The sequence below is a fragment of the Vipera berus genome (assembly GCF_964194415.1).
Source record: "Vipera berus genome assembly, chromosome: 9".
NCBI classification, from domain to species: Eukaryota; Metazoa; Chordata; class Lepidosauria; order Squamata; family Viperidae; genus Vipera; species Vipera berus.
In genome coordinates this window covers 15798814-15934969 of record NC_138212.1, presented here as the reverse complement: position 1 = coordinate 15934969, position 136156 = coordinate 15798814, and the positions used below count along the sequence as shown (strand labels likewise).

The following is a 136156-nucleotide window of genomic DNA, read 5'->3' as shown; positions in this document are numbered from 1 at the left end:
TTTTATATTTCCAGGCATTCAAGTTTCCCATCGCCCAGCTTGGGTAACCCTGCATGAGTGGGAAAGAGGAAAGTTATCTTTTACACTCTTCACAAAGAGAGGTTAATATCTGAACTACAATAGAATAGTCCGTATTGGACAAGTGTGATTGGACACACAAGGAATTTGTCCCTGGTGCTCTCAGCGCACATACAAACAACAGAGTAATACACCAATAGGGGTAGAAGGCAATAGGAAAGATGAGAAAGGATAGCAGTAATGCAGCCCTCCTGCATGAGTAAATATCCTTAGCCTTTAGTCAGTACTGTGGGAATTAGGTGTTCAGCAGTGGGATGGCATGGGGGGAAAAACTGCCTTTGTGTCCAGTTATTTTGGCAATGCAATAAGAGCCGTAAATATATTGAATTTGAATTGAATTTATTAAATTTATATGCCGCCCTTCTCCCTAAGGACTCAGGGCGGCTCACAACAATGAAAAGTTAAAAACATAAAATACAAAATTTAAAAAAGAATTAAACAATGAAGTAAATACATAACAATAGAAAGAATTATGAAAGAATCATAATAAAGCATCCATAAACTTCATCGTACATGGAGTCCTTGATTTACATCCACAATCAGGACCAAAATTTCCCTTCTTAAGCGAGGTGGCTGAAGCGAGTTGTGCCTGTTTCTACAAAAAGTTTTGTCCCAGTTGCTAAGTGAACCACCAGAGTTAAAAACCACCTGCCATCCCCAGGAGTACATCACATCTTGAACCACCATGCCAATTGGCACAGCCAGCTGGTATTAGGCAAGTTGGCAAGAAACTGGCCAGCCAGCAATGCTGAGAAGATGACCTCTCCTTTCCTGCCAGTTACATGGCAGGTCTGGTCTAGCCTGATCTAGCAGGATAGATTGGATTCCAGAACAAGGTTCCTCATAGTTAGTTAATCTATGGCAGGCTGAAGTTAGGATCAGCCAGTGATAGGATCTCTGGCTAAGATCATGCAATATCTTTGATTTAAGATTCTCAGAAAGATGGATTCTAACACTGAAGCAAGGTTTCCTCCAGGATGTTGAGTCAAATATGTCAATCACAAAGACCTGTTACGGTTGTATGCCCAAAGTTGCGTTCAACATGAACAATTGTGATTATGCCCTAGTTCAGCTAAATGAAGCTATCCTAGTGTCATTCCCTTGGAGTCTGACTCAATTGCAATGAAGGCTGCTCCAGGCACTCACTTGCCCCTCCCCCAAGCAGTTCCTCCTGGCATCTCTGCACCTTGCCAGTGTGTGTTACTTCTGAGCAAGCAGCAAGATGCTGAACTTACCAGCAAGGTTTGACCTTGGCTGTGGATACTCAGCAGAGAAAGGATTTAAGTTTCCCAGGAACACTACTGCTGTGGTGGCACAGTGGTTAAAATGGAGTATTGCAGGCTAATTCTGCTGACTGCCCGCAGTTTGCTATTGCTACACTTTTGCTAGAAGCAATTCCAGCATCTGTTTTGTGTATAGTGACACTTGCAATCTAGTTCTTTACAACACTGGCTGGTTGACTAACCATAACCTAGTAGTCTCTCCCTTGATTTGACATTGTAGTGTTGTAAATTTTCATCTTGATTTTACACTGCTTGACTTGGAAATTTCCTTGTCCAGAAAAGTCTTACCTATAATTAATTGCTGTTTTAGCTGTTTGGATTTGCAGAAGCACTTTTTCCTCTTAATATTACATGTGTCTACAAACTGTTTGGGTTTTGAAAGGCTGTTAAAAATAAGCCAGGATGCAACACCTGGCTTTATACTGACTCTAAAGCTGTTGTCTTCATCACACTTTTCAATTCCGGAGTCTTTTAGACATAACTTCCCTAAGCTGGAGGTATGTTCATGTACATGGCCTGGGTCCGGGATATCTGAGGGAACACCTGCTGCCGGCATCAAATGCCCTTCGCCCAGTGCGCTCCCACAGGGAGGGTCTGCTCAGGGTCCCGCCGGTAAGACTGCCGGCGGGTGACACCCAGGGATAGGGCCTTCTCGGTGGGAGCGCCTGCCCTCTGGAACCAGCTGCCGGTGGAGCTGAGAACTGCCCCCGACCTTCGATCATTCCGCCAGGGCCTGAAGACCTGGCTCTTCGAGCTCTCGGGCCCAGACTGAGGAGGAATTTTTAATTTGGGGTTCTTTTTAACTGACTACAGGGTTAATTTAATATTTTTTAATTTGGTTCTTAATTTTTGTATTTTGGATTTTTAATTCCCTGTAAACCGCCCTGAGTCCTCAGGGAATAGGGCGGTATATAAATATAACTAAATAAAATAAATAAATAAATGTATCAACATGGCCAGTATTTGGGAGCAATGCTATGAAAATTATTTTATTTTCATAAAAGGATGTAGTTATTTTTTAGAAATAACATGCCATAATTTAAATTTAAATGTTTTGTTATTTAAATCACCTAATTCACTATTTGGAACGTTTGGAGTATACTGCCTTCTAGTGGCCACATCTTTAAAGCAACATCAGCTCTGTATTTTTGACTACAGGTAATTCTTGACTTACAATCATTTGTTTAGTGACCGTTCAAAGTTACAATGGCACTGAAAAAAGTGACTTATGACTGATTTATGATTGTTGCAGAATCCCCATAATCAGGTGATCAGAATTAGGGTGCTTGGCAACTGGCATGTATTTATGATAGTTGCAGTGTCCCAGGGTTATAGGACACCATTTGTACCCTCTTCCCAGCAAAGTCAATATGGGAAGCCAGCTGGAATTTAGAATAGTTGGAGCAAAAAAAAGTGGAAGAGTGGAAAACACTTTAGTCTTGCTTAGGCTGTGGGTAAAGGTGATATCATCAGTGGCTAAGTCAAGGTTATCCAACCTTGACCACTTTAAGCCCTGTGGACTTCAAGACCCAGAATTCCCCAGCCAGCATGCTGGCTAGGGAATTCTGGGACTTGAAGTCCACAGGGCTTAAAGTTGCCAGAGCTGGACACCCTTGGGCTACCATCCAGTTCAAAGAAATGGGGGGGGGGTCAAAAATCCAGAAACACCCGAGAGATCCAGGCACAGAGCTTCAGTCTGGGACCTTATTTATCTTCACGTGTGGGACCTGGGCTGGGCCCCAAGATCGATCCCCAAAAGAGTACTGCTAAAGTGCAGAGAGATGAGCAGCGCCAGACTGCAAGGTTGAAAGTCCAGAAACAAGTTAATCAGTGTCAAACAGATCCAGGGTGCGCTTGGTCAGTCAGTCATAAATGGACAGACCACTCGCAAGATTGCTAGAAACATTTGCAAACATCAGTCTTGTCACTCAGAAACTCCTAACCACAGTTATTAAGTGAATCGCTGCAGTTGTTTAGTTACTAACATAGTTGTAAAGTCAATCTGGCTTCCCCACTTTGTCAGGAGATTGCAAAAGGTGGTCACATGACCCTGGGGCACTGCAACCATCATAAATTCTTTCCAGTTGCCAAGTGTCTGAATTTTGATCACATGACCATGGAGATGCTGCAAAGGCCATACATGTAAAAAAAGGTCACATTTAGTGCCGTTCTAGCTTCGGTCACTAAACAAATGGTTCTAAGTTGAGGACTATCTGTATCGACTGCTTCTGACTACTTCTTTGATCCCCTTGGGAAGAACATTGGGGGGGGGAATCAAATGGCACAAGTAACATTCAAATCCAGAGTAAAAATGTGTTTTATTTGGAGAGAAATCCCAGCTTATATTTTGCTTCAATGCTTGACAAGACAAACATATAGACCAGTGTTTCTCAACTTCAGCCACTTTTAAGATGTGTGGACTTCAACTCCCAGAATTCCCCAGGACCACTGCACCTAAAAAGGATCATAATGATCCGAGAGCTTACGAAAGCTTGTCCTGACAGTTAGGACCTTTAGAAAGCCCAGCATTGGGGAAACGTTGGAGGGAGGGGTGCTGGGCAGTGTGATGGCCCTAGATCAGGGGTAGGCAACCTCGGCTCTTTTATGACTCATGGACTCCAACTCCCAGAATTCCTGAGTCAGCTACGCTATGCCTACCCCTGCCCTAGATGCAAAACATATTTCAGGAACAAGAGGCCGAGCTCAAAAAGAAGGGCAAGAATAATACATTTGCTCCTTCAAATAACTGCAACATCCATCTCCAAATACAGCCAACATGTCTGATGGGTAGATATGGTGTTCTGCATTCTTTTAATGTCGTCTTCCTTTTATTGAAAAACTCGGCAAGCCTATCTTCTTGTCTTTTAAGGTCTGAGTCGTTGGATAGTGCTTAAATAAAGTTAGGGGAACAAATACTGACATGGCAATTTCCAGACTGCCATGCAGTTTTGATCCCAGCAAGTCCAGGAAAGGCACGGATCTACTTCACAGTTTGCAGCTGGCCTGTGCAACTTTTGAACTGGTCTTCCGGTTCAGCATCTTGCAGATGTAAGTTCCTGCTTCAAGGAGCTTTGATAAATCCACACCCTGTACAGGTAAAAATAAAAAAAAGGGGGGGGGGAAGGACAGCTGTTTATTTTGCATCCACAAAGCTACACGGGTAGTCCTCAACTTACACGACCACAATTAAACCCAAAATGTCTGTTGCTGAGTAAGACAGTTAAATGAATTTTGCCCCATTTTATGACCTTTCTTGCCACTGTTGTTAAGTGAATCATTGCAGTTGTTAACAGCACGGCTGTTAAGTGAATCTGGTTGGCGTCCCCATTCATGGCCCACAGGTTGGGGACCCCTGAGTTAAGGCACCAGGCTTCAAAGTAGGAGACTGTGAGTTCTAGTCCCACCTTAACCATCAAAGCCAGGTGAGCGACCTTGGGCCATTCACTTTCTCTCTGTCCAGATCGCTTCAAAGGTGGGGGGGGTTGCTGCAGGGAAAACAGTAGGAGGAAGGAGTATTGGCTATGATCACCACTTTGTGTTGCTTAGAAAAAAATTATAAAGGTGGGATATAAATAAAAAGGCCACCACGCTAGCCACCTAATTAATTTTTCACCCTTTCAGTATTTCAAGCAGATCCAATGAAAGCTTGGTAACATATAGATTTAGCTTATCTGCTGACGCCTACCTCCAATGGCCAGCTAAGGAGAGAGAACTGAAGTAGCTTCCCACTTACTGTGTGGATCCCAAGGCCGTGAAGCATGTACACCATGTCTTCTGTTGCCACGTTTCCCGATGCTCCCTGAGCATAAGGACAGCCTCCAAGGCCAGCAACTGAGGAATCGACCACATTCACACCCATCTGCGAGCAGAAATAGAACCCTTTAAGAATGATTTGCAATCACTGTAATCAATCGTGAGAAATTACAGCTTAGGAACTGAGAAAGCCTTTGAAGATTCAAAGAAGGGTTCTCTTTTTTCTTGTGAAATATATATATAGCATTTAGCACTTAGACTTGTATAGCACCCCAAAGTGCTTTACAGCCCTCTCTAAGCGATTTACAGAGTCAGCATATTGCCTCCAACAATCAGGTCTTCATTTTACTGACCTCAGAAGGATGGAAGGCTGAGTCAACCTTGAGCCGGGTCAGGCTCGAACTCAAGGCTGCGGGCAAAGTTTACCTGCAATACTGCATTCTCCTATGTATGTTTGCCTCCTTTGCCAATATTCTCATTAACAGAGCTGCCTAATGCTCAGATTTTGACTTAGAGAAGGTAAGTGGGAAAGAGACACATCTTTTGCAAGAATCGTTAAGCGTGGAATCTGCTTTACAGGTAGCCTGAGTGAGTTTTCCTCGCAGGAATAAAGGAGCATTTTATTACAGGTAGTCCTTGACATATGCCCGTAATGCTCAGATATTGTTAACGGTCATAAAATGCAGTCTCGTGACTATGGTATGCTGCAAATGGGCATCAGTGTGGCTTTGTGGCTGGGCATCTGAAGTTCGGTCACATGACTGTAGAGGGGACCTGACCGCTGGAACTTTGAATCGACGTCTGCAGATGACCAGGCTGAGCCTGAGGGAGGGGGCGGGGTCAAACGCCTCATAAGTCTCGAGTCCCATCGTCTCCACAAGAGATCTAAGCCCAGCCCTCCTTGAATTCCACTGGCTCTTACCAAACACCAACTAGCTTTGATCATTAGTTGTTCACATTCTTGCAGAGAACATAAGCTCGCAATAAAATGTGAACTGCCTGGACTTCTGATTTTCCACCTGTGACAACGTCATTTGTGTCAGTCGTAAGTCAAGGACTACGTCTGAAGGTTACTTCAAAGACCGGCGGAAAACTCACCTGAAGTGCTACTAGTGTATTGGCAAGAGCTTGTCCATACGTGTCGTGGCAATGAACCGCGAGAGCTTCGACAGGCACCTCTTTCGTGACGGCAGAGAGCATCTCCCTCATGTTGCCAGGGGTCCCCACACCAATGGTGTCGCCGAGGGAAATCTCATAGCACCCCATTGCATACATTTTCTTCGACACCTGTCACAAAGAACAATTCTTTTTTTAACTTGTAGCTCCTTATTATTGCTTTTCTTCTGAATACAAATTATAATAATTGATCACGATGGATTTATCCTCAGGATTTTCTTTCCCTGGAAGAGGTGAAGGATTCAGTTGCATCACCTCCTCTGTTAATTTTTCCCTGCAGCTGAGAAATGCCCTGCTTTGCGTGCTTAATCCAGCCTGCCCACATTATCTTGCCATAGCTGCAAATGGGAGGTAAGTATTAGAACTTCAGATTCAGCCAAAGTGTTTCTCACCCCCCCCCTCACCCCCCCAAAAAAGCAACTGTACATCCTGGGTGTTTTCTTTGAAAATATTCTGCTTCTCATCCAAGAAGCTTCTTTAGTTCTTGGGCGTGAAATGTTCTTCGAGAAGTGAAATGTTTTTGAAGAAAACACCAAGAAAGTCCAGTTGCCTTTTTGAAAAACAAACAAAAAAAAACACCTTTGGCTCAACCGTGACCTGAACGATTTGAGAATTTCCATAGATGCTCCCAGGTTGAGCCTCTCAGGTGAGGCCGAGAACAGAGCATCCTGTGGAATCTTGCTTATGGAATCCATAGCAAAAGTTGGAACTGGGCCAGGTGGGTGAGCGCAGGTGTGCAAAACTCTGTGGGAGCGCCAGCCCTGTGGAACCAACTTCCCCTTGAGCTCCGGATGGCCCCGGATCTCCGGTCCTTTCACCGCGGCCTTAAAACATTCTTTTTCCATCAGGCTGACCTGGACTGACAGGGATTTTTAAAATGTTTTTAACTTATTATTGGGGCTGCTAGTTTAATTCTTTTTAAAAAACTTTTGTATTATTGTATTTTTATTGTTGTTAGCCGCCCTGAGTCCTTCGGGAGATAGGGCGGCATATAAGTCCCAAAAATAAATAAATGAATAAATAAAACTCTTGTGTGAGAGGCAGGCGCTTGCGCAGAAATGCAGCTTGCACAAAGGGAGCTGAGGGCATGTGCACGCATGCCTACCACTCGCACAGCAATCCCCCCTCCCCCCAGGCTAGAAAGGTTGGAGACTGCTGATCTTCACCATCCCAATCAAGCCTTCCATTTTTATCCAGATGTTAATGCAGAAACCTACATCTACTTGTTCACACAATTTCCTCTCAATGGGAACTCATCTTTTCCTCAACCCATGTCAGATTCCTCCATGATCCAAATTTTACAGCAATCCATGTCTGTTAGTTTATAAAACAAAATTACTTCAGTATTAAAGCAATGGATAACATGGGCACACAACTCTTAAAATCCAAAGTATACATAACAGGTAGTCCTCACTTAATGACCAGTCACTTAGCAACTGTTTGAAGTTACGACAGCCCTCCCAAAAGCTACATACAACCCAATTCCCAAGTTCTGACTTCATACACAAACATATACCCCCACATTCACAGGACCAGATTTTGGGCAGTTGGTGACTGGCTTAACTTTACAACTAGTTGCAGCAGTGATTTCTTAACAATCATGGCATTCACTCAACCACAAAAAAGCCATAAAACTAGGTCCAGTCACGAGTACCTTGACTGTCAGGATGCCTGACATAAATTTTGGGGTCCATTACAGGTGCCAGTATGGTCATAAATTGAGGACTACCTGTATAAATAACACTAGTCCTTTGGGAAAGAGGCAGCTTTCAGAGTTTCAACCTCTCCTTGCAAGAGCATCTGTTTTTCTCTGGGCTTGTATAGGACTTCAATTTGCATCATTCAAGCTAAACTCCAACCTAGCCGAAAAGCAACAGGACGTGGAAAGGGGAAATGAACTCAATTTATCCCATGCAAAGACATGTAGTGCGTGTTTTTCCTCATTCACTGACAGCTGCTGGTCAGAGGGTTGGATATTTATGGCTCTCATTCCAAGTCAGATGGTTTATCCCCAACTAATTCAGTGTTGTTTACTGTGAGCTAAAGTAGCTCACCAAAGGCCTGGCGAGGTACCCGCGAACAAGCAGCCTTTTCAGAGGGAGGATGCTGGAACAGAACACGGAGGCTCCTCTGTACAGATCCTCTAACCCAGGGGTGTCAAACTCAATTTCATTGAGGGCCGCATCAGCATTGCGGTTGCCCTCAAGGGGCCGGGTGGGTGTGGCCAGGGTGGGCATGGCCTACTGGGTGGGCGTGGCTAGAGTGCGTATGGCCTACTGGGTGGGCCTGGCCAGCTCTTACATCGTTCGCATCAAGGGTGCCTATGGGGGCCCGGGCAGGAGTGGCACACGTCTGAGGGTCTCTGGCAGGAGGAGGGTCTCTGGGCCAGGGCCAAGGCAGTGGGGGCCGTTCCCTCACTCTTTCCAGGATGGCTTCACGGGCCACATGAAACCACTTCACGGGCCGGATCCGGCCCCTGGGCCTTGTGTTTGACATGTCTGCTCTAACCTGTGGTCTCTCCTGTCCTTGCAATGAAATCAGAACGGAAGCCAAATCCCTCCTCAGTCAGCGGGACAATACATGCATGGCAAGATTTAACTCTCTTCTCAAAGGCTCGTCTTTGTGGGGGGGGGGGTTTGTAAAAGGTCAGGGTTTTGTTTACAAAAAAGAACACCTCTTCTGAACAGGCAAACAACATGAACTCACCTCTGCCACTTTAGCGGGAGAAATCTTTCCTTCATAAGGGCAGCCAAGAACGCAGGAGACGTAGCTGCGTGGAGAAGGGGAAGAAAAACACAATGTTGTCATGGAAAATCATGGAGATCAGTTAGTGAAAATCAGCAGGCCCTGCCTCCTCTCGCTTCGTTCATGAGAGATTTATCCCTAACATAATATCTTTTGATGGGGGAGAGATGCAATGCAACCTCTTCTCACAATTAGTATTACAAAGAGAAGTTACCAGATCATGTAGGTTTTTTTAAAAAAAGTATCTACAGAGGAGGAGAAGACGTTTTATTATCATGAGGACTAGCTGCTGAACAGAACCTCCGAGATAGCTCGAAATTCTGGGAGTTGCAGTCTGCACACACTTGGAAGAGTTCCAGATTGGGGAAGACTGAGCGAAGAGGAACATGTTTGTGTTTTCTGGATAGCCTCCTGCTTAGATCCCTCTTTCTTCCATGTCTCAGCCTTCCTTCCTCCTTCTCAAGGGCTACACACAAGGATGCTTGTTCATCACCAAAATCAGCATGCAGTGCTAATATTTACCCTCGGACGGGAATACTGGCTTCTGTTGATGCCCGCAGAACATCGCTGAATCTTTGCAGACTCTCGTCTATGGAACAGTTGATGTTCTTTTTTGTGAAGGCCTCGGAAGCTGCTCCGAAGATTGATACCTCCTTGGCTCCGGCTGCCACCTACCAACCGTGCCAGAAAGAGCTCTTAGATACCACACTGTTCTCTGTTCAGAAAAGCCTAGCACTTGTTCCCCGAGCTCGTCTCATGACTTGTTTATTATTTACTTTATTAGATTTTTGTCCAGCCTTTATTACTTTATAAGCATCAGGCACAAGAAGTAGAACAACCCCGTGAACTGATCAAAGTCACTTCTTTATTGTTGCGATGCCTGTTTACAAGAATTTCACCAGATTCTCTTTGGGAGAGTCAGATAAGACTTGAGAGATTCTGGGGGGTCTAAGGCCCCCCAGAACTCTAAGCTCGGTCCCCTCTTCACTCCCCCCCCCAGCTAGCCGGAGATTCCAGCACAAGGTGGCAAACATACCTCTAATACTCCTATTTTTCCCACAGCAACAACCCTATGAGGGGGTTAGGCTGAGACTGACTGGCCAAGATCACCCAGCTGACTTTCATGCATAAGGCGGGACTAGAACTCACAGTCTCCTGTTTCTGGGCCAGTTTCACCACTCACTCACTCACTCACTCCACCTTCAGTTGTTTCTCGTTTGCATTGCTTTGCAGCACGTCTCAGAATGAAATTTTGAGCCTTTGCAAGCCAACGCCGCAAATCCTTCCTAAAGGATCTCATCCTGAGGATCCATTAAAAGTCACAGCAAGGTATGGAGGGCAACGTGCTGGGACACAAGTCCTTCCAGACAACCAAGGCACAGGGAAGCAGATGCTCAGGATGAGAAATCGGAAAGGCAGTTCCTCAGATGCCCAAAGCAATGAATGGGAGAGCCAGCCTTAGCTGCTCAGTTCAACCTAGGCTGGCAATCGGCCTGACCTAAGGTATGGATCTGCTTTTTCAATTAAGACTGAGATAACTATACAAAGGTATTCCTCGACTTACGACCACTTGCTTAGTGACTGTTTTAAATACTGACAGGGCTACCTGGGGGGTCCTTATGACCTGGATTCAAAGTTCTGCCAGTCGTCTCCCATGGCCACATAACCGCAATTTGTGTGCTTGGCAACCAGGCTATATTTATAGCTGTGTGTATGGCCTTGTGGTCTCGTGACTTCAATTTAAGACAGTTTTGTTGAAAACTGGCACTTTACGTCCGATTTTTGGCAAAATTGGCCATAGCTAACCATGGATTCGCTTCACCACCAGCAGAAAAAAGGCCACAACTTACAACCATTATGGGCAGGTTCCATTATGGTCATAACTTGAGGACTTCCTGTACCTGTCAAAAAGCACTGTGAGGAAGCAGTGCAACAGATCTTACACCTCCGTCCATTAATACCTTCCCCACTATTGCAAGGACCTAAGAGATTTTGGACTGCAGGTTTCTCTTACCGCTGCTTCAAATCCCTTGAGGTTGGGTGTCAGAACAGGATAGCTGACCCCAGGGACCTTCCGGATGCCTTGCATAACTTCTGTGTGGTCAGCCATCTTGGGACAAAAATGAAGAACAAACGGCAGGTTTTAATTCCACGGAAACAACTGTGCCACACACTGTACTAAATTGCGATGACCAGTCATTCTTTGTAACTCTAGAACAGGAGTCTCCAACCTTGGCAACTTTTAAGACTTGTGGACTTCAACTCCCAGAATTCCCCAGCCAGCATGAGTTGAAACCCACAGGTCTTAAAGTTGCTAAGGATGGACACCCCTGGTATAGAACACCTCTAGCCCTTCCGTTCAGCATTTACTGCAATTAGCTGGAAAAGCATAAACTGTTCCTCTCATTACTATAGAAACCAAGCTGAGATATTCTTTTATAGCACGGGTCTTCAAACTTGGCCCTTTTATGACTTGTGGACTTCAACTCCCAGAATTCCTCAGCCAGCATGCCTGGCTAAGGAATTCTGGGAGTTGAAGTCCACAAGGCATAAAAGGGCCAAGTTTGAAGACCTCTGATTTATAGCAAAAACTAAGCCACAATTTGCTTTAATCGTGGTATGTTGAATAAGCCCATCTGGGTTTTGCAAAGGAGCAAAGTAACTGTAGCTTGTTTAGCCATCTCCTTTACCTCTTTATCCATACTGACCTGTGGTACCCATTTTGGAGAGACAAAACTGGTGGCTTCTATAACGGAAAGACCCGTCTCTGAGAGCATGTTGATTAAGTCAATTTTCACCTGAGTGGGAACAATATTCTGGAAAAAGAGAGCAAGAGAGAAGTCCCTTTTAACAGCAACTCCATAACTGTATTTCCCTCTCAACATTTAGTTGGTGGTGGAATCACTACATTCTATAACATTTCCCATTTTTGCTCCTTTATATATTCTTCCCTAACCATGGATTTTTAAAAAGGAGCCCGCAAACGAACAGGCACACAGAAACAACATCCATATTATAATAAATAGAAACACATTTGCCAGAATGAATTTTGTTGACTTTGTGACATCAGTCAGATTGGTAAATATTTCCTTTTCCCAAGTTTGCCAAAGGCAGCCAAATTCTGCAGTGGGAGAACATTTGGGTCAGTCTCAAACAAATCCCCTAATTGGGATTCTGAATACAAGTAGTCCTCAATTTATGACCACTCATTTAGCAACTGGGCAAAGTCAGTGCTGAAATTAATGTCTTATGACTTCTTTGCATTTATAACCAATACAGCATCCCCTGGTTTGCAATTTGGGCTCTTGGGAACCAGCCTGTATTTACAAAGGCTGCAGTGTCCCAGGTCATGTGATCACCATTTACTTCCCAGTTGGCTTCCAAAAACAAAGTCAATGGACAAAGCCAATTTGCTCAACCACTACAGCAAAAGCGGTTGTAAAATCAGGCATAGTCATGTGTTAACTCACTTAACATCCTCATTGCTTACAACTATTGCTCAACTTACAACCACAATTGGGACCGGAATTTCAGTCGTAAGTCATTACGGTCTTAAGTCAGGACACTATGTGGCTGGGCCTGATTTTTGACCATTGTTAGGGTGGTCATTAAGCAAATCACATGGTCATAAGTCCAAATCCACACTCCCAAATGGGCATTTTTGGTAAACACTGATTTACTGCTGCATACCAGCATATTTCAAGTAATTAAACTGACAAGAATTCTGGGAACATGGGTCGAGGGTTGATTTCTTTAAGCTATGTCAATATACTACCTAGGAGAAAAATCAAAACAGCATTGATGTTAACACATTCATTTCACAAGCACAAAACCACCAAAGCCACTTATTTCAGATTTCAGCCATAAACCAAACCCAGTTTAGCAGAGGTCACTTGCCTTTTCATTTTGCAAACCATCCCGTGGACCAACCTCAACTATTTTCACATGCTTGGGAAATGTTCCAGCTGTGGTTAAACTGAGCTACAAAACAAGGGAAAGAAAAGAAAGAATGCGAATCCAGTAGACCATCTATAGCGTCCCGAGTGTATCAAATGCAAGAAGTTATTTTGCTCCTGCTGTCATACTGCAAGAGATGCAGATACCAGATACGTTAGCGATAGATATGTTAATATTCTTTAACCTTTCACTCTCCAGATGTGTCAGATTATAACTCCTTGAGAGTCATGGGATTGCGACATCAGACCCAGGAAAACCTTATTACGGGTAGCACAAGGCTGGCACTTATAATTTCAAACAATTTGTTAAAATTTACTTTTTTTTTTAAATCCCATTTATATCCCGCCCTTCTCCGAAGACTCAGGGCGGCTTACAATTTAAAGCACAAATCAATGTGCTTAGCAATAGCCTTCATTCTATGTATATGCCTGCTTATTAGGGCTTTCGCCCCCCCCAAAGCTTATTGGCCCCAACAATCTAGGTCCTCATTTTACCTACCTGGGAAGGATGGAAGGCTGAGTCAACCTTGAGCCTGGTGGGACTCGAACCTGCACTAATTGCAGGCAGCTGGTGTTACTTAAGGAGGCATTAGCCCACTGCTCCACCAAGGCTCTTACTTATTCCTGAAGTAGTATAAAAAAACAAACCACCTTGCACTCCCAACAAAGTGCAAAGCAGCAAAGGCTGTTTCACGACTAAGCTTTTGGAATATTGCTTCCATTCCAACTTATTTTGTTTGCATAACAACTGTACAGGGCTGGCATCCAATCACAGATGCTTCATTGAGTAGCACTGGTCAGCCTCAAGTCTCACCTTTAGAAAATAAGTGCCTTGGCACAGTGATAATCCATTTTGAAGCACAAGGGCTCTGTGCCAGTTTTGGCACATCCAGACAGGGCTGGGAAAAGACCTTTTTGAAATCATGGCCCATCACTTCCTCAGATTTCAGGCAATGCTAAACTAGAGGATCCCAAATCAGGTAGCTTTCAATCTCTCTTAGGACAGCTCAGCAGGAAACTGGTGTGGGTAATTTAACACTCCATAGCTATCTGCAGCTCCCAAGCCACTATTTAGTGGCCTCTGAACCCTTCCCCAACTACTTAAAAACTAGATTTTTGCACATTTTCAGGTGCAAAATACATGAAATGTAAGGCTGTACAAAGCATGCAAAAAACTTCATGAAGCATATGGCCACAAGCAATGCACACCTCCACAAACACGGAAGCAGCCATATCTGCCAGAAAGCTCAACATGGCTGTTCCAAGGCTTTTCCCAGTTTGTTTGTTCATGAATGTAAATATTTATTTATTTATTTTATTTTAATTCCATTTATATCCCGCCCTTCTCCGAAGACTCAGGGCGGCTTACAAGCTTAGCAGTAGCTTTCATTCTATGTATATGCCTGCTTATTAGGGCTTTCACACACACCCCAAGGGGCATTATTACAAAGTCAGCTTATTGCCCCCAACAATCTGGGTCCTCATTTTACCTACCTCGGAAGGATGGAAGGCTGAGTCAACCTTGAGCCTGGTGGGATGCGAACCTGCACTAATTGCAGGCAGCTGGTGTTACTTAAGGAGGCATTAGCCCACTGCTCCACCAAGGCTCCTGTATGGCAGCTGTATGAAGAGGCAACCTGGGAATATCCTTGAAGCAGCAGTACTAAGTTATTCAGAGGATGAGGCTCAAAGGCTATTGAAGCATGATTATTTAAATCATCACCCATATAGAAGTCCTAGCAGAAAGTCCTAGCCCTGCATATACAGGTAGTCCTCAACTTACAGCAATTTGTTTGTTTAAAATTAAAACAGCACTGAAAAAATGACCATTTTTCACACCTGTGACGGTTGCAGTATCTTCATGATCACACGATTTAAATTCAGACACATGACAACTGACCCACACTGTCTTTATGATGGTTGCAGTGTCCTGGGGTCATATGGTCACCTTTTGCAACCTTCTGACAAGTAAAATCAGTGGGGAAGCCAGATTCACTTAACAACCGTGCTATTAACAACTGTAATGATTCCCTTAATATCTGTGGCAAGAAAGGTCATAAAATGGGGCAAAACTCAGCTGTCTTGCTTAGCAACAGAAATTCTGGGCTCAACTGTGGTCATGTTGAGGACTACCTATATATCAGGGTGTCAAACTGCCGGCCTGCATGCTGGTTGCATCATGCTGAGGCCATGCCCACCCCAGCTCTGGCAGTGCAAAAAAAGTTGTAACATGTTGTGACACATCACATGATGCGGCGAGTTTGACACCTGTGCTATATATGCTACATTGTCTGACCTATTTCCTTCCTTGCCCATTATGATGTTGTTGTTGTTGTTGTTGTTGTTATTAAACACAGCCCCACATGGTAAAAAGTGGGCCATGCTTAGTTTAGGATAAGAATGACACCCAAAGGACTGGCCACTAAACAAGTTGGGAGTGCATCGTAAGTCCTTGGAAACGTTATTCTGATCCTGCACATGTTGCAGCCACATATCACAATTGTGCATGTGGAATTCACCTCCCCCCAGTACTCTCAGCCAGAGTCCAAGACTCAGAGGATACAACTGCAGCTCCCCGCTCCGATATACCTTTTGCACGCCCATGTACTAAGGAGAGGTGCGTATCTTCTACCCGTGTTATTATTGAGCAGACTAACTTTATCACAAACATCTCAAAACACTTCAGGACTCACGGAACCACGACCCACTTGTTCTGATCCCAGAGTGCAAATAACACAACCCCGCCCCCATCCTGGCTCAGACTACGCTTGGAGTTTTTCCAATACTTTGCACGGCAAACAGAGCGGGCAGTTGGGAGTTCTGCCAACACAAATAAGTCACAACAAACAAGCCAACAGCCAACCCTAACCTTAATCCAAGTCAGTAGGGAAAGCGAATGCAGCCATGGGTTTGCAAGGCCCCCCCCCGGCTAAGAACCCAGACGAGGTTCCGTATTTTTTGGACTGCAATTCCCAGAGTCCTCTGCCATTCACCCTCTACGCCGGGGGTCCCCAACCTTGGCCCTTTTAAGACTTGTGGACTTCAACTCCCAGAATTCCTCAGCCAGAGTTGCTAGGAACTGAAGTCCCAAGGGCGCGGAGAAGGCGCCCGAAGGTCCAGCCCCGCATGGAGCCCCCCTCCCAGCAACAGCAGCGCCCACGGCCACCCTCCAAGAGGCCCGCCCGGCGACCCGCCCGCTGGCCTGCTCGCTCACCGGCCGCAGCGAAGCCACCAGCCGCGGAAGCCCCCGCTTCAGCGCCACCATCTCGGCGCCTGGTCTCGCTGCCGGGCCGAAGGCGGGTCACGTGACGGAGCTTCGCCGTGATCACGTGGCCGCCCTGGACCAGGTGGCTGCGAGTCAGCTGGGCGGTCTCCCTCGGTTTACTCTGGGCGTCGAGCTGCCGTCCCATCATCCCCGGCCAACAAGGGTATTGGACAGGGGTAGGCAACCTCGGCTCTTTTATGACTCAGGGACTTCAACTCCCAGAATTCCTGAGCCAGCTATGCTCTTTTATGACTCAGGGACTTCAACTCCCAGAATTCCTGAGCCAGCTATGCTCTTTTATGACTCATGGACTTCAACTCCCAGAATTCCTGAGCCAGCTATGCTCTTTTATGACTCATGGACTTCAACTCCCAGAATTCCTGAGCCAGCTATGCTCTTTTATGACTCATGGACTTCAACTCCCAGAATTCCTGAGCCAGCTATGCTCTTTTATGACTCATGGACTTCAACTCCCAGAATTCCTGAGCCAGCTATGCTCTTTTATGACTCATGGACTTCAACTCCCAGAATTCCTGAGCCAGGAATTCTGGGAGTTGAAGTCCATGAGTCATAAAAGAGCCGAGGTTGCCTACCCCTGGTATTGGATGTGGAACCCACCCCTCCGAGGAAAGTCCAGTCACTGGGCAGTGGAGGCGGGCGAAGTTTCACCTAACTAACATCTGCCTGTTGCAAAGAGGGGAAGGAAAATAGGTGCAGCGGGTGCGCTGCTGGCGAGGGTCAGGTGCTGCGGTGTGCAAAAGGCAACGTTCCTCTGAGAGTGTGCGAAGTGCAGCTAAGGAAGCCCCAGGCAGCCTAAGAGGAGAAGGGGCGGGTTTGCTTTTTAAGCATACGGTGTTTTATGGGGTTGGGGTGTTGTTTTTTTGTTTTGTTTTGTGGGGGAGGCGAGAGAGAGGAAGATAAACTCTCCCGGAGCTCTAGAAAGCAAGGACTCTGCAAGAAAAGCAAGCGTTGGTTGTGTGGACGCAGCATCCTTAACCGGGCCAGTTGTAAATCTAGCAGTGGCAATCCCACGACCTGCTACACTTGTTTTTGTGGCTTCATTTGTGGAGCCGAGTCGGCTCCCCGCTTTAGTTTATGGGGCAGACCCGGGAAATGGGTTGATTCAGGAACCAGGTTAAGCAGTGGATAAACAACACTCGTGAAGACCTTAACCCAACCTTCCTACCTCTGAGGCTTTGTGTGGTTTACTGCTTTCTTGCTGTGCTGAAAAACTTCCATCCTCCAACCTGACCGCTGCTCTACTGGGTTTCTGCTCATTTACAACAGCACCATATGAGTGTGGATTTTTCTGCCACTATGAATGGGATTGCCTGTTTCTCTTCCAACAGAGGAAACTGCCAATTCCAGTATTTACAGAGTCAATGGCTCTCCAGGATTTGTGGGAGGAGTTTCTTTAGCATCAAACCTGGGATTTCCTAGATGCAAAATGGGTGTATTGCCTGTTCTTCCAGCCCATTCAGCCTATAGGTGATCATCCCTTTTAAATATATTACGCTACCTCTCTGTCCTCTTAAAATTAACCTTTGCCATGAAATACCTGTTCATCCTACCTGTTTCCATTCTCCTTAAATGAAGCTTCAGTCTTAAGCATATTGTAAGCATTACCCTTGGGGACTTAAGTTTTGAGTAGCTACCGGTATGTATGAGGTTTAATTGCATCTGTGGCCCAGCCAAATGGCTATGCTGGATTAAACTTGACTGGTACTTGCTAAAGAACTCTAGGAATTGAAAATTCACATATATGGAAAGTGCCTAAATTGGGAAATTATATAGAACTGTGGTTTGGTATTATAGTTAAATGCATCCATCTAGGAAAGACAAAAGAGTTTTAGGCCTCCCTTAGGCACAAAAACCAGCTGGGTGATTTGGGGACAGTCATACATTCTCAAATGAAAACTCCTGAAATGTTGCTAAGAAAACTACATGAAGTATCCATGTAATTATCAGGAATTAAGATTGATATTGGATTAAAAAGTTATATCATTGAGTCAAAAGTGTTGCTTGAATCCAAGGTGGACTTTCACTTTTGTTGTACCTTTTTATATAGTTGAATTTAATTAACACATTCATAAACTTTGCAATTCTCTTTTGCTCGGAACATTTCTGGTTAAACCAAACCTCTTAGAACCCGATTCTATGCACAGTTGTTAGAAATCTCCCACTGAATCCCGTGGGGATTATCCTTAGGCAAGGATGCAGAGGATAGTAACTGAAATCTAAGAATCACACCATCTTTCTTTGTTGCATCTTATACCTGTTGCAGCAATTTAGATAATTCTACTCTCATTTTTATAATTGGAGAAACAAAACACATACCTGCCCTATCAAGCTTCCTCTTCGTAAAGGCCCCATTTGGCACTCTGGTGGTTCCTGCTCACACAGAGGTTTAGCTTGCAGTGTAGACCTGGAGAAACATCCTAAGCACATTTATACCGTTAAATCAACAAGAGAAGATTGTTCAGAAACAGAGCCACTGTTTGTTTTCGCTTTTGCAAGCAATATTCCCCTCCATCTGTTGAAACGAATAGAAGCATATCCCTATTCTCTCTCCCAGGGTTCAACAGTAATTGTGCTTGATTGCCAAGGCCACATCCTTCACTGGTACACACAAAGCACGGGTCAACACCGTGGCTCTTCACTGTGATGCAAGGGGCAATCCATGCCAAGCCCAATTTGCCAATGCTGTAAACTGCCTGAGCCACAGTAGTCTCGGGTTCCACAGATTCCATAAGGCTGGTTGAGAGCAATGACATCAATTTTGTTTCTTGATCTTTCAGCTGGAATGGATTCCAACCTGACGGTCTGTTTTGCAGACTGTTCTTGCATAAACCTGCATTTAATGACGTTCATTGGCAGTCACCTTTTATTTGGAGCAAGTGGACCCTGGTCCCCCCCCCCAGGCATTAAGAAATCACTTCAAAACCAATCCAAAGTAATGAAAGGAGCTGGGCAGGGGTTGCTTTGGCTCTGGGCATAGAGCTAGTACAGCCGTAGTTTGAAAGTCAAGTTGCTTTGAAAATTTACAATTAGTCCTTGACTTATAACAATTGGGACCAGAACTTCTGTTGCTAAGCAAGGTGGTTCTTGAGATGTGTCTAATTTTACAATATTTTTGTCACAGTTAAAATGAATTACTGGTAGTCCTCGACTTACGGCCACAACTGAGTCCAAAATGTTTGTTGCTAAGAAACAGTTAAGAGAATTTTGCCCCATTTTACCATCTTGCCACAATTGTTAAGTGAATCACTGCAGTTAATTTAGTAACACGGTTGTTAAGTGAATCTGGCTTCCCCGTTGACTTTGTCAGAACGCATGACCCCAAGACATAGCAACCGTCATAAATATGAGTCAGTTGCTAAGCATCTGAATTTTGATCATGTGGCCATGGGGATGCTGCAACAGTTGTTACTGTTACTTTTTTTGAGTGCTGTTGTAACTTCAAACAGTCCTTAAACTAATGGTTGTAAGTCAAGGTCTGTCTATACTGCAGTTGTTAAGTGAATCATGAGGTTTTTAAGTAAATCTAGCTTCCCCCTTTGCTTGTCAGAAGCTGGCTGGGAAGGTCACAAATGGGGATCACATGACCCTAGGCCGCAACTATCATTTTAAATACGTGCCTGAATGTGGTTCACATGACCATGGCGATGCTGTGATAGTTTATAAGTCTCTTTTTGCAGTACCATAACTCTGGATGGTCACTAAATGAATGGCTGGGAAGTTAAGAAGTATCTGTTTTGTGCTGACAGAAAATCCTTGCTCAGTCATTGCTGAAGAGTAAATTAAATAATTAAAACTGAGGCTGAAATAAGTAGATTGACAAACTATATTCCCCTATCTGTGAATAGTTAAGTTACTTAAGAGGTTGCAGAAGCCAAACCTAAACTGTGATGCACCTTTTTTGCCCTACCTTCACTTGAGCAAACATTCTGGAAATATTAAGGTATGCACAAGGTGAGATTGCCAGTTTCCCCTTTGACCATAAAGAATTTGCTTCTATTCTGTGAGTTCAAGTCCTCCAAACCACTCGCTTTAAAAACTCTGTTCAGAAGCAAGCCTATGTAGAATTTCTGTAATTACATTATCCTAAATTAAAAAGTTATTACAATTATTAGCTACAACATTACTTGAGAAAGATTATATTTGATTTTGATTCTTCAAAAGATGATTAAATTGTAAGAACTTATTTCTCCCCATTTTCTCTGCTAGTTACAACAGTCCTCTCTTAAGAGATAAGATATTGGGGGATGGTAAAATATTTGGGGTGGGACATGCTTTTCAACTAAATAATGTTAATTCTATTGCACATAATTTAATGCAGAATCATGCAGAATTCTTCTTTCAGTTGAAAAGCATTTCCAGAGGTAGCTTTACAAAAAAAAATGTGTGCTCTCACAGAACACTATTAAGATGATCCCAAAAAAGCGTTCTAATAATCTTGCCAAAAGTATTTATTTCTATTCAGATTTCTTCTAGAGATTGCTGTGTCATAAAGTGAGACCAATGCAAACGTTTATTTGTATTTCAATATTTATTCATTAATTTTTTTTAAAAAAGCGGATAGGAAAATATAAAAAGGCACCATGATTGATACATTACAGACATATATATCAGAATCATCTCTTGAAAATTTATATAGATAGTCCTTGACTTACAACCACAACTGAGTGCAATGTTATCTGCTCTTAGGCGAGACATTTGTTAAGTGAATTTTGCTCCATTTTACAACCTTTCTTGTCTCAGTTGTTAAGCTGATGAATTAGTAACCCAGTTGTTAACTGAATCTGGCTTCCCCATTGACTGTGCTTGTCAGAAGGTTGCAAAAATGATCACATGACCTTGGGACACTGCAGTGGTCATAAAATATGAGTCAGTTGCCAAACATCTGAATTTTGATCCCATGATCATGGGGATGCTGGAAAGGTCGTAACTGTGAAAAACAGTCATAAGTCACTTTTTTCAGTGCCGTTGTAACTTTGAATTGTCACTAAGCAAACTATTGTAAGTCGAGGACTACTGGTACAGTCTACCTGTTGCTGTATTCCCCCTCCCTCTATTAATTACCAACACTGATTTATGCATGCAAAAGGCTATTCTTTTTGGCAATTTGGTTCTAGTCTAGTCGCCCAGTTTCTCATTCTCCGTCTTATCTGGCCATTGGTATGACATCTCTTTGGAAGGGGAAGGGGATGTTCTCAGAATTGCGAAGCACTGACCACACAATAAAGCTTTTTTGTATTGGTTAATTCATTACTCTTTTCCTTTCTCCTAATCTGGAGACTGTGGAGAGATGACAATATTTCATACATGCATCACACTGCTGCACACTCTCTTAAGGCCATTATTTCAGGCAAAATTGTCTGCTGTGAACTCAAACCCAGCTTGGTAACTGTGGTCCTTGCCTCAAAAAAACAAAACAGGAACTATAAAAGCTGTCAAAGAAGACCTGTTTGCTAGAACATCAGGCTAGCTCCTTGATTTTTTTACATCTGGGTTACATTAGTTTGCAGGAAAAAAACCCAGTTTATTTGGAAAAGGTGACTTTTCCAAATAAACTGACTTTTTGCCTAGAGGCTCTCCTCTTAGTGTCTAAATGGGAAACATCAGCTTAGATTCCACTGCTCGATCTTGTGACTAAAAACTTTTCTTTCCTGAACAAGGATATGACTGGCTTGTATTTGGGAAACCAGAACCATCCTTGAGGGATGGAAGAGAAGTGTATTTCCTCTCCTATTTTTTTTTTGGTCTATTAGAAGAAATTCAGAAGGGAAGGTAGTAGCACAGGAAAATTGAATGACAAGCCCGTGAGGGAAGTGGATTTTATCATAGGCTTGCAAAAATAGAGAGCAGATGAAACCTCTGGCTGAAAGGAGCCTAGTAAATATGCCGTTGTTTCAACTGGATCTTTTGAGCTAGCAAATCTTGCCTGGATGCAAAGAATGACCCACAAAAGCCTAGAACAGGGGTAGGCAACCTCGGCTCTTTTACGACTCATGGACTTCAACTCCCAGAATTCCTGAGCCCGCTGGCTCAGGAATTCTGGGAGTTGAAGTCCATGAGTCGTAAAAGAGCCGAGGTTGCCTACCCATGGCCTAGAAATTAAGAAAGGACTAGATCTGTTACATCCATAGGTGGAAGCTGTATTGGATTTTTTTTTAAAAAAAATTCAACTTTCATGAAAATAAACATAGCATTAGCTCCTATTCCAGGAGAGCCCTTTGCCTTGCCCAATATTGAAATCCTGAAAAGAAATCTGCGTGTCATAATACTCTGCTTTCCACGAATGACATTATTTTTCTCCTCAAGTCATTTCATCATTTCAGTACATCTGGCATATCATTCTCTATTGCCCCATAATGGGATCTATTATTAGTGGTTTGTTATTAGCAGTCCCAGATCATTCTGTGTTCCCTCATCTCCTGCTTATTTTTAAGTGTAGCTTCAAGGCTTTTCTGTTCCGCCTCAACCAGAACTTCTGTGGAGGCTTCTGAAGTCACCTTCTGAAGCAACCTCGTATAGTTTTTTCATCCAGGCCTAACTGAGTGAAGTAGATTTGCATTTCAAAGCCAGCTCCTAGGGGAAAAAAATGGCAACTAAGGCCTCTTCCGCAGCCAGTTTTGTGCCAGAAAATCTAATTTCCCTGAGACATTTTTCTTTCCATCAAAGCAAAGTTTTAGTGTATTACAGCACAATTTTGGATTTGTGTATTCTACTGAGGTTAACTCAAGTTGGATATCTAATTTACAACCATCCCTTTGAAAAAAAGGTAAGCACGAGGATGGCCAGCCTGGAAATGCTGCAGCATTCTTTAACTGCAACTTCTTCCAGATTTGCTCAGGCCCTTGGTCACCAGGTTTAAGCATGAGGTAAAAAGGACAGACAATCATTCTGCGATTGGTTTCCAAATTTCCCATCACAATACTCCAAGTAGTTTCACAGCCCAGCCGTGCTCAATTGGGAGAAGCCAACGATTTTCTGAGGGCAACAAGACCTGCAATTCTTGTTGTGGTGATGACTGCCACTTCAAAGGCTTGGAAAATCCCAACATAGTGATCTGCCAGGAATAAGAAACAAAAGGTAAAGGACTTCCCTCATTTGGCCTCAACTTCTAGAGTCTCTATGCACATGTAAAGTTTTTTGGCAACAGTATTTTTATCTCTCTCTCTCTTCCCCTACCACCCACCCACCCATCCATCCATCCATCCACAATATCTACTGAGGCATGGTAGCTCATAGGCTGAAAGACGCTAGAGACTGTCTTTGTTCTGGCAGTTTGAGTCTTTGCACCACGTAGTAGTCTGAGCTCCTGTTACTTGTCTCAGGTTCTGCCCACCTAGCAGTTCAAAATCATGCAAATGTGAGTAGATAAATAGGTACCACTTCGGTAGGAAAATAATGACATTTTGTACAGTAGTGTGAATCCAGCCAGTGCTGGGCCATCCCCAAATGATGCCCAAGCATGAGGCAACCTCAGTGGAGGGAGAAGCCCCAGATGATACTGCAGAACACCACTGACCTGTTCTGCAGGTGGAGCTAGTCCACCCCCTGTGCGGTACTCTGGATAGTGCGCGAGTATGAACTGAATGGATTAGCAATTGTCGGTAGCCAAACTACTACTTTGTACTAATATTCTAGTCTCCTGGTTAATGTAATATTGCCATACTTTTTTTTCCTCTCTCTCCATCCATCCATTCCATTTAGAAACCACCCACCTCCCTCACAAAGTGACTCTGGGCGGTGTACAAATAAGACATAAAAACATACAACCTATGTTGGACGTCTCCGTGGTCATGTGGCCGGCATGACTAGACGCCAAAGGCGCACGGAACGCTGTTACCTTTCCACCGGAGTGGTCCCTATTTTTCTACTTGCATTTTTACGTGCTTTCGAACTGCTAGGTTGGCAGAAGCTGGGACAAGTAACAGGCGCTCACTCTGTTACGCGGCACTTGGGATTTGACCCACCAAACTGCCGACCTTCTGATCGACAAGCTCAGTGTCCTAACCCACTGAGCCACCGTGTCTATCTATATCTATCTATATATACACACACTTACATACACATACATACACACACACACACACAATTTATATTACATTAAGAGGCAATTAAAATAAGATTAGAATTTTAAATTAAAAATTTAAAAAGTGGGGGAGGGCCTTCAAGGCATCAACCAGCCCCATGCCTGTGTTTCTTTGTGGACCTCCAGTCAGTTGGCAGAGCCACGCCTTCAGACTTTTCTGAAAGGCCAGGGGGGGTGGAAACACCTCACATCTGGGGGGGGGTATTCCAAAGGGCAGGGGAAACAGCAGAGAAGCAAAATATAAGTGGTGGCTTGTTTTTCCAGTATCCTTTTTAAAATACTTGTTTAGACTACAGTCCTATGATTGCCTGGTGGCCTCTGATCCAGGGCCTAAGCAGGTCTCACCCTGCTTACCTTTTGTCAAAATCAAATTTAGCAAAACTTGCTAAAGGCTTTTGCCTGCTATAGTGTTTGCTGAGGCATATTTTAAGATTTTAGATTATTTATTATAGGTAATAATCACTGATAGAGCATGCGGGGCTAAAGGTTTCAAGTATATCCAGCCCAAAACTATATTTGTACAGGTAGTCCTCGTTTAGTGACAACTGGCAATTCAGTTATTAAGTGAATTGGTTTCTGAGTGAAACCATGACCGTGCTTAGGATCTCACTTCAGTTTTCCTTTGCTTTACACACCTGTAAAGGTTGTAAATGGGAGGATTGGTCATAAAGTGACTTTTTTCATCACCACTGTCACTATATGAGGATTACCTATATAAGGTTTGAAACTGAATCTTGAAACTGAATCCCCTTCACCCACAAGCTAGTGCTTTCAGAGCATTGGCTGCATCAAAAAAAAAAATCACATGGTCCAACTTTGTTCAACACTAGACAAGCTAGTGAAGAACTGCACAACTATTTAAGAAACATGCTTGGATGATTTTTCCAGGAAAAAGAGAGCTATGGAAAGGTAGGCATGGGTGCAAAATGTCTTGACGGGATTCTTGCGGCATCATTACTTACATCAAGATTGATAAAGTCCAGTTCCTTTTTACAAAGTTGTCTTAGAAAGATACCCAATAAGAAACAAAGCTGATGTCTAATTTTTAACAATAAGGAGCCGCATTATGACTTCTTTTAAATGCCAACAGCCATAAAACAGCATCTCTTTCTTTCCCAAGAGCAGAACATAATCTAATTGTATCCCTTGATGGTATGTTAGCATTAGACTATTAAAAATGACTGTTGAGCAAAACGTACACTGCAGCTACACAGAAGAACCACCAGACAAAACAATTTAACAATGTGAATTTTGCAAGCTGCTTATTAAGTCATTTCATTTCCTGCCTATTACAGGAACAGTCTGGCATCCCTCCAGCTATAGTTGCGCTAGTGAGTGAGTTTCCTCTAATCACCTACCAACTATTGGGAAATAGGATTTTCAAGTTCCTACAGTAACAATAACCTATTTATTTAATAATTAATAATTAATAATTAATAATTATTAATATTAATATAATAATAATAATAATAATAATAAAATGATGTTGGAAGGGACCTTGGAGGTCATCTAGTCCAACCCCCTGCTCAGGCAGGAAACCCTATACCATTCTGGACAAATGGCTGTCCAGTTTCTTCTTAAAAACGTCCAGTGTTGGAGCATTCTTAGAACATAAATCTAAAATTTGACAGATTTGGAGAGTTTCAAGACTGCTTTCTTCCATATATTCTTCCTCCTATAGTAAGTTAAACAGCTGAGGTGTCCTCAACTTATGACTACAATTGAGCCCAACATTTCTGTTGCTAAGTGAAACATTTGTTAAGTGAATCTTGCCCCGTTTTACAACCTTTCTTGCCACAGTTGTTAAGTGAATCTCTGCAGTTGTTAAGTTAGTAAAATGGTTATTAAGTGAATCTGGCTTCCCCGTTGACTTTGCTTGTCAGAAGGTCGCAACGGGTGATCACAACTCCAGAACGCTGCAACTGTCATAAATACAAGTCAGTTGCCAAGCATCTGAATTCTGATCACCCTCTCAACAGAGATATGCTAAATGGAAAAATAAACTTCCCGTGCATTCAGTAAAATCACATCATCTTCCCTCTGTTGAAGAGTCACACACTGCTCTGGATTGAATACCCCAAAGTGCTTCAGAAAATGTGATGGCCCAATTGCAACAAACGGCAATGCTTTAGCGCAGCTGCATCTTTTCCCAGGGTGAAACAGCAGCCGTGGAAAGCAGCCATGCAATCCTGGAAAAAGTTGCAACTGATTTAAAGAGGAGCAACAGAGTATTTTTAGCTCAGGGTTGAACTCTGCGGTGCTTAGTGCTCTCTAAGCTTGTCTTGTTGCAAACATTTCATTACCCAACTAGGTAACATCTTCAGTGCAATGCTTAAAAGAGTTGCAGACAGTGTTGTAATTCATTTTGTAAAGTATTATTTTTCCAAATTATTTTTTAAGTGTATGTGGGTATTAATTTGTTAAAATGGTTTTATTTCTGCTTTTTAAAATTATCTGCATTTATCAGAACTTGCTAGGGGAGGGTTGGTTTTTTTTTGGCATAGTATTAATAAGATTAGTATTCATCTTGTTTTGGATATCCTGAAGATTTGGCTTTCGGCTGTGCATAATTGAGAGACTTTTGTGTTGTAGAGAGACTTCTGTGTTGTAGTTCAAAAGAAACTGATCTAGTTTACAAAGCAAATAAAATTTCCCAAGCATCACAATGTCCTACTGCAGGTTATTGCCAAAGCTGACTTTATTTTTCAACCTCCTTACTTGAGTACTTGCAGAAGCAACAGGTGATGAAAGAGTTAAGACATTGTCTTCTGGCCACACCAAGAAAATAGCATAGACGGCGGGTCCCTTTGAGGTGTACCTGGAGGGGAACATAAGGCAAAACACGGAACTGTAGTAAGCAACATGGAAATGTTGAAACAGAAGACACGATCTGCCTTGGGAGATAACAAACCTTTCATTTGTCCAACTCCTTCCCTTGATCACTTTGGCTAAAGGTGAAGGCCAGAACACCTAGCTTTTCTCACAAACTGCTGGGGCTGATCAGCCCTGTGTGGTGAAATCCTCAACCTGACACATCCTCTGAACATGCAAATATTGCATTACAGACCGTCCTTGTTTTTCCACTGCTGCCGTCAACAACATGGCAGGGAACCTGGCAAAGCCTGCACAAAACTTTCCACAAACTGCCACTGCTGAGAGAGGCTCTTTAGGGATCTCTTTGTCTTGAGATACCTCCAAATCTCCCCGTCCTTGTTTATAACTATGTGTCACTCCTTCAGAGCTGGGCCTAGAATCAGGGAAGTTTTCATTTGATTTTAGATTTCCATTTATAAAAGGCAGGGGGAAAATCAGACTTTTTTTTTTAGTTTTGTTTTACAAAATAAAAATAGTCCCACCATCTTTCTCTTACCCTCCACAGATCCATCAAAGCACCGGAAAGCCAACTAAAATAAAAAAAGCCTTAAGTTTAATTATCTTTGAACAAGGAGAGGATTCTAGGACAGTCCTCTGAACAGCAGTTGCAAAAGGCTGTAATCCAGCCACGTCCCATCACTAAGTCCAAAGTAGCACACACAAACACACACACACACACACAAAAGAAAAAAAGCCAACTCTGAAAACAAGTATTCATTGACTGAACAGTAAAAAAGAGGAGAGGGCTCTAATGTTCAGTCAGCTGAATTTATACTGGTTATCTGCATTTAATCAGATTTTTTTTCTGCATCTTCAAAGTGCAGCATCACATGCAACTTCTTGCAAAAGTTGCTGTCTACCACTTCAGTAAAAATAAAACACATTTAAATCTTCCCCAAGATGCTTGATGACTATTCTTTCAGTTATTTTTCTGAATGTTCATAGTGTAACCAAAAAAGAGAGAGGCAAAAACATGTCCACTTCTAAGGTAAAAGTGTGTATGGGTAAGTCCTTGAGTTATGACTGTAATGGAGCCTGCCCATGACGGTTGTAACTTGTGATGGTTATAAATCAGGTCACCCACATGACAGATCAGATTTTACAATCTTTTTTGCAGTGGTTGTTAAATGAATCACTGTGGTTGTTAAGTGAAACTGCAGTCATTAAGCTGAAAACAAGACACCTCCTGGCCTGCTTGCTAAATGGGGTCATGTGATTGCAGGGGAGGGGTTGGAACTTCGAATCTGGAATCTCTCTCCCCTCCCCTCAGCATGCCTGGTTGAGGAATTTTGGGAGTTGAAGTCCACAAGTCATAAAAGGCCCAAGTTTGAAGACTCCTGGCTTAGACCTTCAACCTTGTGATATCTACAGTTGTGTATTTGATGATACCTCCTCTTGTTTCTAAGCAGACTTGCTTGGCTTACAACATTTTGTTTAGTGACTGTTCGAAGTTACAACAGCACTGAAAAAAAGTGACTTATCACCGTTTTCCACACTTACAACCATAGCAGCATCCCCATGGTCACGTGATCAAAATCTGGCCGCTTGGCAACTGACATATATTTATGACGGTCACAGTGTCCCAGGTTCATATGATCTTCTTTTGTAACTTTCTGTTGTGATTCCTCACCAGCAGTGGATCCAGCAGCTGAGTCTGAGGAATCAGGTGAGGAGGAGGGGCCTGGAGTGACATTAGAGGAAGGCTCTGAGGAGTTCCAAGACTTAATACAGTTGGACGAGGAGCCTGGCCCCTCTACTCACACTCAGGCTGAGACACAGCTGTGCTGGGAGCCTGAGTTGGACAGTGATGAAGCACATTTGGGACAAATCCAGGATGCACGAAAGCGCCGGCAAGAGAAGCGAGTGGACAGAGGAATACAATGGGGCGGCTCCAAAGGCAAAGGAGAAGGCATTAGGAAGCCATGCCTTGGCTGAATAATAAAAGGGAAAGTGTGGGAAGTGCTGGTTGCCAAAGGCAACTGTTTGTGTTGAGGATCGAGTTTCTGTGGACTGTGTTTCTTTGCCTTGGACCCTGACTCAGGTCTGTGAGAATAAAAGGGTTTGCTTTTTTCTTGCGGTTCCTGCCTGTTTCTTGGAAGAGGGGTTTCTCCTTGTGAGCATAACAAGGACTCACGTAGGCTGGGACAGAACACTTTCTGACAAGCAAAGTCAATGGGGAAGCCATTAAAAACCATGTTACTAAGTTAATAGCTGCAGTGATTTGCTTAACATCTGTGGCAAGAAAGATCGTAAAATGGGGCAAACTCACTTAACAATTGTCTCCCTTAGCAACAGAAAACGTGAGCTCAGTTAAGTCAAGGACGACTTGTAATGCCAAATTTTTGCTGACAGAAGCCTTAGAAACAATGCGCTTCCTTCTCCGAGAACAAGCAGCCTCTCTCAGCGAACTTTTCCCTTACCAGGTCTCCTCACTGCGATTCTCCTTCTGTGTCCGCCACGGCTTGGATTCATATATGGCCTCCCCGTTCACCTGCAGCCACTTCCCAAGGGCCAGGAGCCTCTCTTGAAAAATTGGAGCAATCAGTCCTTCTTTGGTTGGCCCCACATTGAGAAGGTAATTTCCTCCGTAACTGACAGTACGCACCAGTTGCTGTGGCGAAAAGCAGAAAGAAAGAAGAAAAATGTATTTTCAAATTTTGCTTTTAATCTGCTGGCATTCCAGACTTTTGAAAACATTGGGTACGCTGCCATGAAAGCATCTGCCAGGGCATTTAAATATTTATTGGGAAATTAGTAATGAGGTGGCTTGCTTCCATCCCCTCACGCTCCTAAACTTTCATCCCAGATTGTCTTTGGGGCGGAGGGGCTGAGGATATGGGGGGGAGGGGGGTGATACACTTTTAAAGATTGGGCAGCAGCCACCCACCATTCATTTTTTCTAAGAAGGCCCACAAACACTCTGTATGGGACCACAGGCATTCTGGGAAATAATACTAGATATTGCTGGGTTGTTGTTTTTTTTTTTTTTTGCTCCTCCGTTATTTATTTTTATTACAAGTACTTCTAATAAGAGTAGCAGGAGTATTCTATGAGGAAAAAAACAGTGAATCAAGGCACATGGGGAACCTGGTGGATACCAAAGGAAGTGCCTTCAAGTAGTTCTTGGCTTATGGCCATGAAGGAGCACTGAATTATGGCTGTATGTTGTGCTGCTCATTAAGCGGGTCATCAACTGACTCGATTTTTCAGTGGTGGCCATTAAATGAATGTGGCGGTCATTAAGCGAACCCATTGCTTGCAACGGGCATTTTTTGCTAGAAAGCAGAAGTTAAACAAGACATTGTACACAGAGGTCACGTGACGACTGCAAACCGCTGTAAATGTAGGCCAGTCACCAAGTGCCCACATGACAGTAGGGAGAGTCAGAACCTTGAATCTGAGTTATTGGTATCTTTTTGGGATGGTCTTTGTACCAACTTCAAACGATCACAAAGCAACCATTAAAAAAGCAACCAGTCATTAAGCGAGCAACTGGTTGTTAAGCAATACCACCTGTAAACTACCAGTATATAATTCATTCATCCCACGGGATTTTCTAACTCAGCCCTAAAAATAACCATGTGAGTGTCAGTCATGTGCGTCAACTTAAGGTGAAGGATACTTTATATATAGTGCTGATTTTGAAATGCTTTAATCATTATCCACTGAAACAACCCCCCGTTTCTTAATTAAGAGATAATAATGATCATAGTTAAAGATAATTATTACCGGTAGTTGCATTTAAGTATTCCTGGAACACATTCCTGCTTTCAAAGGGCTAACAATTTCTAGAAAGACCCAACAATTCCTGGAAACCATTCCTGTTTTCAAAGGCCTAACAAAATCCCATTTTTTATATTCATCTTTTTATACAGGACAACGGCATCGCCCTCCTCCCCTACATCAAAGGCACCACAGATAAAATCAGCAAAATTCTCCACAAACACAATATCAAGACAGCCTTCGGCACTGACCAAAGAATAGCCAACATCTTAAGAAACCCCAAAGACAAGATCCAGCTAGAAAACCAAGGAGTCTATGAAATACCATGCAAAATTTGCCCAGCCACATACATTGGACAAACTAATAGAATAAATGCACGCATCGCAGAACACAAGAACGCAGTCAGAAAAGAAGAAAAAACTTTCTCCCTTTTCCAGCACCTTAAAGCAACAGGACATGAAATTGACTTTGAAGGAACGAAATTAATCTCTAAAACTGAACACTACAACAAGAGAATAATTATGGAAGCCATCGAAATAGAGAAACACCCCCACAACATGAATAAACTTCACAATACTTCCCGCCTACCAGACATCTGGAAACTAGCCCTAGTCAACAAATGAGTTCCAGCCACGAAAACCGACACCGGACCCACAACAACACAGGACACCACCACCAATCACCCTTACCAGACTCAAACCCAAACCCACCCCATAGACAAAATGCAAACACCATCCAGAAGCCAAACCTCAGCGGCATCTCCAGCTGCTGCACCCCCCCCCAACCCCCACAGAAAGCAAACTGACACACGCCATGAACACAGGGCCAGACCGTAAACTCGAAGCCAAACCAAAGCCCAGGATGTTACACCACAGCCTTCTGCTCGGGACATTACATCACAGAATTCAGGAGGTTACAATGCTAAAACCTGGGATATCACAACACAGCAAACCACCAGGATGTTTCAACACAGAACTCAGGAAACCACTACAATAGAGCTCAGGATGTCATCACACAGCCCATTACCCAGGTCGTTACAACACAAAGGACTAAGGAGCACACAGCCAGCACCTCAGCCACACAGGATGTTACAAATCAGCCGACTAATCCCCTAACAATAACCTCATCAACCAATCATGATGTAACATCACGGCCAACCAATCCGCTTACAGCAACAAAGCCAGCACCCCACACATCCCCACCAGTATTTATAGAGAGATGGCAGCTCCGATCACGCTTCGCTCGCACAAGCACAAAACCGAAGACACCAGCCTGAAGATGACGAGTGGGACCTCGTCGAAATGTCGCCAAGACACCCTCAATCCTACACGGGAAAACACCCGAATACGCCAGATATTTATATCTATATCATCTATATCTATATCTATATCTATCTAGATAGATAGATAGATAAAAAGATAGATAGATAGATATAGGTTCCACTGAACTGGGAATTCTCAGCCTTTGCTTGCCCATCCCAGGGCTCACCAAAATAATGGTTTTCTCATTTATGACTTCAGAAACTTGCATGTTGCTACGATACCCCCATGACCTTTCATCAATAGAGCTGCACATCTCCCACTTGTGGCCTGGCAGAGCGCTGGGCTCATATTTATCCTGGCAGTTGTAGAAGCCGCCATGTCTGCAGGAACAATTGGTGCCCCATCGATCGTTCACCACCACATTATCCTGGAAAGAGAAATCCAGAAGGAAACTTTGAAGTTGCTGAGTTGCATTTCTGTCATTTAAGAGTAAAGCAAGGGATTTTGGGCGGCCCTTACCAGCACCTCCAAAGTGGGCCGAATCACACGATGTTATTCTGTCTGAGGTCTTCAACCATGGGTGCATCAGTCAAAATCAAGGGAAAGCAACCAATGGGACAAGTATCAATCAGTTGCAATTCTCAGCAGCCCGTCAGCCTGCGAGGGACTCGGAAAATCCTAATTCATCTACATTAATTTTTCTCAACCTCAGCAACTTTAAGACAGGTGGACAGGAATGTTGACTGGGGAATTTGGGGAATCTAAGTCCACAATCTTATAGATGCCAAGGTTCAAAAACAATGATCTATTTCCTAAGGTCTATAGGATGCCTAGCCCAGAATCTCTGTTTTCAAATTTGCGTCAGAAGGCAAGTATTACAGATGGTTTGTAGCTTTCTATCCATCCCTTCACAGAGGTTAGCAACTTGCAGAAGGGAATGTAAAAGGATGTGTACAAAAGTAAAGTATGTGTATAAAACACATTCTTTATCCCAGAACAAAATAAATCCAGTGAAAGTGTTTCCTGTACATGAGTGTACATGTGGTATACTCAGCCAAAGCCTTTGAAACATGGAATGTAGCTACTTTAATGTTACAAAGAGGTGCTTGCCAATTCATTTGGCAAGGCCCCCATTTCAAATAGAATGCATAGCTCTAATTAATAAATACTGCAAATAATTTATATTGCAGAGATACCAAGAATTGCTTCAGGCTGACTTAGACGCCCCTGGCTTAGACACAATTATGCTAAATTATAATCATACAGGTTAACTTATATTTCCCCTGCTCTCTTATCTAAGTATTAAGCCTTACTATAATATAGCTTCAAGGACTCTCATGGTTTGATCGAGAAAAAGTACAAAATTAGGCCAACTGGTTGGTGGTCTCCCCTCCAAGTTGCTGGCACCTCCCATCGCTCTCCCTCTAGAGCCTTAAACTTTCTACACATGGAGTTGGAGCTACTAAGACTAGCTAGGTTCTCTCCACATTTCTTTCTAATATGTAGGAGGGGAAAATTTTGCATTTCTGCCCTCTTGAGGGACCCAACCTATGAACCCTACAGCGATAGCAAGTTACTCTCCCCACAGGAAAAAGAGGCCAAAGTCATTTTGGATGTAACCAGATGCAAAGGATCCAAGAATTGGAAGCCATTTGAATGGTTCCCTCTTAGTTTAAGCAAACAGTAGAACAGCCTCCAGGTCTAAAGACCTATAGCTGAAGGAAGTGCAGATACCTTCACTGGGCTATCGTTGTATAGCCAGGCAAGGAAGGAAGTTGAATTCCAGTAAGTATCTGGAGCTTCCCAATCGCCATCTGACCAAATAAGATCCGGCTTGTACCTTTATAGACAAGTGATAAAATCAAAAGATTTAACGTCTGCATTATAGTTATAGTAGTCCCTGACGTATGACAATTGAGCCCAAAATTTATGTTGCTAAACGAGACACTTGTTAAGTGAATTCTGCCCCATTTTATGACCTTTCTTGCCACAGTTGTTCAGTGAATCACTGCAGTTGTTAAAATTACTAACACGGTTGTTAAGTGAATCTGGCTTCCTTGTCGGTAGGTCCCCAACCCCACTATCAGGACACAGCCTGTTCGGAACCGGGCCACGGAAGTGGCAGGCGAGTGTGCGCACCACTCCATTTGTGCAAATAATAATAATAATAAAGTTGGAAGGGACCTTCGAGGTCATATAGTCCAACCCCCTGCTCAGGCAGGAAACCCTATATCATTTTGGACAAATGGCTGTCCAGTCTCTTCTTAAAAGCTTCCAGTGTTGGAGCATTCACAGCTTCTGGAGGCAGGTTGTTTCACTGGTTAATTGTTCTAACTGTCAGGAAGTTTCTCCTTAGTTCTAGGTTGCTTCTCTCCTTGACTAGTTTCCATCCGTTGCTTCTTGTCCTGCTTTCAGGTGCTTTGGAGAATAGCTTGACTCCCTCTTCTTTGTGGCAGCCCGAGATATTGGAAGACTGCTATCATGTGCCCCCTCGCCCTTCTCTTCATTAAACTAGACATACAGCAGCCGTTCCTTATATGTTTTAGCCTCCAGTCCCCTAATCATCTTTGTTGCTCTACTCTGTACTCTTTCTAGAGTCTCAACATCTTTTTTACATTGTAGTGACCAATGGTGGGTGCTCAAGCAGAACCATCCCCTCTCCCTCCCACCCGCCAGTCCGCAAAGCTGGAAAGATGGGGGAATGCTGTCTTAAGCAGTTGGGAGCAAGGGCCAAAGCATTCTTTTCAATGTGTATTCCCCACTGTATGCTTGCTTACTCTCCTGTACTCTCTTCCTTTCCAATGTAAACACATTGATTTCCCCTTGCTAATTATCTCAGAACCTAGGTAAGGATTCCAAAGGATGGGGGAATGGGGAAGAGGGCTATAAGATTTGTCCCTTTTACCCAACATGAACCTTCTCTGCCCCTGACTGACTGGGGTTGCATCCTCCTGATATTGTAACCATTTAGGGGCAATTCTTAATCTCTAAATTAGGGGCAATTCTTAGTATCTAAAGCTTTATGTAGTCCTGATGTCACTCTTGGTGTTCTCCTTTGGTATTCCTCTTGCAAATTCTAAATTGTGTTGATGCGCAGATTAATGGAAAGAGGTACTCAACTTCTGGGAAACATCCATTTCATTTTATGGGGTACCTTTGCTATCGCTTATGATTTCTGAATAATATCAAAGCAAACCCCGCTCTTCTCTCTCAAGCCCTTGAAATCTGGCACAAAAAACTTAAGGGAATCATTCTCACCTCCCGAAGGAGCACAGCACATGGTGAGGGCTAAGACAATAGCCTTGTTTAGGAACAGCAAGACTAGATATACTTTTGAGAAAACAAGTCTAGAGCAGAGATGATAGAGGGAAGGAGGAAGGACTAATGATTGCAAATTTTCTCTATCCCAAAATGTTTTGGTCTTACCTTAGAACAAGTTCATAGAGTTCTGGAAGAGTCTTCTTAGAGACAAAAAACTGGGTCTTGAAGCTATTTTTTTTGTCCAGTAAATACAGTGGATGAAACCATTCAAAAAGGGAATGATATAGGCCATAGGATATGTTTCTAAGATTAAACAAGAGAGGGGGAGAAACACAAAATAACATTAACCCAAAGTTATTAGCTAATTAGTAAGCCTGTTTGTTTGCTTTTTGCACCATCCTGATTCCCCCTTTAAAATCAGAACAATACCTTTTTCGGACAGCCTCTCCCAGTTCACCAACCAAGTCACGGTGGGGGCCAGTATCCACTGAATTCCAGTTCCAGGATACCTCCGACCCCCAGTTGGTGAAGCCTTCATGATGCTTAGAGGTAAACACCACATATCTGTCGGAATCAAAGACAAAGAATTAGAAGGAACTTCATCCTCTTTTGACTTTTCACCACTGTTTAGTATGTATAAGGTGGATGTGGGAAAAGAAGCAAGTGAAAAACATGAATATGATTAAGGTTATACCAAAAATATGGAATGCTGAGGGGTTTTTTTTAGTCTGGTTTGCTGCACTCAACTGAGTTATATCAGATGTAGAGATCTTTGCAAAACCTTATTACGTACAGAATAATTGATGCTTGGAATTAGATAGTATTAATATCTATTCCTCCCTGTGGAACATTCTGATGCTGGAGGCAAGATCTGCCTGCACTCTTCTGGCCTTCCAGAAAGACCTTAAAAATCCTGGTTTTGCCAGCTGGCTTGGGGCACCGATGGAGATACTGGAATGCTTTACTCTGCCTTTTATCTCTTTTTTTTACAGGCATTCATAGGAATCTGAAATCAGCATATGAAATTTTGGTTTATCCCTATCTCATTGTTCTGACAGCTTTTTCATACTGCATGTTCTGTTGGCTTAACAATTTCCTTGCAATTTTGTTTTCATTTTGTTTTTTACTACCTATCACTTTTATATATAAAATTTGTTGCTGGTTCCCTGAGACTGGTGTGCTCACCCTCCCTCTCTCTTGGGTAAGCTGGCTGTATCAAGCCTGGGAACGCATCCTATGTTAAATATAGCTAAATAGGCCCTCTTATCTTGCTCTTGTTCTTTCAAGATTTTCTTCTGACACTCTGAAGTGTGCCACAGAGTTTCCTTCTACTTACTATTGTCTTCATTGCCTTTTCTTATTTTAAACCAGAATCTGGAATAATAATAACAATAATAACATTATTTATTATTAACAATAAACATGAACCTCAGTCAAGTGAACATTCAAATTGGCACTAATGGTTGACACGGATTGCTGCCAGCATCCTAGGTATCAACCAGGTATCTCCTTAAAAAGTAAGATGTTCCGAGTAGCGCAGTTTTTTGTAGCTTTGCTGGAGTTATTGCAGGAAGCTGCAATAACTCCAGCAAAGCTACCAAAAAAAAATGTGCTACTCGGAACATCTCATCTTACATTTTAAGGAGATACCTGGTTGATACCTAGGATGCTGGCAGCAACCCGTGTCAACCATTAGTGCCAAACTGATATGTTCAGTTGACTGAGGTTCATGTTTAATGAATAAAAGTTTAATAATGATAATCATCATCATCATCATCCGATCTGCGGTATCCTCTGCGGCAGGCCTAGGGATTCCCTCTCCTATCCCTCACTCCCCCGAGGATCCCGCGGCTGGGAATGATGGGAGGTGGGATCCGGCTCGGAGAGGCGCCGGCTTGCCCCCGTGGCTGGCGGGGCTGACCTGGCACCGGCGTCCTGGAAGAGCTGCGCCCACTCCTCCGGCTGGAAGTCGACGGCGGAGAAGCGCGGGGCGAAGTCGGCGTAGGAGGTGCCCGGAGGGAAGTGCAGGCGGACGAAGCGCTCGTAGTCGGGCTGGAGCTCGCCCTTCCAGTGCCACCAGAACCACTCCGAGCCCCAGGCGGGCACCGAGAAGAGCCCCCAGTGCACGAAGATCCCCACCTTGGCCGCGTCGAACCAGCCCGGCAGGGGCCGCGCATCCAGGCTGCCCCAGTCGGGGGAGTAGCGCGGCCCGGCGGGGCTCGGCGGGAAAGCCCCGCCGCGCGAGGAGAAGAGGAGCAGCAGCAGCAGCAGCTGCAGCTGCAGCCAAAGACGCCCGGCGGCCATGGCGTCCGCTCAGCGTCCACGCCCGCCGCGATTGGCCGCTGCCTGGCCAATGACAGGGCGACTGCGCGGCCGGGGAGGGAGGGGCGCGCGAGGGAGGAGCACGTGATGCAGCGGCGGGCTGGGCCTCTTTTTTTTTTTTCTTCCCCCACAATGACCCCGCGAGGTAGGCTCGGGGCGCCTCTGCGGCTGAAGTTGCGCCCAAGTGGCATCTGCGCCTCTCCGAGGCGACAGCACGAGGAGAATGGTTACGGGTAGTCCTCGATTTATTTGGCGACGGTTCAAAGTTAACAACAGCGCTGGAAAAAAAGTGACTAATAGTGAATTTAACTATGTTTTATCGAATAAGCCACAATTAACTGATGTACGCATCCATGCCAAGCTATATGGGTAGTCCATGTTTAATCAACACTTCTTGGAATCATGTTAAAAGGGACAGCTGGAAGTTTGTACTTTTAGGCTAGCTTGATTGGTGTCAGCCCTCTCCAGGTAAACCAGGCAGGGCATATGACTAGATCAGGGGTAGGCAACCTCGGCTCTTTTATGACTCGTGGACTTCAACTCCCAGAATTCCTGAGCCAGCCTTGCAAGGCTGGCTCAGGAATTCTGGGAGTTGAAGTCCACGAGTCATAAAAGAGCCAAGGTTGCCTACCCCTGGACTAGATGAACTAATTCTACTTCACTTGTAAAGATACAGTAGCAGAATCTGTTAAATTTGTACAGAAGGTACAAATCTCCCTCTGTCGCCTTCACAGCCCAATGACTTAGGGAGGGTCCCTCCTGAACCTCTTCATCCACACACTATACAGCTGTGGACTCAGCTCCCTCTTATCTCACTGTTCTCTAGGCAGCAGGTTTTCCCCTCGTTTTTTTTAAAATCCCATTTATATCCCGCCCTTCTCCGAAGACTCAGGGGCAGCTTACAATCTAAGAAGCACAAATCAATGTGCTTAGCAATAGCCTTCATTCTATGTATATGCCTGCTTATTAGGGCTTTCACCCCCCCTCCCCCAAGCGGCATTATTACAAAGTCAGCTTATTGCCCCTAACAATCTGGGTCCTCATTTTACCTACCTCAAAAGGATGGAAGGCTGAGTCAACCTTGAGCCTGGTGGGACTCGAACCTGCACTAATTGCAGGCAGCTGGTGTTACTTAAGGAGGCATTAGCCCACTGCTCCACCAAGGCTCTTTTCGTTCCCCAAAGTCGTCCACACATTCCATTATATCAACTTACTGCCATTTGTTCGGTGATCATCTGAAGTTATGGTGGTGCTGGATGAAGGGACATAAAACTGGTCCCCAAGTTACAGCTGCTGCACTGCCTTGCAGCCAAGCGATCAAAATTCAGGCACTGGGCAGCCTGCATTTATGACCACGGGGGCATTTCAATTCCTCCTGCCCGCCTCTCCCTTCAGCCCTCTATGCGCTTTTGGTCCCTTGCGCTCCATAGCCCCTGCCACTCTAGCTGGCCTTCATCGTCATCTTGCTTCCACTGCTGACTAAGCATGCCTGATATTTTATGCAAAGTCACGTGGTCACACAGAGAGACGGACACTGGAGCTGGGTAGTAACTTCTTTATTGGATCAGGAATGAAGCTGGGGCAAAGGGGTTACCTGGCGTCTCTTTATACCTGCCCAGGTGAATCGCGACCAATAGATTCAAACCTGGGCTTCCCGCCAGTGCAGGTGGCCAATGGATTTAAACCCTGGCTTCCCGCCAGAGCTGACCATGCCCTGGGGCTGTCAACGACTCGCTCTATTCAGGCTTTCCCGCCAAAAGCGGTTATAGCCTGGAGCTGTCCAGCCCCCTGCTGTGCTGACATTCCGTGTATGCTTTAAGAGCATACACTACACTTTAATAGTGTGGTTGCCTTGATGAAAACATTTACGGACTATATGCTGTATTTTAATATATGCTTTGGTCTAAAAACTGTCTGATTAAGTACAAAGAGTCTCAAAGAGTCCACAAGCCTTAAAGTTGCCAAGGTTGAGGACCCCTGGCCTACAGCATCATTATATTTCAGACCTACATAAACCACAGATTTGTTCTGGAGGAAAAAAAAATCAAAGGAATGCTGTGTACAGGGAGTCCTCAATTTAAAACATTTCATTTAGTGACCATTCAAAGTTACAATGGCACTGAAAAAAGTAACTTATGACAGTTTTTCTCATTTACAATTGTGGCAGCACTCCACAATTGGTTCATATTTATGACTGCTGCAGTGTCCCGGCCTCATGTGATCACCTTTTTTGCGACCTTCTGACAAGCAAAATCAATGAGGAAGCCAGATTCGCTTAACAATCGTGTTACTAACTTAACAACTGCAGTGATTCACTTAACAACTGTGCCAAGAAATGCCGTAAAATGGGGCAAAATTCACTTAATAACTGTCTCGTTTAGCAACAGAAATTTGGGGCTCATTTTGGTCGTAAGCCTAGGGGCTATCTATATGTTGCCTTATGGTTCCAGAGAAATGGGAAATAATATAGCATTAATATGGCTAACCAAGCATATACTATGTAAAAATATTGCCTAGCAAAATGAAAGAAGCTTCAGAATAAGCTTTTTTCTCTGGTGTTCTGATAGAAAGACTCAGAGAGAATGTGTTGGAGTCAAGGGACGTTTTTCTACCCATATGCCTTATTTTACAAATCAGATGTCTGGTAGTTACAGCTTGCAAAATGAATGTCTATTAATAAAATATGTTGCTTGGGAAAAGGTATTATCAGATTCCTCCTGATCTGTCTCGCTATGGCAGAATAATCTGGCTCTCGAAAATAATTAAATTACTTAATGCAGGGGCCTTCAAACTTGGCCCTTTTATGACTTGTGGACTTCAACTCCTAGAATTCCTCAGCCAGCGTGCCTGGCTGAGGAATTCTGGGAGCTGAAGCCCACAAGTCAGAAAAGGGCCAAGTGTGAAGACCCCTGACTTAATGCATAAATTATTGTAAGGCCACCGTGCTGCAGAGAATCTCTTGAACTTAATTATTGCTGATAGTTCTCAGGTTTTTTTTTAAAAAACTGCCTCTCCAGGAATTAGATACGAGTCATATTATTACTAGGTATTAATTAGTTCTACTACATGTTGTTTTGGCAACCTAGTGATATCCCCCAGAGCTTTTTCCCTGCAACCTGAGATTGTTTGTACTCTGAGCATAACTTTTGCCTGCAAGAAGTGCAATCCAAAATCCCATGGTAGACCTCAGAGAGCCCCACTGTGATAGGGAAGGGGGGGAGGGTTTTTTTACATTTGGGGTGGGTTTCAGGAGCAGGCAGCTGAAAGGCAAGATAGGTAGGTACCTTAAGCCTTGGAGCTGCTTATGTCTCCCTTTATCCCCTCCTTAACCCCTCCCCCCAAACAAATCCTAGCCCTAGTAACTTTTGAGCATCTATGTCTCATGTATCCTTCAGCAGGGCTGGGATCTTGCATCCCTCCGGGCATTTGCTGATCAGGAATTCCCAAAGTCACTGGTGAACAAAACTGGGAATTATAGTTCAAGGATATATGGGGATGACTCGGTGCTATGGGTTGTTCCAACTGGAAGAAAATCCCCATCTTGATGCCTAGGAACATGTGGGTCAGTTTCCAACTTGGACATCCTTTTAAGAGCTTTCTGCTTCCTGATTGGTCTCTGAATTGCCCAACACCTTCCGCAAACAAGAGCAGGTTCGCCTCAGGGAAGAGCTTAGCTCCTTGCTTCGTAGGGCGTAGATAGCTGGGTTCACCATTGAGTTCACCAGACAGAGGGTGATGCAAAAGGCAAATGCTACCCTGGCAAAGTTGTCCATTATTGAAAAGAGGCTGTAGGCCATGAGTAACAAACCAGGTGACCAACATATCACCAGGACCATCAGGACGATCGATAGAGTCTTGGCCAGCTTGATGTCAATTCTCCTCTTGGGGTTTTGTTGGCTTTTTTCCAGATGGTGCTTCTTCATGTTCATGGTATGTTGGTGAGCCTTCCAAAGGACGTGCATGTATGCATAGATGATGGAAACCAAGAGGACCATCACCAAGATAATCCAGCTTGAGAGATAACTGTTAGCAACAAAAGGGAACAGCTGGGAGCAGGTAGACCGGAGACTACAGCAGTTCCATCCCAAAAGAGGCAAGGAAGATAGGAACAGGGCAGTAACCCACAGCACCAAGAGAGCCACCACAGCTCTTCTTCTGGTGACCAACTGCTTGTACTGGCTGGGCTGGAGAATACAGATGTACCTGTCAAAGGCCATCAGGAACAGGCTGCCAAGGGAAGCCGTGAAGGAGGTGTTGACTCCAGCAAGCTTTAGCAAGTATATCTCCTTGGAAGCACTTTTCCTATTAAAAACGTGGAAGGTAAGAAAGCTGATCACAAACGTAATAGTTGCCAGTGTGTCTGCTAAGGCCAAGCTGCTGAGGAGGATGTAAGAAGGTTTCTTCCGAAGCTTTGAAGAAGAAAAGATGAGGGACAGTACCAAGGAGTTCTCTATGATGCAAAGGCCACCAATGCTGAGACACAGCACAGCAATAATGGGTTTTTCTGATTTGTTGAGGACCATGAAGCACTTCAGGTGTAGCAAGGTGGAGTTGCATTGAAAGTTAGTAAATATTTCAGCCGGGTTGCATCCTTCCATCCCTGTAAACTTGAGATTGCAAAGGCCTTTTTCAGAAGAAGGGCAGTCTTCCTTGGCAAGTTTTGTGGTTCAACTGCAAGAGATGGCAGCAAGGAAAATTAAATGGATCATAGCAATTGACATTTTCTGCACAGCCTTGATTTATTCCATTTTTTTTTAAACTTGGCAATTTTAAGAAGTATGGACTTCAACTCTCAGAATTCCCATGCATGTTGGGGAATTTTGGGAGTTGGAGTCCACAAAACCTAAAGTTGCTGGGTTTGAAAAAACAATGATTATTTCATGCCCCATCTTATCTTACATGCAGATAAGTGCAGATAACTAACTATCTGAATTGGTCATCCTTAGTGAAGCGTGCAAACCAGCATCTGCATTTCCTGTGTCGGGTGAGGAGACTACATCTTTCTCCTTCTGTCCTGACCACTTTTTACAGAGGCACAATTGAAAGCATTTTAACAAACTGCATCACTGTCTGGTTTGGTGGCGGCAAGGCCTCAGATAGAAAGTCCATACAGAGAATGGTAAGGACAGCCGAGAAGATCATAGGAAGCTCGCTCCCTGGTATTCAGGATGCTGCTTATAAGCGCTTATATGTACTTAGAGCTCAAAGCATTGTTAGAGAACCCACGCATCCACTTTACGGTCTGTTTCTGTCGCTCCCCTCTGGGAGGAGGTTTCGAAGTATTTCTAGCAGGACTACCCAGTTCTGTAATAGCTTTGTTCCCTGTGCCATCCGTCTGGTAAACTCGCAAGATTTGTTTTTCTCGCCATGCACATGTATACATAACCCGAACTAGACTGTTTTTTTTCTCTGCGTCATATAATATATGTGGGCATATGCATAATTCCATATTTATTTATTTTTATCATATTTATGTAGTGTACATCGGAGGTGGTGATCCGTTGAGAGCTGAATGCAATGAAATTTCATTTTAAGGTATGCCGATTAGTGTACATTTAAAGTGACAATAAAAGTTATTATTCTGTCCCACAAACATGCTTTTATAGAGAAACTTTGATCTGGTTTCTGTTTCAGAAGAGGAAGGGATGATCTCTTGTTGGTAGATGAGGTGATGGTGCAAAGTGGATGGAGATCCATGGATCACCAACCTTGCAAGTATTTGGAGGGACTTTTTTAAAGGTTTTGCTTTCATTTATAAGCTCTCTTCAACTGTTTTAATTGGCAACAACTTTAGAGGCTATTAAGGTTTCAGAATTGTATGCAAGCTCGGAACAGGTTTCCACTGAGGTTTTACAAAATGTGTGTGTGGTTTCTTATTATTTTTGTGCAAAAATATTTTTAAAAAGCTATACAAATCAAAATCAAAATAGGAAAGCTAATAATAATAAAGAAATAACCATCACCTTTACCAGCAACCTGAATTTAATTTCTACTCCACCCTTAAATTTTAGATTTATATTTTTCAGAATACAGTAATATACATTACTATGTCAGAATGCTGATTTTATAGTGTATGACTGCTGTTCTTTTTGAAATACAAAACAAATCATTTTAGCACACAATATTTAATTAAACATTAAATTTACTTCTCAGAGGAAGAGACAGAAAAACACAGAACTTCGAATTCCAGGCTTCTTTTACTCCGTCCTATATTTTAAAGAACAACCCTGTCTGCTTAGAACAGGGGTGTCAAACTGAATTTCATTGAGGGCCGCATCAGCATTGCGGTTGCCCTCAAGGGGCCGGGTGGCAATTGCTATCATATCATCCCTAGTTCTTTTTATTAAACATACCCAGTTCCTACAAACATTCTTCATACGTTTTAACCCCCAATCCTCTCTGTTGTTCTTTTCTGCCCTCTTTCCAGAGTTTCAACTTGTTTTTTATAATATGGTGACCAAAACTGGATGCAATATTCCAAGTGTGGCCTTACCAAGTATCAGTTCTCGTGATACTACGAGATACTAGACAACTAAACTAGTTGTCTGATATCCCATGATACTAGATAACTCGTTTAGTTCCCACTCAGGCAATCTTACCTTCCTTTTGGATGCCCTCTGCAAGACTTATCCATATCATCTTAGCCCTTACCTTAGCAAGAGGTTCAAAACAGCTCAGTGATTTGCCAAGATCCCTGAAATTAGGCAGAGAGTTGCATTTCTCCTACTCGCAACAACAAATGTCTTGTGTAGAAAAGCCAAATTAACTAAGGAACGTTTTGAAAGCTGATGTAATGCAGAATATTGCAGCTTCCTATATGCGCTGGCAATTGCCACATACTGCCATTACTTGTGGTTTTCATGTTTTCTGATGTATGGTAGAATCCAAAATACTTTTTCTTCTTTATATTTAACTCTAGAAGACCAGTCTAGGATTGGATGTTTCTAAGTGTAAAAAAAAATCATGCTTAGGACCTACCTGTGCAAGTTCCACAGTGTTTTTGTGGTGGTGGGGGCTTGAGGGTTTTTCTGCAGGGTCCTCACCTGTGCTGAGAGAGTGGTGGGAAAGTTGCCTTAAAGTGGTTTGTCCAGCCAGCTGGAGAGCTGCGCAGTAGTGGAAAGAATTAGCATCTGTAGAACTGAAACCACAAGGCAGGATCTGTTGGAGGAAGTGAAGGACAGAAGCAAAAGAAGAGTCATTAGGAGTGGGAGGGCAAAAAGTTGGAGTGATTTATTTATTTATTTATTTATTTATTTTATTGGATTTGTATACCGCCCTATTCCCGTAGGACTCAGGGCGGTTTACAAGGCAGTTAAAACCATGAATACAAAAAATTAAAAACAATTAAAACAATTAAATTAAATTCAAGCCCCAAGAGTAAATCTAAAACCCAGTTAAATTAACAACCCCACAAACAGATCGAAGAACCAAGTTTTCAGGTCCCGGCGAAATGAGCGAAGGTCGGGGGCAGTCCTGAGTTCTGTGGGTAGTTGGTTCCATAGGGCAGGCGCACCCACAGAGAACGCCCTTCCCCTGGGAATAACCCGCCGGCATTCATTAACCGGCGGTACCCTGAGAAGGCCCTCCCTGTGGGGGCGCACAGGACGATGGGAAGATGATGCCGGCAGCAGGTGTTCCCTTAGATAGTCTGGACCCAAGCCATTTAGGGCTTTATAGGTCATTACCAGCACCTTAAATCTCACCCGGAGGGCAACCGGAAGCCAATGCAGCTCACGGAGAAGAGGTTTTACACGGGAGTATCAGGAAGCTCCCATCAAAACTCGTGCGGCTGAATTCTGCACCAGTTGAAGCCTTCGGGTGGTCCTCAAGGGCAGTCCCATGTAGAGGGCATTGCAGTAGTCTAACCGGGAGGTCACGAGCGCATGAGTGACTGTACATAGAGCATCTCAGTCCAGATAGGGACGCAACTGGCGCACCAGGCGAATCTGGGCAAAAGCCCCCCTGGTCACGGCTCCTATATGATCTTCCAAACTGAGCCGTGAATCCAGGATGACTCCCAAGTTGCGAGCCCTATCAACGGGGGGTAATACCTCATCCCCTATTGTTAATCATGGAGAAGGCTGGTCAGCCCGAGATGCCGGTATGAACAGCCACTCAGTCTTGTCAGGATTGAGACGAAGCCTGTTTCTCCCCATCCAAACCCGGACCGCCTCCAGGCAACGGGACAATGATAGGACAATGCAAGAGGTAGCTCCAGTGTGATTGCCATTGGACGTTTCCAAGGGTAGGATCTGGTTTGTGATTGGGTTGGCTCTCCTCCAGGCAACCTTTGTGGCAGGCTGTAGCATCCACAAGAAGGCAAGCAGAAGGGAGGGACTGGAGATAATAGAATGTTCTGAGAAGGCTGTTCAACAAAGGCAGCTGGAGATGCTGGCTTAACATCTGGAAAATGGATTGTTGGTGTAGAGGTCTAAAATGGGCCAGGTCAGAAGCAAAAGCCTGGTCTTATTGTTACCACAACAATACACAGATGGCAATTCCTCCTCCAGATAAAAACTAGTGGTTTTCAGTGTGCTACAACGCATGGGTGAGAGCAGGAATTTTGAAGCTTGGGTGAGCTATGCATATATATTGCTTGAGTCTTACTGCTGATAGTAGCTTTTTAAAAAATATCTATTCTAATATCTGCAATAAAACCACATTATCAAGAAGCTGGGAGGAACTTGGTAACACCTTTTTGGGGCTGGCAAATTTTATGAAAAGGCCTAAGCTTTCACGAGCTTAATAAAGTTTGTTCATCTGAAAAGGTTACCTCCTTAAGATTCCTGGCTCTCATAAGCTAACAGGGTTCTACTCCTACAACAGTTTATCAAGAGTGTCCTTGAAAAGTCTGGTTTTGAGCCTCCAAGGTCAGGTATCAACTGGGTGAAATGTGTGGGATGAGTTTTATTCGGCTTGTGCAACATTCAGAGACTTAAGGCTTACAATACACTTGCATAATTCGTTGGTTCCTTATTTGCCCCTTCTAAGAAAAGTGTGGCTTCTGAAGTTGGCTGTCTTCTTTAAAATTTCTGTGCGCTCCTGGGCATTTTCCCTTGCTCCTGTGAAGCTTGTTCCCAGTTACCCATGGCTTAGTCATCTCCTGTTCGGATGACATCAATGTCCTCTATGTGAGGCGGCCCTTGAAAAGCATCCAGTAGCTGCAACTGACTGAGAATGCAGCGGCATGCACAATTTTGGATGCCCTGCAATTTAGCCGAGTAACACCAGAGCTGCTCTGGCTTCCAGTTGCTCTCTGGGTGCAAGTCAAGGTGCTGGTTGTCACTTTTAAAGCCCTACATGCACACAGCCAGGCTATCTGCCTCTTCCTGAGGGTATCTGCCTATCCTACTACTAAGTTACATAGGGTGGGTGCGCTCCAGGTCCCCTCCCTTACATGTTGCCAACTGATGGGATCTTGGAGGCTGCCTTTTTTATGGTGTCCTTTGGAACAGCCTCCCACCAGAGATAGCCTTCTGGTGGGCTGCAAAGACCTTGCTCTTCCGCAAGCATTGAGCTTGGAGTCTGGTGCCTGAGAGGAAGGGTATCTTTATTTTTAACTATGCTTTATGGCCGGGGTCTTCAAACTTGGCCCTTTTATGACTTGTGGACTTCAACTCCCAGAATTCTGGAAATTGAAGTCCACAAGTCATAAAAGGGCCAAGTTTGAAGACCCCTGCTTTATGGCTTGTTGTCATCCACTTCATCTTTGTGTGAGATAGGTGGCTGTGTAAGTCCTGTAAAAAATAAATAAAACAAGATGATCTCTGTGTGAACTAAGAGTGGATATTTCATCAGTTTCTGAGTAGTACTGCAAATTTGAAACAAGTGATCTTTTCATTTGAGACCAGCTCTGTATACCAAAGCACCTGAGGGCAGGACAAAAAGTAACGGATGGAAACTTATCTAGGAGAGACCCTAACGAGAAACTTCCTTCCAGTGAGAACAAGTAATCAGTGGAATGGCTTACTTTCAGAAGTTGTGGGTGCTCGCATCACTAGAGATTTCAAGAAGAGTTTGGATTGCCATTTGCCCTGGATGGTATAGGACAGGGGTAGGCAACCTTGGGTCTTTTATAATTCGTGGACTTTGACTCCCAGAATTCCTGAGCCAGCCTGGCTGGCTCAGGAATTCTGGGAGTTGAAGTCCACGAGTCATAAAAGAGCCAAGGTTGCCTACCCCTGGTATAGGAGAGGGTCTCCTGCTTAAGTAGAGGGTTGGACTAGAAGACCTCTAAGTCCATTCCAACTCTGTCATTCTGTTATCAGTTTCCCCATAAATACGGTAGCAACTCTTGACTAACCTCATTTTTTTATCTCCCAAGTTTCAACTCATTAGTCCTTAAAGGGGAAAGATAGTATAATGGCTACACATATCCAGTAATGCAGATTCTACTTTAAACACAGCCAGGATAAATTTGGCTGTTTTTGCCTATTTAGTATTCCGTACAATTTGGCTAGTAACCACAACTATCCGCATTGATAGATTAACATTGATCTTAACTAATTTATTGCATCGGGCACGATTATTTAATGTTTTTTTAACTTTTGTATCTTGTATTTTTGATATTTATTGCCCTGTACACCGCCCTGAGTCCTTCGGGAGAAGGGCGGTATAAAAATCAAATAAATAAATAAATAAATAAATAAATAAATAAATAAATAAACCCTGAAAAGAGAGCTGAGATGAAACTGGCACGAATCCTTTCAACAGAGTACAGAAGAAAGCAGAAAGTTCAAGAAAATGTTACCCTCCTGAAATTCCTTTGGCAAACCATTGCTGGCAAGATAATTCTAATTTGGTTTTGCATATATCATTTAAAAAAGTATTTATTATACCCTTAATTCCACTTACCCTTGGAGCTCCCAGCTTTGGATAAGATCCAGCCCTGTCTAGTTTTAGCTAAAGCACTCCTGATTTCAATAATTTCTTCAATTTCATCTTATCCTGTTACGAAATAAAACCTCTACTTATTAATTCTATTTATTTTGTCTGTTAGGATTTTATCTTGCCTTTCCATTCAGGGGCCCAAGGTGGCATATGCAGTACTCCCCTGTGTTCCTTTTTCCTCCGTAACAACAACAAAGTGACAGAGAGGAACTGACCAGCCTAAGGTTTCCCAGGGAAACACTCAGTTTTGTACTTCAGCTTGTCCTTAAATAATAACCCTAGAGAAATATTTGAAAACCACTGAAATGGTTGGAATAGGTCAGAGCAAACAGCATCTGAACTGCTGTTTCTCAATGGTGGCAACAACTTTCTTCTATAGCAAACAATTATATAGTTTTTTTTAGTTGGAGAGAAGTTGTTTTTCTTCTCCAGTTTTGGGAATAACTGGAGCAAAGTAAATCATGTCAGTTTGAAGCATTTTCTAACAAGCATAGTTACTGGGTATAAAAGAACCAGATACACTGAGCCAATCTTCTGGCAATGAATTTATTCAATGCACAATAGGAACTACAAGTACTTCAGGCAAAGCAAAAGCTGTTGGTTAAGGTGTGTCAAGTCTTTATTTAGAGTACAGAAATAAATATTGCATATATTATATGTATGTGACTAGTCAGAAAGCAACAGATCAATTAATAAAAGACATTCACGTGCAACAGATTTTGTTTCGTTAAGATACAGACACTCTTAAACTATGTTGCATCTTCTTCTTTCCCAACAGGTTTTTTCTTTCTTTCTTAATACTTGCAAATTTGATCAAGGTCTTCAGAATACAGCCCTGTTGTTTGATTGCTTTTGCCTTTTGCACATCCAAGGAAATGGCTTTGGTGGAATGGTAAGGATCAAACCATGGTTTGTTTAAATGTGGTTATTGAATAAGCCACCTTTGGCTGAACTCACATTGTTATGTACAATTTTAGGGTTTCCTAAACTTCAAAACGAGGTATGGATACTGTGCTAAAATGCTAATATCAGTTTATTAAAATGCTAACAAGAAAGCCTAAAATGTAGTTCAGTCAAAGGTGGTTTATTAAATACCCCACATTTAAACAAACCATGGTTTGATCCTTACCATTCCACCATTGTGGTTTGTTCTAATAATATATCACTCGCCCCCTCCAACAGGCCCTTTTCCCGACATGCTCTTCTTTGAGAAGTTGAAACAACAACAATGGCTCCTCCTCCTTTCTCTCCTTATTTTCCTTTCCTTTCTTTGACCCGCCTTCCTTTCCGCCCCTAGCAACAGGCGGACCCGATTTCTATTGGCTGCCCATTCGTGGGCTCCGCCCTTCCATTGGCTGCCCTGGCAAAGAAGGCGGGGCGGTATTGTACGTGTTGCCCCTCCCTTTCTCTCGGGGCTCAAAGTCGGGAATTGTCGGCCATTTTGTGTGAGAGTTTTGAGGTGGTGGAAATAGAAGGCAGCGGGAGCCGGAGGAGCGGAGCGGGTTCGGCTACAGCTGAAGGTGGGGTGAGAAAGGCTCGGAGCTGCCCTTAGTACCGCGGAGGGGTACGGCAGAAGGGGCTGGGGGCTAGAAGGGGTTGGGGGGGAGGGGGTGTGCCGCCATGTTGTGGTGCCCCATTGAAAAGCCCAAAATGGGTGCCTCCCCCCAGTGTTTCGATGGGGGAGAGAAGAAAAGTGTTCCTCACTGGCACGGCACGGCCCCTTTTTTTCCTATTTGTGGAGATAACAATTCCCCTTCAGTCAGTATGTGTGTGTGTGATTGGGGGGGAGAATTTATGTCTAGGGTCTCTTTTCCTAACTTGGTGCCCTTCAGAAGTTTCGAGCCGCTCGTATATAGGGAGAAGAGCCCTATAGGCCTTTATAGGGAGGAGAGCTGGATTGTGCCTGGTTGGGGGGCTCAAAAGAATCGGGGGCCGAACTTGCGATGACTTTGCTGAATAGTTGATTTGGGGCGGGGTGGGGGTGGGGGGCGACAAGCCTTCCAGGACAGGCTTAGGTGAAAAAAACACCCTCTGAAAACATCTGTGTAGTTTGTCGGGTGCTTTTTGCTTAATTATCCCTCTCCTTCCATTGAAGACTTTCCCGTGTGTACAACAGTCCTCTTCCCTAGTTTAATTGATGCCCCTCCCCATTTGGGGATTAAACATTCCGTCTCTTGAATAGCTTGGCAAGTTGCTTATTTGGCGAGGAAGGAGTGAAATTCACTTTTTCGGGGGATGGCGGGGTGGAGAAAAGGAAGAGCAGGAAGCTGGTAAGGCTTTGTTTGGTTTCCTTCTCTCGAGGATGTGGTTTGGGAAATTCCCTCGCCCCTCCCTCCCTCCCCAGTTGTGCTTGGTGCTTGGAAATTCCGTGTGTGCGTTTGTGTTGTGTGGACGTGTCAGGATGAGAAATGGGATCTGAGGAAAAGAATCTTGATGGCAGACTCCTTCCTTGTTGGCAATGAATGGTTTACTAGTTGGGGTAGATGATTAACAATGCGCCAAAGCTGCCCGGTCTGATGAAACTGAGGTGCAATATTTACATTGGATTGTTTGCAGTGCAGAGTTGTGCAAATCGTTTCAAGGGGGTGGGTTTCTGTGAGTGAGGGCCGTCTTTCTTGCAGTAGTTTCTTGGCTGTTGAGAGGATTTTTTGAGTAGTGGAATGATAAGTGTTAACTAATACAAATTGCCCTCTCCCAGCTTGTAATCTTTTAGATATCTTGTAAAACAATAGACTTCGTTTTGGCTGGTAGGGCTAATGGCAGTTGTGGACCAGCTTATCTGGGCACTGAGCTGAAGAAGGCAGGAATGCCTTTACACTGTTTTAAATACTTAAAATACTTCCTCAAAACTTACCTTTGTTGTAAGGGGGACCCTCAAGAATGTTTTATAAAGATTTTGGCTATTGATATCTTTGCACAGGAATTAGTTGATATACTATGCAAAAATCCTTCTGGATTGTACTATGCCAAACTTGCCATTCAAATAGAAACTTATATAGACAATGGAACACTTTAGTGTTGTGAAAAGATTGCTCTTTGGGTGTTTTAATAGAGATGAATTGGCTAACAGAGAACGAAACAATGCACTGGGCTTTGCTCACTCCATTCCTCCCTCATTCTGGTTGCTGATGGAAGACTGCAATTCTGTACACACTTTGGCTTAGTAATGATAAGAATCCAGATGAAATGCAGTAAGTTTGTTTAAGCAAACATTTTCTGAAGATCTAGACAACAGTGGAAAAGCTTACTCTTGGAGGTTGTGGGTTCTCCCATCTCTGAAAGTTTTAAGAGGCTGGACAGTCACCTTTTATTGGTTTAATTAATTGTTTATATATTGTAGAGGGTTGGATTAGATGATTTTTGTGGTCTTCTGTGTCATAGTTCTGAGTCTTTGAATAGGCATGTGCAGGATTGGCCTTTTTGTACTTGTATTTTTGATATTCCTTGGGTCAAACAGGTAATGCAATATATTATAGAAATATTGGATCAGAGTCTGGAGTCTCCAAATGAACCCTTCAAAATACAGTGGATTTGGAAGCCAAGTGTTTCCAGAGTAATGCCATCTCTGGTTCTGAATGGAATTGCATTTCTTTGTTTGCGAGATGGTTCATGCTCTTGTTTGAGCAACAAGTGGCAGCTCTGACTAGGAGGGGTTTTGTGTAATTACATCTTGTAGACTAGGTCTGGCCACTCCTGGATCAGGAGACTCTGCTTACATTCAGGCCTCAAGTCACCTCCCACTTGGATTATGATAATATAGTCTGCACAGTCCTGCCCTTGGAAAGCAGCTGCCCCATACTCCAACCAATCTAGGCAGCAATGAGAATATCTCAATATTCTTGGGTGACATTGTGTCAGGCCTGATTGCTGATTGGCTTTTGGATATAATTCATGATGCTAGTTGTCACCTTCTAGGCCCTACAGGACTCTGGCCTGCCTTCTGCCTCAGTCATTTTCCTGTCTTCTTCAGGGTCCATCTGCATGACAATGCCATTGGCATTTTTGATCTCTGCTCCCATACTTTGGAATTCTGCTCCTCCTTTCTGGGTTTTAGGAGGTGGTTACAACTGGCTATTCCATCAATTATAATAAATAAATAAATAATAAATAAATAATAAATAAATAAATTATATCCTGTTATTGACAATGTAAATTTGGTGTGCATGTTTTGGGAAATTTATTTTTTTATAATTTCAGTACTGTGTCTATTTGTAGGTTTAATTTCAATACTGTAAATATTTGCACATTTATTATTTTTGAGGGATTTTTTCTTGGTTTGGTTAGTTTTCCATTTGCTGTCCAAACCAGACTTTGAAGTATGGACATCATACAATAAATAAAACTAAAATTCACTATTTGATACAGGTAATAATGGTGAATTTGTATTTGACATATCTAGACAGTTTCTAGATACATATTAAAGCCTTGGTTATGTTATTCTGCTTTTAGAAGTATTCTGGGTGCCATTTCCCCCAGACATATAAATATGTTGTATTTATATCATTTTCACACAGATTTGTTTTATTTTAGTGCTTTATCAATTTAATAATCTGGACTGATTTAGTCTATAAAAATAAATCACTTTTGATATCTTTTAAAATAGAGAGTGGTACACAAATATAATACAGATTTTTGTATCCAGATGGCTATATTTTGCCTCTGCCAACTTATTGTAAAATAAAATAACAGATTTTTTTAAAAAAATAAAACATTGTTTGGAACTGGGAACTTTCTTTGACTTTCTATTTCAAATTTCATTTTAGAGCTGGGACTTCTACCCTTGAAGCCCACGTGCCGAGAATCTGATGTTGGGCTTGGCTTCGTGGCTGAAAACGGCAAATCAGCCCATGCGAACTACCATTCCTAGCCAAAAGAGATTCAACAAAAGTCAGCATCTTTTCTTTCAAGTCTGGCAGCAAGAAAGAGGACAGGAGGTGGACATTGTGGAATTGGAAAACAGAACTGAAAGGTAAATGGGAACCACATAAATTGTTTCTCTGGGAAAGACTGGGGTTCCCTTTATATATATTGTTGTTTCTTTGGAAGACTTATTCCTTGTGTAGAAAGTAATGAAGCTAAGGAATCTGCCTTTTCCCTGGCAGCCCCCATCCTGTGGAACACTCATGCCCTTGGAGGTTTGGCAGACCTCTACTCTTCTAGCCTGAAAAGCACTTAGACCTGGTTTTCTCCTGAGAGTTGAGAATAGGGTGAGGTGGATAAGAGGATTTATTGAGTATGTTAAGAAACTTCACTTTGGTGCCAGGTTTTTATTCTTTGTGGTTTTAATAGACATGTATTCTGCCCTTTATTGAGGTGGTTTTAATTATTGAGTAGGAGTTACCCAGACTTGAATAGAAGATGGGTGGATATGTAAATGTTTAAATCATAACTTTTGGACCGGTTTATTTATTTTGTTCCTTAAAATTCAGTAAATAGTTAAATCTTTGTCTTTTATCAGCCATTAAAATATCTAATTGGCTGTTTGGTTTTATACTGCATGGAAAATTGCCATGCAGTATAAATTTGATGACACTTGAGTTCTAGTCCCACCTTAGGCACAAAAGCCTGGGTGAAGTTCAACTCATCTTACAGGGCTGTTGTAGTGGGGAAAATGGGAGGAAAGAACATTATGTATGCCCACTGCTTTGAGTTACTTGTAAAGTAATAAAGGCGAGATTAAAAAAACCCTAACCAATATTTAAAACAGAGCTGGTTTATTATACAGTGAGGATGCACCTTTACTGAAATAGGAAGAGGTTGATGGTGTTAAAAAAATCAAACCTGATGGAATGTTGCCTTAAGATTTTTGTTTCAGAAAAGCTATTTTAAGTCGCTTATTGTCCTGTGTTTTCTAATTTGTTATGCTTTATTTAACAAACCATGGTTGGAAAAACAACACAATTTACTGTGGTATGTGAAACAAGTCAATGTACTATGGAATTGAATTTCATAGCAATTCTAAACTTTCAGAGGTATTTGTGTTGCATATAAATTGTGCTATTATCTGAAATATTGATGAAATCATTTTACAGCAAATTTTTGCTTATAAATTAGTTAGATCAATATGGTAATTCAAGACCCAGTCTACATGCCAAATTTTGGAACCAGGATAATTTGAAGATTTAGTAAAGCTATTTGATTCTAGCCTTTGCAATCTGAATATATTCTGGCATTGCCATTGAAGGGTGTTTTTTTTACAAAAGAATATCATGGTTACATCATATGCCATATTTTCTTAGGTTTCCCCTGACATGTTTTGTCTTTTCTTGTATCTTCCCAATCCCTGGATAGGTGACATTTAACTTGAAGATGGGAGGTGGAGAAAGATTCAGTGTTCCATCTGTCCAGTCCAGAAATGCTACCAAGAGCCATCAACAACTGAATAATAGAAAAAAGAGTAAAGATCAGAATTCCCACATGAAGAAAATTCACAAGAAAGAGAGAGGACATGGCTGCAACTCATCATCTGTAGCATGGCAGGCCATGCACAATGAAGGAAAAACCACACTGCATTTCCAAACCAACCAGACTTGGAATCCAGCTTTATCCCATTCACTTTTCATGCCTCAAACTAACCAAAACTATGCTGGAGCAAAATTCAGTGAGCCACCATCCCCAAGCGTTCTTCCTAAACCACCAAGCCACTGGGTAACTGTTTCATTTAACCCCGCTGATAAAGAAATCATGACTTTTCAACTTAAGACCTTACTGAAAGTACAGGCTTAAGTTCCGTAGAAAATGACACTTCGTAGTTTCAGTATGAGTCCATGTTGGAGACCAGAATTCAAAAAAAGCACAGCATGCAGAACTAAGTCACCACGTTGGAAAGTAGTTGAATTGTGTACGATGGTGAACGGTAGCACTCCTTGGAAATACTCTTAATTAAATACTTCACTTTTGGGTGTTACTCTGTATCCATTTTTATGTGCTGCAGATGCATTGTTAAAATAATTTGATAGCCTAGACCAAATCTCAGTCATTGTTCTCTATACAAATTGTATTAGATAATTTTAGTTTTCTTTCTCAGAAAGTGTGTTTGACAGTATGTCTTTCGGGATGCAGTAATACAAGCCAAACAAATTTCTAATCACAATGGCAAGGTAATTGCAAAATATGATTATTCCCTATACTGTGAAATTCTGTAAGTATTCAAAATCAGATGTTTTTGAGCCCCAGATTGTTGTAATTTTTTAAATTTCGTCAAGTAACTCATTTTTCTATCATTGAACTGATGGGTTGGGCAAGCAAATATCCAAAGCCTTGGGACTTGAAATCCAAAATTTGGATTTAAAATGCCATTCTATATAAATGCTCATTTAATTGCATGCCAATTATTTTCATTATTGATCTAGTTCTTGTACAATCCTTATAATGCATTGAAAATTGATACCCCCAAAATGTGCCAACTTGAATGTTCGTAATGACTGGTACTGCCAAAAGCTTCTAGTGTTTTTTTTTCTTCAGTGAATTTTGCTAAGCTGTTTTTGATATGCATTCTGTATGTTGTGCATCATTTCCTGAAACTGAATTGCTAAGGCCAGTGTGTAATAGGGCAATCTATTATGTAAACTTGTTTAAAGAATTTGACAATTGTAAAAACATCTTTTATGGAGGGAAGATCCATGTAAATAAATGTAAAACTTGTAGCATATGTAAATTTATTGTAGGCTTTCCTGCCAAAAAGAACTATTTTTAGTACAAAACTGCTGAATGTAAACAAGTCCATGTTAAATACATGGCATGATTTTTATAAAAGAAATGTTAAAAAAAACTTTAAAAGCACATATCGATGCCATTGCACTTGAGTATCAGTGAAAGAATGTGCTCAGGCTGCGTCTGTTTAGATGATAATTTGGATTTAACTTGGTAGAAAGTACCATTTTAAAAGGTTAAATGTTTTTTTGAAGGGCGCAGTCCAGTTTGTTTAATGAAGAGAAATCTTGATAATTCAGTAAATGATTATGCACTTTTTAGATTTCAGTCCTAATATACTTTGTTGAAAATTGCTTTATTCAAGTGTGTTTGGGACTGGGCTGTAAGGTTGCATTTTCAGTGAAACCTCAACTCCTGCATACTATAACTGTTGCATACAGTTGTAATGTACCCTCTGATGGTTGCTTTCATTTTGGATATATAAAGTACTTTTCACAGGAAAACAAAGTATTAGAAGTTCCATTATCTTAAAATGCCAAAACCCCATCTTGTATTTGTCAAAATATATAATAAAGCGTTTTTACAAGTGTTTGTTTTTAAACTATGTATTATATTGTATTGTAGCACTTTTCCTAGCTGTTTTATATGCTGTCATTTGTTAAAAAAAGTATTTCATTATATACCATTAGAATTATTATTTGTCTTGTGTCTGAACTTTTCTAGGAAGCAGCAACTTTAGAATTTGGTAGAATTTCAGATGTATTAGGCACTATGTATCTTGGTAAAAATAGATTGTGTAAATAATTATGTAAACATTATACATAACAAAATGTGTAATGTTGCTAAATTTCCAACAATAGTAATGAAACAGTTGCCGTGAAAGAGGTTTTATTTTTTTTAAAAAAAGGGGTATTTGGCTGTACATTGTTGCACATTTTAGCTACATATATATTCAAAATGTTTTAGCAACCATCAAAACATTTAAAATATTCCCAAATAAAACATATTGGACAACTTGCTCAAAATATTACCTTATGCTCCAAATGTACCCGACATTTGAAAATCGTTGTATCCCAGATGTAATTTTGATACTCTAAATTCTATGCTTGTTAGATATCAATTTGAAACAAATTTTAAATAAAAATCCTTAACCTTTTCTCCCCAGCAGTGTGTTGATTGCTACTTTATTTATAGTATTTGTTTATTTTCAAACTAAAAAAGCAGATATAGTATTAAGGAATATCTTGTCCATAGATCTAAAGATATGAGGTTGAAGAGAAAAGCAACCATGTGCACGAATTCCATTTTAATAGGGACAGCTGCAGATAATTGGCAAGTAACCCAATGGTTTTGTTTCTTTCAATAGGAATCTTTAGATGGAAGAATTTTTATTTGTAAAGCAGAGGCTTTAACTTTGAGCTGTGAATCATGAGATATTAAAAATAAGAAGTACAGGTGTGCTAAATTATTTGCAGTTGGGCATAAGAGCAAATTCAATTTGTTCTTCATACCGGTATATTACTGGATATGTTGAACCAAATAAGCTTAAGAGAAACTTTGTGCTGCTTAATGGTACCTGTATTTTAATTTGATTGGATGTGCCAATTTTAATTCTGCTTTAAACTAATTACAGTATGCATAAGAATGACGCATACCAAAAAAGCTTTTTTTAAAGTTAGAAAAATAGGCACTAATTGGCTATACTGTCCTACCTAAATTGAACAAGATGGTTTAAAAAATATTAACATTCATGAACAATTTTAGTTTTGCAGCTCAGGTATCTTATACAAACACCAGGCATAACAATATGTTTAGTTCAACATTCAAAGCTCTATGAACTTGTTCTGGGTGTCAAAAATTTCAACAGTTCCCTGTTTGAGGGAAACTTCCATTGGCCTATTATTTCACTTATGGATGAAATTTAACCTTTTTGTGAAAAAGCCAATTTTAGTAAAAGAAACAGTGCACAATTTGTTCAAGTGCCCACCTTTTTATTGTATTCTGGGTCGGAGGTTTTATTTGTTTCTTAAGTTCATCATTCAGAATCACAACTGGCAAGATGAGCAGTTACAGAAATAAAATGTTTGTATCAATGCTTCAAATCTGAGGCAGAATTTGTTCTGGCACAACATAAAACATTTTAAACTTGTCTTTCTCATTGGCTAATGAAACTGAAATAATTACTGCTCCCATATTGAACAAACAGCATTGGTTTTTTCCTTTAAGTATGAACACATCCATCCTCAAACAATACTAGTTAAAACTACAGTAGAGAATTTATGTGTTTCTACTTTTTTATTACTTTGTATGCTAGATTTACAGCAAGCAAAAATATAAACGGGTCCTCCTAATCAAAACAGTGATGTCTTAAAGTAGTACCTGGTATTTAAAAAAACATATAAAAATACCTTTTTTGGAAGCCTCTATATAAGAAAGGAAATATAAAGTTTATTTCCACAAGTTTCTTCTGGCCAGAGCTGCACAGTAACACTACAATTTTGCACTTTGTTTTAAACTACATTAGGGAGAACTCTTAAAAAAAGCAATAAATGATTGCATAGCAGGACATTAACTTTTAGTACTAAACAAAAATTAGGCTATCAAATATACAAAGATTCTAGAATCACTCCTGCTTACTGAACAGCCAACATTTTAAAAGGCATCTTTACTCCCGAGCAGTTTATATGATGAATAGGTAGAACTTAAATTTGAAATTAGTTCTCTATAGAACCAAAGAGCTCCACTGATATTAAATTTTCCTGCTAAACAGAAGTAAAGGGCCTTTAAAGTTCGATGCTGACTTTCATTCTTCCAACAGAAAAGCTATGTTCTTAGTACAATATTATGGTCTTCCAGAGAATACTTTTATACCATGGCAACTTTCCATAGTCTAATTACCAAGAGCAAAAACAACACATACCAAATGACCCTCCTAATCTGAAGAGAAAGTTAGATTAATGTATAAACTCAAAATTGTCACTTCTATTTAGAAATACTGCTAATGAAACCCTGGGGCACTAAACAGGTAAGCCAACTACTTATAAAAACATTTGTGTTGAGGTTTAGTTTATACATGGTACAATGAGATGTTTATTTTAATTTAATGCAGCAAAAAGCTTTACAGAATTTGCTCACTAAACCTCAAAGCCCACCACATTGCATACAAATATTTACCTAACGATTTAACTGAGTATTTTATTTTTGGAGGTTAACATATTAGAAAAAAGCACCTGGATTTTGCCAAATCCACAGTAAATCATTGTAATTTCTGCCTTTTCTAACTTATTCTCAGGACCATCGCTTCAGAGGTTATCAGTATTTCAATGTCTTTCAGATGCCCAAGGAACCAACCATTTTGGCACAAGTGTCCACAACAAGCCAGCCTTTACAACCCTTTTTGAGTGTTGACATTTTTTAGCTCATAGCAGTCACTACAGCAAAACAACTGCTCAATCTGCTGGTTATACAGCAGAAATTAAGCAACAGTGTAAACCGTGATGATCAAGGTAACATTGATATTTGAAGCATAAGACCATACTTTTTTTTCCTTTACAAAAATATACATAGAAATGCAAGAATCTTAGTAGCTGCCCAAGACATTTAACAAAGTGGACTCTGTTGTGTAAGATTATCTGCATTGTATTTTTAATAGTAATAATTGCCTGCTCCAGGGATAACTAACAAAATTATTTTAAAGCAATGTTGCAACATCATAACTCAATTGTTTATCTAGATGATACATGCCTAAAAACAAAATACACTGTTTAGTGGCCACTGGATTTGGGACTAGCCCATGATCTGGATCTGGATTTTGATCTAGATCTAGACTGCGATCTTGACTGAGATTTGGATCTAGCTGATTCTTTTTTCTTTGATTCTTTTTCATATCTTGAGCTGGACTTATAATGTGCCTTAGAATCCATTTTAGAGTTGTCTCTAGATTTAGTGCAAGATGTAGACCTAGACCGTGATTTAGCCTTCATTTCTTTTTTGGCTGGTGACTTAGATCGTGATCTTGAATTGGACTTTGACCTTGAAAAAGATGTGTTACGGTGTTTGAACCTATCAGAAAGAGGAAGATAATACATTTCAATATGGTCAATCTCATTAGGTGTTGTATTATCTCACATTAAAATGGCTTATTGTTGCAGGCACAGGCTTTTCTGATTTTGAATGTGTTATATAAAAGAATGTTTACCTATCATTATCTGAACGACTTCTGCTACGGCGATGTCTTCCAGCAGGTCTACTGCTAAAAAGGTACATGAGAAAAAGTAAACAGTGGCATATACCTTTAGAATTACTCACACACCCCCAAACTAAAGATTCTTCAGTTGTAATATTTCTTTTTTCTTCAAGGATGCACTATTTCTGATCGTTCATGCAAGGTATAACAACTTCCATGCATGTTACTGCTAAGGTGACTTGGAATCTAGGTGTCAGACAGTCAATGAGTTTCCTCTTCATTACAGGCCAGCATAGGTCAAGGTAGTACAACACTTACTTTCTAGGACTATAAGATCTGCGATAGTTGTAATCAAATGAACGGCTTCTTGACCTCCTTTCATAACTGCGACTTCTTGAACGCCGGTATCTGTCATAATCATCGTAACGAGATGAGCTGTACACATTTCTTCCTTCCTTAGCTTTCATTTGGTTTGGTGCTGTTGGGAAAAAATAGTTTTTAATTAAATGTTAATATCTAATGCAACAACGTCTATAAAGGTTGGATACTAAGTCCAACTAGAATCGGCTTTAAACACATTTAAATGTGTATGATCTCTCAATTTAGGAAAAGCTCAGTAGTTTTTAACAGAGAAATCAACTGAGGGCAGAAGTGCTCAAGTGTAACTTATTCTGATCTTCTGTTCTTTTGAAATTTCTTTAAAAAACTGCAAGTCTATTTATTCTCTTTGCATCTATCTCCCTTATCATCTTTGTCACAAAGCATTTTCAAATCTGTCCTCTTGTATCCATACTACTTTTCTCTCCCAATAAACTCTCATTACCTGCTCTTTGTGTTCCATTATTCATTGGTTTACTTTTGTTTTATATTTTTTTCTTAAATCTTTAACTCTGCATTTCCCTAATAAAAACCATTCTCAGTATGATGAGGTATGACAGTCCACATTTAATGACTGCCCTGTTTAGCAGCTGAACAAGGTTACAATGGCCCTGAAAAAGTAACTTTACAACTAATCCTCACATTTATAAATGTTGCAACATCCCGACAGTCATGTGATAGCTTGTTTAACAATCCATGGAGATTTGCTTAGTGACTGGAAAAGAAGTGAAGCTGTAAGTCCATTGCGGTTACGCAATATCTTGCTTAATGATCATGTTGCTTAGCAACAGTTACCAATCCCAATTATGGCCATTAAAAGATGATTACTTGTATTTTAGTAATCTTAATATTGTTTCTTCAATGGCCAGATGTTCACAAAATGTCTGCAGCAGGATATTAGTGTATTTTTCTCATATTGATTTAAAACAGATATTTAGAGGAATAGTATCTATGAAATTTCTTACAAGCAGCAAGCACTGAGTTTTAACTATGAGTTTCTCAAATCTTCTTGTATAGGTGATTAAACTGATGGCCATCATAGATTTGTCTTGCAAATTCTTATCTATGTGAATTATGATACAATTCAATCTTGCTGGATGAATCTGAATTTCGGACTGAGAATCTGTTCTGAATTTATCAATGTATTAATTCTGTTCCTTGTGCAAAAGTTTTCTGGGGAACTTCTCCTTTCTCCCTTGGATAAACGTTTTAACAATCATTCTTATATTCTTAAGTGCAGCAGGCCTCTGTAACCTGGTATTGATCACACAGCTGAAAAATTGGGAATGAAGCACCTAAATGTGAGTTATGTAGGTGAGGAAGAATGTTTCTTCATTTTGTTAAAAAGTAGTTGCCAATAGAAAACAGGCAAATTCCAGTTAATTTTTTTAAAAATAATATCTCTACTAATTGCTACTACTTTTTGCTAGGAAGATTTTTATGATTTCCTTGTCTAGCCAAAACCCTGGGGTTTCCTTGTGGTCTCCAATACAATAACCAAATTAGACATTGTTTTACTTTTTGAGACTAGTGAAGGTTGATTAAGTGCTGCCTCTATGTCTTGTATTCTGGATTCAGACAGCTCGTGATCAAAAAGATGTTTATTGTGGGGAAATTTGTTGTACATAACTGCTTCATATCTCAAACCAACTTCCATGGTAGTTGAGTGATATGTCTACAAATACACTAAATGGATATAAAATGACTAACAATGTCAGGGGAGGAGACTTTTTCTACTCTTATCTAACTGGTAGGCTTTATATGATTTTTAAAAAATATTGATTTGGAAAAGTCCATGTAGTCTAGTTGACTGCTTATGATAAGCATTTCCATTAATTGTGCCCACCTAACCCCTCATTTTTAATACTCTTCTAAAATTACAGATATCATACATTCTAATCAGAATATTGCACTATAATTTTTATCACATCCTTATAACAGTAAATAGCAAATATGACATTTGAATAATTTGTGTATGTATGTATTGTGGCTGTGACAGAATAATTCATACAGCTCTATGTGCTATGATTCAGTATTAATTTTCTGACAAACTTTACTTAAATATAAATGCAGTACATACTTTTCCTATCTCCTTGAGCAAACTGGATTTCTATCTGACGGCCACAAATCCATTTCCGGTCCAAATTATGAAGGGCATCTTCAGCATCCCGGACATCTTCAAATGTGCTAGATGTTAAGGTACTTGGAGATTTGAAGTATTTGCAACTATATAGTTAGTAAATTTTTGTTTTCCCATAATGCCATTATAGCCTTGCAACTAACGTGTCCTCATTTTTGCATAACGAAGATTAGCTGATATCAGTAATGTCAATTTGCATTTGCCCCAAATTAAATTTTTTAAAAATGGATTTTTAATTAATGTCATGTTTCATCTACCAATGTTTAAAAAATATCTCACCCCAAAGTATTATTTTTCTTAAGAGAGCTTTAATATAGTAACAGTGTAGCATTTTCCAGATGAAGCTAATACAGGCAATCCTAGGTCTAAGTACCTGTTCTGTTTCCTAAATGTCTTTAATCCAAAATTGTTTTCAGGTTGGGACAGACTATTGTACCTTTGCTTCTGCCTATTAGGAATGGACATCAAGAACAACAAAGTTGCTTACAAAGGGTTTTTTTGGGTAAAGTTTAAAATTATGACTTCAAAACTGAGTTATGGCGAAGACAGATTTCCAGCAAGAAGAACCCAATTTAAGGAGAATCCTATGGAATTCAATCTCTCATTGTCCTGAAGGCTAAATGATCGAACTCAAAATGGCAGGCAGTATTGTCTTTCTACTAAAGTTGCACAGTGCATTTATGAACTGCTAAAAAAGATATACGGTATATTGTATTAAAAATACACACACTCCTTTGTGATGGTCAAGAAATCTTTTTGTAGGTTCAGAGATTTGTCAGCTCAAAGGAGAACACCGTCTGCCATTTTGAATGAGATCACATTGCCAGTCAGCCAATCTGCCGTTTTAAATACTGTAAAAAGTGATTCTGCAATACCTCTGCCATTTTTTTAAACAATCCTGTTCCTCTCTAGAGGTTGTCTTTAAGTTGGATGATCTTAGCCCAGGGACTGCCTGTATTAAAATTAATGGTTTTTGTTTTCAATGATTGATTTAAAAGATAAATCACTGTAAAATTATATAAGATTTTATGACAAAAACATGCTGGAAAATTAAGCTCAAGTTACATACTGCCCCTATATGAGCTTACTTGATTAACTGTCCCTTTGTGTCAAATTACAAATATCCTATGCAGCAAATTTCATCTTATTGCAGATATCCTCATTTCAATTCAGTAATGATTAGTTGAAATTGTACTTTTCTATAAAATGCAGACATCATGGTTATTTAGCAAATTATTACAGGGCCATAGCTAAACTAAATTAAAACAAAAAGTATTGGTTAACCACTTACACAACCAGCAAGCTCTTATTCTGTAGGATACATCAGGTAAGGCTCCTTTTATCTTGGCCACCAGTCAACTTCATCTTGACCTTTAACTCTTTAAGTGCTTTTCAGAAGGACTTGAGGTGCTTGGTCAAAAGTGACAGATGGCTTTATCTTTACACTTTGAAAAACAACCTTTTCCCCCATTTGTAGATAAAGCGAAGCTTTTTCTCCCATTATGGCTTGTCCTTCTTCCAGCTTTTCTTTATATTTTCTTTTCCCAAACTTTCCCTTCTCTTCAAGCCTGATCCTTAAGAGGTCTTTGGCTTGTCTACTTGCCTTAATTCTTGAATTCTACTCTAAAGGTTCTTTCATGCTTTCTCTTTGGGGTCGCCATTACTGTACAGCTTTACACTCTGAGGCAACAACAGAGGACAGTAAATTAGGGGACAATAATCAGAGCAAGAATTTTCACCTCATTTTATACAAGTCTGTTCTTGATCAAATAAACAATAAAATATCAATCACATTTTGCTAAGCATTAAGAATAAATTTACTAGAAATGCCCAATATGCTGAACTGAAATGATAAACTTTGGAGGCAGCAGCAAATGCCATTTCCAAACCAAAAGCACAAGTCTAAATATGAAGCCTGTGCTACAATAATGCAATATATTGTTTACTATAGTTAAAGTTTTCTAAGTATGAAAATACATTAATGCATTAATCTTCCAGAGACTGGAACACACACAACATATTACAAATAACACAATAAAACAGCCTTGTCATTTAGGTTTGTTACCTCATACACAAACGTGAATTTCAAACTTCAACACCCCTCTCACCAATCAGTCATCTGAAGAAAGGATATTGAACATAAGCAAATCCTCTTGGACGGCGGGTGTAGAAATCCAAGGGTACATATACATCAACTATTGGACCATATCGACCGAATTCCCGACGTAAGTCTTCAGACCTGCAATAAGACTTAATGTTTGTTTGTGTTCACAAATTAGAAAGTGGGGTAGAAATTAAAATACCTCTATGTGTATAAATACTTATCAACCTATATGGAATTGGGGGGTACAATCCTATGACTTTAGTAGTACATCCCACTTATTTGTTACAAAGTATGAACTCAGCTCTAAACTTTCCCTTGCCAGCTTGAAGTAAGAACCCAAATTTTAATAGAATATAATGTAGCAATACCTAACACAATATATCATTCATGCTAAATATTATTAAGAATGTAACCTTTGGAGAGAATAAATTCAAACTTGTAAATGGCTACCAACCAGAGATATACAAAACTTCTTGCACCAGAACATCTGATTTCAGGTGGTTTGTTATTAAATTGAAACCTGCATGACTGGTCTGGAAATATTTGACTGGACTTCCAAACCCCATTTTATGCATGGGGCATATTTGTTTTGTGCATGCTCCTACAAACCATAATAAAGACTGTATGATTTCATGCACCAACTCTTAATAACCAGAAATTTGACCATTTACTAGATGCAATTTAATTTAATTTAATTTAATAATTTAATTTGTATACCGCCCTTCTCCCGAAGGACTCAGGGCGGTGAACAGGGCAATACATAATAAAAAACAGGATACAAAAATTAAAAAGTGATTAAACAACTATGCCCATAGTAATTGATACATATTAAAAGTTAAAACTAATTATAAAAAAAAACATCTCTGGGGAGAAAAATAGATTTGCAATAGATTTCAAGTAAGTTCCCTAGTCTTAGGAAGGGGTTAGGAGAGAAGAATCTGGGAAAAATGTAACTTAATATAAATTTCCAATTGTAATCCAAGCTTAAAGTAAAAAACAATGTAGGTGTGGAATGTGCTAAAACTGGAATTATATGTAATATCGAGGAGCTATTTTAATGAGGCTAAATTCGAATAAAGGTAGTAGTGGATATAGCAAACCTGCAGCAGTGTCTTGCAGAAATGAAAAAAAATTAGCAAAAACTGTATACGAAACAAAGGGAAGCTGGCAGAACTGCAGGTAGGGGGAAAGAAAAAAAAAGGGGGGCTGAAAAAATTTAAATGCTTTCCCCACCCCATGATCTCTCAAACACAGAACGCTTTCCTCCTTTTACTAACGGAGTCGATATTCCCGATTTCACGCGCTCCTCTTTGCGAGTCTCCTTTGGCGCCAAAAACGAGAAGTCAGCACACCGATGAACCGAGCGCCAGCCAAGCGGCTTCTTTCCCGCGTCTCGCTTCGCAGCCCCTTGAGGGCTCCTGGGGGGCAGACGAGCCGCTCGCCCACCGGCCACGCGTTTTCCACCATCTTCTGCCAACCGGGCAGAAGAAACAACGGAGATTCCGAAGAACGGGCCGAGGGCCAGGAAAACGATCGAGGCGGCCTCCAGCAGGCCCGGCCGCAAGCAAAGGGGCGCCTGGAGACCCCCACCACTCCCCGCGGCAAGACCGGGAGGCGGGAAATAGCGAGGCAACCAAGCCCTCGGTCGAGCCTCAGGCCTACCGCGCCCTTCCTTCCCCGCCTCCCTTGCTTTCACACGCACCTGGTATCGTCGGCCACGTTTCGCACAAAGAGCGAGGTGTTCGGCGGCCGCAGGTAGCGAGACATGATCCTTCCCGGGGGTGGGGAAGGGAAGCGGCCCGCCGGCTAGACGCGAAGGGCGAAGCCAAGAGAGTTGAAAGGGGCCCGGCGCTGAGGAGAAAAGAGACACACAACAGAGAACAACTCGGGGCAACCGCCTTGTGGCGAAGTCTCGCGAGAGCCGGGTTGCGCGCGCGCGCGCGCACCAACGGCGGGCGGGATGACGTCTCGCGCGCTCTCCGCCGCCGTCGAGCCGAGATGGCAAGGCGCCTGCGCCCTTTAGCCCGTATCCGTTGGGACGGAGGCAGGTCTCGCGTGAGTTGACGAGCACTTGGCGGCCGGGCGCGCCTGCGCGGTCGATTCGGACCGTTGGGTTGCCGCCTTTGGTCCGTGGACGGGGTTCGAGGCCTGGTTGGTTCGCGTGTTTGGAGTGAGATGGGGCGGGGGGGGGGTAGGAAATGCAGAAAGAAAGAAGGGAATGTAAAAACGTGTCTTTGGGAAACGTTCTTGGTCGTTCGGTTTGTTAGGCTGCGTTTTGTAAAAAAAAAATATTCGCTTTAAGTCAGGGGTCTTCAAACTTGGCCCTTTTATGACTTGTGGACTTCAACTCCCAGAATTCCTCAGCCAGCTTTGCTGGCTGAGGAATTCTGGGAGTTGAAGTCCACAAGTCATAAAAGGGCCAAGTTTGAAGACCCCTGCTTTAAGACATGGTGATGTTGCCTGGGATTTAAGGCTAATAAGGTGATATTAGCACTTTTAACATGGTACAGAAGTGCAGGCCCCTCTTTAAAACTTCAGGAAAACACGTGTTTTGCTCCAGAGGATGCAGCTCCACATTGCAGCTCCAGAGGATGCTGGAGGAAATGGATAATGTGGATCCCTTTCAGTTGGGATTCTGGTTTGGATATAGTAGGGGTAAGCAACCTTGGCTCTTTTATGACTCGTGGACTTCAACTCCCAGAATTCCTGAGCCAGCCATGCTGGCTCAGGAATTCTGGGAGTTGAAGTCCACGAGTCATAAAAGAGCCAAGGTTGCCTACCCCTGGGATATAGGATGGAAATAGTGGGACTTAGGAAAAGGGCTTCTCTGTGATGACTCCCTCTTTTTGGAACACCATTCTGGCAGAGATAAAGACTGGCTCCCATCTTCTTGTTTTTCCAGAAGGACTTAAAATCTCCCTCTTTCTCCCCCTCTCCTTCCCTATCTCTATCACTGATTTATAAGGCACCCTCCTACTGCAAGATAATTCTGGGCAACTTACAATGGTTTTGTCAGCAGGCTTGAGGAACCCATTCAGAACCTATCAATTTGCTTGTTTGACTCTGTTGCCGCCACCATCTGGGTTAAATTGTGGGTTTTTAACTGAATTTTTAATGTACCTCGTTTGGAGTCATTGTGTCTACTTAATAAATAGAGAAATCAAATAAGTAACATCTTTAGTTAATCGGCAAAAAGTCTGCGCAAAGCTCAGGGATTTTAAGAATAATTCACATACGTAACACTCAGCATTCCACATCTCAACTCTTAATTGCAACAAAACCCCTTTCAAAGGCCTGAGAGGGTCCCAGTATCCCAATGTAAATAAAATAAAACCCAATTTTTAACATAACCAAGAGATACCATTTTTCCTTTACAAAAAGCAAGCTCAAATACCTCAAAAGTTTTTCCTATTTCAAATACCAACATTTTTTAAAAAGCCACCCCTAACTATATAGTTTATAACTGAGAGTGTCAAATGCTTCTTTATTTAAGTGCTAGGAGCTTTATGTACGTATACTCATCCAGGGCTTTTCAATCTTTTCACCCATTGTACCACTTTTAGGATATGGGAACATCTGAGTACCACCAGTTGCCTAGCAAGGTGTCAAAAACTTGATGACCAAAAAAAAAGGAAAAAAGTGAAGTACAGGTAGTCCTCGACTTACAACAGTTCGCTTAGTGACTGTTCGAAGTTACAAGGCACTGGAAAAAATGCCCCCAAACCACAGCCGAGCAAGACACCTGCCTGCCCGCTTGGCAGTGCTCTTCCTCCTCTCCGAGGTTTTTATTGTGAGCATTTCTGTTGAAGATTGGCAGCGGGGGAGTGTGTGTTTGGTTTTTATCCCCCCCCCCCCCCCGTCTACTAGGTGGTTGCAGCAGGTTTTGGTCACTTCACATGACCCTGGAACACTGTGACCATCATAAATATGAGTCAGTTGCCAAGCATTTTAATGTAACTCTCAAGACTGGAGATGCTGCAACATTCCAGCTGATCGGCGCTTCTTCTGGGCTCAGCAGAAGCGCCACGATCAGCGCCGAACTCCAGCTGGAGCCTGGCGCTGATCCTGGTGCTTCCGCTGAGCCCTGACAGCCCTGCAGCTCCAGCCATCTCTCGCTCAGGCTTGTGCAGTGCTGCCACCAGTTCAGCTCATTCCCCTCCCCCGCTACCACTTTTCTAGGATGGTTGTGTACCACCTGCCAGGTGCCAATGTACCACAGGTGGTACCCGTACCACTGGTTGAAAAGTGCTGTACTCATCCAATTGAAAGAAGAGACTTGTGAAATTTTATTCAGATTATGATTGAGATGAATTGGTTATTGATTAGCAAATAAGCTTCTTAGTTCACAGATATATATTTAAGGTCTGCTCTTCTAAATGACATCGTGAACTCCTTTGCAGATGTTTCTTAAACCAGAAGCCCCACCACTACACCAGTGGCAGTTATTGCAGCTTTGGTACTGACAGCAAGGCCTGCCATCCCTAGGGTAAAAAACAAAAACAGGTAACAGAATTAGGAAGATGAAAAACAACTTATCAAATGTCCTGCAAGTGTCTGAAAACAATGTGATATCTAGGAGGCTTAAAAATAAGATCTTATGCAAATTAAGCTAGGGAAAATAAGCCACACACATGCAGTACAGAAGTACTGTAAATGTAAATAGTACAATTACACTTTGGTCTTTTTATTTTCTGCTTAAGTACTTAGGTAAGTGCACCCTGTAAATTTTTGATTCTTACTGATTTTGAGTTTGTGTATATTTTATTTTATTTATTTATTTGGTTTATATACCGCCCTATTCCCAAAGAACTCATGTTCATTAAGTCTTTATTTTCAAGGCAGTCAAACTTCACATTCAGCAGGATAACAACAGCTAAACTCAGCGTTGCTTAATTATTGTTACGTATTTTTTTCAAAGGTTTGGCACTGGTACCTTGGTTTTGAATAGCTCTTTGACTATCATTCAATCTTGGTCTGTGTAAAGTTCATTCTCTTGTACCCTTTTGTTCAGAACACATTTTAAAATGCAAAATACTCTGTTCACCTGTTAAAATAGTGATATGGACATATCGTCTGTTCATCCTTGAACACTGTCGATGCTTTATATATTTTAACTCCAAAAGCTACTTTGCACTTGGTGATTTGACCTGTATATTCTCTGTCCCTCAAGAATGCATGTCCTATAAATATTGGTTTGGCATACCATTAGTACTATATACTACATTGGAGGATTAAATGGGTAGCTGGGCAAAGAGAAATGTTTCATGTTTACGGGGTGGGGCCTCTATTCTGAGTAGCTTTTTCTTGTCCTCTCACTTCCCTCCAAATGTTCATTTGATCAAGAAGAAACTGCCATTTGTTTTGCTTTCAGGAAAAATAGAAAAAGTAATTGCAGGCAGATCTTTAAATATTGGAATGGAGAGAAACAATCCAATTAGGTTTAGAAGAAGAGAGAGGTGTATTTGAAAATATTTTTTTAAAAAAATAACCCTCTCATAGAATCAATGTACCGTAATATTTTTTGCAAGGATGTGGCCTCAATAAATTAATTGTGTTATCTGCAAAGCCAGATACACAAAAAAACCATGCAGAGCTTCATTTGTACCATTGTAGCCACCATCTTGATCTTTTGGAACCACTGCACCCTTCAAAAATCCCTGGAAGTAATTGATTTTTGAAAGGGAAGCGTCTTGTGAGGAATCAGAAACACAACACCAACCTCTCTTTCATTGTGTCCTTTCTGTAAGAACGTACGTTCTTCCAAAGAAAAAGGGAATCCTGGTGCTAACGCTACAGTACAGGTAGTCCTCAACTTAACAACAATTCACTTAGTGACTGCTCAGAGTTACAATGCACCGAAAAAGTGACATGGCCATTTTTCACACGACCATTGCAGCATCCCCAGAGTCACGTGATCAAAATCCAGATGCTTGACAACTGATTCATATTTATGACAGCTCATGTCACCCCCTTTTGCAACATTCTGACAAGTAAAAAGAATAGGGAAATCCAGTTCACTTAACAACTATGTTACTAACTTAACAATTGCAGTGATTCAGTTAACTACTGTGGCAAGAAAGGTAAAATAGGGCAAAACTCACTTAACAAATGTCTCATTTAGCAACAAATTTTGGACTCAGTTGTGGTAAATCCTGGACTCCCTGTACCAGATTTGGACAAGCACCACTAGATGGCAGCAAAGGGTTAACAGAAACAAAGCTCAGAAAAAGACAGCAGCCATTGGAGTTTGCACTTTTGAGTTTTTTCTTTTTAATTAATGAATTTATTGTTTATTATTTTTATATCATTTTTATTATTTTATTTTTAATTTTTGTCAGATGATGGGATAGCCAGCTGTATAGCCAGCCGTACTAACAGGCTGAAGAACAGCTTTTATCCATGGGCTCTTAGGCTTTTGAATGGGAAATAATATAATATAATATAAACTTAATAATATAAACTTTATGCATAATTGACTTGAGAGGCCGGTGCTCACAGGGTGTAATAAGATGGAGGGTTTGTGTCACTAAGTTGGGGGTGGGGGCACAAAGGGAGGCTCAGCCAATCTCAATATATACATGGTTGTACTTTGACAATAAAGGTTCATTCATTCATAGGTGTTTGTCCCAAGCCTTTTTAAAACTCAGTTGATTGTCTTTTATATCCGGGTACTGCCATCTAGGATTCTGAATCTCAGTTTTTTTTCTTGGCCAAAACACTCCAGACTATTTCTAGTTTGTTTCTGTGGTAATGTGGAACCTCTTTGTTTCTGCCCAATTATGGCTGGCATGGAGCAGGTTGACAGACCTTCCACAGTTAAGTCTCTGGTTCTGAGTTCCAACAGAACATTTTCTCTATTTTGCACATACCTTATTTCAGACATGTCAAACACAAGGCCCGGGGGCCGGATCCGGCCCGTGAAGTGGTTTCATGCGGCCCGCGAAGCCATCCTGGAAACAGTGAGGGAACGGCCCCCACTGCCTTGGCCCTGGCCCAGAGACCCTCCTCCTGCCAGAGACCCTCAGACCTGTGCCACTCCTGCCCGGGCCCCCATAGGCACCCTTGATGCAAACCATATAGAGCTGGCCATGCCCACCCAGTAGGCCATACGCACTCTAGCCACGCCCACCCAGTAGGCCACGCCCACCCTGGCCATACCCACCCGGCCCCCTGAGGGCAACCGCAATGCTGATGCGGCCCTCAATGAAATTGAGTTTGACACCCCTGCCTTATTTGAAAGCTACATACCGGGGAAGGGTGGATCCAGCAAGGTGGCTGGCTAGGAACCTGAGCATCCTTGTACTTGGGCCATTTAAAGAGCCAGTGGGGTATAATGGTTAAGAGACCAAGACAGAAATTGGGGACCCTGAGTTCTAATCTTGGTTTAGATCTTTGGGCCAGTCCCTCTGTTAACCCTAAAAAGAAGGCAGCCTCTTCCAAAAATTTTATTTTATCACATTTTTAAAGTGGCCATTTCCCTCACAGGAATTCTGGGCAGTGTACAATAAAATATTAAAATATAAGAACAATACATAACAATTAAAAATGTAAAAGAGCCAACATTAAAACACTGTTAAAAATAAAAGTTGAAGGGAGGGCTCTCAAGGTGCCAACCAGCCCCATAGTTGCATACTCCTCAGGGCTACTTGTGCAAGACTGCAGAATTGGAGGCCTGTCTCACTCCTGGGGGGGGGAGTATTCCATGGGGCAGGGGCAATGACAGAGAAGGCTCTGTTCCTAAACACTGCCAGTTGGAATTATTTAACTGACAGGGTCTGCAGCATACTTTCCCTGCTTGATTGGATGGGACAGGCAGATGTAATGGGACAAAAGAGGGTTTTGTACGTAGCTTGGAGGGCTTTAAAAACCATGGCTGACATCTTGAATTGGACCTGGAGGAAAACTCGCACCCATTGCACCCACTGGCACCCTGGAGCAAAAATGTGACATGTCATCTCACATAGTTGCCTACTGCACCAGCTGAAGCTTGCAGATAATTTCAAAGGTAGCCCCTATAGAGCGCATTGCAATAGTCCAAGCAGGAGATGACCAGGCAGGAATGGAGAGCCCCCCCCCCCCCCCGGTCAATTTTTGGTTCCTATTGATAAATGTTGCCTAGAAAACTGCAGGGACTTGCCCAGGCAGTAACCAGGAGTCGGGACTGATTTGAAGGCGCAGATCAATCTATCAACTGCCATTTTAGGACTTAACATTAGGGTTTCCCATCATGGAACAATAAGAAACTGTTGTTCACTGATACTAATTATGCAAAGTCAGCTGAGTCTCCACAAAGAGTATTGTAGGTCACACATGGTCCTGGGAATGCAGGTTGCCCATCCACGAGAGAGAAAGGCATGTTGCAGCATACCAGGTTGACAATTCCTCCTATTAAAATGATCTAAAGCAATAAAATTCAGTTTCTGTGTTCCCATTGGCACCTTCCCACAAGTTTTTATTTTTTATTTTAATTCCATTTATATCCCGCCCTTCTCCAAAGACTCAGGGCGGCTTACAAGCTTAGCAGTAGCCTTCATTCTATGTATATGCCTGCTTATTAGGGCTTTCACACACACCCCAACCGGCATTATTACAAAGTCAGCTTATTGCCCCCAACACAATCTGGGTCCTCATTTTACCTACCTCGGACGGATAGAAGGCTGAGTCAACCTTGAACCTGGTGGGACGCGAACCTGCACTAATTGCAGGCAGCTGGTGTTACTTAAGGAGGCATTAGCCCACTGCTCCACCAAGGCTCTTGGTAAATAGGTATCCCTTTTTCAAAATTGCAACAGGCATTTGAAGAAATGGGAGAATCACCTGGCAAAAGGTTATGGCATAATGGCTGAGCCACTACAGGCTTTGCAACAACAGGGCAAAAAAAACTGAAAAGTGATACTGACCAGCTGATTGCCCGAGGGCAACGAGGCTTCCAGCGGCCACACCACCGCCGTTGGCGATGGCTGCAACTGACATCATCTTCGCTGCCAGCGATCCAGCAGCAATGCCGGCAGCCGTGAACCCCACGGCACTCAGTATGAGCGGAGCACCGATGGCAGCTGTACCTGAAAAGCATGCTGTTAGTTACTGCTGCACAGGTAACCTAGACCTGAGATAAATTCATATCGTTTGTTTGTTTACTGCATTTTCTGCCAATTTTTCTTTCCACACCTTATTTCTCACCGGTCATTCAATCAGTTGCACGGTCAAAGAGAATGCATGTCTTCTGAAAGCAATCCGATGTTTTAATCACTTCATTGGCTTTCTAAATTATTTCACCTGCCTGTATGTCCCTTACGGTCTAAACTAGGGGTCTTCAAACTTGGCCCTTTTATGACTTGTGGACTTCAACTCCCAGAATTCCTCAGCCAGCGTGTCTGGCTGAGGAATTCTGGGAGTTGAAGTCCACAAGTCATAAAAGGGCCAAGTTTGAAGACCCCTGGTCTAAACAGAAACAGTACAACCTAGCCCAGTAGAGGTTTTACTCACAGAAGATAGCAAACTAATCCTTCAACAAAAAACTTTGCTGTTTCTCTAGCGTTGTGCTCTGTGAACATTAATGACACACTGATGGTATGGCACTGTATAGAATACAGGAGTCCGTTGTTAAAGGGGAGTTAAAGTGCATTATGAACTTGGTTATTTGTATAGTTGGTTAATGTTAGATTATGATTGTTATATTTGTAACCCTGTGTTCAGCTTTGGGAAGTGGGGGAGGGAGAGGGGTTTTTTTTGGGGGTGGGTGGGTTGGTTTTGGGGATTATATTGTAATTTTTACAAAACTTTTTAATAAAAAAAAAGGAATACAGGAGTCCGTGTACGGCTGGGAGATTTGCTGTCTCCCCCATTCAGTTTCGGATCGCTGGGGGCCCCTGAAAAGGGCCGAAAGTCGCCCCAAAGAAGCAACCAGCAAGGAGGACCCATTGCAGGAGAGCAGCAACTCTCCCATTAGAGCCAACGATTCCCTCCAAACTGGTGGATGAAAGGACCGGCCATAGAAATATGGCTCGTCCCTAGGCTGTAGACAGCCGAAGTCAAAGCTACCATCTAGCAACCTTAAAGCAGCGTGGAAGAGACTGGGTGAGATCTACCTCTCTTACATCCTAATTACTTAAAAAGGTAAAGGTTCCCCCCCCACATGTGTGCTGGTTGTTTCCAACTCTAGGGGCCGGTGCTCATCTCTGTTTCAAAGCCGAAGAGCTAGCGCTTGTCCGAGGACGTCTCCGTGGTCATGTGGCCGGCATGACTAGACGCCAAAGGCGCACGGAACGCTGTTACCTTCCCACCGTAGTGGTCCCTATGTTTCTATTTGCATTTTTACGTGCTTTCGAACTGCTAGGTTGGCAGAAGCTGGGACGAGTAACAGGCGCTCACTCTGTTACGCGGCACTCGGGATTCGACCCACCAAACTGCCGACCTTCTGATCGACAAGCTCAGCGTCCTAACCCACTGAGCCACCGCGTCCCTTATCCTAATTACTTACTTACCTACATAAGCTGCCAAAGTACTTTCCCCCCTGTGGTGAGGAAAGGGGGAATTTAGCCCTCCCTCCAGAAACAGTGGCGATTGATTACACAGGGGAGTTTAAAACGTTGGAATACTACTGGGATCCTAACTGGAACTTGTACTTCCTAAAATTAGTGGATTATAAGATTTGTAACTCTACTTTTTATTTTTCTCTGATTTTTACTCACTATTTCTGTTGAAGCTCTGGGTTTTTCTCTTTTAAAATAGAAGATAAAAAATTCTGGGGTGACATCTGGTGGCTAAAATTGTAACCTACTATTCTTTAAGACAGGGCTTTTCAACCTTTTCACCCATTGTACCACTGTTAGGATATGGCAACATCCGAGTACCACCAGTTGCCTAGCAAGGTGTCAAAAACCTGACCAAAAAAAGAGGAAAAAGGTGATAAAGTACAGGTAGTCTTTGACTTACAACAGTTCGCTTAGTGACTGTTTGAAGTTACAATGGCGCTGGAAAAAGTGCCCTCTAAGCCACAGCCAAGTAAGACACCAGCCTGCCCGGCGGTGCTGGTTGAAAAGAGACTGCTTTAAGAGAGACTTGTTGAAAAGCTTTAAAAAGAGATAAGCTATAAATAGCCTTGAGACACCAACTGCAAGATACTTAGCTCAACTCCTTATTTAGTGGATTCTCTGACTGTAAGCTTTCATTTTAATATACTATAATGGAAGAAGGGACACGGTGGCTCAGTGGGTTAGGACGCTGAGCTTGTCGATCAGAAGGTCGGCAGTTTGGCAGGTCGAATCCCGAGTGCCGCGTAACAGAGTGAGCGCCTGTTACTCGTCCCAGCTTCTGCCAACCTAGCAGTTTGAAAGCACGTAAAAAATGCAAGTAGAAAAATAGGGAACACTACGGTGGGAAGGTAACAGCGTTCCGTGCGCCTTTGGCATCTAGTCATGCCAGCCACATGACCACGGAGACGTCCTCGGACAAGCGCTGGCTCTTCGGCTTTGAAATGGAGATGAGCACCGCCCCCTAGAGTTGGAAACGACTAGCACGCATGTGCGGGGGAACCTTTACCTTTACCTTACCTATAATGGAAGAAGAACGGGAATGGATTTCTCCCACAGAGGAGGAACAGGAAAAAAAACTCTTTGCATGTTAAAAGCGATTATCCATACTCTCCTTATAATTGGTGATGAACTAAGAAGCGGCTGGAAAAAAACAAGAAACCAGCCTGAATATGCGAACTCAAATCATGACTTTAACCAAAGAATCATCTATACAGGATTCTACAAAGAAAGTAGAGCAATCAAATATTATGACAGGAGACTTATATATTCAACAAATACAGATAATGGAAAACACAGAGAAGAAATTGATAATAGAGAACAAAGAAAGGACTCTTCTTATAAACCAGAAGGAATCCGAAGATCCAAAAGAAAAGCAGATGAAAGAGAAGATAAATACTTCGGGACAGCTATGCCGAGTCGGAAAAATAAGATGAGCGGCTAGATCAGCTAGCCCTCTTGAGAAAACAGCAGTTGGATGGTGTTTATTTCCCCCAACATCAAACAATAGCCACAACAACACAAAGAGATTTATTTGATGATTTAAAAGCAAAGACACGAAAGATGATCTGGCAAAGAAGAAAAGCTAGAATAAGATTGAAAAGGACTTGGGTTTTTACTTATACATGAGATTTAAAATAGAATATATTTAAATGGCTAGAACATGTATTCTGAACATAAGATACTGTAATGATTTGAGATAAAGAAAATTTTGGTTATATAAAATCTAGAACCATAAATACTGAAATAAAAATATTATATTGTTTTGCTAGTTTGTTAAGGTAGATGGTAGAATCTATGTATAAGGTGTGTATTTTAAATATTGTGTGAGGAATTGTGATAAATTGTCAATTAAAAATTTGGAAAAAAATATTAAAATATTAAGGGAAAATTAATTATCAGGTTACTGACTGGCTAAAAGTTTGAATGCTTAAAAATAATTAAGATTTGATTTTAAGATATTGTTATGAGCTGAGATAAAGGTTAAGTAAAACCAAGAAGAAACTTTGGCTGTTAAATTTGAAGTGCAAAGATATTTGAGAATTACTAGAAAAATAAAAACATTACTTTGTATTATTAATTGGTCAATACAGATACTGTGAGGGGATCGTGATAGAAATTGGGGTCACTTAAAATTTGGAAATCATAAAGATTAAATGATAAATTTAAAATATTAATGGGAAATTATACTTAAGATAAACTTATCAGGTGAGAGATTGTCTAAAAGATAGAATGTTAAATTAATTATGTATGAACTGAAGACTATTGATGAAGGTTAGAAAGTTGTTTTTTGCTTGATTGATAGAATAAGAATTATGTTGGTTTGAACATGAGACTGTATATAACATGGGGGAACAAGGGAATTAGTTGTAATACTCTGAGATTTGTATTGATGATATTTAAATGTAATGGAATTGCTGTACCCAGTCGCCACGTTGCTTTTTGAATATGTAAATGTAATTTGGAAAATCAATAAAAACTTGGGGGGGGGAAAGGAATCCATTTGGGAAAAAAGGAGCATATACAGGCAGTCCTCGACTTACTACCACTTGTTAGCGACCAAAGTTAAAATGGCAATGAAAAAAATGACATGACCATTTTTCACACAAACTGTTGCAACCCTTGCCCATCTCTGGTACAGATTGAAGACTGCCCTTATCACTGAAGCTTCCAACCTCCCTATGTATCCTCAAATCATTTTTGTTAATAGTAACAATTACTTGGGTATTACAGGTTCTTGATGCATGTACTTCTTGATGCATGAACCTGAGCAGGATCTTCCTTTTTTTCTAGCTTTTAAGCTAGAAAAAAAGGAAGATCCTGCTCAAGTTCCATCAGCACCAGGAAGCGCCCCAAAATCTAGAGTTCTCTTTTCCCCAATTAAACATCTTGTTTGCACTGAGAACTGCTCCTCTAATGCAAAATTCTCCCACCAAGATGATGACAATCCATTAAGCAACATAGAGAAACAACTTACCAAGTCCGAGGGCAGCCCCTATTAACAAGCCTAAGGGAATAGATATGTGCCAGTCAGATTTTTGACATATATACAAAGTTTCAAGTAAGAGACTTGTATTGCCAAGGGAAGTCAAATTTAACACTTCCCAATGTTGTAAAAGAAAGGTTGAATTTTCCATAACATCATGCAGGTAAAAAGAAGTTGGACTCTGATGACGTTTATACACACACACACACACACACACACACACACACTTCCCACACTCAGACACCCCTACCAAGGATGCCTTTGATGTGAAGTGTTAATAATAGCATTTTCCCCTTTTACATGGCCAAGTGAACACAGCCCTTATAACTATATCATGCAAGGTTGACAACATGTTCATGACTAGAAAGTCAGTTGGTCTTATTTCTTACCCATCCTCCTGTTGATGCAACCTGCAAGTAAAAAGCAGAAACTCTGGTAAGAAAATATATTCTATAGTTAACAACTTCTGACTGCTGACCCAATGCCTTGAAGTCCATTCAACCATTTACTCCAGAACTGACGTTTCCAGCCATTACTGTGTTCTAGGCAGCCTAGTTACCAAATCTGATCATATTTTCCCCAAGCCAGCTGAAAACTACTGATTTTTCACACTATGCTCAAAAAGTTCTGTAACCCAAAAGGAAAAGACTAAAACCCAAACTGCCTGGTACCTGGTAAAACAGGAGAGGAAAGCAGATTATTCTTTAGTAAATCAAGCTGATACTAGTACTACTCACTGTACACTGGCTTAAAAACATTTCCATAGTGGGCATGGCTAATGACAGATATCCAATAGCATTTCATGATAGACCTTCCAGGCATTAAATATTGACCCAGCCCCTATATCTTAATTTTTGGTTTTGGTTTCCCAAGTAGCATTTTAATTTCGATTTCTCAGCAGAGGAAAAGGATCAACGTCCTCTCTGTGAATTCATGGCAGGCTGTTCTCACATTGCGGTGAAAGCATCCTGACCATTTGCTAATGGATGGTAATCTGCATCTGTCCCGGGGCTGTTTGGTTTGTGTATTGCTGAAGTGCAACGTTCAGATAATAAACAGAAACCTTATGTAAAATGCCAATCACATGGGTACGATTCAGAAGGACATATACAGTGGTGTATGGATAATTGTTTAACCACTACCAGTGCCACACCACTGTTGACCCAGATTTAGGAGACAGCATAAAAGGTAAAAGGTAAAGGTTCCCCCGCACATGTGTGCTAGTCGTTTCCGACTCTAGGGGCCGGTGCTCATCTCCGTTCCAAAGCCGAAGAGCCAGCGCTTGTCCGAGGACGTCTCCGTGGTCATGTGGCCGGCATGACTAGACGCCAAAGGCGCACGGAACGCTGTTACCTTCCCACCGTAGCGGTCCCTATTTTTCTACTTGCATTTTTACGTGCTTTCAAACTGCTAGGTTGGCAGAAGCGGGGACGAGTAACAGGCACTCACTCTGTTACGCGGCACTCGGGATTCAACCCGCCAAACTGCCAACCTTCTTATTGACAAGCTCAGCGTCCTAACTCACTGAGCCACCGCGTAGGAAGTATCAATTGTGAATATGTGCAGATGGCCCTGCTGTCTTTGGGCACTTGCAGAGTCCTGGATGCAGTGACATGAAAAGACAGCAAGGAAAACGCCCCATGTCCTAACGTACGATGTCTTCAGGGAAACACCCCAAAGGGAACATTTTTAGCTACTTCTGCTTTCTCCCTTCTTATCTATAGTGTGCCAGACACTGAAATTTTTGTCTTATGTGCGTCACATTTGCTGGATGGATTGCTTATGTAATCAGAAAGAATAAATACAAGGATTTCTTGTCATCTGGGGCTTCTGTCTTTTATTCAGCTGAATAAAAACATAAAGCTTAAAGGCAACTTCTGGTTTCCTGTATTTTTTTAATCAAGCAAAACCTCAGAACCTGCACAGCACCACTAGCTGCCAAAGGACCACAACTGACCCCAAAATTTATGTTGCTAAGTGAAACATTTGTTAAGTGAGTTTTGCCCCTTTTTACAACATCTCTTGCCACAGTTGTTAAGTGAATCTGGCTTCCCCATTGACTTTACTTATCAGAAGGTCACAAAAGCTGACCCTGGAACAATACAACCCTCATTGCATTGCCAAGTGTCCCAGTTTTGATCAGGTGACCATGGGGATGCTGCAATGGTTGTAAATGTGAAAAACGGTCATAAGCCACTTTTTTCAATGCTGCTCTGCAACTGAAGCAGGTGTTATGACAGACTTTTTTTTAAAAAAAAGAGTGGGGCTTTGATTATGCTGTTTTGCTGCCCTCTTTTTTTAAACTCTCTTTCTGTGGGCATTTCTGGGCAGCAGAAATGGTTCTACCTGGGGAATGGGTAGCATAGAAGACCTCCTTTTCCTGACTGTGCCTTATATCCGGCAACCCATGGAGTGGCGCCCATGAAAGTCTTAAGAGATTCTCAAATAACAGTGATCCTATCACCACCCCTGCCTGGAATCTAAGCTGATGGTACACACCAAACATGGCTGGGCCCATTCCCGAAAGGGGAACACATCTTCTGCTTCTGGACCCAGGCAGGTCTCAGTAGTACATTAAATCACAGATGAAGGAGGCCTTATGCAAGCCAATCTGGCATTTAGTAGCCCCAGCTGAATGCCAGTGCTTGTAAAAGCCTACTGACCAGATAACATGGGTTGAGATCAGGGTGATGGAATGCAAAACCAGAAAGACACTGGACAGATGTACCTTCTGCAAGAACTTTCAGGGGTGTCCCACTTGCTTAAAGGTAAACACATGCGTGTTAGTCGTTTCTGACTCTAGGGGCCGGTGCTCATCTCCGTTTCAAAGCCGAAGAGCCAGCGCTTGTCCGAGGACATCTCCATGGTCATGTGGCCGGCATGACTAGACGCCAAAGGCGCACGGAACGCTGTTACCTTCCCACCGGAGTGGTCCCTATTTTTCTACTTGCATTTTTACGTGCTTTCGAGCTGCTAGGTTGGCAGAAGCTGGGACGAGTAACAGGCGCTCACTCTGTTACGCGGCACTCGGGATTCGACCCGCCAAACAACCAACCATCTGATCGACTAGCTCAGCGTCCTAACCCACTGAGCCAACGTGTCCCTCCCACTTGCTTAGAAATGTGTAAAGGACCAGATGTGAATTTCCTAACACAACTGCCCCATTTGAAATTCCTTGTGTTAAGTTTGTCTCTAAGCTTGCTTGTATGTGCAGGCAGGGTCTTTCACATGGGAACAACATTCATGTGTCCTTGTGTGTCTGACCAAGACTAAGATGCTGGAGACCCTTAATAAAATTCGGGAAACTCTTAATCTGTGTCCTAAACGAATAGAAGAATAAATAACCTATGTGTAAACTAAAAATGATTGATTAAATGTAAGAAAGTTATTTTTATTTGATTGATATAATAAGAATTGTATTAGTTTAAACAGGAGACAGTAAACACTAAGGGGAAAAGAGAGGAAATATTTAAGGTAGTAGTCTGAAGCTTGTACTAAAGATATTTGTATGTTATTGAATTATCGATTAACTCAGCCGCCATGTTGCTTTTTAAATATTTAAATGTAAAACTAGAAAATCAATAAAACTTAAAAATAAGTAAATAAATTCGGGAGACTCTTAACCTGTGTCCTAAATGAATAGAAGAATGGACCTGAACCACATCACTCAGGTGGTAGAGAAAGGACAAGAATGCTGTGTGTGTGTATGACTGTGTGTTTCTGACAGGCCCCACCTGGAAACGAAGTCATCAAGACGTGTTTACTCTACAGAAGGCTGAATGGAGATATCTTTGTTCCTGAAGGAACCCTCAAGGTCTGGCCAAGAAGGTGAAGCTGCAACGATGCCATCAAAGCTCCACCTTCTTATCTTTTTTAAACAACAGCCTTGCAGGTATACCTGGCTAGTTTTGTGTGAAATAATTTCTGGACCATCTGTGGTGCAAAGGGAAAGGAGAAGATGGACACCCACGTGAGGACAACATTTCTCAAGTGCCGCGATTTATGGATTAACATGTGATGCTGCAACGCAGCTACTTAACGGTGGTATTTGTATGATGTTCTCACAGCATGTGGGACTGTCCTTTTTTGTGCCATTGTGGTTTGCTACAGATGTTGCTATCTCTCAACTGCACTCCCAATTCTGAGAGTGGTGGCCACATCAATTATTTAAATATGTAAATAAATAAATAAATACATTATTTAATAAGATGATAAATAAATACACCTTTGCGGCTTTTTCCTTCCATATTGTATCAAAATGAATAAGCTAAAATAAAAATAATAAATACACTTGCCCCAGCCTTTTACTACTTTTTCTTCAGTACTGTATCAAAATGAATCAATGGACATGCCTGGTCATCCTAAACTCTGTTGTTTTTGAATAAAAGGAAACATTGAACCGATACGGACAGTGGATTTTTTTTTATTTCTCATGTACAAAAGCACCTACAAAAAAAATAATAAAGTCATCTCCTTTTTTTTTTAAATCTTCTTGCTCCTTCGTGTGAATGAGGCTGAGCCGCAGGAGATCGTCTGTGGGAGAGAAATGAAAATAGGGCTCTTTGAAATTAAAATGACTTGTAATTAGCCAATGTAAAGCTTTCTGCAGCCATGACAAAATATATTTCATCACAAGTATAGCTCTTTCAAATTGCAGCAGGGGAGAACTGGGAGAAAAATGAATATACCTTTGAATCAATGGCATTTTAAAAGATACAGAACTGCCTTTGTTGATAAAACACAAGGGTTTTATTTATTTAAGAATTCTATCCTTATTTCTGTTTCTTAGTTTCAGTAACAAAAATTTCTCCAGGGTCCTTCTTCTTACATCAAACAAACATAAGATGATAAAAATCTTTACTTTTGTTCTTTCTCTTTTTAACAGAATAACAGAGTTGGAAGGGACCTTGGAGGTCATCTAGTCCAACCCCCTGCTCAGGCAGGAAACCCTAGACCATTTCAGACAAATGGCTGTCCAGTCTCTTCTTAAAAACTTCCAGTGCTGGAGCACACACAACTTCTGGAGGCAAGTCCTTCCATTGATTAATTGTCAGGAAATTTCTCCTTATTTCTAGGTTGGTTCTCTCCACAATTAGTTTCCACTGGGTTGTTTTTTTTGTGCCCCACCCCTTTTACTTTTGAACACTATTTTTACCTATCTTAGAGGTTGTCTTGGATTAATTAAAAGGGAAAAAAAGAGATGGTCACCTGTATAGGTGGAGGTTACAATTTACAATTAATGGTGGTTGGTTGTTTTATAGCTAGTAAATTCCTTTAAGTTGACCTCAGCTCCTGATGCCTGTGTGAATACACCATGCAGTTTTCTTGCATGCTTGAGCGTAAAGAATAAGAAGTTTACTTTGCAGGAAATCTGCAAGAATGATTAGCCAAACAAAAGGGAGGGGAACTATTCTAAATCCAGAAGAACAGGATTTTATCTGCAAGTGACCGTGGCAGATACTTCCCTGTTTCATTAAAATGAAGAAGCCAGGGGTAGAATGGAACAACAACAACAACAACAACAACAATAATAATAATAAAGGGACCTTGGAGGTCCTCTAGTCCAACCCCCTGCTCAGGCAGGAAACCCTATATCATTTCGGACAAATGGCTGTCCAGTCTCTTCTTAAAAACTTCCAGTGTTGGAGCATTCACCGCATCTGGAGGCAGGTAGTTCCACTGGTTAATTGTTCTAACTGTCAGGAAGTTTCTCCTTAGTTCCAGGTTGCCTCTCTCTTTGGTCAGTTTCCATCTGTTGCTTCTTGTCCTGCCTTCAGGCGCTTTGGAGAATAGCTTGACTCCCTCTTCTTTGTGGCAGCCCGAGATATTGGAAGACTGCTATCATGTCACCCCTCACCCTTCTCTTTGTTAAACTACACATACCAGATTCCAGCAACTGTTCCCTATATGTTTTAGCCTCCAATCCCCTAATCATCTTTGTTGCTCTTCACTGCACTCTTTCTAGAGTCTCAACATCTTTTTTAGATCGTGGTGACCAAAACTAGATGCAGTATTCCAGGTGTGGCCTTACCAAAGCTTTGTAAAATGGTATTAGTGGACTTGCAAGATTCTGTCATTATAGCCAATGTCAATGCAGGTAATTTTAGCCTTCCTGATCTGGTCTGTTTGGGGACAGAATTTAGCCATTTTTTAAAATTGCATTTGATTTTTCCAATTCACAATCACCAGCAATTCTTTGACTTGCATTATGTGTCTGTAACATCTAAGCCAGAGTTTTCCAACCATGGCAAACTTTAAGACCTGTGTACTTCAACTCCCGTAATTCTGGGAGTTGAAGTACACAGGTCTTAAAGTTGCCATGGTTGAGAAACTGTGATCTAAGTTTTAGCTTTACAATTTGTGCTTCCAATGAACAGTTTGGATTGACTTCATTTTTCCTGCAGGTGCAAGAGAGTGTTGCCATTGTTCTCCAGCACATTTTAGCCTAGTGTGTGATAAAATCTCAGCTTGTATATCATGCAGACTGAGAGAATTGGGTTAATTGAAGAAACTGTGGTTCCATATTCTCTATGGCTGTGTCAGCGAACCACAGGCAATTGAATCAACTTCTTACCTTACCTTCCTGGGGGAAATTAATTTTTTGTTCTTCCTGTCTATTTAACTATAAACTATGAACATTGACTTACCTCCACCATTTCATTGCCTACAATTTGTTGCTCGTGGGTGAATTTGTCTGACTTGGCTATTAATTTTCCATCAGTGAGATTTACGGTGCACTGTAAAACAATGAAACCATTACTGAACATGGATCAAACAGCAAGAAACATGTAGATGGCTAACAACAATTAGGTCCAAGCCACCAAAAGCTGTAAAGATAATGTTATAAAAAAATCGATGGGAAAAAAGAGAATTGTGCTGCAGTCACAATCTTGTTAATAAAATGCAGAGATATTTTGCCATAGATTTCAGTAGGAAAGATTTCCTGCATTCATTCCCAAACTGCTTTTTCCAAAAACCAACTGAACTTCATTGATTTTTTTTCCCTTTGAAAACATTTTGCTTCACATCCAAGAAGTTCTTTCAGTTCTAACTTGGAAAAGACACAAAATATTTCCAAAAGAAAAAAGCAAGGAAGTCCAGGTATCTTTTGGGAAAAGTGCCTTTGACCATGACCTGGATGATCGAGAATCTCCATAGACATTTCCTAGAGTCTGTCCAGAAAATCATAAAAAACCTAAGATGGCCGCTTTCAGATTTGGAGTCTTCATGGGTAGCCTTAAGATTTGCAAGGCAAGGAGACATTTGTTCGTTCATTCATTCATTCATTCATTCATTCATTCATTCATTCATTCAACTTTCATATTTTTTAACTGACCATCTCTCTCAGAGAGGGACTCTGGGCAGCATACAGCAAAATGTCAAATAGCTGAGTCTGGCTCACCTTGACTTTTTTTCCATCCATGGTAGTCATTTCTGCTTCTTTTCCCAGCGTGAACGTGTTTGTAACAGATTTGTTGGGGGTTTTTGAGGTGATCACAAAAGTATTCCCAGTCTGATGGATTTCAGTAATGGGCTTAATGTCTTTGGCAGTTTTAATGATATCATCTGACAGGGCTGAGGAAGATGGGAAAGAAGATGTAATTTCTGAACCCACAGACTCTGAAATTAATGGTCATAGATGCAGAGGATTTTAAAAAAGCGGTGTTGGACAAGACAAAGGGCTGAGAGGTTGGGAAAGGCATGGAGGACCACAGGGTCAAATGACACATTTCAAGGTGATTTCATGCCAAATAACGTGGCAGATAAAGATTTTTTATTCAATGAAGGGAAAAGTCATCTGTGAATACATAATTTCAAGAGCTTTTTCAGTATTTGGGGTTTCTCCCTACACCCTTTCGATGTGGACTTCAGGTGTGGAGGAAAACCATCACATGGACACAGCATGCAGAGAGAGAAAATGTGTGGGTCTATGTAGAAGATCATTGAGCCTTTGAGCATCTTAAAGTTTAAAAATAAGCACTGTAAATCAGTATTTCTCAACTGGGGCAACTTCAAAATGTGTGGAATTCAACCCTGAGAATTCCCATTTTCCTTAATCAGTACATCAGACTGGTCCTCAGCATTCTTCCAATACTTGAATAGGAGACCACCAGAAAATTCAAGAACTGTAAACCAGACTTGTATGAAATGTCTGGATGGTGGTAGGAATCTCAGAGGAGAGCAGTGCAATACTTCCATTTTATTGCCAATAATGCTGCAGGGACATCTTTAGAAGTCACCAGCTAACTGTTGGCCAGGAAATACTTGGAGCTGAAATCCACAAATCTGAAGATTGCCAAGGTTGAGAAACATTGCTCTAAATGACTCCTTCAAACTCCTCTCCTTTGGTAGTTGTTCAAACTTTTAAGGACAAGTTATGGAGCTTATAGTCTTCTTCTGCTCATCTGGTAATGCCAATTAACCAGTGCTATCCCCAGCACTCCCCTTAATGACAGCTTCTATACATGAATTCTGTGTCAGATGAAGAATCACACTATCTTTGTTAAAAATAAAGATTATGAGGTTTGCAGGAAAAGAGCAGTTGAAATGGTTGGGGAATTAAGTCCACAAGTCTTAAAGTTGCTAAGGTTGGACACCTCTGCCCTATACAGCATAGCCAGGGCAAATAGAGGCCATACACTGAAGCTTGGTTATTCTGTTAGAGTTCATGAGATGTTTAAAAATGAAGAAGGTAGAATAGTGTAGGTGTGTACAGCCCTTTGACTAGTTTTTGGTGACATTTTGAAAGTAGTTAGCTGTTGCCATCTTTCTAGGGCTGAAAGAGAAGGACTGGCCCAAGGTCACTTAGTTGGTTTCTATGACTAAACATAACTAGAACTTCAGTTTCCTGTTCCACATCCAGCCTCTTTACTGCTAAACGAAACTGGCTCCCAGGGGGATGTTTACTGTACTAAATCCAAATATTCAGAGGTATTCTCAAGGTGGAGTTAAAAACACCTCCTATGATCACAAAGGAACGTAAGGGTTTTATTTGTGCAAAGCACCTAAAACATGGGCAAGGTTTTGATTGCATTGCCTTGATGCCATTTTACATGTTTGGACATTCTATGGACACCACTGTAAATAACTAAAATTGTAGCCATAACTTCTTAGACTTTCCATCTCAGATTTAACAAAATTGTACCCTCATTCATATCCTTCAGCCCAGTGTTTCCCAATTTTGACCATTTTTAGACAGGGTCTTCAACTCCTAGAGTTTCCCAGACAGCCAAGTCCACACATCTTAAAATTGCCAAAGTTGAGAAATGCTATCTAGCTACAGGTAAGGACCAGTCCTTCCTCCTTGAGTTTGAGTAACTGTACTGTAGGGCTACCCTAAACAACTCTTTTGCTCCTCATTGTAAGTTGCTTAGCTTTCCAGTTTTCCTCTTCCCCAGAGAACAAGATGAAATCTGGTCTCCACTAAAAAGCTCAGATTCTGCTTCAGAGATCCTGTTCGTTTTGGGGAAAAATGCCTGTAGCTTACCAATTGCTTTCAGGAAGTCTTCATACTTTTCTTGGGTGTAGACTTGCCAGGTACCATCAAATGCCATATTGGCAATGCCGCTGGATGCTTCTAATTGGGAAAGGCCAGTGGGGCATCTCCTGGCACTGGCTGCATTTATACAGGAGTGAAATCCTTTGCCCTGCCCAAATCGGAGCTGTGCACTCTTGAGCCATCAATCATTAATCTTCCATTTGTACTTTGTGAGAGTAACCTCTCGTTCATCATGCCAGAAAAAGCTTTGGCAGAAGACTCCACAGAAGAATATTATTTGCTAAATTCCTTGGTCAAGTTCAAGTTATCGTCTGTAAGGAAAAACCCCCTCTTACTTCTACTTCTAAATTTTATATTTGAAAACCACATCAGTCTATTTCTATTTCGGATTGAAGCTTACCCATATTTCTGTCCCTGAAAAAGCAGCTCTTTGCCTTGTTTATCTTGTGAATTAATTAATTAATGGTTGGTCACATTGGCTAAATCCCATAGAATCACATTTATCAAGAGTTGAATTAATTCAGAGTATAAGCATATCAACAGGTGAAACCTGAATAAGATGTCAATATCAGGTTAAATTAAACGGGCCATCAGGACTGTGAGGAAAAATAGGGATTAAGTGTCTGACTGGGTTTATTCATAATGCTGAGCTTTCCAATAAGCCAAACTTATGCATTCATAATGCTTAAGTATGGCTTATCGAATAAACCCCAATTGAGAGAGTAAATAAAAAACATTCAGCTGAACCCAAGAACAAATTAAACAATAATGTGGTTAGATGGGTTCTTATTAAGCAGGCATGAACTCAGCCATGGCAGTTTGTAAAGTATATCACAACGTTTAGCAATTGTGATTATGAAAGAAACCATGGCTGTATCAACATGGTGTAGATGATGTGTGAACTTAGCTACTAGAGGAAAAAAAGGTTGCTACAAAACAATATTTCCTGGATGGGGTTATTTCATTCACACTTTTCTTAAAGTAGCTGTCAAAGTACTGCCACACAACATGCTCACACTGAACCCTTACTTACACAGTGCTATGCTTGGTTTGTTTTAACCTTAGTTTATTTTTTCTGCTTAGGAGGGTTCCATGAATCCAATCTATCTGGTTAACACCAAGCATTGTGCAAAATGGAAAACTGATTAATTTGGTAATGTGAAGCCTGTTGTATAAACACCATATAAAACTAAGAAGTCATATAGATATCTAACTGCCTTTGTTCCATCTGTCTGACTTGCCTTTAAAGTCAGCTTCCTCCTCAGTTTAGGACAGGTGTATCCAACCTTGGCAACTGTAAGACTTATGGATTTCAACTTGCCAGCGTGATTGGAGAATTCTGGGAGTTGAAGTCCACAAGTCTTAAAATTGTCAAGGTTGGATACTCCTTGTTTAAGATAACTGGCTCCATCAAAGGGAACCACTAGTTGTCCCCCAACCCCAACAGCAGCGATCCATGTCATGCGAAACCATGCTGTCTCTGGTCCACAGAAAAACCTCTCTTCACAGTCCATGGTGCCCAAAAGGTTGGGGGCCACTGGTCTAGGACACAAAGTTTTATTCTCCAACAGAAGAACAAATCAAACAGAAGATCTCCTTCACCCATCCTAGGAATGATCACCCAGCAGGCTCAAGGAGCAATTAACCTTTGTTCAGTTGTACATTTGTGGGAACTATACTAAACTGGTATTCTTCTAGTGCAGTGGTCTTTAAACTTGGCAACTTTAAGACTTATGGACTTCAACTCCCAGAATTCTTCAGCCAGCCAGGGCTGGCTGAGGAATTCTGGGAGATGAAGTCCATAAGTCTTAAAGTTGCCAAGTTTGATGACCCCTGTTCTAGTACTTGAAGAGTATTTGAAGAGACCACTAGAAAATTCAAGGGCTGTAGTGTAGTGAGGTAAAATGGGGAAAATAATTTATAGAGAATAGCAGTGCAACAGTTTCAATTTCCCCCTCCCCCCATGAATGCAGTGTGGACATCTTTGAAACTGGGTTCAATTCACAGAAGTGCCTCATTCTTTCAGGATGGCAATTGCAACTGTCAAGTCTGCAATTATTGGTAGATTTGTGCAAGGTAGAGGAAGAGAAAGGCATGAAAGACCTGGCAGCTGATGCTTAAGCATTCTGGCTAAGAGACAAATCATAGTGATGACTCATCAGCTAGACACAAATGTTCAGTAACTTCAGCAGGATCAATATGGAGCAACCTTATTTGACAGGGCATTACTCAATTTGTACCTGGTCATAGCTGAGCCACTTCAGCCAACTTTCTAGATATCCATGATACTACTGTAAAATCAGCCAACATTCTTCTGACTTTCCATTTCTTTTCTGTGAGAATACTTAGAAAACAACGAGCAATTAACACCTTTTCTTCTTCTGTATAGAAATAAAGAGTTTTACCTTTCTTCAATCCCGTGTGGATATTGGGTTCTTAACACCGGGTACCCTAACCTTAGCCAACAATTAGCTTAATATTTTTTAAAATGTTATAAGCTGCCTGGAGCCAGCTTGGGTGGCTATATAAATTTGTGGAAGGAAGGAAGGAAGGAAGGAAGGAAGGAAGGAAGGAAGGAAGGAAGGAAGGAAGGAAGGAAGGAAGGAAGGAAGTTGTGGTCTATTAATCCATATTTGCAACTTGTCATGGGTGATCCTTTCTCGGTGTTTCATCCATGCTAGCAAATACTCTGACCTGGGCTGCAATGGGGGCGCACTGAGTTGAAATGCCAAAGAGTTCAGTGACTTTCAGCACCTTTACTCAACAGCACTGTTTCTTCCTGTCCTGACCTTGGGAAGCTAAAATTTAAGCTAATCTTTTCAAAGATCTGCTGGATGCATGTAATGGGGAGAGAGGGAGCATCAATGTGCACACTTTTTCTTGCAGGAAATCAGGGTCTTGGGAACCTCTGTTCATCCAGCAGTCACACTTTGGATGGAGTGTCTCACTGAAAAATGTAGGTGCCACTGCAAAATGCCATCATTATTTATTTCTGGGTTGTTTTTTTTTTGTAAGCTGCTCAGTGCTGGAGCCATGTATATTTCTTAAATAAATACAACCGTAATCATACTGTCCAAATCCAACTATTTATTTAGCAAACGGTAGAGCAAGTCAGCAAAGATATAGTAGTGCCAGGAAATCATTGAATCTAAGTCTAAGAAAATATCTGTGAATATTTGCAGTCTCAAGCTAGGCCTGAGTGATTCCATTCACACATCATCCTAAGGTATGGTTTATTTCCATTGTATTCTCATAAATGAAAGCAAGTATATGTCTCTCAGGATAATGTTGCAGGATCCAATCTGGATTGGTCACCGGGACCAGAGGTTTAGTCTTCTGAGCTTTTGAACTCATGATGGAGCCCATAATATTTAGTCCAAAGCCCACATTCTGGCAGAGAGAAGTTTCCTGAGGATGGACTCTAGCATGAGTTCAAAAGACTAAACCTCTGATCCCAGTGACCAACCCAGATTGGATCCTGCAACATTATCCTGGGAGACGTATATTTGCCTTTGTTCATGAGATTGGATCTGACAGAAGTAAAGGAAAAGTCTTCAAAATTTAATATTGAGAGGGAAATTTAAAATGGAATTTGCTGCAGTGGAAACTTACGGAGTGGAGAAACAAGCTTATAATAGACGGGAACCAGGAAAGGATAGCATCAAGGGAGGAAGTAAGATAAACATGTAGGCAAAAATTAGCTGGGTCTTAAGAGTGAGAAAAGGAAGAGGACAAACTATTAAAAGATAGCTGTAAGAGGAAATGACTAGCCAGGAAAGGCATATTGAATTGAAAAACAGGAAAACCAGCTGAATGAGATAAGAGCAGTGGTGGGATTCAGCCAGTTGGCACCAGTTCGGCAGAACCGGTAGCTAATTTTTTGTTGCCCAGGCCCAGAATGAATTTCTGGAAGCGGCATCCACACAGAGAACCGGTTGTTCACCTATTTGAATCCCACCACTGCATAAGAGGAAAGGCATACTGAATTGAAAACAGAGTAAGAAGTCATAAAAAAGGGGGCCATAAATATCCACAGAGTTCAAAATAACCATTTAAATAAGTCTATTTTTTTCTTATTATTGTTGAACATGTGAATATGATTTAATTTGTTAACAGGAAATATGTTAGAAGTAGACAGAAAGAGTGCAACCCCATAGTACCTCAGCCAATGGGGAAAGAGAAGGGATGTGTTGGCCAGGACAGGGTTGTATAAAAAAGGGAATATTTTGGGTTGAAACATTGGAGAGAACCAAGCTTTGATAGCTTATTGCAATAAACGAAACAAAAGGCCTTTACTGTGTTTTGGCTGGTTATTGGTCAGGCGAGCTTGCCTCTGGCCACGAAGGAAAGTAGCCAGGAGCACATTACAGATCCATTGTATTCTGTTGAATAAGATACAGCAGTTAGGTTTGCTCATAGTGCTAAGCCATAAACCATGGTTTATAAATCACAGTGTCTGGTTTTATGCAACATGGAGATGGCAAGCAGCAACCACATAAATATTTTATTCTGATTTAGATTCTGAGATGAACCTAATAACTGGGCTTTGTAAATCATGATTCATGGTGGCTTTGATTTGAGCCCATGGGCCACAGGCACCCCTTGGAAATCTTGGGGCAAATGACTTTTAGCATTCTCCCACAGTAATTACCAACTTATAATTGTTTCTGCACGTAAAAGGAAATAGATTGAATATTACCTGGAAACTAATCATTTGACTACAGTAAATTGAACTTTAATTCAATATTGTTCGATGTGAAACAGAGCCTAGTTTAACCCTCCCCTGGTCCCACCCATTGGATTTAAGAATGTGAATCACACTCCAAAATATACACTTCATCCTGTTTAATAGCGTCGCACTGTATAGCATGTGAGTCCTTCTGCTGTGGCCTACAGGCAGTCCTCGAATTACAACCACAACCTGGGATCAGAATTTCCATTGCTAAGCCAGGTGGTTGTGAGGCGAGCCACGTCCAATTTTAATGAACTTTTTGCCACAGTTGTTAAGCAAATCATGCAGCTGTTAAGTGCATGATGCGGTTGTTAAATGAATCCAGCTACCCCCTCCACTGACTTTTCTTCTCAGAAGCCAGCTGGGAAGGCCACAAGTGATGATCATACGATCCTGGGATGCTATCAGGTCTGCCATGTTCGACGTGGCGCCTCGCTGGCATCGTGCCATCAAAGTCTAGGAGGGAGGGAGGAGGCGTATGGGGGAGGGGAAAACGGGCAATAAATGTGTATGAGTAAGTGATGGGAAACGGGGGGAGGGGAATGACAGTTTGACCCAAGACCAGAGAAGCTCAGAACCAGTTTGTGCCAGCACCCTGAAAGACATCTCCCTTTCCTAAGGGACCTACCTGGGGCAGGTCTGACAGATGCTGTAACTGTTACAAATACATCTCAGTTGCTAAGGGCCTGGATTTTGATCGCATAACTGCAATAGCCATAAAGGTGAGGACCAGTCATGAGTCTCTTTTTCAGTGCCATTTTAACTCCAAACAGTTTCTGTAGTTGAATGGCTGTAGGTTGAGGACTACTTGTATTCAATAAAATGGTGAAAACCCACCTGGCTTACTGAAATGTATGAACTCATCATACTGGGTTTGTTTGTTTGTTTGTTTTTTTGGAGCTAAAACCAGTAACAGCCATATCTTCACTGGCCCGGCCCTTGATATCCTTTCTGGAGAAAGCACTGAAAAACACTGAGAGGCAGCCAAGAGACCTAATGCCAATCCTCCTATGGGGCTGGAGGCTGACTTCTATAAATATCTATAAATATCATAAGCCTACGGTCCTGCAACGGTTGGGTAGGAGATGGGGAGATGGGTCTTTCCTTGCAATGAAGAAGGGCCACCCTCTTCTATTGGGTGATGCCTTCTGGACCTGGCCAAGCCCTTAGAAGGGAACCTGGGCGGTTCAGACAGAGGGTGGTTCATCTTTCAGCTCCTTAGGTTCTTCCCCATGCTTGTAGACGCTGACCGTCACCTTCCCAGTTTCAGAGCCCCACTTGTTCTTGACGAGGATGCTGAACTTCCCAGTGTCCTCACTGTTGACGTTCTCAATGGTTATTGTGATCACGGTGCCCTTCACTTCCATCTTGTACCGATCTTTGAAGGTAATGACCTTCTCATTCTTGTACCAGGTGATTTCTGGGTAAGGATCTCCAGAGATGATGCAAGTTAAGCACAAAGTCTGTTTTAGAAATAAAGAAAGGGTTCATTGTAGGACTTCAGATTGGAGAGTGAAAGGCAAGGCAGTTAGGCAAGGCAGATATACCCAGAGGACAGGTAAGACTGTGCCCATCAGTACCAACATATGGGCAGACAGCCCCTTTATGCCCTCTAGGATCCCTGTCCCTCTTGCCCCCATCTTAGGGTATTCTTATGAACCCCCAAAGGGCAGCTACAATTCCCAGAAATTAAATTAAAAATAGATATTTCTTTTTAGAAAGTTTGCAATGGTACAAGATTGCCACATCAGCATTCTTGCATGAGTTGTCATGGCTCTCACACCAGATCTTGTGGGAACCAGGAAGTGCTTGATGGAAACACTGAGGATCTTATACCTTGGGGAAGAAGAGGAGAGACACCTGGAGTTGTGCAATGAATCTGGGGCCTGGAAGGATTGCACAAAGGCACACATGAAGAGAGATCGAATGTTGCAAGGCCTGCCTTATCAGTTGCTAATACTGTATCAATGGTAATGCAAGAGTCCCTTATATAATTCAGGGTTCCCACAGCAGTTATTCCCCACTCGCACAGCTGGAGGTGATCCAAGACAATTCATTACCTTACTTTCCATGATGGTTGCAACATCTGGAAGGCCACGAACCACTTTGGCACGGACTGCAGAGGGAGAATAGATGATTGGCTATTCAGTTTTTAATCCCACTTTTTGGGGTATCTATCTATCTATCTATCTATCTATCTATCTATCTATCTATCTATCTATCTATCTATCTATCTATCTATCTATCTATCTATCACCTTTATTATTTTTACAACTCAGGGCAGCGAACATATCCATCACACCTCCCTTCTCCTATTTTCCTCACAACAACAACCTTGTAAGGTGAGTTGGGCTGAGAGACAGTGACTGTCCCAAAGTCATTCAGCTGACTTTGGACCTAAGGTGGGATTAGAACTCATGGTCTCCCACTTTCTAGCCAGGGGATGTCTAAATACTTTAGAGGTTAATCATGTTACTGGTCCAGGCTGCCTTATGTTGCTAAGATCAAGGTATGGAGCAGATTACCTTGGAAGCAAGTAAATGTTATTAGAAGCTTTTAAGCAGAACCAGTGTACAATTCAATAACAGCAGATTTTTTTTTCCAGAGGCCAAAGTTTGGATCTATTAAATTCTATGACTGTTTCATGCAATGGCAAAACAAGAATCTGATAATAACCATAGGGCTGAAAGGGACCTTGGAGATCGTCTATCTACTCCCCTGCCCATGGCAGGAATCCTTATACTATCCAGCACAAATGGTTGTCTAATCTTTTCTAGAAAAGTTCTTGCTTGTTTTTTTATGTACAAGGTACTTCAGTTACAAGCTGAGTAGCTGCATTACACACAACATGTTAAGCTGGGTGATGTTCATCTCACTCAGTCTGCTCCTTTGCAACTGGGGATGTTGCGTTAAGCCAACCCATCAGATTATTTTGCAATTTGCTGTTTTGTGTGAACCTAGGATGTTGGGTAATTCACTGACTGGTTGAAGGATGTTGTGTGTGGTAAATAAATTTATTCAGTGGAGGATCAGGTTAGATAGATGGGAAGGAACGGCTTGAAATGTGAAATTCAAACCAGGAGTTTTTCCAAGCATCTTTGGAGGTTGCATCTTTGTCGGAGAAGATCCCCGGCTCTTGACGGGACATTTGTTTCCTTTCGATTTGTGCTGCTTCTAACTTTGTAAAAGCAGCAGATTTGAAAAGTCACCTTGGATTCAAAGTAAATTGAGTCATACTGAGTCATTGCCTTTTTATTTGTGTACTGTCTCCAGGCTACCCAGGGTGGGGTGGGGTTATTGTTTTTTTTAAACTATTTTTATTCTTTTCTATGTTGTGTTTTTACTGTTTGTAAGCCACCTAGAGTCGCTGTGAGCGAGTAGGTGACTATATCAAACAAACAAACACATCTCCCATGAATGCAACAGACCAAAAAAAAACCCCAGCAAAAGATGCATCTTTTTATACTCACATTCCTCCACAACTGCCGCTTGCCTACAAGGAAAGCAAAACAAAAGGCGTTTTTATGTCACATACGGTGTTTACTTAAATTTCACCAAAGAAACCACAGGATTAAATGCAAGACCCGTCTCCCAGCCCTGGAGTCACTACATTTTGGCTACACAGCAGTCCCAAGTACTGCATGTGTCAGGTTTCTTAGCCAAAGCATCCATCCACCAGATCTTACAGCAGGAGATACCCAATCCCCTGGTTCTGGCCTGTGGCCTGTTTGGAACTGCTTGTGCGAGTGGAGCTGTGTGGACGAGCGTGCTGGCCCACTGCTTGTGCAGAACCATCCCCCCCTCCGAGCCACAACCTCACACTACTTACTTCAGCCTTTGATGTTCGGCGAGGGCATCATCGAAAGCTATAGAAAGCAAGCAAGCAAGAAAAGGGTTGGCTTGAAGAAATGGTAACTCTATGCGGTGTGGAAAAAGAGCTAATAAAATGTTTCCACGTCAACATCTATTTTTATATATTAATGCAGTTATAGGAATTGCCATTAGAACCCAGAATTAGAATAGAAAAATAAAGGTTTTTTTTATTATAGTCTCAAACAGAAGCACTCAAGTCCTCACACAAACTGTCAGGGGAATTTGTATTGAAAATAAAATAAAATATATCATTAGAAATTAAAATCAAAATTAATACAGGTATTCCTTGACTTACAAGCACAATTGACATGAAAATTGCTGTTGCTAAGTGAGACGTTTGATAACTGAACTTTGGCCCATTTTACAACCTTTCTTGCCACAGTTCTTAAGTGAATCACTACAGTTCTTAAGTTAGTAACACGGTTGTTAAGTGAATCTGGCTTCCCCATTGAGTTTTCTTGTCAGAAGGTTGCAAAAGGGGATCACGTGACCCCGGGACACTGCAACTGTCATAAATATGAGTCAGTTGCCAAGCTTTTGAATTTTGATCACGTGACCATGGGGATGTTGCAATGGTCATAAGTCACTTCTTTCAGTGCTGTTGTAACTTCAAACGGTCACTAAATGAACCGTTGTAAGTCATGGACTTCCTATATAAAAGAGTGAAAGGGAAACACAGAAGGGTTTAGCTATAGCAGGGGTGTCAAACTCAATTTCATTGAGGGCTGCATCAGCATTGCGGTTGCCCTCAGGGGGCCGGGTGGGTGTGGCCTGGGTGGGTGTGGCCTACTGGGTGGGCGTGGCTAGAGTGCGTATGGCCTACTGGGTGGGCGTGGCCAGCTCTACATCGTTCGCATCAAGGGTGCCTATGGGGGCCAGGGCAAGAGTGGGACAGATCTGAGGGTCTCTGGCAGAAGGAGGGTCTCTGGGCCAGGGCCAAGGCAGTGGGGGCCGTTCCCTCACTGTTTCCAGGATGGCTTCGCGGGCCACATGAAACCACTTCGCGGGCCGGATCCGGCCCCCGGGCCTTGTGTTTGACATGTCTGAGCTATAGCATATGTAAATGGCAATCTTTTAATTAATCTGTAAAAATAAACTGACATTCTGTGTAAGGAAAAGCTGGCTTTTGAAAGAGTATTGATGCTTTTGAAGCTTGGTGTTGCGAAAGATGCCTGAGAATAACAAACAGATGGAAACTAGAACAAATCAATCCCAAGTGGCACCAATATTTTGGATGGGTTGTGCAAAGACCTTGCTCTCTTGAGAAGTCTATAATGTACGGTCCTTGTGCTCTCTCAGCCTTGTGGTTTTCTTGAAGACGTTTGATTACCCTGCGGGGTAACATCATCAGTGCTAGAAGGTGATGGGGTTTTTACCTTTCCCAGATAGGTCAGTTGTCAATTTGCGCATCTCTTTCCCATCAGTGAGGTCCAGGCTATATTTGCCTCGGTCGGACTCCTTGGGATCAAGGATGTGCAGCCAAACCTGGTCCATGGTTGTTCCTACTTTCAAACGATCTCCTCCTTCCAGACGCTTGTCACTGAAGGCACAGCAGGAGATTAGGTCGTCAATTAATATACAGCCTCCAAATTTTGTGAGCTGAAGTCTACAAGTCTTCAACTTGCCAGGATTGGATATCCCTGCTCTAAACAATATCTCTCTTTCATTTTTGGGTTTATTGTTATGCTATAAACTTCTTAATGATGGTTGCCTTACAAAGCTGCCTACCAAGGTGCCTACCAGGGTTGAAAGAATTAGCTGGTGGCCATCACCGTTGCCCAGGGGATGCTCGAGAGGGTTCCTTTCATGTACCTGATTTTCCCATTGAAGTGGTACCTATTTATCTACTTGCATTTGCATGCTTTCAAACTGCTAGATGGGCAGGAACTGGGGCAAATTGATGGGAGCTCATTCCGCCATGTCGCTTGCTCTGGGGTTTTAAACTACTGAGCTGTCGACCTCCAATGGTCTTTTGACTCAGCGTCCTAACCACCTGAGGCGCCGCTGTCCCAAGGCAGGCCACCATGAGGCACAGGTAGACTGTGGTTATTTCACCTGTGCTCTAAACCTGTCAAGCTCCAAAAACCAAGAAAAACACACAGGGTTACTTCTAAGAATTTTTTTTATTGTTCCTCACCTATAGGCAAAAATCTTGCCAAACTAAAGCAACTACTTGTGTCATTAAAGACTCTGAGAATTACTAGGAAGGAGCAATCTTGACCCTTTCCCTACCAACCAAGCTATCTAAACTTTTCTGTCTCTTGCTCCTCTGGAATGCGGCCCCCTCCCTCCTGGGAATCCAGACTACATTCCACCACAAAATCATGGGCAGACGATCTGTAGTTACTATTAGCTCTGGAGCAAAATAGTATTAAGAACCTGAATCAGATGAATCCTCATTGTCCTGCTCAGTTGGAGCAAATAACCTTGCAAGGCTGAAGGTTTCCTGGATGAATTACGGGATGTTGAGGAGGGAGGAGAAAAGAGACCCCACAAAAAGGGAGGGTCCTGGCCAAGTCTGGGTGGGCATTTGTCTCCTTAAGCTTAGCTTATGCCTTTGCATCTTCTGTCTGCCCCATAAGAACACCTTACCCTGCAAATTTACAGTCACGAGATTAAAGCACATACTTGTGGTACCAGGTGGCCTTCATGGCATCTGTGTAGTACTTTACTTCACTGTAGATCTTGATACCTTCTACAGTCGGCTGCACTTTCAAAGGAGATGCAGATAGAACTAAACAAAAAAGTCAGAGAGAGAGAGAGAGAGAGAGAGAGAGAGAGAGAGAGAGAGAGAGAGAGAGAGAGAGAGAGAGAGAGAGAGAGAGAGAGAGAGAGAGAGAGAGAGAGAGAGAGAGAGAGAGAGAGAGAGAGAGAGAGAGGTGTGACCCAAAGTTACCCAGTCGGTAAGATTTCAGAAAGACAATGAGGCCACCCCTGATAAACTAATTCTATTTCTTTGCAGCAAGGATAGGAATCCAAGGGCCCTCCGCATGTTTTGAATCCATTTCCCATAATCCTTGGCTGCCTGGGATTGATGAGAATGGAGGTCCAAATCCAAAGGGAAGTCCAAAGAAGGCCACTTTATGGAAGGGGAATCCTATCTCTTGTGCCTTGGGTACAATAAATGCCACCAGAACAGGGTATGAAGATCAGCAACTTACTACTGATTCTGGCCAGCTCCTTGAGGATATCGTCAAATGCTGTAAAAGAGAATGCATCACATAATAGTAAAGAACAGCACCATATCTCAAGCAAGCCATTGTAGATAATGTTTAGCTGTGTCCTGGCTAAAGTTATTTTATTTTTTTAATTTTTTATTTTAATCCCATTTATATCCCGCCCTTCTCCGAAGACTCAGGGCGGCTTACAATTTAAGCACAAACCAATGTGCTTAGCAATAGCCTTCATTCTATGTATATGCCTGCTTATTAGGGCTTTCGCCCCCCCCCCAAGCGGCATTATTACAAAGTCAGCTTAATTGCCCCCAACAATCTGGGTCCTCATTTTACCTACCTCGGAAGGATGGAAGGCTGAGTCAACCTTGAGCCTGGTGGGACTCGAACCTGCACTAATGGCAGGCAGCTGGTGTTACTTAAGGAGGCATTAGCCCACTGCTCCACCAATATCCTTAGAAATTTATTAGTGACAATTGAATGACAAGGAAAGATTTCATTTAGAGCAGGACCAGCCTGAGGAATATTTGTGGTTCCTGACCCCAGAGGTCCTTCCAATCACAACTTCCATAAATCAACATCATGGTTTTCTACTGTTTAGAGGCAGGAACCTAGACAAGTGCAGTTGAGACTTTAAATAAATGAACAAAAAATAATTTATTTATTTATTTATTTATTTGATTTGTATACCGCCCTTCTCCCTAAGGACTCAGGGCGGTGAACAGTGACATAAATAACAGAATGCAATAAGAATAATAATAATATATTCTTTCTACTCCACTATGGCAAACCTTTCTCAAATCCAGGTTAAAAAAGCCAGTTTTCCCATATTTTACATCAACACATTGTTAAGAGTAGGTGGTTCACACGGTTAGGATACTGGGTTGGAGGTTAGCAAGCCCACGTTTGAGACCCGAGTGCTGCTGTGTGGCGGGGTGAGCTCCCGTCATCAGCTCCAGCTCCCTCACACACATCCCCTGAGAAATAGTGATGTCACCTGTTAATCCTTTTAACCCAGAAGCGCCTTACGCAGTACTTCTGGCATGAACTGGATGGGATCACATTGTCTGGACATTCACAACAATCAAATGACAATCTTTGAAGGAAGGTTAAGCCAAGAGATCATCATCCTTTCAGGGCTAAAGATTGTGTAGGTGCTAATGTAAAGATCCCAATTGCAACACCCTACTGACTCTCAGGAATGATCTCCCCTACAGACCAACTTCTTTGAAAGACTGCTTACCCACTGCATGGTTTAATGAAAATGTTACATCAGTAAAAACTTGGATATGCCTCTGAATTCACATGGTGTCATTCTCAGTCCTGGTTAGCTGACTGGTGGTGAACTGGAAAGTTCTTAACTATTTTCCCCATGACAGATAGAGGTCCTAAGTGTGCAAAGCAAAGGAGTGTTTGAAAATGTTTCTTCTATCTTAACTTTCTCCTTTCTGATTGTCATGCTGAATTTAAACTCTCCTGCTTTCTTTTGGCCAAACTGGGTGGGAATCGCACAAAACATCATCAAAGCACCAGATTTGGGAAGTCTACTCTGATGAACAACTAATATTTTGGCCAGTGAGGAATAAAGGACTGTACCTTCTTTTGTAAGATCAAGTTGGGTTACGTCTTGCCCGCGGTCATCAGAAACCACAGCTTTGTAGACTCCTTTGTCTGCTTTGGTAATCTAGCAAAATATAGAGATGATGTCTGGGTTCACACAACACATTAAAGGCTAAATCCAGGTTAGAAAAACTCAGTTGCAGCTGTGCACCCGTATATCTCAATGACCAAATGAATGAACTATGTAATGGTTTAATGAGGTGGCCTGGCTCACACTATGTGTACAAGACTGAGTTCCTACTTTACACACAAAGCACAAAGAGGCCCACCTTTTTTTAGTTAGTGTAGCATGTTGTGTGAATGCAAGTACAGGTTAGAAAACGAAGTATCTTGAAATTGCACAGAAAATATCAATTGATGGATGACCATATCAATTTATTTTTTTTAAAAAAAATAAAGATTGTTCAATATCTATGGGTACAGATAGGTCAAGTGAGGGTCAGAGTCTCATTTTGCCATTCCCTGTAACTGTACAATAAACAATTGTGAGGACTAGATATATCTACTCTAACAAAGAGAAGGACTAATGGGGACGATATTTGAGGAACTGTCACAGAGACGTTGGGGTTAATCTATTCTCCAAATCACCCAAGGGCCAGACAAGAAGTAGCAGTTGGAAACTTACTAAGAAAAGATCCAACCCAGAACTAAGGAGAAATTTCCTGACAGTGAGAACAATTAATCAGTGGAACAACCTGCCTCCAGAAGTTGTGGGCGCTCCAACACTGGAGGTTTTTAAGAAGAGATTGGACAGCCATTTGTTTGAAATGGTATAGGGCAGGGGTCTTCAAACTTGGCCCTTTTATGACTTGTGGACTTCAACTCCCAGAATTCCTCAGCTGAGGAATTCTGGGAGTTGAAGTCCACAAGTCATAAAAGGGCCAAGTTTGAAGACCCCTGGTATAGGGTCTCCTGCTTGGGCAGGGGGTTGGACTAAAAGACCTCCAAGGTCCCTTCCAAGTCTGTTATTCTTTTAAAAAGAGAAAGAAACAGCCCTAATTTGGGGGTGTTCCTTGCTTCTTACCCATTTTATCTTTTTCTAACATTTCTCTTGATGAAGAATTGTGCAGAATTCAAAAGTCTTCACACTTTTACGGCTATTTTGTTTGGTCCTAACAAACATATTGTCCAGTTACGGATTGTTTACCCCTTAGGTTCTACAGCATGTTTTAAAACACCCACGATGGGGGGGGGGAGAAGCCATGCCTTCTCCCATTTGTGGGTAACAGTAATGGGGAAATAGTGTTGTCTGTGGAATTTGAATGTCTAAAGTGGCATGAAACTGGAAAAAGCTATAGCGACAAAAAACAACAACAACACAAAACACCAGCTCTGTTCTTTCATTTATGACATTCCATTTCTTTCCTGTTTTGCTATGTCATTTTATTAATTTAATCATTAACAGTTACTCAGGATAAACTTACCCTTTTAATCCGTAGGAGTCCAGCTCCCGTGTTTGGATTATATTGACCATCTGAGCGGGCTTTGTTATCAAAGAACCATTGAAAGGAAGTATCCTTCTTCATGTTTGATGCCTAATGAAAGAAAGGGAGGGAGGGAGGGAGGGAGGGAGGGAGGGAGGAAGGAAGGAAGGAAGGAAGGAAGGAAGGAAGGAAGGAAGGAAGGAAGGAAGGAAGGAAGAATACTTTATTTTGATGTATGCTTGCTCACTAAATTTTGGGGTGGGCTGCATTTATAAATCTTGTTACCAAAATCTGAAGCATGTGGCGTCCGGCAGATACCATTTGCAAAACGAGACCAGGCTTAGTTGCCTTGCATGAAGTCCTTCACCATTCCTACCTCCAAGAAGGAAGTTTAGCCTTTTTCCAGTGACCTTCCCTTCTGCATTTTACCCTGGCTGAGATATTGCGGAAGTTGCTTTCTAGGGCCAAAAAAATTCCTGGGATGGGAAACTCACTGGAGGAACACCTACATCTTGGGGAGAAAAAAGTATGTGTGCCATAGTCCACCTCTTGTTCATGATTCTGCCTCAACCCACCTCATTTCCAATTTGACTCGGGTGGAACTGATATTGTAAAAATCAGAACTGTAACAGATAGCCCTCAACCTACGACTGGTTACTTGGCAATCATTCAAAGTTATGATGGACCTGGTATTTACCAGCTGGATTTGAAGTTCTAATGCTCAACACACACACACCCTGCAGTCATGTGACCATACTTAGAGTGCTTGGTATTGTCACATGACTGCATTTTATGACAATTTTGCCAAAGTCCGGGAATTACTTCCGGTTTTTGGCAAAAATGCACCCTTAACAAACCATTGGTTTGTTTATTAACGCTGGTGATTCATTTAATGACTGCTGAAATTTGTCTCGGTCACATGTTTAAGACTGTTACAAGTTAGGACTGTGATGGGCAGGCTCTATTAAAGTCATAACTTGAGGACTACTGAATATCAGTCATGTAATTAAACTCCTATCCATCGTGGCTTTGATCGAACGCGGAAGGCATCTGAAATTGTAAAACGTGGTTTTGTTTTGTGAAGTGCAACTGTGGGAAAAGAAGCGCTTACTTTGCAAGTCAGCAGGACTTCACAGTCTTCAGTGACCTTCCATGCCAGTTGTTCAATAAAATGAGGACCTGTGAAAGGAGGAGGAAACGAAGTACAAGGCTGAACATCTTTTGATGCCACCTAGTGATCAGTCTGATCCGAGCACCTTTTTGGGATGAACTTGTGGTGGCCTGTTGCTCAGAAGACCTCAGACTTTTTGCAACTTGACATCTACCATACAGTGGGTCTCCACACTCCACACTTAGCTAGTACATCCTCTAACTCTTAATTTAGGGAGAGGTGTCTCATTCATATCAAAACAATGTGGAAATTGGACTGACACCATTTCTGCAGTTAGCTTTTGCAGCATCTTCTAGAGTCAACCAACTACGGTATAATTGTGCCCAAAAAAGCGCAGTATTGTGGACAGGATTTGTATCTCTTCAACAATGCCTGGGTGTTGCAGTGAAGAATATGGAAACAGCTAAATTTTTTTGAAATACAGGTAGTCCTTGACTTACGACTGCAACTGAGCCCCAAATTTCCATTGCTAAGCCAGACAATTGTTAAGTGAATTTTGCCCCATTTTATGACCTTTTGTTGTAAGTTGTTAAGTGAATTACTGCAGTTGTTAAGTTAGGGACACAGTTAGTAAGTGAATCTGGCTTCCACATTTGATTTTACTTGTCACCTTGCAAAAGGGGATCACATGACTCCAGAGCACTGCAACCGTCATAAATACATGCCAGTTGCTAAGCGTCTGAATTTTGATCACCAAAGGTCGTAAGTGTGAAAAAGGGCCATAAGTCACTTTTTTCAGGGCCACTGTAACTTTGAACCGTCACTGAATAAATGGTTGTAAGTCGAGGACTACCTGCACCTTTGAAATTAGCTTTCCCAACGCCACGTTTATGTGATATATCAGCCTGCTACCCGGTAAAGATTGTTGTTAGTTGCGAAATCGTGTCCGACCCATCGCGACCCCATGGACAACGTTCCTCCAGGCCTTCCTGTCCTCTACCATCTTCTATGGATGTTTTTTGCTAGGTATTTCATCAGCTGAGCAGGTAAAAACCAGTCTTCCTTGTTATTGCAAAACTACCTTGCTTCCTGATTGAGCTTGTCTAAGAAATGGATGGAAAATTCCCTTATTTCCCCATAAGCAAAAGAGGGAAAATCCCCATATTGCTGTGTATCATTTAATGATTTCCTAATTGTTAGAAATATCTTGCTGGAATAAAAAGTCACCCTGTTCCCTTGCTTTTAGGCTATCTCTGTGGTTCTGCATGTGAACTTTCCACACCCATAATCAAATATCATGCTCTTAAAACAACAACAACGAATCCTGAGTGTTTTGATTGGACTGCACTGGGCAAGTAAGAAGGATTTATTTATTTATTAAATTTATACACCGCCCCGTCTCATTCTAAAAATGGATTCTGGGTGGCTTGGGGTTTGAAAATCCTCTAATCTTGACCTGTAATAAATTGGTCAGGTGATTCTCTTTTGTTTTTCTATTGCAAACAGCTAACATGGTTAACTTCTTGGGATCAGATTAGAAAAACTGGTTTAGACAAATTTAAAATAGAATGTTGCATTTTTCTTTGGTGACTTTTGACTCAGTTTAGGGGGGGGGCTACGTTTTCCCTAAAAACTGCTCAAGAGATTCGGCTGAATTAGTGACTGACTTGGTTAAGTGGGATGTGCAATCAGGGGCACATCCCTGACTGTCTCATTTTTGAGGGGCTTGTCACACTTCCTAAAAGAGCGATCATGCCCTTCCACCGTCTCACTGTTTGGGAGGTCTCACTGATTCTTTTGCCTTTCTGTCTAAAGTAGACTTGTGCTGTTTTACATCCTTTGAGGAAAGATACGGCTTTTTTTTAGGCTGACAGCATTTCTTACCATGCTTTCTTTTCCAGTCTTTCTTTTTGGCATCAGCCTCTGCTTTAAGTTTATCAAAATCTGGAAGGAGGAGGAGGGGGGGGGGCAGAAGGGGAAGGGGAAAGGGAAGAAGGAGAAGGAGAAGAAATGGAAGGAGAAGGAGAAATGGAAGGAGAAGGAAAAGGAGAAAGAGAATGTTAGATGTTTTGTGCCAGTCATGGCAGTTCCCCAAAAAGGTCATCAGATGGGAGCAAAGAGACTTCTTTGCTTCCACTGATGGATCAGGGGTCCCAGGCCCCTGCAGCCCCATTGGCGAGAGAGTTTTATGGTTAGGGAGGGACTGAGACCCCCCCATAAATACCTCTGCTCAAGGGGCTGCTCTTTGTTCTCGTTCTGCTTCTCGTTCTGCTCTTTCACATGCAGGCATGGATGCCTCCATGGCAAGTAATTCTTTCTCTCTAATCTATCGTTAAATAAAGCTTCATATGATTGCATCTCTGCGTGACCCCTTTTACTTGGAAGCACCTTAACGATCCATCGACCTCGTGAGACCATCCCACAGAGAAGAATGAGAAATGGAAGGAGAAGGAGAAGGAATGGAAGGAGAAGGGAAAAGGGAAGGAGAAGAGAGAGAGAAAAAACCCACATTGGATCAGCCATTATTGTACATGATTGAGTGGGGAGACAGTTGAAGAACGTTTTACCTTCTAGCTACAAATACAGATTATTCAAATGAGGGAATGGATTTCCTGGAAGTGACAGCCTCTTAGCTTCCTTTGAAGGGGCTGGAAAGACACAAGAAATAGCCCCTTTCCTGGTCTGCAATTATACAGTGACGCAGGAATGTCCATTGCTCCAGGAGAGCAGATGTCTGAGCGTGCTTCCCTAAAGCTTGCTTCAGAGTTTCAGAACTGAAGACTAGAATCAACCCCAAATATTTCATTGCCTAAGGCAGAACAGAAAATACTTTCACGTCAGCCAGGATTCACAACACCCAATTATTATATCAACTAAGGTAGAAAAAGCTTGCAAGATCACATTACGGGCTTTCCTAGTAACAATATCAGGAAACTAAAAGAAACAGCTATTTGCTCTTTTTGGTGATAGGCGATATTGGCGATAATATTTTTGTAGTAGTAGTAGCTTTGCCTGATGGTAGGGCTGGCCTTAAGAAGATTTTTGCATCTCAAAACAAAAAAACAAAAACAAAACCCTAATACAATTTTCCTTCTTCTCTGCACCTCCACCCAGATGATCCTCATTACCATTTTAAATTTTTCATTATCCTGCTTTGCATGAAGAGTAATGCTAAATCAGATTATAATAAAAATGAATCAATAAAATTAATACAAGATAATGGAAGTTTAAAACCTCTCAGAATGATCAGACTGATGCAGGAATACAATAGAGAAATGCACTGAAGGGTTTCCACAGTTGTTGTTAGCTGCGAAGTCGTGTCCGACCCATCGCGACCCTATGGACAATGTTCCTCCAGGCCTTCCTGTCCTCTACCATCTTCTGGAGTCCATTTAAGCTCACGCCTACTGCTTCAGTGACTCCATCCAGCCACCTCATTCTCTGTCGTCCCCTTCTTCTCTTGCCCTCAACCTTTCCCAGCATTAGGCTCTTCTCCAATGAGTCCTTCCTTCTCATTAGGTGGCCAAAGTATTTGAGTTTTAGCTTCAGGATCTGGCCTTCTAAAGAGCAATCAGGGTTGATCTCCTCTAGGACTGACCGGTTTGATCGCCTTGCAGTCCAAGGGACTCGCAGGAGTCTTCTCCAGCACCAGAGTTCAAAGGCCTCAATTCTTTGGCGCTCAGCCTTTCTTATGGTCCAGCTTTCACTGCCATACATTGCAACTGGGAAGACCATAGCCTTGACTATACGTTTCCACAGTACAAGATTAGAAATCATGGCAAACAGGAAGATAGTAATAGCAAGAGCATTAAACTTATATACCGCTTCATAGTACTTTACAGCCCTCTTTAAGCAGTTTAAAGAGTCAGCATGTCGCCCCCAACAATCTGGCTCCTCATTTTACCGACCTCAGAAGGAAGGAAGACTGAGTCAACCTTGAGCCGGTGGGAATCGAACTACTAGCAGTCGGCAGAAGTAGTCTGCAAAACTGCATTCTAACCACTGCACCACCATGGCTCTTTACATCTTTAGTTAATTCTGAAAAATAACCTTCACTGGACACAGAAGAAATTCCTTAGCCAAGGTGTTGAGAATAGCCTTCACATATTGAATGTCTGGCATTTTCAAGAAGATGTCAAGATGTCCTCGTCTAGTTAAGTAGCTATAATTGGCTAAGGAAGAATATGACAGGTATGGTGACAACGAGTATATAAACCATGAAAAGTCACACTGCCAAGGAACTAATGAAGATGTAGATTTTGCCCTTCACATACCATCCCCAACGAGAGCCAAAGTAAACTGATTTTCTGCTTTGCCATCTTTCAGATGGGCGGTGTAGGTCCCCTTGTCATCCTCGCAGAAGTCCTGGATGATCAGTTCCACAAGGCCTTTCGCTCTGTCAAAGTTGATCTTGTGCGTCTGGTGTAAAAAGCCAAATGGGAGTTAGTTATGAGTAAAGAAAAACAAGGCTGGGTCCGCCAAGGCAGCATCTCTTCCCTCCGTCTTCCAAGGTCATTCTCACGGTCCATTACAGTTTGTGAGTAGAAGGAGGGAGAATCTACAGAGAGGATGCCACCTAGTTTTCATCACACAGCCCTGAAGTTTGCATTAAACCAAGTGAGGGGAACTCACCGGGGTGCTTGAGAGCTCTTTCTCGTTGAAGAACAAATGAAGCTTAGCCTCTGGAGAGAGTTTCTCAACTTCTAGCCAAAGTCGCACCTCCCCTTTCTCCAAAACATCAATGTTCCATCCAGATATCAGCTCAATCACTGAAAGGAAAGGAAAATGGACATTATGGAAATGCCAAATTGAGCAGCGAAGTTCAACTAATGTTTCCCAGGGACTAAAGACATCTGATAAATTACAGTCAGTCCTTGACCATTTGTTTAGTAGTCCTTGTGTCGGAACCCATATATTATTAAACGGGACTCTTTTCTATTTCGATGTCTTCCATTATTCTGGGTTCTGCCATACTCCTGAAGGGGAAGGGGGAAGATGCTGTGGGCGGTCTCTTTGTTCCTCTCTATCGCTACAATGTTTCCTTTCCGCTGTTCTGCATATTCACTCTTTGAACTCTCTCTCCCTTGATGTTACCTTGGGGTGGAAAACGAATGTACCTCCGGCCATCTGGCTTATCTCCCGTTTCAGGAGATTTGTGTAGTCCTTGATTTACTACCATTTGTTCGAAGATACAATGGCACCGAATAAAGTGACTGATGACCAGTCCTTATACCTACAACTGTTGCAGAATTCCCACGGTCACAGGATCAAAATTTGGGTGCTTGGCAACCAGCATGTATTGACGAAAGTTGAAGTGTCTCGGGGATACGTGATTGCCATTTGGAACTTTCTAAGCCAGCTTCTGACAGATTTGCTTAACAACCACGCAATTCACTTTATTTAGCCATGGGAAAAAGAGATCACAAAATTAGCCACGACTCACTTAGCAATGGAGATTCTGGTCCCTGTTGTGGTGGTAACTCAAGGACTACCTGTATAGAAGATTGAATATGTCTCCTTATGCGGCTGTCCGCTTGGAGAGGAGCCAAAACTCTGTGGCCAAGCATGTGCTTTGGGTGTAGGGCCCAGCTTCTATTAGAAGAATATGGAAGCAAAGCGAGATAAGATCTCTGACATAAATATGGAGAGCAAATTCAACTTGGGCAATTTACAGCCCCAGGACCCAGTCTCAGTGGTGGGATTCAGCCGGTTCGCACCTCTTCGACAGAACCGGTAACTATTTTTTTTGTTGCCCAGGCCCAGAATGGACTTCTGGAAGTGGCATCTATGCAGAGAACCAGTTGTTCACATATTTGAATCCCACCACTGCCCAGTCTGATTCAACCAGCTACCCAAGAGATCAGCAGGAACTATTTATCTCATCCCTGCAAATTGCAGAAGAGAGAGAGAAAAAATTCAAGTAGTGAAAAAAGGAAGATGTTAGTAAGATTAGGAAAAAGGTGGAATCTCCACTTATTTACGGGTCTGACTCCATTCCCAACTGGCTTCAGGTCTCACCCACTATGTAGACCTCTGCATGTATTCCAGAGGGAAGACACCCCTCCCCTGAAAAAAGGTGGTTTGGGCTTGATGTAAGCAATGATAGTCTAATGTAAATGAGCCAGTGGTCTACCTCTGCAGAAGGTGTTTTCATATCTCAAAAGATCTGGAGGACATTCCAGGTTACAAAAGGCTGGTTTGTAGCAACAAGACAGAAACTGTGCATTGTGTCACTATTGTAATAATAATAATAATAATAATAATAATAATAATAATAATAACAACAACAACAACAACAACAACAATAACAACAACAACAACAACAACAACAACAACAACAACAATAATAATAATAATAATAATAATAATAATAATAATAATAATAATAATAATTTATTATTATCCATTGGCAACTTACAGGGGTTTCGAATCTCATGGCTGATCATTCGTAGTCGGTCCAGTTCTAAGAAACGAGAAGAGCAAGAACAGAATTGAGAGACAGAATCAAAATTGTGTTTTAGCATTCATGATGCCCCCAAACAGTTCTTTCTTTCCGTTTCATAGCTTGTGTTTCTCAGCCTTGGCAACTTTAAGATATGTAGACAGCTCCCAGAATTGAACCCCATGGGAGTTAATATCTTAAAGTTGCTAAGGTGGAGAAACACTGCCATAGCTACATGAATACTAGATTGAGGAAAAGGTTGACGGTTGTTATAACTATCATGATCTCACAGTAGGCTACAAAATAAGGCTTAACAAGGTGCAAGCTGTGGACGAGTCTCATTGAACAAGGTCTTTTCATCAACCTGATATTTTCCCATGTTGTTAAGTTGTGAATAGCACCTTGCATGAACAACATGATTTTGGAAGTTACTGAAAGAATGAAAAAATCTGAAGGGGGCCAGGTTGGGGACTCTGTCTTCAAAAATCACGGAGTACCATTTTAGAATCAAAGTTGAACTTTCTACAGGCCTGCTACTAGCTCTTCCCGGGGAGAGGTTTTGTAGAATGCTGAGAGAGATTTTCCAGATGAAAAAAAAGGTTTTCTTTAAAAAAGCAAATAATCAGACTTTAAATTTTGCTTCCGAACAGAGGAGAGAAAAGGATTCTCCCACAAAGCCCAATCCTGGCTCCAATAATTTCAGCAGAATTTCTCTCTTGTTCTTCAAATATGTGTAATAACTGAAATGAACGGGGTTTTTTTTGGTTCTTTTGTAATTTACCTTCCTGAGTTAAAACATGGCTGGCAGAAATGTCTTCATCAGTATCAGTTACTTCTACCGAATATGTTCCCAGGTCCCGTTCAGTAGCATATTTCAGAATAACTTTAGACCTGAAAGAAAAGAATATCCAAACATGCAATCTACGCATCAAATATGTTTGTATCCTGCAATTGTGCAAGGTACCCAGATTAATAATCAGGTGGAGCACTACAGTAATCTTGCTCCTTGAATGAATAACAGAATAAATTGTGCAAAAGTACAACAAAAATACAACGAAATACAGTAAACTCAGGAGAATAAATCTGGCAGAGTCTGCAAATATATCTGATCCCTGCGCAGGAGATACGATTTGAATGGGACCTCTGTGCGTCAAATGCAAAGCTAATAGGCTCAAATGTGCATCAGGGATCTCAAAATTGGTCGCACAAATGGGTCTATAGGTTAACACTGAAATGAGATGTTGAAACAGATGCATCTGAGTGGCAGAGACCATAGACAATCCTGCCACTCCTAGAAAGTCTGGGATGAATCAAAAGGCAAGTATTAAATGAGCCAGCCCCATGTTGAAGGCAACTTTTTATTTGTTCTTTTGTTTTAAAGATTGCTTGCTATGAATTTGGCAGTGTGCTACTGGAAATCAAGAAAGCATCCCAGTAGGGGACAATAACGAACACTTTCATACTGCTGCCAAGAAAGTGACATGAATGCAGGAGATAAAACTCAACCTGATGGTCACTGGTGTGGAAAAAAAATTCTCTTAAATTTCTACAAGTTCAGCTACTCCCAAGGGCACAGTTAGGGTCATCGCTAGTTTGCCTCCAAGTTCTCATGAGAATTTACTTGTTATCTTTGTCTAGAATTTCAACTCTGTCAGGATTTGGAGGTCCTTCATAGTCTTTGGACCAAATAAATTCTGAAGTGTCAACCATGTCAGGAGCTTCATATGCCAAGTAGATGAACCCTTCCTCATCTACCCCAACTTCAATTTCTTTGGTGTCTGCAAAAGAGAGAAAGAGAGAGAAAAATACTCAAAGCAGGAAATAAATTAAGAACATCATGATTTATCTCCTGCTAGGGCCATACCAGTGTCAATACCCAAAAGATGGAGGCTTTTGTTGAGAAAGGTTAGCAGAGAAAGAGAGGAAGACAAAAAAACAGAAAGAAGAGCAATGTTGAGAAGAAAAGATAGATGATTATGATAGATAGATAGATAGATAGATAGATAGATAGATAGATAGATAGATAGATAGATAAATGATAGAAGAATAGTTAAAGTGTTATACCTGGTTTAGTTTTCACTATCACAGGATCTGATGGCAGTGATGGTGGGCCAACACCGGCCTTGTTCTCAGCTCGCACTCGGAAAGTATAACATTTCCCAGTTTCCAGATCATTCAGCTGATGGGGAACATAATACAGAGAAGGAGACGGCTCAAGAAGAGGTTCTTGTATGCTGCCTAGAGTCACTTTCCATGAGTCTGGTGGCCATATAAATTTTAAAATAAATAAATAGATAAATAAATAATGTTAAAATATATGAATGCCTATAGGGAAGGAGAGGTCCAGAAGTGACAGCAATAAATTAATTTGTCCAGCTTTCCCTAATGTGATACCCTCTGATTATATTATTATTATTATTATTATTATTATTATTATTATTATTATTATTATTATTATTATTATTATTATTATTATTATTATTATTATTATTATTATTATTATTATTATTATTATTATTATATACTTTTAGTATTTAATTTGCACACCACCCAAATGGGCAGCTCCTAAATATGATAAATTAAAAAAAATAGGATTAATATTGATTATTGATCTAATTCTCCCAGTAACCTGTGTTCTTTGAGTAGATTATAAAGATAATTTCTCTCTCCAATTCCAGAATTCCCAACCCATGTGTTCAAGCTGTAGAGTCTGGAAATTGAAGACAATACTAATATATCTCTAGTAGATTATTTACAATCTGTTTCAGAAGATGTTTTGGAAAAGTACTTCCTGAAAATTCTTCAGTTACCTATGAAACAACCACCTACTTGCCATCCAAACAGGAGCTCTTAGAAAACACAGGTTTCTACCCTAAAGGGTTGAAAAATAAATTGGCTAGAATGTGAAACTAATCCAGTTGCTGAACTGTTGTAATCTCCTTTTTCCCCCTCTCAATAAACCTTATGGAAAAAGACTCTGAAAGGGAACTTTGCTTTAGTTGAATTAATTGTCATCAATTTGACGATATCTGGGATCTCAAGCTGGGAAAGTATATACTGTACTAAAAACACAAATACAAACCTCTGGGCTCATAAATCCTGGTTACTCTCCTTCAATAAGAGGTCAAATGACCAATGTCTATTATCCATTAGGAATCTCGTTGTTCAGAAATACTGTGAATAGATTTGACTTAGGACAGACCTACACATCTGGTCCTTCGGCTGTTCCTGTCCAGTCCACATGGTTTGCTTCTATTTTGAAGGTGACTGCTATTGTTTTTTTCCAGTGTACACATGTGCTTGCCTGCATTGCCTACACAGCTTCACAATCATATTGGTTCAGTCCTCCACAACAGTCTCAGCTTCTCATGTGGCCCCTTTGGGAAAATTAATTCTCCACCCCTGACTTAGGGGCTCCTAGTTGTCCACAGATGAAGTGAGGTTGGTAGGATTTTCAGAATTCTAGGCTAATCCAGTAAATTCTGTCTTCTGATTTAAAAACAAAGGCTACAACTGATGTTGAAGGTTTATGAATCACCCAGAATTATGTCAACTTCATCCATCCTTATTTTCTAAGAAGTCACTCAAGACTTGGCTTTGTCAACAGGCCGGGGGCCTCAGAGGACTGGTGAGATCTTAGTTCCTTTGCTGATCAAATCTATTCTGTGTCCTTTAAAAAACAAAAGCTTTTTAAATATGACAGTCTGACATGTTCATGCTGGCTCAGGAATTCTGGGAGTTGAAGTCCACAAGTCATAAAAGAGCCAAGGTTCCCCACTCCTGTTCTAGGATAAGAAACAAAAAAAACCCCAAGAAAGTCTAATTGCCTTTTGAAAAAAGCACATTTGGGACCCATTATGAAACTTAACTCCCAGCCACATATTCTGGCTGACCAAGGGTTTAAACACTGTTGCCATAAAATTTTAGAAATATTACAAAGAGAGCATGAATGTCAAATGTAGCCCAAACCTTCATGTGTGTGTTTGATATCGGCTGTTTATTCAGTTGTTCCCAGATGTTTGATCCTTCCTCGCAGGCCTCCACGTAATAACCACGGACTGGTCCTGCTCCAGTATACAGAGGTGGCTCCCAATGGAGCATCAGAGAGGTGTCTCTTATTTCTGTACATCTGACATCATAGGGAGGTCCTGTTTTGGAAGGAAGAGTGGATTTCAAAGCATGTATTCTTGGATGCTGCAAAGATCCTTCTTTAGTCCAGTGTCTCCCAACCTTAGCCATTTTTAGATGCGTGGACTTCAACTCTCAGAATACTCCGGTCAGCATTGGGAGTTGAAGTCCACATGTCTTAACATTGTTAAGGTTGGGAAATACCGCTTTAGACCAATTCAGGAAACTGACTACAAAGGAAATACTGGATGTCCACTATGATAAGCTAAAACAAAATCTTGAAAGTTTGACACTATGTTTTCTTCCTCCCTTTTATACCAAATAGGGTCAAGGTGGAAATCATTTGCATTTGTTTCTAATGTTCTGTTCTCTTCCTCGGCTTAAATCATGTTTTATTCTGGGAGATGCGTTCCTTCCCCAAGGTCATCTCTGTGGTCCTCTACATCTGTATCCACAGTCAGAAGAAGTTTGGTGGACCACAAAAAGGATGAAAGAATCATAGATTCGTAATGCTGGAAGTTCGTCATAGACTACTGAGTTCAACTCCTTCGATTTTGGAGGCTTTGTTGTTGTTGTTAGCTGCAAAGACGTGTCCGACCCATTGCAACCCTATGGACAACGTTCCTCCAGGCCTTCCTGTCCTCCACCATCTTCTGGAGTCCATTTAAGCTCACGCCTACTGCTTCAGTGACTCCATCCAGCCACCTCATTCTCTGTCGTCCCCTTCTTCTATTGCCCTCCATCTTTCCCAGTTTTGGAGGCTACAAAGGACCAAAGCTATATCGGTTTATATGCTCAACATCTCATCTTTTTAGTATATATGGTTTGGATCTGGCCAAGGCCAAGATCTGATCTTTACCTGGTTCTGGCATTGTCCACTCCTCACACTTGAAAATATCACTGGGCTCCGACACCTTCCCGACACCAACTATGTTCACTGCATAACCACGGAACTGATAAAAGTGTCCTTCATCCAGGTTGGTGACCTATAGAATCACCAGAGATGTTGAGCATTTCCCAAAGCCTTGCTTCGAAAAGAAGGCCTCGCATTAACAGAGACATGGCTTCCTTTGCAAATTATTCCCACTGAAACCTGAAACCAGCTTTCCCAACTGGATGCCCACCCCTACAGTAGATATATGAAATTCAACTCCCAAAATTCCCAGTCAACACGGCTAAAGAATACTTGGAATGAAAGAGGGAACTCTGGAAGCTGAAGTATGAATTACCTGAAATGCATTAGGATGTGGAAAGCTAGCTTAGTGAATAAGGTAAACGTTCTACTGTTTTTTTAAGAACACTTTTCAAATTGCTCCAGTTTTGTTGCCTGCAATGTCACCCTGACAATTAAGAACCCATTTTAATTTTGTTTTTGCTTTTTTGGCAAAAGAAAAAGATTCAGCCGTATTCAAAAATGGCTGAAATCAGACAGGGACAGAGGTTGAAATCCCTGTCCAAGTTCAGATATGGCATACCGTATAAACCCGTTCAGGAATGGGCTTAATGTTGGCCTCATGCCAGTCAGTCTGGGGTGTATCATGCTGATCCAAGAAATAGCCCAGAATCTTTGAACCTCCTTTGTGTTTCGGAGGCTTCCAGCCTATGGTCATGGTGTCCTTCCCACAGTTCAGCAGGGCAAAACCTCGTGGGGCAGATGGAAGAGCTGAGAGGGAGGAAAAAGTTGAAATTATCATGGAAGCTGAGCATCTGAACAGCATGCTGCTTCTCTACTTAAAAACTTGAGGCAAATGTAATCTTGGTATTTTGCTTTTGAAATTTTCAAAATCCACCTTTTTCAACAATTGTTGAAAAATGGCAATGATTTTCTGCTACTTTTAGGCTGGAAATGTCAAAACAAAGATTTCCCCCATCATTTCCAAAGCTGAAGAAAAACAGACAATCTTGGTTACATCCCAAAAAGTTGTCTTGTCTCCTCTCCTCTCCTCTCCTCTCCTCTCCTCTCCTCTCCTCTCCTCTCCTCTCCTCTCCTCTCCTCTCCTCTCCTCTCCTCTCCTTCCTCTTCTCTCCTCCCCTCCCCTCCCTTCCCCTCCCTTCCCCTCTATAACACAACTGGTACTTACAGATTGCCTGTCTCACAAGAATGGGGTCAGATTCTGGGGAGCTTTCTCCTACACCAGCTTCATTGACACATTTGACACAGAAAACATATTGCTTGCCAGTTTTGAGCCCTGGAACAGTGAATCTAAGAAACAAAACAGAAAGCCCCCCATCCATTCTTCAGTGTTATCTCTTAGCACTGGTTTGTCACACTGGAGCAGTGTTTCCCAATCTTGACAACTTTAAGGTGTGTGGGCTTCAACTCCCAGTCTGGGAAATTCTGGGAGTTGAAGTTCACCCACCTTAAAGTTGCCAAGTTTGAGAAACACCACACTAGAGTCTCCAACTATAAAACAATGGAAGGTTTCAGTCATCTTGGAACATGCTGGCTATCTTCACACAACACAGTGAACCTGGTTACTGAATTAGCCTATTTTATGGGTATATATCATACAGAACCAATATAGCTTGGATATTCAGTCAACAGCAGAATGTTTTCGGCAATGACAGTGGTTTTGCAAGTTGTCCTTCCAAAGGAGATTTTTTTTTCAGATTATGGTTGATATTTTTAGCTGCTTGGATGAACCATCTTAACTAGTTCATTTTAAAATTCTGTAATGTCTGTGCTGTTTCGTCCAAAATTAACACGCTTTAGTTGATGACATTTCATTTGTTTGGAACACCATTTTTTTATGTTTCAATTTACATTTGATTAGATGAGCTCCTTGAAGAGAGAACATTTGGACCACGTTTGAGCTACTTCAGTGGAACAGCACCCACATGATAGCAACATCCGTCCTTTCCCTGTTTTGAAATCACAAAATTGGTTACCATTTTCCCAACCCTCCCTCTAAGCAAATGTGGAAAATGCTAAAATCTGCAAAAATGGAAAGGATCATCAAATGAACTCACTCATGACAAGTGACAGGTTTATTGTTGACAGTTTGCCATTCATCTGTCCCAACCTCCTTGCAATAGATGTAATAACCCAGTGGTTCCTCTCCTTTTCTTGGCTTGCTCCACTGTACAACCACAGATGTCTTGGTATCTCTGAAAGCCAGGACCTGAGATGGGGGTGGAAGCGGAGCTAAAAAAAACACAAAAGATGGGAAAAAATGGAAACTTAAAGCAGCAACTACTTGAAGACCATTATTGTTGTTGTTAGTTGCAAAGTCATGTCCGACCCATTGCAACCCCATGGACAACGTTCCTCCAGGCCTTCCTGTCCTCTACCATTTTCTGGAGTCCATTTAAGCTCACGCCTACTGCTTCAGTGACTCCATCCAGCCACCTCGTTCTCTGTCATCCCATTCTTCTCTTGCCCTCAATCTTTCCCAGCATTAGGCTCTTCTCCAATGAGTCCTTCCTTCTCATTAGGTGGCCAAAGTATTTGTGTTTCAAGAAGACCATTATACTTCCTTTCAATTCTTCTCCAATCCCTATCAGCTAAACCAGTGTTTCTCAATCTTAGCAACTTTAAGATATGTGGGCTTCAACTCCCAAAATTCCCCAGCCAACATCAGGATTTACAAGATTTTATCTAGTGACAACTTAGTCACTAAAAGAAAAAGAATTACCAATCTTTTCTCCCAGAGAGATGGGTTCACTTGGCAAAGAAGGATTGCTCACTCCATACTTGTTCACTGACCGTACTCGGAAACAGTAGGACTTTGCCTTCTCCAGACCAAAGACAGGAAAAGTGGTGGAACTGACGGGAATATCCAGATTGACCATCTTCCACTTGTCACTGCCTGTGATTGACTGAAAAGGTAGAAAGAAGACCACCTTTATTTGTCACAAAATGGGTTTGTATCAGCCTGGAGTCACAGTTCTCCCAGGAGAAAAGAATGTCCAGCCCTGCATTTTCATGTCCAAATGTGGAAATCTGGAAATCCACGGGAATTGACTTGGTAAGGCTCAAATTAGACATCTTATGGAAAGTTGCATAGACATCTTATGGAAAGTTGCATAATGTGTGATGTAGAAATTAGAAAGTTGCCTACTGACCATGGTTCTCCTCCATTTGACGGTCTACGGTGAAATGTAAAACTAGCACTGTGCATGTTATTATTTTTTCCATCTTGAATCAATCTCCTGTATCCTCTTTTTTCTGCCATGTCCCCAGGATGTTGCCTTCATCTCAACGCCAATGGAGGGCACCAGGATTTGTGGACAATTATTTTTAAGTCCTCAAATTGGTTTGAGAAAGAACTTGGTTTGGAAGAACCTAAATGAAGTTCAGTCTAATCTGAAGGTGGCTTGGGAGGATTGATCTACTGTAGCTTGCATCTCTGCTATTTTCTTACCTGTTCTACGTAGTAACTCAGTGGCTCTTTGCCTCTGGGATCTGGCTCATCCCAGGAGAGAATCACATAATCTTCTCTGGTCTCACTGGCATGAACATTACTGGGAGGCAACGGGATTTTAATCTCAGCTATAGGAAGAGAGAGTTACAACAGCCATCACACACTGTACCTCTCATACAAGACCAGATTTACAATAAGAATAGAATGGTATCTTCCAGTAAAGTTGGACTTCACTTTCCATAGTTTCTCAGCCAAGTCCAAACTATCTGAAGGGCACCAGGTGGGGGATGACTGAAACAGTGGGATCAAGGGATGGGCCTATAAGGGAATAATAGAGCTGAAGATCAAAATTTTGCCTGCAGAAGCTCTTTACTTAATTCTTAGCATCTCCAAGAGAATGTACTTCATAGACCCTGGAGAATCATTGGCAATTGTGTAGAAGATACTCAGCCAGAAGGATTAGGGTCTGGTCCAATTTAATGCAGCTTCCTGGGTAATTCTTTGGTTATCAGAACTTCCATTTGTAGTGGAAGGGACAAATTGTAGAATTGCCACCCCTCCAAATGTATAAGTAGCATTTCATTGTAACATGAAAACACCTTTGAGATAGAGTATTTATCAGAGGAATAATTAAGGAATGAAGTTCCTATGAACTTACGCTCCAGTTCATCTTTTGAAACTATAATTGTCCTCATCCCATCGTCATAAGGGATATCTAATCAAAGAAAAAGAAAATTAATACTTTGGAAGCCATACATTATAATGTATAGGTATATAAATAGGTATATAAATTTATAGGTATTTAAATTATAATTCAGTTGAATAGACCCATTGGATTACTTCAGTTTGTTTAATTCAACCAAAGGGAATATTTGAAAGTCCTAGGACAAAAGTAACCACTCGATCAATCTAGCAAAATCTTTTGAAGGCAGTCTTCAAGACAATGTGGGCTACCAATAACTTCAAGTAAAAAAGTGGTACAAAGAATGATTATCCTGTGCCAACACTTGGATGTGTTGGCATAGGATAATCATTCTTTGTACCAAAATTCTTTTACTTGAGGCTATTGGTGGCCCACATTGTCTTGAAGATTGCCTTCAATTTTTGTGAACCTTCACATAGAATGACGTACTTAGCAACCTCTTTGCCTCATTGGGATCGATCATTGTCACAGGGCTGCTGGCCTTCGAAGGGTTACTGATTCCTGCACAATTGACAGCCTTCACTCGGAACTGGTAAGTCTTTTCTTCTGTGAGACCCAAAACTGGTGACCTGCAAGTTTTCACCAGTTGGTCATTGTAAGGAACCCATTCATCTGTGCCCATTTCACACCTGCAAGGCAAAAATGACACTTTTGTACAATTGATTATGATCTCAAAAAATAAAAAAAATGGAGGGAAGGAGGGAGGAAGATTGGAGTACTACAGAGTGTAGACCTTTCAATGTAATAACCAATGATGGGGCTTCCGTCATTATCACTGGGAGGTACCCATGAAAGTATGAGGGTGTTTTTGTTCACATCATGACATTGTACAAGGAGAGGAGATCTAGGAGCACCAGCTGTTGCAGCTTCAGCATCTGGGAAGGACAGGAAGCTAAGGTGAGATTGTTGAGTCAAGACAAAGGACATCTCACTTTTATCTACTACATTCTGAAATCATTGTTGGTGATGGGAAGTGTTCACTATCATAAGTACAGTATTTATGGTGTTGGCTAGACAACAGAGACAAGTTTCATTTGAGTAACTTTGGGACAGTCACTTTCACAGCCTTGAGAAAGGACCATCTACTGTATATATGGTGTTTTGAGTTTATTAAGGAAATTAGAGATACAAAGCTAACTCCTAACCTGTTTTTCTCTCTCTCTCTGACTTTCTCTTGACCTTCAACCAGCCAGCCTTCTCCAACTGGATGTCTAGATTCTCTAGAAGTCTTGGTCTACAACCCTATCAATCTTAGCTAGTAGCAATCATGATTGGGAGGACTTTATTCCCCATAAAGATAATCCTTAACTTACAATAACAATTGGGGTTGTAAGTCAAGAACTATACTGCACCAATACTGCAGTCTCCACATACTGCAGTCAGATACATCTAAATATCACCAGGCTGAAGGAAAGCCTAGGGTTTCTCAAACTGTGCTTCATAGAACCTGGGGGTTGCATGAAAACTTGTGACAGACTAAGGGCACCTTTCATAGCCAAGCAGAGTGCAAGTTGTAAGAATGACAGCCTGGCTCAACTGGAATCTATTAGTTGGAAAAGGCTCGCTGAAATGTCTTAGGCTTTTGGAATAATACTTAACATTCAATTGTCAGATCAGATCAATAATGGTGAACATACCCCTAACAAACACGTAAGCTTTTTGTTCACTGTAGCCAACTTGTGTCGGGATACGGATGCTATAAAAGCCTTCATCCTCCTTGTAAGCACAGGATACTGTCAGGGATGCCTCCCGGTCCTCACATTTGATTTGCCGGCGGTCAGAATCTTTCAGCAACTCACCTACCACACAGGACATAAGCATCAGCTTCTTTTATCCAATCAATGCATTCATACTAGAGATGATACTTAGCACATGTTCAGAATCTGAAATCCTGAACATTTCCAGATTTCACTTGCAAAATGTGCTGTCTTTGACAAACAGTAGTATATTAGTTGAAATCATAAAAAGGCAACCTCTTTCTTCTCTTTTTCCACTGCTGGCAAAAGCAGTTTTGAGGGACAAGTTGGGGGAAAAAAAAGTCCTATTGGTGGATATATTTTAAGGCAAATCTTCAACAGTTAGCAGCAATTAGTAGACCCTGGCTGATCTCAGAAGCTAACAAGATCACCCTATAGTTGGGCAATCTTCTGGATACACCAGTAATGTTAGTTGGATTGGAAAGACAAAATTCATTCTAGCAGAAATCAATGGCAAACTTGTTCCAAAATAGTACCAAGAATATTGGACAGATGCAGTCACTAGGAGTACAAATAAGCTTGACCTGAGCTAAGGGCACTTTTATCCATAGTAAGGAGCAATTTGATTTTTCTTCCTACTTAAAATGTCTAATTCACATGATAAATTGTATGGCTCACATGGGCTCATTCATTGTATTATGCAAACTACTGAAACGAGTTACTTCACAGCCAAGTAGAGGGTGTTTTGTTTTGGGAAAGCACCATCGTATAATTGGCATCCAAAGATGGGGAACAAAAGGCTGCTAAACCTGATGCAGCACATTTTTATGCTTTCTCGGGCAGCACTGTGGCTATAAATACAAACCATCGCGGAACCAGGAAATGTTCCGTTGGTATTCCTGAAGGTCTGAAGTGAAAGTGCAGGAAAGGCTGAAGGGTTCCTTCTCTGTAGCAAAGATGGGCTTCAATGTGCTGGCGAAGTCAGCTTCTATGTCTCTGAGTCTCTCTAAGAAGCAAGCAGATGGTGGGTTAGAAAGAAGTTTGAACATTGATGACCAAAATAGAATGAAAGTCCTCTTCTGACTGGGGCATTTCTGCCCTATTCTTCTTACAATGTGCCCAGAGCAGTTTGAAGCTGGTCTTCAGTTGTACCAGTCTAAATTCACAGATCACCATGAATGAGAGAGAGAGAGAGAGAGAGAGAGAATAGGAGAAAAGAGGTCCATGTTACCACTTACCAAAATGTATCTGTTCATGTGTCTACATATCATATACTTTGATGTGCACTATAACTGTTAATTCCCCATCATCACTACTGGGTGCCCTCAATTACTTCTTGTTCTTTCTTCCTACCTTTTACTAACTGGAAGTACAAATAGCTCTCATCTAACGACTGTTCCAGGTTACTACAGACCTCTTCAGAGCTGCTTATGATCTGATTTCAACATTACAATGGTTGGTTGCTCCATTTCCCCACAATCACTCGATTGCATTTTTTTGGGCCCACATTTAGGGCTGTTTGCAGCATCTCCACGAGTTTTGGTATTTTTGGCCAGTTTCTGCTGTTTACTTCCAGTTTCCAGCATTGGATATTAAGGGTTCATTTAATGACTGTGGTGTTTGCTTAATGACAGCTACAACAAAGGTCATAAAATCAGGCCCACTTAGCAACTGCTATGTCTTACTACTAAAATTCCAGACTCAATTATGGTTTTAAGTTGAGGACTACCTGTAACAAGTCTAAGATTGCTCTGGAGCAGGATTTCTCTTTTTCTTCTGTTCTGGTGTAGACTCCAAGAGTCTTAAAATCTGCAAGATGGTGGGTGCATAGAAGCTTTTCCTCTTTTGTATATGAAACAATGCTGCATCCATGTGGAAAAAGGGTTGAGTTTTGATCATGACTCCAGACCAGGGGTCTTCAAACTTGGCCCTTTTATGACTTGTGGACTTCAACTCCCAGAATTCCTGGCTGAGGAATTCTGGGAGTTGAAGTCCACAAGTCATAAAAGGGCCAAGTTTGAAGACCCCTGCTCCAGACCCTCCATCTGGTGGATTTTGGCACCTCCTACTGATGCCTCTACAGGCTGCATCTTCACAACATCTTTAATCAGGTCAAGTAAATATCTAGCAGCTGCAATCACACAGCTCAGTCAGACTGGTTATTTTTAATCTTAGTTGCTTTGAAATTAAATCACTGTACAAGCCCAGCCTGCTTAGTTAGCTCATGTTTTCGCATATTGTACAAATCCTTATTAAGGGGTTAATTCCATAACCACATTAAGCAAGTTGCGGGAGCATAGTTGATTTCTGCTATTGCTGCCTTCATGGCTTGCTTTCCTTTCACCTCTGGTTCCTTTTGAAGCCATCTTTAAAATGGACCAGCCTAACAGACCCCAGCCGCACTATGTATATGCACTGTTAAACCCAAGGGAAGAAACCAGGAGTCCTACGGGAGAAGGGCAGTATATAAATTGAATAAATAATAAATAAATAAATAAAGGATGATAAACGTCTACTCACTTTTATAGATTTCTGAATCAAATCCAGATTCCATCCCATAATATTCTACAAGAGGGTAGAGGGGAGTTGGTGGGGGAGTGGGAAAGGAAGGGAGAAGGAGAAATACCGGCATAGGTAAAGGTTCATTTCACTGTTTCATTTGTAAATAATAATGTACCGTTGGTTGTTGAAAACTTTGACCTAAAGGATTTGTATGGATAAAGTCAAGTCAAGCCCAACTTTTTAAAGCTGGACTCAGAGGGTTTGTCCACACACATCTGACTTGCCCCAGCAGAAGGCCAGCTCACTGTCCCTGCCTTAAGGAAAGGAACGCACATTGCCCTCTATCTACCCCAGCCCACCATAGCTTCTGCCAATTCGTCTTGCTCTGCATCAAAAATAGCATTTTCCGACTTCTGCTGGCACAAACGTGGCTGTGCCTCACTCGCAGGGCTTCAATTCCTGATAGGCAAATGTCTCTGCTCTGATTGGATACTGGGTGCTGCGGTGGGCATGCCTCTCCCTTCTTGCCATGGCTCCTGCTCTTTATGGCTGTAATTCAGGATGGCCAAAGTGCTGAAATGTCGGATCATTTTTTTAAACACACCCACAGTCACAAGATCACCAGGTAAAGATAGGCTTTTTCGGAATCACAATTATTAGAGGTACACAGGTGAAAGGGTGAAAGTCTGGTTTTAAGAAATATATGAATGGAACACCGAAATACGGATTTTTCTTTTCTGAGTAGGTGAAATTGGCAAAAGATTTTCAAACTTTCCTATTCTAGCTCTGGTGATATAAAAATGGGGAAACTATGGCCTTCTCTTCTCTTCTCTTCTCTTCTCTTCTCTTCTCTTCTCTTCTCTTCTCTTCTCTTCTCTTCTCTTCTCTTCTCTTCCTTTACTTTTTGCTTTCCCCTTCCCTCTCTTTCCCTCCCCTCCTGTCTCTTCTCCCCTCCCCTTCTCTTTTCTCTTCTTTTTTTTATAGTCCACTAGGAGATGCATCTCAGAAAGGAAAAAAAATGTTGCTGCTGTTGTGATTCAGGGTCAGCCTGTGGGTTCGGCAGTTGGGTCGGACGATTCAGAGGAGGAGGAGGGGGGTGTTGGAGACCTTGCTGAGGATAGTATTGAGGCTCTGCAGAGCCCTCAGCCAGGCCCCTCCCATCTGGTTACGACGCAGACCCAGCTGTGTGAGCCTGACAGCGTGGATGAAGACGACCCACAGCTGGCCCTGTTCAAGGACGCCCGACGCAGGAGGCAGTCAATCAGGAGTAAACAGAGGAAGGCAATGGGGCACCTCAGAAGGAGGCAGAGAGAAGCCACGCCCTGAACTGTATAAAAGGGGAATGTGTGGGAGGGCTGGTTTGCTGAAGGCAACCGTTTGAATAGCTCCTGTTTTCATGGTTCGTGTTTGCTCTCTTTGCTCTGTTTGCTCTGTTTTATGTTAATAAATTTGGCAGGCTTAGTTCCAGCCTCTTGCCGTTTTGTAAAAGGGGTTGTCCCTGCCTTTTCTGCAAGGCCAGTAGTAGGCTGGTCCAGAACAGCTGGTTCTTTTCCTAGTACAGATCAGAAAGATAAAAAAGCAGGGAGATCCACCAAACAGTGACTGATTCAGGTGTCCTCCAGACAGAAGACCAGGCCTCCCCCATGGCCCAAGGGCAGAAAATGATTGCTGTTTGACCGAAAGGGATTTCTTAAACTTCATTCCCAGCCAGATTACTCACAGGAGCCAAGTAGTTTCAAGTTGCAATGCAGAAAAACACCATATCGAAGTCAGAAGAGGTGAATCTCCAAAGAGCTGCAAGAACACCAAACGTGATGGAAACCCAGTTCTAGCCTCCATCAAGCTTTTTTGTTTGTTTTTTTTCTTTTAGACAAAAACCAGATTGAGAACTCCTAGCTCAGAGAAACACCCTTTGCATAACAAAAAAAAAAAGAAAATAGCAAAGGATGACCAAATTGGCAACCGCCCTTAACCAGGTGTTTTTTAGTTGTTGGACTAGCCTCCCTCCTACCATATCTAGCTAAGGGAGTGGTGGGAATCTTTTTCCAACATGCCTGGAGGAGGAAAAAATATTGGCAATGTTTGGATTAATGGATGAGCAATGGAAATTGCTCAGAAAACAATTGGGAAGACTCCTCAGGAATTGAAACCCCCATCGCTTGTATTGCAACAGCGTATCTGAGGAAGAAATATGTTTCATGCAGAGAACATCTGGCTTTGCAGAATGTTTCTGTGCTTGTCCAAGTCAAGTCGAGACTTACTCCTGACAAATACAGTTGCAAATGAGTTGGCCTCGCCATAAGAGTTCTTCACTTCCACGCTGTATTCAGCAGAATCATCCAAAGAGCATCTGAAAATAACAGCAAACAACAGTGTGGGATAATCCAGTTGTTTTATATTTAACCAAAAGCAGTGTTTCCCCAGCCAGTGTGTAGTAGCTGGGGAATTCTGAGAGTTGAAGTCCACTTGTCTTAAACTTGCTAAAGTTGGGAAACACTGGCCCACTGGTTAAAGCTAATGGTGTGGTGACTTTCTATTTCAACTTCATTACATGATTTGTGAATTTTGGTTTCTCTTCACTTGTTTTCACATAACAGTCTCTTAATTTCTGCTCATATAATTCATTTTTTTCAGATTACATGGGGATCAGCTGTAAATTGAGGGCATATACCATTCCAGTATCTTGATTTTTAAAAAAAATATAAACAATACTGCACTTTAGTGGTTAGATGGCCTAGTAGTCATTTGAACACTGATCTATAACAACAACAACAGTAACATTGAAAGGGACCTTTGAGGTCTTCTAGTCCAACCCACTACTCAGGCAGGAAACCTTTTTAACATTTATATTTTATTGTGTTTTACTAATGTTAATATATATTGCTAGTCCATGTATGATATACCATAAACTAGATATATTTTTTCATACATGTGTGGAAAACAAAAATATTGGCTATTGTTTTTTTATGCAAGGTTTAGGCCCAGGTGAACTAAGTCAGGTCTAATGGACAAGGTATTGAGCCAAAGTCTCTGCTATGCTTAATTTTGCAGTTTGCAATTGTACTTTAGTTTATTTATTTTATTTTATTTTAATTCCATTTATATCCCGCCCTTCTCCGAAGACTCAGGGCGGCTTACAAGCTTAGCAGTAGCCTTCATTCTATGTATATGCCTGCTTGTTAGGGCTTTCACACACACCCCAAGCGGCATTATTACAAAGTCAGCTTAATTGCCCCCAACAATCTGGGTTAAAATGATTTTGCTAAGCTTGCTTGTTTTACATATATTTAGGACATAAAGACTGGAACAGTAAGAAATAGGGAACTGAAGTAGCTGATGGATGCGGGTTCCAGTGTAGATGGGTGTATGTGGAAAGTTATGTTCAGCAGAAGGACAGCAGAAAGTCAGTAGAATATCAGCAAAAGTCAGCAGACTACCTGACTACAGTCTTAGAACGGGAGAGGGTATAAAGAGTTGGGTCTGGATCTGATTGATTTGCCATTGGCCTATAGCTGTCCTTTTGGAATCTGCTATGCCATGTGGTCCTCACTGCAATGGTTTATTAATGTAAGTGATGTTGTGTTATCATGCTTGCTATGTTCCAAATCATTAGCAAAATAAACCTCTGAATATTAAATTAAGAATTATTGTTTTGTGTTGCTGTCTCTTGTCTTTTCCACTGGGTTTTCCCACGACACATGGAAACATCAATTGACCCAGATGATTTGTGCAAAAAAGTAGCCAGGTTTCGAATTAACCAAGGTCAAAAGTCGCCAAACTTATCAATTTGCAAAAGTGCAGTTGTCTATTTGTTAGTGATCTGTGTTAATGTGGGATGTAATCACAACCCTTGCTTTTCGTTGCTTTCTTCACTTTGTGACATCCCTTTGCTTTGTGAGTTCTTACAATCAACCTACAAAATTAATCCTGTTTAGATTAATCAGTTACCTCCTGATATCCAGGGTAAGCATTCCAAACTCATTCTTCATTTTGTATTTTCCTGCTGGAGCAACGCGAGGGTCAATTCGAACTCCATTTTTAAACCTTGTCAGGTGCAAGAGAAGGAAAATGAAGATTGTTAAGGGATGTTTCTGGAAATGTTGAAAGTCCAATCAAGATTTATCACATTTTGAATCGTGAGCCAGGCAGAGTCATTGACTAAGGTGGACAGCTATAGAAATTGAATGAATGAATGAATGAATGAATGAATGAATGAATACACTGAAAACTATTTGAAAGAAGAGTTTCCAATTTCATTAAAGCAGCTAAACTTTTCTCAGGCTTTGCAGGATGGTGCTGTTCCAACAAGAGATTCAAAGCATTTCTTTCAAATAATTTTCCCAATCTAGTATCCTTCATATGTGAAGAGTTTCCAAGCACAACGGTGTTTGTAATGCAGCACATTTGGAAGGCACCAGCTGGAAGAAGCATGTATATCAGTCATAGTGAGCTGAAAAGATTATCAAAAAGCAGTACAGAGTTCTTATTCATCTATGTATGGGGTCCTTGGTGCTCTCTGGTTTTTTTGCAGGCATTTCATTACCAAACTAGATATCATCATCAATCATCACCATCATCAATTTTTTTGCATTTGTGAAAGATCTTCCACTTTAAAAAAAACAGCTGAAGGGGGAATGTGATGATGTGAGGAAGCCCTATAGAAAGCAAGTGAAAATTTTTTGGTTCTTTTACAAAAAGGGAACTGCTTCTGAAAGCAACCACAGATTTCCAGAGAGAATAAGTTGTGAGCTAAATCAAAACTTAATTAAAAGCTCCCCAGATCGGATGGTTTCTGAGCAGATGCATTCTTTAAAACATCCTTCTGGAATTTGGGAAATGCATTTAACGTTTTCCAACTGTAAACTCTTTCACCTGCAGAGGAGGAAGCTATGTTAAGGATCAGCTGGAATCAAATCAGTTCTTCCCATATCCTCAACAAGGCATAACATGTCCTACAATTATAGGGAATAAGCAGGGCTTTTTTTGTCATAGAACACTCAGAATGGAGTTCCGGCACCTTTTTTGGATGGAACCTTGTAGGGTAGGCAAGGTGGGTTGTATGACATGTGTGAGTTCCGGCACCTTTTTCTTTTACAAAAAAAGCACTGGGAATAAGCAATAGCCCTTGCACATTTAAATGCTCCACTGGGAAAAATAAATCCTCACCTGCATTTAAAGTTCTCCTTCTTGCTATTTTTCTGTGAACAGGATCAAATATCCAACCATGTCCACCTTTCTAAGCCCAAAGGGTACAATCCTGAAAAGTCTGCAATCTGCCGATGAGATCAAGCGACTTTTTCAGAATACGAGAATAACAGAGTTGGAAGGGACTTTGGAGGTCTTCTAGTCCAACCCCCTGCTCAAGCAGGAGATACTGTATCCTTTGAGACAAGTGGCTATTCAATAAAGGAGAATACTGGTAGCTCAACTGAAACGATGGTTAAATCTGTCACAACATACAGAAAAGATTTAACCATCGTTTCAGTTGGGAAAAATGTGACCATCCTAGATCAAGCCAAGTCCAAAAATGCCAGGGAATTTTTAGAAGCCTGGCAGTCTGACAAATTAGTCATCAGTAGACATGTAGACATGAAAATATCTATACACTATGCAAAAGAGACAATCAACCAGCCAAAAAGGGAACGAAAAAAGCCCAAACACATCCCCACCAGCAATTAGCACCCAGACCAGCATATATTAACTTCAAGGTTAACATCAGACCAACAAACAAGTAAACACCCCAATCAAGAAACTTCCAAAGAAGCCAACAGCAAACAGCCCAAACAAAGAATCTCAGCGCTGACAGGCAAGCTACAAGAATATAAACTGACAGCCACCAGCACTCCTTACCAGCACTGATAATAATAATAATAATAATAATAATAATAATAATAATAATAATAATAATAATAATAATAATAATAATAATAATAATAATAATAATAATAATAATAATAATAATAATAAAGTTGGAAGGGACCTTGGAGGTCATCTAGTCCAACCCCCTGCTCAGGCAGGAAACCTTATACCATTTCAGGCAAATGGCTGTCCAGTCTCTTCTTAAAAACCTCCAGTGTTGGAGCATTTACCACTTCTGGAGGCAGGTTGTTCCACTGGTTAATTCTTCTAACTGTCAGGAAGTTTCTCCTTAGTTCTAGGTTGCTTCTCTCCTTGACTAGTTTCCATCCGTTGCTTCTTGTCCTGCTACCTAGTGTGGGTAATGATGCTACCTAGTGTGGGTAATGAAACAGATGCAAGAAAACAAGCAAGCTCAGAGAGCACCATGGACCCCTGTCAAATAGCTATTCAATCTCTTCTTAAAAACCTCCAGCGATGGAGGACCCATCTTTCAGAGGGACAATGACTTCTTCTTTCATAGTTTCAGAGAGACAGTGCCAACATTTTCTGCCTGACCCACTTACCAGGTGACCTTCGGCTGAGGGTTAGCCAGAACAGTGCACTCCAACGTGACACTCATCCTCTCCCAGACTGTGTGAGCTCTCAGGGGGATCCAAAACATGGGTGCCCGGTAGGACAACAGCTCCATCACCTCCTTTTCCAGTAGCGCCTTCGCTTCAGCCTTGGATGAGAATACAGAAGGTTTTATAACTTTTTATCTTACTGTTCTATAAATACATCCGCAGATACGGGACAGGGAACGATTAGCACCCTCTGGGTGTTGATGTTAAAACAACACTTCCCTTTAGATGAGCTAAATTCCCGGTCATCGCTTGGACAATTGCATTTATTTTTCAGGTTACGGTACAATGCTTTACCATTGCCATCTTTGCCTATTTTTAAATTTTTTAATTCTTCAGTGCATAATCTGAGATTTCTTGGGCGTTTCCCATCTAAATAACAACAGTGTCCCACTGCTTAGTTTTTCCCAGATCAGCCAGGTTAGTCTAGGTCAGGGGTCGGCAACCTCGGCTCTTTTATGACTCGTGGACTTCAACTCCCAGAATTCCTGAGCCAGCATAGCTGGCTCAGGAATTCTGGGAGTTGAAGTCCACGAGTCATAAAAGAGCCGAGGTTGCCGACCCCTGGTCTAGGTACTACCATAACAATTGCCTAAAAGTTTCTCCATGGCGTTTGGATTGCCTACTCTTTACAGTGGCACAAAGGCTGCCATCGAAACAAGTAAACTGTTGCTTTCTTTCCCTCATGCAACTTTTGTAAAGAAAGAAAATGAAGAAAGGGATGCTATTGGATGTCACACATCACGATATCCGTATTCCAATACTTGAAGGGCTGCCACAAAGAAGAGGAGGCCAACTTGTTTATCAAAGCACCTGAAGGCAGGACAAGAAGCAACGGATGGAAACAAACCAAGGAGAGAAGCAACCTAGAACGAAGGAGAAATTTCCTAACAGTGAGAACAATTAACCAGTGGAACAAATTGCCTTGGGAAGTTGTGGGTGCCCCATCAGTGGAGGCTTTTAAGAAGAGACTGGACAGCCATTCATCAGAATTAGTATAGGTCTCCTGCAAGAGCAGGGGGATTGGACTAGATGACCTCCAAGGTCCCTTCCAACTCTGTTACGTCAACAATGCTGATTACATTTAAAAAAAGAGCGTGCACTGGGTGTTTACACTTGCAAAGCTTCCTCTGGAGAAATGTGTGTATCAAGGAAGAACATCATGGACCATGATTCATGGTAAATACCCCAAAGGTGCTTTTTCCCAAAAGGCAACTGGATTTTCTTGTTTTTTTTTCTTTGAAAATGTTTTGCTTCTCATCCAAGAATGTCTAGAACTGAAGAAGCTTGCCAGTAAATGAACAGTCATAAGTTGAGGACTATCTGTACTCAAACAGTTTCATAGCTGGGGCCCTTGGTGCTCTATGAACTTGGCTGTTTCTTGCAGATGTTTCACTATGTAACTAGACAACAAAATCAGTGCACTGATGATGATGATGATACCTAGTTGGGTAATGAAACATCTGCAAGGCAAGTCACCAAGTTCAGAGTGCATCAACTCACCCCAAAATTCAACCCTGAGCTACAAACATTCTCTTCTGTTAGTTACGTAGTTCCTTGGACCCAAAAGCTAAATTACACTCTGCAGATCATATTTCAGGCTGTCTCCTCCCAGCTGCCCTTTGGAAACCCAATTTCTTACCTTCCTCCGAAAAGCCATCTTGTCAGCCTTCACCCGCAAGAACCGGCAGTTTCTGATGACGTCCTTCTCTAGTTTTTCCATGTCATTCCCAAAATGAATTCTTTTCTTTCCCCTCTCCTCCAGGTTTAGTATAGTGGCCTCCCGTCTCATCCTGGATTCCCTGAGGAAGATGATAATGTATTGGAAAGTCCAGTTTTTCAAATTCAGAAATAGGCCTCATGCCAACCCTGAATCTCTGCTTTTTGATTCCTTTTTATTCCGGCTCCAGAAAAAGGTGAATAATCAAGTCTCACCCATGCATTATTGAGTATTTCTCTAATAGTAATTTATAGTTACTATAATTGCACCATATGACATGTGAAGTTAAATGGAAGTTGCTCGTATACATGCTAGTTTCACCTATACATGTCAGGGAGTATTTGTACAAAAAATGCTAAGGCAATTGCATGGTTAGATGTCTATTTATTACTGTTTTAGAAAATAAGGGTCTTTATATTGTGGATATAGGTATCCTTGATTTATGACCACAACCTGAGCCCAACTTGAGCTAAGCAAGGCAGTGAGTTTCGCCCCATTTTATGACCTTTCTTGCCACAGTCATTAAGCGAACCATTGCAGTTAATAACTTGGTTGACAAGTGAATCTGGCTTCCCCATTGACTTGGCTTGTCAGAAAGTCACAAAAGTTGATCACGTGACTCTGTCATAAATACATGCCAGTTGCCAAGCAGCTGAATTTTGATCATGTGACCAGGGGGATGCTGCAATGGTCGTAAGTATGAAAAGCGGTCATAGGTCGCTTTTTTAAATGCCGTTGTAACTTTGTACAGTCACTGAATGAATAGTTGTAAGCTGAGGACTGCCTATAGAAAGATTTTCTCTGGATGTGGCATTCAGAGAAGACCAGAGGTTGTCATCAAAATATTTAAGGTGACAGAAGGTCCATCACTGCAGAGTGTAATGTTAACTATATTTATCAAGTAGGCCTGGCGCAGAAAAAAATGTCCTTCCAGTAAATCATTGGACATACCAAGATTCTTCAGCTGTCAACGCAAGAGCAGATGCAATGGTCCTATCCAGAGATGTAAAGCTTTCTTCTTCTTCACTGTTCCAAGAAAGTTGAGATGGCAGACAACAACAACAACAACAACAAAGCGAATATTTGGATGAAAGAACAGGCAATGATAAAAATGTTTCGTAAATAAAATATTCCGTATGGAGAGCTTGTGCATAAATAGTGGAGACTATTATTATGCTTGTCTGTGAAATAAACTGAGAAAAATACAGTGTAATAAAATCAAACTCATTTTGAGTCTGAATTGTTTCCATGACATGCTTACCATTCCAATTAAATGCAAAACAATTGATTGCATTTAAAAGGTTGGTTTAAAGCAGAGGTCCCTGGCCCCAGGCTGAGGGCCAGTACCGGTCCTTAGTTGTGGGATTCAAATAGGTGAACAACCGGTTCTCTGTGTGGTTGCCGCTTCTGGAAGTCCATTCTGGGCCTGGGCAACAAAAAATTAGCTACCGGTTCTGCCGAAGTGGTGTGAACTGGCTGAATCCCACCACTGTCCTTAATGCAGAGACTGATTGCAATAAGTATTGAGGGTGCCGAATAAAGAGTGAATGAACATTAATTAATTAATTAACAGCAGCACTATTGAATTTTCTTTTCTATTATTATTTTAATGGATTTAACTATTGTTTGGAGCTCTGCTTAATGGAGCCAAATCATCGTTCAGAACTGAAGACAAGATTAAAAGACCCTGAAATGAATGAATAATGCAGCTACCAAATATGTATTCGTAGAATTGCAATGTAAGTGAGCCATCAGGCGTTCTTCTCTTTTATTCAGTGTTATAATCCCATCGAAAGCAATTATGTAGTTGAGATTGAAGTAACAGTGGTGTTACCTTCCAATTCTCTTCACAGCTTTCTGTACTTAGTGTCCTACAAATGTATTAGGCTGAGACCTATAATTCCCAGCCAATATTGCTAGTGAACATGTGGCTAGAAATAAAGTCTAGATCTAAACATCTGGAGAACATCAAATTGAGAAAGGTGCTTGACACATTTGGGGCTTAGTGAGGGGAGTTCAGTGGCTGTATTCACATGAGACATATAGCCAGGTTAAAAATTATTAAACATTATTAAGATGTGCTAGATACATTTGCATAATACGTTGAGTTGGATTATGATTAAGTTTTGGTGGCTTCCTGTGCTATGGAAACTCAACTCAGTGAATATATTCATTTTTAATGTATTGTACATTAAAGCCTGTGCAAACTAGCTGAATTTACACAACAGATAAGCTTTCACGGAAAGTAACCAAACAAGTTGAGCAGGTTGTGAGAATACAGCCACTGGCTTTTAAATGGATCACACAACATATGTCTCAGACCCCTTCTCTCAACCTGGATTCCACTACTTTCTTAATTCCTAAACTCACCTGGTCCTGAACTTGGACTTTCTTGTCTGTGAAGTCATTTGCAAATCGCGGTGTCTCTCTGCCTTCTGTTCCTCTTCTCTGTGGTGGTAAAAGGTGTGGGTTGTCATGATGGAGATCAGAGGATTCCTGTCTGCCAAAAAAACATCAAGAGTCCAGAGTCACCTTGTAGGGGAGATGAACGGCATAGATATTAAAAATAAACTAACAAGCAAACAAATCATTCAATAAAACTGAAAAAGAAGACAAGACGAGGAAAAAGAGGAGGAATTGAATTCTTTTTTTCTTTTCTTTTTACAACCCTATAAAGTCTTTTATCTGGGTAGAGTCAGAGTGACTGAATGCTCACATTTACTGGTGGGATGCCCTTCCTGAATGCCTATGTGGTATTTGCAGCAGATATTTTCTCTTTGTGCCTTTGTTGCCTAGGAATGAACAACAGATGTTTCTCTATCAGGGGGCAAACAGAAAATATCTGCTGTGAACTCCACGTAGGCATCAGGAAGGGCATCTGGCCAGTAAATGCCCAGCTCCATCATTCATCCAGAGAAGAGACGGGATCAAATAAAGTGCATTAAACCCTTCATAGGTTAACATGTAGACTACATTTCTTTCTCAAGAGGAAGTGTACAAAGGTCATTGTTTAAGCAAACATAGTCTTGTCCTTAAGGTAGATGTTGTTTGGGATAGCCATATCCTGTCTGTGAAACTACACGTACTTCATGTAATTTTCTTCTGTAAACTGTTGTCTGATAAGAATGTGCAGGATGTAACCATATAAGGAACAATGTATAACTAGGAATTAGAGGTGTATAAATGTGTCTGTTCATGAGCCCTTCGGGGTCCAGACCCTTTGCTTTGTTTAAGCCTTCTGAACCTGTGCAATAAACCTTTCCTTTCCTGAAGAGCTTGTGTGAGTCTCTTCTTTCTACAACATTTCCATCCTTTAAAAAAAAAGGAAACCCAACATGAAGGCTCAACCTCTTTCGAACCCCAAGAAAATAATTTTCAAAAAGTGCAAAAAGCTGGTCATTTCCTTGGTATTGTCACACATTTGAGCAGGGGGAAAGCCTGTTTTTATTTACAAGAATATTTTTTTTTTAGTTTTCTTCATCTCTGAACACAAGATCCAAATCAGTAGAACATCATCATCATCATCAACAACAAGAACAACATTAATAGGAAAGAAATGGTTAACAACTGCAACAAGTGCTTATTTGTGGCCCTGCCGATATTTGGAAACTCTCAGAAGCCCAACTGGGAGATGAACAAAAATGGGATTAGGTCAGTTGCTTTCTTAAAGATAGAAAGAGGGAGAGAAACAATGCAGCTCCCCTTGGCCGATGTCCACTTCATGCTGTTGGTTGCCAAAGACAAGCTACAATACCATCCAGTCCTCCAGCCCTTCCCCCTGGGATCAGGCTCCATTTAGACACAGCTGAAATGCTTGTGGGATTCAATGCACACGGCCTTCCAAAGCACATTCATCCACCCTGCCAAACATTTTTAGGAACCAGCTCACTATGGCTGGGGACAAATGCAGGATTCATACATAGGGGAGAGTAAGGTGACCATCTCAGGTGGCAAATGAGAAGGGAAGAGAAGGGCAGCGCCCTGACTGTTCTCCAAGAACATCCTGGCCATTGGGAGACAG

General features: G+C 41.6%; 8 protein-coding genes across 12 annotated transcripts; 1 reads left to right on the top strand and 7 right to left on the bottom strand.

The window, feature by feature from the left end:
* Window positions 1-3662: 3662 nt before the first annotated feature.
* Window positions 3663-16313, bottom strand: HMGCL (3-hydroxy-3-methylglutaryl-CoA lyase). Its single transcript, XM_081334920.1, has 9 exons — window positions 16206-16313; window positions 12933-13016; window positions 11744-11851; window positions 11050-11145; window positions 9558-9706; window positions 8997-9060; window positions 6213-6401; window positions 5095-5220; window positions 3663-4448 (listed from the first exon to the last, which is right to left on the bottom strand). The coding sequence occupies exons 1-9, from the start codon at window positions 16254-16256 to the stop codon at window positions 4347-4349; spliced, it is 969 nt and encodes a 322-aa protein (XP_081191046.1). The 5' UTR covers window positions 16257-16313; the 3' UTR covers window positions 3663-4346.
* A 4473-nt stretch (window positions 16314-20786) lies between these two features.
* FUCA1 (alpha-L-fucosidase 1) lies at window positions 20787-37865 on the bottom strand. Its single transcript, XM_081334303.1, has 8 exons — window positions 37399-37865; window positions 35907-36041; window positions 35643-35780; window positions 33951-34056; window positions 32443-32643; window positions 29652-29842; window positions 27076-27175; window positions 20787-23328 (listed from the first exon to the last, which is right to left on the bottom strand). The coding sequence occupies exons 1-8, from the start codon at window positions 37779-37781 to the stop codon at window positions 23188-23190; spliced, it is 1395 nt and encodes a 464-aa protein (XP_081190429.1). The 5' UTR covers window positions 37782-37865; the 3' UTR covers window positions 20787-23187.
* Window positions 37866-41386: 3521 nt separating this feature from the next.
* CNR2 (cannabinoid receptor 2) lies at window positions 41387-42397 on the bottom strand (the record flags this gene model as incomplete). The annotated part of the gene is made up of 1 exon (XM_081334412.1): window positions 41387-42397. The coding sequence occupies one exon, from the start codon at window positions 42395-42397 to the stop codon at window positions 41387-41389; it is 1011 nt and encodes a 336-aa protein (XP_081190538.1).
* A 7558-nt stretch (window positions 42398-49955) lies between these two features.
* PNRC2 (proline rich nuclear receptor coactivator 2) lies at window positions 49956-57506 on the top strand. The gene is made up of 3 exons (XM_081334651.1): window positions 49956-50209; window positions 53453-53658; window positions 54981-57506. The coding sequence occupies exon 3, from the start codon at window positions 54999-55001 to the stop codon at window positions 55413-55415; it is 417 nt and encodes a 138-aa protein (XP_081190777.1). The 5' UTR covers window positions 49956-50209; window positions 53453-53658; window positions 54981-54998; the 3' UTR covers window positions 55416-57506.
* SRSF10 (serine and arginine rich splicing factor 10) lies at window positions 54603-67129 on the bottom strand. 5 transcript variants are annotated; one of them, XM_081334646.1, is made up of 7 exons: window positions 66853-67129; window positions 65181-65285; window positions 62987-63090; window positions 60847-61006; window positions 60541-60591; window positions 60087-60404; window positions 54603-55067 (listed from the first exon to the last, which is right to left on the bottom strand). In XM_081334646.1, the coding sequence occupies exons 1-6, from the start codon at window positions 66915-66917 to the stop codon at window positions 60107-60109; spliced, it is 783 nt and encodes a 260-aa protein (XP_081190772.1). In that variant the 5' UTR covers window positions 66918-67129; the 3' UTR covers window positions 54603-55067; window positions 60087-60106. The 5 variants fall into 5 exon arrangements, with proteins under 5 accessions (XP_081190772.1, XP_081190771.1, XP_081190774.1 ...); XM_081334645.1 differs by having other exon boundaries at window positions 60541-60594; window positions 66853-67123; XM_081334648.1 differs by lacking the exon at window positions 60087-60404.
* A 2283-nt stretch (window positions 67130-69412) lies between these two features.
* LOC308671985 (interferon alpha-inducible protein 27-like protein 2A) lies at window positions 69413-79409 on the bottom strand. The gene is made up of 5 exons (XM_081334521.1): window positions 79340-79409; window positions 79058-79078; window positions 78660-78689; window positions 74051-74212; window positions 69413-69631 (listed from the first exon to the last, which is right to left on the bottom strand). Exons 2-5 carry the CDS (start codon window positions 79059-79061, stop codon window positions 69558-69560), a joined length of 270 nt encoding a protein of 89 aa, XP_081190647.1. The 5' UTR covers window positions 79062-79078; window positions 79340-79409; the 3' UTR covers window positions 69413-69557.
* A 3741-nt stretch (window positions 79410-83150) lies between these two features.
* LOC308672520 (fatty acid-binding protein, liver) lies at window positions 83151-88222 on the bottom strand (the record flags this gene model as incomplete). The annotated part of the gene is made up of 4 exons (XM_081335511.1): window positions 83151-83201; window positions 85316-85405; window positions 86071-86243; window positions 88156-88222. 4 exons carry the CDS (start codon window positions 88220-88222, stop codon window positions 83151-83153), a joined length of 381 nt encoding a protein of 126 aa, XP_081191637.1.
* Window positions 88223-94086: 5864 nt separating this feature from the next.
* MYOM3 (myomesin 3) lies at window positions 94087-134687 on the bottom strand (the record flags this gene model as incomplete). Its single annotated transcript, XM_081334376.1, has 36 exons — window positions 134506-134687; window positions 133087-133161; window positions 132058-132217; window positions 130359-130516; window positions 127885-127980; window positions 126198-126286; window positions 123955-123999; window positions 122300-122440; window positions 121375-121536; window positions 120471-120612; window positions 120167-120366; window positions 119693-119749; window positions 119035-119162; window positions 118306-118489; window positions 117641-117815; window positions 116752-116873; window positions 116146-116333; window positions 115530-115656; window positions 114512-114690; window positions 112607-112721; window positions 112164-112320; window positions 111324-111433; window positions 110519-110563; window positions 108733-108869; window positions 108375-108519; window positions 105985-106044; window positions 104101-104168; window positions 102990-103100; window positions 101542-101629; window positions 99934-99972; window positions 99401-99506; window positions 98149-98312; window positions 96729-96765; window positions 96370-96392; window positions 94960-95015; window positions 94087-94362 (listed from the first exon to the last, which is right to left on the bottom strand). The coding sequence occupies exons 1-36, from the start codon at window positions 134610-134612 to the stop codon at window positions 94087-94089; spliced, it is 4272 nt and encodes a 1423-aa protein (XP_081190502.1). The 5' UTR covers window positions 134613-134687.
* Window positions 134688-136156: the final 1469 nt, after the last annotated feature.

Excerpts from the sequence above, each read along its gene's own strand:
- HMGCL (XM_081334920.1), bottom strand. The coding sequence starts at position 16,256 with ATGGTGGCGCTGAAGCGGGGGCTTCCGCGGCTGGTGGCTTCGCTGCGG. Across the intron at positions 11,852-12,932 it reads ATGGTTTGCAAAATGAAAAG|AATATTGTTCCCACTCAGGT; the intron begins GCAAGTGACCTC and ends CTCTTTTTCCAG. Across the intron at positions 9,061-9,557 it reads GCCAGTATTCCCGTCCGAGG|CTACGTCTCCTGCGTTCTTG; the intron begins GTAAATATTAGC and ends TTCTCCACGCAG.
- FUCA1 (XM_081334303.1), bottom strand. The coding sequence starts at position 37,781 with ATGGCCGCCGGGCGTCTTTGGCTGCAGCTGCAGCTGCTGCTGCTGCTG. Across the intron at positions 32,644-33,950 it reads ACAACGATAGCCCAGTGAAG|GATAATGTGGTGGTGAACGA; the intron begins GTATCTGCACTT and ends TTCTCTTTCCAG. Across the intron at positions 29,843-32,442 it reads ATGAGAAAACCATTATTTTG|CAACTGGTGCGTACTGTCAG; the intron begins GTGAGCCCTGGG and ends TTTTCGCCACAG.
- PNRC2 (XM_081334651.1), top strand. The coding sequence starts at position 54,999 with ATGGGAGGTGGAGAAAGATTCAGTGTTCCATCTGTCCAGTCCAGAAAT.
- SRSF10 (XM_081334645.1), bottom strand. The coding sequence starts at position 66,917 with ATGTCTCGCTACCTGCGGCCGCCGAACACCTCGCTCTTTGTGCGAAAC. Across the intron at positions 61,007-62,986 it reads TGCTCAAGGAGATAGGAAAA|CACCAAACCAAATGAAAGCT; the intron begins GTATGTACTGCA and ends TTTTCCCAACAG. Across the intron at positions 60,405-60,540 it reads AGTCGTTCAGATAATGATAG|GTTCAAACACCGTAACACAT; the intron begins GTAAACATTCTT and ends TCTTTCTGATAG.
- LOC308671985 (XM_081334521.1), bottom strand. Across the intron at positions 74,213-78,659 it reads AGGGGCTGCCCTCGGACTTG|GTACAGCTGCCATCGGTGCT; the intron begins GTAAGTTGTTTC and ends CATGCTTTTCAG. Across the intron at positions 69,632-74,050 it reads TGCCCTCGGGCAATCAGCTG|GGATGGCAGGCCTTGCTGTC; the intron begins GTCAGTATCACT and ends TTTTTACCCTAG.